Consider the following 144,179-nt stretch of genomic DNA (forward strand, 5'->3'; position numbering starts at 1 on the left):
CTCAGACAATTTCAATGCTTTTTGCAGATTGTTCCATGATAAAGGGTTGGCGTAACTAAAAGCTTTCTTACCTAATTCAGTTCTCACTTCTCTGTACTGTGTGGTTTATTTGACATTTGAAAAGTAAAGTTCTCAGTGCTCCCTGGTGGACAAACTATGTAATGGCAACAATTTTCCTGAATTACCTCAAATATATATGTAGCACTACTGAACTTATCAGACAAGATAAACTGTTGATAAACTGATTATAGTTGTTGAATAAAAAATCTAATATCAATCATTCTTAATATCAAAATTTAAGATTTTCTACAACATTTAATTAGCTGTGCATGAACAAAATCAGTCCACAGTAACTTATATTGTAACTCCTTGTTGACGCTGCTTTAAGTCTTGGCACAGAAGGAATGGTGAGTTGTAGAGGGTAATGGTTCGTGGCCATCGAGCACAGTTCCTCGACGGAGCAGCAGCTTTAACCCTGCCCATACTAACAGGATTTGGATGGTTAGTGAGGATGGAATTAGCTAATCAAGGAGAACATGTCATCCCAAAGCCTCATCCAATCACCGACTTATGTTCTGCTTAATGGGATCCATTGAAGGGTAGCCCAGTTTGTCTGGTGCATTTCAGGACAACATGCTGGAGCCAGAAATAATCTGTTTCCAAGAATTTAATCAGGAAACCAAACATTGAAGCTATATTGGGAGTTATGTTTGGAGCCAGCAAACTGATCTTAGTAGCAGAAAATATTTGTGGAATAAGTGCTATAAAATAATATCCATATCTGTCCATGCGGACTGATTTAAGTCATATTTTATTCAGCCTGTTCTTTCAAAGCAAAGGAAAAACTGAGGTTTTCACTGATTTGTGGGTCCTGTAGTTTAAAATATGGTTGTGATAAGCTACGGCAGTTCAATTCAATTGAAATGCATTACCAGTATACCTTTGGACAATAGAGCCATCAACAGTTCTCAGCAGAATTTGTGATTTCAACTCCAGAAAGAAATGTGAAAACAAGTAGTGGCACCTTAAAACTGTACTCTGAATAATGGCCTTTGGCACATTAATGCATACATAATAATACAAGGCAGACAAAACATACCTAAACTAAGTACAATCAAAATTATAGTAATACTTTTTTAAAGTATAAAATAGATACATACATAAATGTATAATAATAAGTAATTAAGTAGTTAATAAATACATACATACATAAATTAAAATATCAACCCCACCAAAAAAATAAGAAATATGTATGTAGATTCATAGTAATAATAAGACCACATTTCCCATGTAATATACTAACTTGTCATTCCAAGAAACTAAAACTGACTAAAAATAATATTTAAAAAATACTTTTGTTGATGTGTGAAAACGTATTTTTGGATATAATCTATTAGGATGCTTCTAAAAAATTAATAAACCTCCAGTCAAATAATAATACTACTAATGATTTTAAAAGTACTTTAAATTCTTGTTGTATTAGGTCTCTTGCATGTTGCCATATTTTTGTAATTATGATTCTGTAACGTCTGCTTAAAATGACCTGTTGTGTCCAAAAATTAGTGTTAAATAACCTGTTTAGTCCCGGCTTAATGTTAAATAACAATAAATACAAAAGACATTAGGAACTTGTCACATATCATATTTATGATGTATGTATTATATTTTAAAAATCATATTTAAAGCTCAATCAAGTACTAACCCTAATTTTTTTTTTTTTTAAACATTGCAAAGCAGTTTCTTTTGGATTTTTTTTTATAAGCCTTTATAAAATAGCACAACATGAAGGGGGATAGAAATGAAGAGTGAGAACATATCAAACTCTAAAAACACACTCTTCCTGTCATATGTATATTTCTGTTTCTAAATGTATAAAGTTATTGTATTATTTTGTTCACTACTGAAGGGATCTACTTTTTCTATTTTCCTTTTGTCCAATTTTTCCCTGCAATGTGTCATTGTATTGTGTTATGTGTACTGTTTTGCCTGTAATACATAATAAATAAATAAAACATTAAATAGAAAATAATATTTTGGTGTGCAAAATGACAGCATAAAGAAAACATTAATATGCATGAAATATAATATAATATAATATATACATATATAAATAAAAAAGATACGCTACATTACCTAAAAGTGCTAAAGGTGTGAAATACAGAGGTCAAATAACCTAAAAAGATTAAAATGCCATGCATGCAGGGTTTGGTTACTTTCAATATTTAGACATGTAAGCACATTAGTGACGTGGGGTCTGTCAGATTTTCTCTCCAGCATCTCTGTTAGAAAACCCCTCCTGTTGTCACATAAGCAGTCTTTCTCTAAACTGAATCAGAGGGTTTAGGGGACTGATGGGATTAGTTTAAGCCATTAGGAGTAGTTAATGGTCTTTCCTGATGTTAGTAAGTAACACTGACTAATTGACCAAGGGGCAGCAGACAGCTGACACTCGCTCACAGCGACAGGTGGTCCCTGCTGAACGCAAGTCAGTGTTCAGGCTCCACAGACAGGAATCATTCTCCAGTTGATGCAGCTGATATTTAAATATAAGGACATATTTGGAGTCTTTATCTTCTAACTTCTCTGGCTGATTAGGAGGCTTGAGGAGCTGGACGCTATTCACAGGATAATAACCTTTAAACAGTCACTTCACTTCATCACACAGGTAAGAAACATAATTACAGAAAATTTGATTTTGAGATAGAGATAGATGATTCAACAGATAATGTATTGCTTAAAAATACACCTGCAGATTACTTTCTTGTTTGTTTTCACATGTTTATAAGGTTGTTTTGTCTTTGTAACTTAAGCATTTCTGGAAAAAAATATTTATATTGTCTTTTAAGCAAGAAATACATCTGATGTGTATTTTTTCCCCTCTAATTATGTTTTTTTCCCCTCCATTATCAATCATTTACCTATTAAATCACTTACTCTATAAAGTTTAATAAAATTGTCCCTGCACACAACACATTTCCAGATCATTAGGTGGAGTCTTTAAACGTCTCGCTTTGTCAAGTCAACAGTCTAAAACTCAAAGATATTTATTGTCAGTTATATGAGAATATGAAAATTAGAAAAAGTTTACATTTTGGAAGCTGGAACCAGTAAATGTTTAAATTATTTTTTATAGTATTGAGTGTTGAGAAAATGCATTATCAATATTTGTCAATTTACAATGATCCACATTTATTCCTTTATTTACAAACGTGTTTTAACAATCACAAACACAACATTTATTACCTGGGAAGTTTGCATTTAAATAAACGTGCTATGATTTTTACAAATAGATGTTTATATAAATATCTATCGTTTGTTATTTGTAAATAAAATACTTTGTGTGTACATTTCTCAAAGTGCTGAATCTGGATTTGTGGATTGTCCAATACATATTATTAACAATATAATTTTACACACAATTTTACACATTTTACATATTTGTACAGATCATAGCATATTTAACTAATGCAAACTCACAAGTAATAGTTGTTGTTAGCAAAACACATTTCTAAATTGTGGAATATTTGTGGATCATGTTGCATTTACAAATAATTTTGATACCTTTTCTCTCTATAATGAGTTTCATGTTAAATATGAATTAAACCTCTGATACCTGAGAACTATTGAGATTGGTTGATGTATGATGTGTTTTATCCTGGAGGCTGGTACTCTCAGATGACAGGGCGAGCTGTCTCAGATGCCTCATTGACTCTATTTGCGCTCCTAACAAACAGCTCCTTTATTAGATTAAGAGATTTCTGTGGCCACGCTGACATGAAGGAAATTTAGAGAAGGTAGGATGTGTAACCTCCAGCTAATCTTGTCTTTATGAGAAAGGAGGGATCAGGCTCTTGGATTGCTCGGGCCTAAAGAGGTTAAAGGGGCACTGACCCAAACAGCGGGGTGGAAGAGTAACTCACAAACAGAAAACAGATCTTTACGTATCAGGTTCGCTTTCTGTCTGTGACTTGTACACACTAAGACTCTAAAACTTTGTCTTGCTTCTGCAAACATTAAGTGAGAGCGATAAACTATTGTAGCCTGTTCTCTCTCTTGCTTAATTCAACACAAACACACTGCGTATCACAATGCTCACTAACAGCATTACTAATCATGTGTCCTTGAAACGGATGGATCCTAAATTAATTAAATGGATTGGCTCACTGGGTTCCTCAATTGGATTACCATCTATAATGCAGTGTAACAAGATACTGTCGTTTGCATTTGATTTGCAAAGCAAATTGTCTGAAAGGTATATTATGTTTTCTTAAAAATGACTTAATAAGACAAGCTGCAAGACAAAATCACTTCATATGATACATGCTTTTGACTATAAGATTTTTAATCTGGAAAAAGAAGACAGCAAAAACAGTTTGAACCTGCTGGCTGCTCTCTTAACTTTCTCCTTCATGTTGCTGGTGAACTTTAAATTTTTCTTATTGCCAATTACAATTTTGTCTTCCAGTGATTACGAAAACAAGATCTGGGTTAATGACTGGAATATGTACAATATGTTTAGTTGTTAGTAGGTTGTGCCAGTCCACAACAACATATTTAATCTAATTTATTTTGGTCTAATTCCTTTTTAATTTATTGTTTTTCATATAATTCATTTTTTCGAGTTGCATTAGAGCATAGTTGATCTTATTTATATTTATAATTTAATTTAATACTGTATATTTATATTATTTATTTAAATATATTAAATATATTTTTAGTTTATATCAGCTTTTTTTTTTTACTTTTTCACCTTTTTCAGTTAAATTATACGATAAATTATATTAAAAACAAGCAGTACTGAACGGGCCCTCGCAGTACACGCGTGTCGGGGCATGCTGCCGTCGGGGTGTGTGCGTTACAGGGGCCAGTCTATACCACCCCTATGAATTTCATTATAGTGTGGCGGTACCAAATATGAAATTAGACTGTCACCAAAGTGCCACCTAGGGGCCGATCAATAAAACCTTAAAGGGTTATCCTCAGGAGGGCATTGACAATAATTGTACCAAGTTGTGTATAATAATGCACAAACTATCCCTTTAATCCTCATACAGTTTCTGAAGGAGGACTCTTAACTGATATGTGTAAGTTAGAAGAGGCAAGTAGCAATGGTGGAAAGTAACTATGTACATTTACTCAAATACTGGACTTAAAGTAAAATTTTGAGGTACTTTTATGTACATTTTATGTAACTTTATACTTCTACTCAACTACATTTTGAGACATATATTGTACTTTTTATTCCTCTACATTTAGCTGACAGCTTTAGTTACTTTTCAGGTCAAGATTTAAAATGAAAAACATGATACATTTAAAATTATTACCCATTTTTATGAATTAAACCACTTAAAAGTTTATTAGGTCGTTAAAATGAGCGGAGTGGAGTCATTTCACAGTGTGGTATTAGTACTTTTACTGAAGTAAAGGATCTGAACACTTCTTCCACCACTGTCTTTTTTACTTCTTTACTTTTTTTAAAAACTTTTTTTACTTTTATTTATTTTCTTTATCTTATTTTTTTCTTTATTTTATTATTTTATTTTTTTATTTGCGCTTCTGCGCATGCGCGGCTTTTTTCGCTTCTGCGCATGCGTGGCTTTTCTGCGCTTCTGCGCATGCGCTGCTGTTTTCGTTTCTGCGCATGCGCTGTTTTTTGCGGTTCTGCGCATGCGCGGCTTTCCCGGACAATGCGCATGCGCAAAAAAAACGCGCATGCGCAGAAGCGAAAACGGCCGCGCATGCGCAGAAGCGCAGAAAAGCCGCGCATGCGCAGAAGCAAAATAAAAAAAAAATAATAATAATAAAATGTAAAAAAATTACATTAAAAAAATTAAAAAATTAAAAGATAAAAAAAAATTAAAAAATTAAATAAAATAAATAAATAAAAATAAATGTAAAAAAAAAAAGTAAATAAGTAAAAAAGACAGTGGTGAGGAAGTGTTCAGATCCTTTACTTCAGTAAAAGTACTAATACCACACTGTGAAATGACTCCACTCCGCTCATTTTAACTACCTAAAATAAATAAACCTAATAAACCTATATAACCTAACCTAATAAACCTAAATAAATTAATGACATGTTGAAGGTCAGTGACTAATAATCATGATCTTAATTTTGCACAAAATAATCATGAGATGATTTTGTCATTATCAAACAGCCCTCCTCTGGAGCAGAGATTTTTAAACTGTGAGGGAGAGATGTGGAGCTCAGAGACAGACACAGGTTCATGCCGCTGTAACACAGTTATTAACTGTCCTCTGGTCCACTGATTTGGCTCGAAACTTGCGTCCAAAAATGGCTTTCCTTCCCTGAGTCATAAGTCTGTGAGCACAGACGTGATACACTACGTGCCTGTTTTGAGGCTGAGTGTGATTTACAATAAATGTCCTAACATCCTTTTAGAATTTCTAAGCACAACTCCACTACCAACCTGAGAATCATCACATATTTAAGGTTTGTGGAGCTGCTAATAGCTAATTCTGTATGTTTTAAATGGTGCAAATTTGCCAGAATGGAAACAACTATATGCTATAAACATACACGGTGCACACACAGTGTCAGGCTTTGAAAACACTCGAGAGTAGGGTTGTCACGATACAAAAATTTTCAACTCAATACCGATACTATGGAAAATATTCGATACTCGATACCATTTTCGATACCACAAGGATGAAAACAAAGACCCCAAAATTTAACAGAAATATTTTTATCAACAAGAAAAATGCAATATGTTAAAATTAACATAACCACAGGTTAAATATTTATAATAAAAAACAGTTGTGCAAAAAGAAACTGCAACTATGATAACAAGTTTCAGACACTCAATACTTTTGAAAATGAGTATTGTATCCGGATACAACGTTTTAGTATCGATACTTTTTTGAGTATCGATACTTTTGACAACCCTACTCGGGAGTACACCATTCTGAAAACACAACTTTCTTGTCTCCCAGCAGGTTGGTCAACATCTTCACATGTATCAGCACCAGCATGCCTTCACTCCCACCCTGCACCACTCCGTGAGCATCCTACCTGCTCCAATGGGAACTCAGGACAGTAATGTAAGGAGATGTGAATTGTCTACATGTACTTCGCAGTTATGTTAGAAAGTTCTGCCACTTTATCCTAATTGCCACCAAGGATAATTTCAACTTCAACCTTTCACCTCTTCAGCAGTTCAACATGCCCAGAGGAACAACGAAGCCCTCTTTTGCTCCGGTCACTGCCTTTCGCAGAGCAACACAGAAGCCCTGCAGGTCGAGAGTGAGTCCAACAAACATAAATCCAAACTGACATGTTACCACGAATAAAAGTGAAACTTTTGTCTCACAGTTTGCAAAATATCTTCTTTTTTTCAGAAACAAGGGCGATGGGGCGCAATGCATGTCTGCATTGCTTGGAAGATTTATTACCATGAACAACTAAAGGTGATTACTTTAATGCATCAAGACTTCGATCACGTCAACTAATACATTCAGAAAATATCAATTTATTTTTCTAATTTTGAGGCATTTTGTGTCTGAAATAAACTGGATTTTAAAGAAGCCATACTGTGAACAATATAGGCTATTTAATTTGTGAACATATTTTTATTTTTTTATTATTCATATATATATAATTTTGTCATAATAATGATTAATAACCACAAAATGTTTAGAGTTAGACATGTCCTTATAAGGTTAAATATTGAACTTCTGGTATCTTTTAGTTGTCATTGTAATTTGTTTACTTTTTTTTAGATGTGATTCACAAACTAATTTTGTTCCTTTAAAACTTTATTCAGCAGAAAATGCAACAGAAAACTAACAGTCTGCATCAGTCTAAATATCCTGCCACCAGTCTATCTGACTCAGAGCAACACGAAGAAACAGACCAGCCCTCCTGCACACTCCCAAATACTGGTGAGTTTAAAACCAGCGTAGTAAGAAATATAGTATGATACAGTTATGGAAAAAAATATTAGACCATTGTTTTCTTCAATTTCTTGTTCATTTTAATGCATGGTACAACTAAAGATACATCTCTTTGGACAAATATAATGATAACAACAAAAATAGCTCATAAGAGTTTAATTTAAGAGCTAATATCTAGCCATTTTCCATGGTTTTCTTGATAATAACCAAAATCATTATCGGGAAAATTAGCTATTTTTGTTGTTATCATTATATTTCTCGTAAAACAAATGTACCTTTAGTTGTACCAGGCATTAAATGAACAAGAAAGCAAGGAGAAAACAAGGATGGTCTAATCATTTTTTTCCATGACTGTATGTATCAGATTGTTAAAGCTGATCTGCTTCTCATTTTTCAGACTCTCCATGTGGACACTCTGCATATGGAAGTACTCAGGAGAGGAGTGAAACGCGAAAAACAAGAGAAAATATAACCCATTATAACAGAAGTTATCCCTCTGACGTTCACACATCTTCGCCAGTGTCTTGCCACAGTCATACGACCAAGATAGAGAAACTGGAACAGTCCCCGAACCTGCACTGGAAGGAGAAACGTGCCGATAAGGAGAAACATGCAGGACAACAAGTTGACACAACAAAGGATTTAACTCTGAGAGACAAACCTTGGGCTTCTCCTGCACTTGAAGGCGGCTCACTTGACAGAAAAAGGCAGCTTGAGTGTGACAGCCCAGTAAAAGTGAAGAGGGTGAAGCAGTTTGATCCATCTTCACACGCCATGCCAGTGCAACATATAAACATGAGTGATTTGTCTGTCCTGTATCCTCACAGCACTAGATGTAATGTTAACAGAATTCCTGGAGGATTCGTCTCTTATCCAGGAGCTGAAATGCATCCGTACCAAACTGCTTCATGGGAGCCACTGTGGGACGTCCACAAAAGAATGGCTCTCCAATCCAGACAAAACGTCCAAAAAAACTTTTCTTTGAATACCTGCAAAGCGATCAGGATACCTGTTTCAGAGCAGAGGCAGAAAGAGGCTTTTCATCGGTACTTTATGCCACCTCTTTATTCCCCTCTTCCTCTGAGGCAGCAGGAGACAGTTTACATCAGAGGGAGGGAGTTTCTACACTCACGTCATGAGAACTATAATCTCCACCACCCTGGATATCTGGAAATGTCCTACATGGGGCGCTGAGTCTCCAGCTTCTGTCTGACAGAAAAGAAAAGCAGCTACAATCACTCATTTACAGAACTTCTGTTAAGTTCACTATCAGTTCTGATCTGTGCATTATGACAACAAAGTCTCAAGTAGAGGTGGGCGATATATATCGTCTATGATAATATCATTAATGTTGTTTTGAAGATATGCAATTTTACATTATCGAGTATTTATAATATCTCAAAAAGAAAACAAACTGATGTTTACCTATTTAATGTCTCTACATTGAAGTCTAACTGGAAGTCTCTTGAATGCTTAAGTTTAAAGAAATAAACAAGAGCTGTTTTTCTGAAATATTGTGTCCATCCATAGATGTCCTGGTAAGCAAGAGGAATTTTAACATCTTTTTTTTGGTAAAGAAATCACTTTTCAAAGGATATCATCAGATTATTGTCATCGGAAAAAATTTAAAAATAATCTTGATTTTTGTTTTTGCCCACCCCTAGTCTCAAGTAGTATTAAGTAGTATTAACAAAAGATACTCTTTGCATGAAAACAATTTTAATTATGCAATAAAGATTCTTAATAAAGCATGGTGGTCTTGAAATTTTTAATTGGTTTTGTTCTAATATCCATACTACCGAACTTTTAATATGCCAGAGAAAGATTTAGTATTTCCAAATGCAGTATGCCAGAAATACCAGGAAGTCTGACTGCATCCGGTCACATTTTGCAGTATGCAAGCCCACAATTCTCTGAACACATATGAGCAGGAGGTTAAAAGTTAAAAGTGCAATGTAATCAAGAAGTAGTATGTCCCAATACACTGCAGACTGCACACACCAGTACAGGCAGCTGCTTGATTTCTTAGATACAGTCACACTTACACTGTAATGTTTCCCATATTAAATCGTTGTTGTTGTTTGTTTTTATTTTAAAAAATGAAGCTGTATGTGCTTGCTCATTTATGAATTAGTCTGGTAATCTTAATGTTTATGTTTATGTTTGGGGGAAGAGAAGTTAAAAAAAAAATTGTGAATCTGCAAAAATAAAAATGTAATGCACTTTGAGCTAAATGCTACCATGATAACACATTCACAATGACTGCTAACATGCTGATTTTTAGCAGTTGTAATTTTTACCATTATCGCCATCTTAGTTTAGCACTTGTTTTAGCATTTACTAATTAGAACTAAACACAGAGCACAGCAGAATCTGATAATATCATGTGTTTTTTGCAGGTATGTACTCATTATATTATTATATTATTATAACATAGTATTAGTTAGATTATGTTGACCTGATGATGGAATGAGAAAATGTCAGGACAATTATTTGGCATTTTAATATCTCTACCACTACATTATTTAGCATGCCGGAAAATAATTAAGTATGTCTCAATACAAAGTATGTCAAATGTATGCCAAAAATACCAGGGTGTCCTTCTGCATCCAGGTCGCATTTTGCAGTATGCAGCATGCTTTTCTGGCTATTCTGACACAAATCTTTTGTGCAGCATATGAGCCAGAGGTCAAAGTTCGAGGTGCAATGTTATGATGACAGGATATGTACCAATTGTGTGCTTGCTGCTCACAACAGTTTGGGGGTAAGAGCAACTGCAAAATGTACTTCAAGTGTTGGATCGACTGACCCATCAACATTGCAATCCCTTCAGCAAAACTAAAAAACAACAAAACAACAATAGTTTACTTTTGTATCAAAAATGTATTTAAAAATTTTAACAATAAAATGAATTGACATTCCAAGGCTACAATAAAAAATAATGTCTTCAGAAATCCTCTGTCAGGCAACATCATGGAAGTATCACAGATCATTGTGTGTAAAAGTACAAGTCAAGCAACATTTTGTAAACCTAGCTTTGTTGTGCTTTCACCTCTCATCTCATTCATATAAGCTTTGTCAGAAACATTGACAAGATTAACAGGCAACCCCATAGACGGGAGACATCACAAAGCCAAGCTAAGGCATTACAGTTTATAAGTGCTGCTATAATAAACTGCAGAGACCGCCACTTCAATGTCACACCACTCTGAAAACACTGGAGACCATGCAAAAGCTTTGGCCAGAAAAAAACAGTTCCTGTCTCCTCGGGTAACTTCACAGAAAAATTCACGACAAGAAGCAAACCATTGCATTGAATAACAGCTACAATGATGGATCAGTCAGGGTAAAGGGGTACAGAGGACCCCAGGCCACGGCTCGGGGGGCCATGCTAAGGTCTATGGTACTGGAGTGGGTGTGGATTAGAAGATGTTGTCTCCCTGACCATAATTGCTACTGGCGGGCCTGTGATGGATGCAGCATGCATGAATCAGACCACGTCCATCCCCAGGCCCCTCGCCACCTCCGTCAGGGCCTGGACGGCTCCAGATGTCCCACTTCCTTCACAGTCCTCCTGCGACAGTCCTCCTGGCTCCTCCTCAATGTGAGGGATGGTGCTCATGACACAGTAGACCGGAGAGTCACTGCCTCTGGGGCTGGGCTGAGGAGAAACGTCCTCCGCCCCAGAGAGCTCTGAGGAGTACGATGAGGAGGAGCTGGAGGAGGGCGAGGAGGATCCTGTGGGAGAGCTTCGCCCGCTTTCTGGTGTGACTGCAGCCGTCTTGTTCCGGCTGCTGGTTCTCTGACTTTTCCGAAGGCTCTGTGGCTTTTTGGCCATGTTCTTCATGATCTCCTTCGTCACTTCCACAGTCTCAAACCGCACCATGTTTACTTTTAGAAAGCCATCTACATCCTTCCTGTACCTGTGTAGAAAGCACATGGAACAGCCACACATAACATTTTCATTATTTCAATCTTTCCTGAATGCACTCATGAAGTGTCAATTTAATTAACAAAAACTATGACAAAATATGTTCGTCAACAACTTTTCTTTTCATGTCTTGGACAACACAATGACAAGATTGTACCAACTTCATTAAAACACCAACTTTTACAATATCACACTCATAAACACTGGTTTAAAGAGAGAAAACATCTTTACTTATAGTTGACTCAAATGTAAGACTTTTCATTGACTAAAACTGGGCTAAAATAACACATTTAAAACATTTGAGTTGTCATAGACTAAATGAATCAACTATGAAAACAATTAAATGTGATTAAAATAAATGCAAAAAATATTTTTAATCACAAAATTAACAGTGGCTGCACCAAAGAGGCCTGAGAATGGTGTGAATGGATCTAATAAAATAGTTGTTTCAGAGGTAAGTGGCTGCTGTAACTTACCTAAAGCGTGAATGTCCGGAGGGCCATTTCAGCTCATGCTTCTTGCGAAGGTGAAGTGTGAGAGTGTAGCACCAGGAGAAAACCTTATCACAGATGTGGCATTTGTATTTGGACATCCCCCCGACCTGTTGGTAAAGAAAGTTGGTAATGAAACAACAAAGCATTAAAACTGTGCACAAAACTACCTCAGCTTGTAATGATGATATCACCAACCTCGTGCACTCTCTTGTAGTGGTAGCTCATGGTTTGGAATGTGTGGCACGAATAATCACAACCCTCCACCGTACAGTGATACACAGTTCCCTCATTGTGAACCTCTGTGTGCTTTTGTAGATCACGATTGTTTTTAAATCTGTTAAAAAAACAAACATTTAATAGGGCTTCATGGTGCTGATGATTTCAATACGGAAATATATTTTAAAAAATGGTTTAATGTTAAATTCTTTAAATACAACTTTACACAATGGGAAACTAGTCACAACAGTTTTCAAATCAAGTTTTTGTCAACTGCACATGTAACGAGCAGTTTCGAAGGCCTACCTCTTGTCGCAGAAGTCACATGGGAAAGGCCGCTCATCACAGTGGCGGAACCGGATGTGAATCTTCAGAGCTGCCAAAGTGGTGCAGGTCATATCACAGAAGGGACACTTCACCTGGTTCACTGAGAGAACAATAAATAGGAATGATTACACATTATGCATGCAAATTGCTAGATGCAAAATTATTTGAATTAAGCTAGTCTAATCTTGGAGATCAGTTTGACATTATTAACAGCCATATTATCAACAATCTGATGAGGATGGACAAAATGCATACTGAAAGTGTAACTGTTTTGAGAAGCTTGTAGTCAAAAAGACAGCAAGTCCTTGGTGTGACCAAATCATGCCCGAAATCACAAATAATGTAACAATAATGAAAGATTAGAGTTGTAAAAAAATGATTACCATGCTGGCGAACATGATCCCTCAGAAGCCTCTCGCTAGAAAAAGCTTTGCCACAGTGTTCACAGACCAGCGACTCTTCTCAAATGAGAGGTAAAGGTACAGAAGTCAGCATTTAAGCAATATATTTAACACATCAGCATCCTAAAATAATAAGCATCCTTCTCACCGACTGGCTCGGCCTGTCTGTGTAGGTGGTCAAACAACTTTGTGTTGCTGGAGAACATGCTGCCACATGTAGGACAGGCTACAAGTCTCTCCTGAGTGTGGCTCCGCATGTGTTCTCTTAAACGGTATCGGATTTTGAAGAAAGCATCACAACCTGTAACAGGAACATGAGGTTTATGGATAAGAAAATAAGTAAATAATAATAATAATAATAATACATATTTATTTGACATAAAGTGGCTATATATAAAGATAAAATTTCTTATTTTGAAGTGTTGCGTATCAGGGGAGAGGCCTAGATAAGTATTTTATACTTCAGCCTACTCCCTTTTTTTTCGAACCAAAATGATATAAGGAAATGCGTATTGAATATTAAGTTAACTGGTTCTTATTTCTATCTTATTACTTAGACGGGGCAGATGCATGTATATGTATAGGGCTATATATACTGTATGTGTGTAAATGTTTATATGTTTATGTACATCTGTTTAATGGTGCCTATGTGAGTATGTGTATGAATATGTATATGCATCTAGCCTACGCTGTTTTAGTTTATGTTGTTTATTTTTTCGGTTCGAAAAGAAGAATTAATAAAATGAAAAAATGAAAAATGAAAAGGTCAGACATAAAGTTAAATAAACAAGAAACATTTGGTTGACCTCGTCATACTCAGTCGTACCTGACCAGTGGCAGAAGAGAACCTGCTGCTGTTGTGGGAGAGACTGTGACTCGGCACTTTCAACATGATTGTCCACATGTCGGTAGAACCACTCAGGATTGTTAAATGTACTCTTTAAAAAAAAGACAAAGATACAAGTGCTCTTATAATGCCGCTGTCAATTATTTGATAAGCAATGAATACTTTAAATTAAAAACACCTACATCACAGTGCTCCCACTGGCAAACATATCCATCTGATCCTTCAGGAACCAGGTTGTTGCTGTGCAAGCCTTGGTTGCAGCTGGGCAGATCAGGACGGGACTTGAGCAGCTGTGACCCGACAAACTTCAGCTTACCGTGGTAGTTGTGGAAGTAAGCATGAACCTCCAGCTCCGCAGGGCTACCCATGGATAGAAATTCACATCCTTCCCAGAGACAAGCATACTCATCTGAAGAAAGAGAGGGAAAGACTAATTATTGCATATTATACAGGAAGTATATTTGGTTTGATTCTATAGGGTTGGGTCATAAACTGCACATTTACAGAAACAAATATTTAAGTCCTGTCTGAACTGAGTCCTGTCTAACACCGACAGAGAGATGAACTCAAACATTGGAAGAATCTGCTGGGGGACCAAAAGCAGGTGAGGAAGGGCCGGTTAAAAAAAAACATGCCATGTCAGTCGTATAGGCAAAAAAAGTAGTTGTTGCTTTGAGAGGAAACACATTTTTTGATACCCTGAGTGTCACACATCATGACAACTACATGGCCAAAAAAATGTACAGACATTTAAAACACACAGACACAGACACAGACACACACACTTGATCACAGCATGTTTCATTTGCAGTAGTCTATGGCAAAAATGCTTGATGCCACTATAATACTTAAATAATGCAGGCTGAGGCTACTACATGTAATTGAAATAAAAAAAAAATAGTTTCCAATAATAGTCGCATAAATGAGCCTGTTTGTACTTCACTTTTTTACTTTATTTTTGCAAACAAGTGCCTAAAAAGATCATGAACGACTATAGCTGCATCCAAAATCCTATAACGCGATGCTATTTAGTCAACTTCAACAGTGAGATTTTTAGTGTGTGTGAAACCTTCAATGCAGCTAAAATGATAATGTTAATAACAGATAATGATGGACAGCAACAGCAGCTATAATTTCAATAACACTTCAATTTAAGTGTAAGCATGTATTCTGTACAAACATACTGCTCATTCCACCCCAAAATTACTTTATCTAATTTACAGCAGCGCCCCGCTTTTCATTACAGGACATAAACATTGAACTCATCACTGGACCAAGAATAGGAGGACTTCAAACTAGCATTTTTATATGTCTCTTCGTAAGATCTCTCTGTGTTTCACATTTCCTCTTAAACTTAAAACTACAGATCATAGATGACATCCTGGTACTGACTATATCTTGACATCCCACAGGTAAACACTGAACTTTGCGAGATGTCTGGCTGTTTCTTATGTTGGTCACTCGTCTTATTTATTATACTAAACAGATCTTGTTCTCAATGAGGTCCTGACCACATGAGTAATGTTGACTTCAGGTCATATCTCCCAGACCAACAATAAGTGACACAGAATCCTTGTATCCTCCTCAGACTCACCCAGCTCCTCTAAGGCATCGTTGTCCCCCAGGTAGTCTTTTAAATGCAGTGACATGTGATCGCTCAGCTCCTCCATGGTGTGGCCCTTGAAGTTACACGAATCCCACTCACACACCACCTCAAAGTTGTCCAGTCTCTTTGTTGTCATCATGATGGTGCTCCCTGTGTGCTCAGCTGCTGCACTCAATCCTGACCTCTTAAACAAACAAAACACACAGTGAAAGACATGTTAAAAGAGAGGGGGGAAACGGTGGGCTACAATACAAGGCTAGAAGGATATTTAAACACAACTTAACTTAAAATGTTACAGACGTTAGCCGACGTAAGTTAAGGAGTTATCTTTCTGGGTGAAAAAGAAACATTTGCAGTCGTTTTTATTTCCGACTGTTTACTAGGTAAAACAGTAACTTGCTAACTGTTGATTATTTCTATCTTGACATGTTGTTTCATATCATCACCCTGTTAAAAAAATTGCCTAACTCATTTTTTTCAAGTTTTGCAGGAAACACGAAAAACTTGATCATGATACTTGTCAGAAACTTGACATGACAAGTATCATGAGCATTAATGTAACTTCAAAGTGTCATTAATGTTCATGACACATCCCATGTCATGTTTATGACACGCTCATGGCACTCTTATGTAGACACCTTCAAAATAAAGTGTTACCATATCTTGCTTAAGTCACAAAGGCATGTTCAAAAAATTGCCTAAGTCACATTTTATTTTGATTTAGGCATAATAAATTCGCTTAAGTCACACACTTGACATAGGCCATTATCTTAAAGGGGTAAAATCACATGATCTGATCAACGAGGATGTAGGCGATTTTACTATAGTTGGCCGGCGTCAAGAGGAGATGATTTAGGCAAAAAAAAAAAAAAAATTGACCAAAAATGACTTAGGCGATTATTATAACAGTGTGGCGATATAACTACAGTTAGTAGTTTGGCTAACGGTAACAGTAGCTAACGCTGAACCTGTCACAGGTTTACACTCTGTTCCTAAACTGCTATCGTTTTCATAAAATTTCAACCGTTTGACATCTTAATGGAGACTTTTTAAACATATAACAATGTTTCCGACAGTTGTGATACACAAAGTTATTTTTTTATAAATGTTTCTTACTAGTGTCAATGTCACAGCAGCTGCAGCAGCTCTGTTATCTTCCCTCCTCTGAGCTTGTCTGGCTTTGTTTATATCCGGTCACTGCCAGCCTCAAAACGGAAGTACGTCATCTTCACCTTATTGGAAAAAAAAACAGACGAAGAAGAATACCGCCAATTTGGAGTCCTCCAGTAACTGATTTTATCTCCATCTCAACTAAACAAAACATTATACAATTTTAGAGAAAGTTTTATCTTTGTGTGTGCAGTTGTGCCAAGAATAGATTGCAGCACTGCGTTTGCTGCCACTGCTTAGTTCTAATAATAATAATGTATTGAATTTATGATTTTATCGCGCTTTTCTAGACTACTCGCTACTCAAGAACGCACATAAAGAAAAATTAATAAGATTTTTTTTAAGTCAGTGTTTGTAGTTCATCTTTTGTTTATTTTGTATGTTTTTATTTTTATTTTGATCCTAGACCGTATTTTAAAAAATTCTAGTAAATAACATTTATTTATGTCTATAATTTCATTTAATGTGTTAATTTTTATGTGCCATTATTTTTTTCTATTTCATAGTCACTTTTTTTAATTTAACTTGTGAATTTTAATATAGGTAGAGGCCCTGTATAAGCCCTTTTGGGTTTCTTGCCGCTATGTTGTAGCTACCGTCCTTTTGTTGTTATCTCTTTATCCTTGTCTTTTGTCTTATTATTTGTGTAAAATAAGAAAAAACTTCAAACTTCAATATTACCTTTTACCAAACTCCCTTTAATACAGGCAGTTGTGGTAGAAGGTGTAGTAGAGATCTCAGAATTTACTAAATTATACCGAAAGACTGAAGTGATGTTTCAAATGTTTCAAGTAAGTGATTATTTATGGGACTGTAACAGCCATTGCTGCAAAGAAAAATCAGGGAATTGCCCGGTCTTTAGCTTTCTGAAAATGTGGTCCCCTTAACAATATAGTTGAATAGCTCTGCCCAATATGATTTCCTTGAAACCTTTTTTCTTTTTTTAAATAATCCTACAATATATGTCTTTTGTTTGTTTGTTAACTCCATATTTAGATAGAGAATTCCTGGATGCTCCAGCATCACAACACAAGAAGAACCAAAAACTAACACCAATGCTTTCATAGATTTTTCTAGATAGATTTTTTGTATTTATCCAAACATTTAGAATGAAACAAAATATATATTTTAAATTTAAACACTTCTCAGGGGGAAAACTATCTTGGACAAAATGTTTCTGTTATTCCAGACACACCATATTTTCTCTGTTGTAAAAATAAAGTAAGGTAATACAAAAAATAAAATATAGTAAAATCAACTTGAAATCACCATTGCTGAGTGCAGGAAGTAAATAAAATATAAAGTTAAATAAAGTTCCTGATTAACATCAGGAACTTTTTTTTACCTGATAACCTAACAGTATTTAGTTCATATTATTCGATTAGTTTCTTTTGTGTGTTTCTTATGGTTTTGTATTGCATTCATGTTAATATAATGTACGACCCAAAATTAAGGATGTATTTGTGATAACCTGTATTACTCTGCTATTTATTTTCTCCTTAATTAGGCATACTTTGGTTGTGATTTGTAAAGTTTGCTTTGATTTGATTTCTACATGAAAAGAAAATGTACCTTTTCATGTAGAAAACATCATCCAACCTTCCATAATTGCCAAGAATAAATTGCTGAAATGGGTTAGTTTAATCCCTGTGTTTAAACGCACAATTTACACATAAGCTCTTTAAGTCAACATCAGTAGTTTTTTCATGTGTAGTTAATAATCCTGACTGAATAGTGAGCCTGACCATGGTTATATTGAACTCTCACACTTGCCACGTTTCTTTGCATTGGCATGTATTGATTTCCATGATATTAACAGAGATTAGAGCCAAGCAGGAAGAGAGAGAATAACATATCCCATCCAACCTGAAGGAGGAAATCTGAGCTTCTTTATCATGCTTGCATGATGGTATGAGATCTATCCACTAGGGGTCATAATTTGCTAACTATCAGCACCACACTATGCCATGACTTGCCTGTCCAAGAAATACAATATTTTCATGAGTGTGCATGTCTCTTAAAGTCGATTCAACTCAAATAAAGTCACATAATATTGTACACTACACTCAACAATGCAGGTGTTCAAAATAGCTCTGTCTTGGTACACATTTCATCCAGATTCGTGTCAAAGAATGGTTTGCTGCAGACTCAGCAGTGGCCTCTCCTCTGCTGTCAATTGGCTGAACATGTAGTCTATATATTTTATGGCTAGAGTCTTTTTGGAACTTACTGTTTTAACATGATGAAAATAGACTCCCATAAATGATATAGTATATTTCAAACACAGTGAAACAAGTGCATGCATTCAACCCTTTCCACACAATATAATAAGCTATGTAGGTTATACTGTAACCAGCCAGACAAGTCTTTTATAAAAAAAAAGGACAGAGCTTAGGAAGCTCCAGTGCCATCGCTGATCTGTTATTCAATATTTCATGCTGCTCTGCAAACATAAGGGCCCATAACAACTGAATTATTCATGCAGTTTTATGTCAGGATGACTGATTCACAGGAAAATGACCACGAGCATCCCAAAGCCGGCTAGTGAACATACTAAAAAATGATCAAATAATGATTCTGTTTTCCATTTGGACTTTGAATCTTTTGTTTTAGGGTGAGGCTATTTGCATTTCTAAATTATTTTTTTAGAATTATTTAATTTAGAAATGTGTAAATAAAAACATTGAGAGACAATGCACCAATAATATCTCATATTTAAAAAACAGCAACCTTCAAATGGTCTCTAAATGTTGGCAGAGTTTTAAGAATCAAAATTTGCACAGCAAACATATAAACCTTACACATCGTGCTTACTTTGGCCTCTAGGAGCGCTGTGGGAATAGAATACAGGCCTGGAAAATGTTTTCTGTGGCTTGTTTTTTTAAATGCTTTTTTTTTTTCAACATAGCCACCATGTCCTGCAGTTAGGCTGTTCTTATAGTTTAATGCCTTCATATTTTTCTAATCATTTAGGGAAATATAAAGAATAATATATATATTATGTTAAATTACTGGAGTATTCAAACACATGAATTAATCAAATGCAAACAAAGTATATAATTAAATTATCTTTAAAAAAAATAATTTATTTACATTCATTTAAAATACTATTTATTAATTTTATATTTGTTTATTCATTTTATTTTTTACAACTTTTCTGCAACTCAAAAGCAATATTTTGTGAGATTATGGGTGTAAAGGTAGAATACTGCTATTCAATTTGAAAAATGCATGAAAGAAACAGTAATGCTAAACAAAAAAGGGTAGAAAAAGTCACAACACAGGATTCTGTATCATCATTTTAATCAGAGTTCATTCAGAGCAAGCTGAGAGTACAAGCACAATATCACAACATGTCTGCAGCGGTATGACATTGTCATATCATCATTTCACTCTGGTCTGACGCCACACGCAGTCCAAACCAGACAGCATATACAATGAGAGATATAGCACCAGGGTGTTGGGAGTGCATAGCAGCACGTCTAGTGGTTGGGTCAGACTTGATGCTAGCAGGCAGCAGGCTGTAGAGGTCATACACAAAAAACTCTCTCACTCACACACACATACACGGAAGCTAAAACTGGAAGCAGACTCACGGTGGGTGGTGCTCGAGTGGGCTCTCACACACTGCAGCCATGTTGGCCGCTACGGGCTTTTAGTAAAAACACCTCATGTCATGCTCACAATGAATAGATGTGATTTGCGCATTTTCAGACAGCAGCGTTTTTTTAAGAGCTGCACTTCAAGTCCTGGCCCATTCCTTGTCCTTCAACACCTGGAGAAATCAGCCCATTCAGAGTGACACCTATTGAGTAAATACAATCCTTTTTCAGGCCTAACAGGATATGCATATCTTTTTTTCTTATTTAGCACGATTACAGCGTCACAGCTCAGAGGAGAGGATGGAGTACAATGTCACAAAATACTGAGTCATCATAAAAACTGCAGTATTCCCATTAAGTCGAAGGAGTGGATCTCCATTGGAATTGCAAGAAATATGTTTGTGGGTGAAACCATATTGCTGGTGTGTTTAGTTTATAGCCTTAATAGCCACTAGACTATGATTTTACTTATGTGTATGTACTTTTGTTAGTCAGTGTGATCAGAATCTAATACTACACATGCATTATATCTGAAAAGGTCTTGCCCCTATACATTAATTTTTAATTGCTCAATTTACAAGCTAAAATGTGACTGTGACATTTAGTCTGCTAAAATGATGCTACTCAACCAAAAATGGGGTCCTGCATGCAAGCTGTGGCAATTATATTACAGTTCATTTGGTTTCTTAGCAACCAAACTGATAAAACCAGATATCATCCAGAACAATGAAATGAAAACCAGGACCATACAGCGGAGGCACTGTAACTAGGAAACGCAACCGTAAAACAGATTTTGTACTTTCACAAAACCTCATAAGTGATACAGTCTCAGAGAAAAAGCATCCCCTTGACATTTTCTACAATCATTTTAATATTGATCTCAACTGTCATCCACTCAGACACAAAGGTAAAAATGCCCTTTCATACACACACTTCATGTGTACTGATGGCTCTTTTTTATACTTCGATGTCAAACAACTCATATAAACAATGTGCAAATTATGTGCTCAATAATATAAAGCGGTTCTGTGCACCAAAATACAGGAAATTGCATACTTTCACACATTTACACACATACACGCACACACACTCACACATTTTACAGTGAAATTATTTGCATTATTCTAAAAGCTCAACATCAGTGCCCATTCAGAAGTGAACAATATATGACAGACCAGCAAAAACAACAGGTAAGGAAATAAACCATACGGAAGAAATTTGCCTAATTTGTCAAGTCGCCTTCGGTCACGCACATAAAAGTGTAGAGATGAACTACTTTTACTGCTTCGCTTCAGCCAGTCTGTTGCTGATCTCTTTGCTCTTCTTTGTGACGGCTCCATCTGGTTTGGGTTGTGGGGCGCTCAGAGACGGTTTCTTCTTGGCTGACTGGGAACTTGCAATCTGCTTCTCTTTTGATTTTTTCACCATCTTCCCTGTTGTTGTTGTTGGTGTCTTTTTTGGTTTGGCGCGAGACACTGGTTTATCCACCTGAAAGAGAAGAACAATGAAAAGACTGAGAAAATAAAGACTAAAATTACTATATTCAAAAGCAATTAAATGTAAAAGCACTATTTTGATATTTTAGGAAATGCACTTTTTTTACTTTCTTATCGTGAGTTAGATGAGAAGATCTGATACTACTCCCTATACAGCTGATTAGCTTAGCTTAGCATAAAGACTGGAAACTTGACAGGGTCTAGTGACTTCCTGAAGTCTTCATGCGACAGCAAGACTCATGGATGTTTCCAGTCTTTATGCTAAACTAAGCTAATCTGCTGCTGGCTGTAGCTTGTAGCTTGGGGAGTCTAAATTCTCATGTAACTCTTGGCAAGAAAGCAAATAAGTTAATTTCCCAAAATGTCAAAAATATGTCTTGTGCCTGAATCATGTAGACTGTAAATCATGTCAAAGTCCTATTTTAGCATGCAATACATACCTTTGTTCTATCCTTTTACTTATAATAATGACAGGCAAATGACACCATACGTATAGGTGATATTTGCATTATGTGGTTAGTGCAATGAAGATAATAAAAGAAAAAAGAAACACAGCACAAAAGGTGCATTTGTGCCTTTCCTTTTATAGAACAGTGGCTCGTGCAGTTTTCCAATACATTTTTAAAGAAACCATAACATACAAAGTTAATGGTTTATATTAGTATAATGATGTTAGTCTTACTACTCAACAATGAAATATCTTTAGAAACATTCAACTATTAATAGTGGTGGAAAAACCTAAATGTTTAAGAAGCAGGCGTGCGACTGTAGGATTGCTGGTTTGTATTTCCACACCAACAGGGAAAATTAAGCAATGCACCGAGCTTCTCTCTTGTCTTGTCGGGTTGCCACAGCAATAAAAGACTCATGGATAAGTACCCAGGTGTTCAATTTGTATAAATGAGTTGGTGGACAGCAGAAAAGTTGCAAACATGCTCAACTTTTGCTGAATAAATAAACCTTATAAAGTTGTATATTGTAGATGGCAAATGCTCATTTCTGACAGTAAAATGAAGGGCTCTATTTCTGCGAAAGGGTTGAGGTGCATAAGGCAAATACCATTTTCAAATTTTGTTGCCACAGACACAACAAGTGAAGGAGGAATAATTTAACATGAAGTGTGATACGGGATTGTGTCATTTATGGCCAAAAATACCCTTAAGAGCAGGAAACTCTGAACCATGGCGGTCTTACGTGTTCTACAGTCCAGAATTGATTAAACACATTTACAAATTTTAAGTACACAGTTTTGATGCCTTAAAAAGGGACCTTAAAGAATAGAGTTTGTTCTTTAGGGCATCACACTGAGCTGCAAACTGCTACAATGCAAATAGGACATTAAGAGCCAAATGGACAACATCATCTGCAAACAAGTGTACCATCTGTTACTGCCATTGGTACGAATCATGTTGGGCCTCTCTTACCACTTTGTGTGCAGACATCTGAAAATACCATTTGCACCATACGTTTTCACCAAAATAGAGCCCTAAACAGTGAAGATCTGTTTAAATGTATACTAATCAAATGTAAAGAGGTTTTTTGTCTTGTTGACCTCCACTGATGCAGTAAATCCTTGTATTTTCTTTTGATTCACATCTGTTTCTTGGAAATATCATCTAAGTCGTTTTTGTTTCCTGCATTAAGAAATGAATCCATCCTCTTGCATAAACCCACAGAATTTGCATGGACATTTTTTGAAACTATTAAGCTGCATCCAAGGTGGTGGGTAGTGCAGGCTGAGAGGTGGGCAAACAGTGAAAATGTGGCTGATTTGCAGGGTTGCATCTGGCAGCTGAGTGATAGATGTGGTAATAGGTCTTTAGTAGCCAAGGCGCATACTGTGTGTGTACATGTGTGTGTGCGTGTGTGTGTGTGTGTGTGTGTGTGTGTACAGTATACACGTCTGCGTCTGATCAATTTGAGGTCAGCCTCCATGCCTTCTAGAAGAAACAGGGAACACACCTGACTACAGCAGATTTAGAACAGAGCTGTTCTCAGTCTCTGAGACGTCCTACAAGGATGAGAGAGGGAGTGGCTATATGAACACACTACGATAGACACATTATTAACCAAGTGATGTCTGAACTGTCCAAAACATGCACGCTGATACCAATTTATCTTCAAATAAAGGTCTACTTTGGTATGAGATGCTGTCGCTTGCTGCTATAACCCAAAAGATGGATATTAACGTAAATGTCAAACTGATGCAATAAATATTTTCTGTCTCAGTTTATTGTTGTTTGTTTTGTTAAAATGTACACAGAGTGGCTATTTAAACATTTCGCTGGCTGCTATATAGGAATGATGGAATCACCAATGGCAAGTGCTCTTTTTGATTTTAAAGTGTCTTAAAATTTAAATATGAAGCTGTTTTGTTGGTGTTTAGTCTGAGAACCAATCACTTGCCATCAAGCCACAGTGTGACTTGGATGGTTTGTAAAATATAACAGCACCAGCACTTCCAGTGAGTAAGAGTTTAAGTTCAAAACTGAAAAACAGTTTGTTAACCATTTGCTAAGTACTGAAAATGACACAGCAGGGCTAACGAGTTTTAAACATGGCTATAATTCAATGGGCCTCATTCACCAACTGTTGCTAAGAAGACATTATCTTCATAAACCCCACTTATGCAGTTTTCATTATAACTTTTAACAATATTTTCTTATTTGGAACAGAAATGATGCACACTGAAAAGCACAGTTATGTAAATTTGTGCAAAATAATTATTATTTATATTATTATATAATTAATTATTTTAAATATAATAAATATAATTAATTATTATATAATTATTTCTTTCATTTTGTTCAAATATACAGTTTTATACTATTATAGGAATTAAATCAGACTATTATTTTATCATTAACAATACTTTTTATAATTATTTTACAAAGCAGTATGGCCAATTAAGTTAATTGTGAGCCATTGATTGGTGATTGATTATGCTTTTTTTGGACAAAAAGTAGTCCTTCATTAATCTGACATAGACTTTTTTTCTTCAAACCTTCCAAATATCAATTTTAAGAAATAACTTAAGCTGATGTTGGTGAATGAAGCCCAAAGTATTTATAAAACTTGTGTCATAGTAAATGGTGGTGCCAGTATTTTAAAGATGTAAACTAACTAAGATGTGTGTGTGTGAGCATGCTCTCACCTTGGCAGGCTCCTTGCCGGGCTCACTGTACAGGCTGCGTATCCTCCTGCGATCCATCAGCTTGTTATCAGCGGGGGGATCCTTCACCTGCTCCCCCTTGTATGTGGCACTGTAGCTGGTTTCCAGACTGGTCTCCTCCACTGGGGGCTTATACTGAGATGCAGCTTTAATGGCCTTGACTGGTTTCACATCCTTATACGCCTTGAACTCAGTCCTAAGAACAATGGAAAAAAGAAAACAGAGAGGTTGCTTTGTACCGCTGTAATTTACTGTTTTATCTGACAGCTATTTTTCTGATTAACTGAACATCACTGGGCGTTGTCTGTTATTTTATTGATTAAAGATGACACAGAAAAACATCAAACCATTATTTTGGGGAACTTGGAAGCAGAAAATGTTAAGTCATGGATAAATGAACTATCAAAGTAGTTGCTAAATGATTTTGGGTCACTAATTTATCGATCAACTTCAGCTCTTAAAGATTTAACATAAATTAAATTGTTAGAAAATTAAATTGTATAGTTTACATGCTGCCTTGTAGCAATTTAGGCCCAATTGACATGTCATGCTAACAAAATGGAAAGTGTGTTCAGCATTTTTATTTGTACAGGAGGATTTTTGCAAGGTATGGAATATGATTGCATACTTTTGTCCACTTAGGAACATGGCAGTATTAAATTTGACTGGTCTTAAAGTCAGAATAAGAGATTTTATATGTGATTATAATGTCTCATGTTGACGATATCTCAGCACCAGGATGTGTCGAGCTCTGCTGAACATGGTTAATACTTGATTTTTTAATGCAGGATCATATTCTCATATAATTTCTCCATATTGGCTGACTGTTACTTTCAGCATTGATTTTTTAGTTCTAGTTTAAGTTCTCTGATTTCTGACATGGCAACATGAGCTGGTTTACTGTCTGGACTTGCGTGCTCTGTAAAATGCCAAAATTGAGGCTTGTGGTCTTTTAAGCATACCTATTGTGGATAATAAGGGCTAAATATTTTATTTTTTATATCAAGAAGCCATCACAAGGAATTCAATGCTTCACTTCAATAAATAAGATAATTTATAAAAGCAGCCACTAGATATTAAGAGGCTATTCTCATAGCTATTTCATCTGTTTCTTTGTGTATTCTTGTCATACACCTGTGTTCTTCGTCCGTACAACTTCCAATAATTAATTTAACATTTCATTAATTATTTAATCAGATTCAGTTTGTTTTTCTGCTCACAAAGCACATTGTAACTGCACTTTAATTAATGGCACATACGTTTTATCGGCCAGTTGAGTACATTTGAAATAATCATTTGGAAGAAGTTTCTCTTATAATACAGACAAAATTGAATGCACTGGCATGACGAATGTTAACTCAAATCTTTCCGTGGGGCAGACTGAAGCCAGTAACTTGCATGCATCATGCATCCTTAATTCAATTTAGAGGAAGCCTGCAAATAAACCACATTAAGACACAGGATTACATTCAGGCCCTTTTACTCGCTGTACTCATTCATGGCCTATACTGCATTGATTTAGTAGTACTCTTAGGGAGGATAAAGCAGGAACAAATCAATAAAGCAACCTTTATCTGAGGCAATATCAGTTTGCTTTGGAAATCACTGGAGATTGTAACAAGAGACCATGAGTACCAAATCTCCCTAGATGATCTCTAAATGGTTCATCAGTGCACAGTGAGGCTGTGTGGCATACAGAAGCTACCTCTGTGGGTCAGTTGCAGTGCTGAGAGGCTACTTCTTAGTGCCTTAGAATTAAAATAACTCAGTGCTAACATATTATAAAAGTGACAGCAAAGCAAAAGGCTTTTATTCTAATGGACTGAGAATAAAATGAACACAGCCAACTCTACATGACGATGGCTCGCTCCCTCTCACACTTACCTGTAGCTGCTGGAAGTCGACATAACCTGCTTTATCTGTCTGTTGAGAGCGTCTGCAGCTGCTCTGCCTTTCCTCTGCTCGGCGCTCGCATCTGCAGCAATCTGTGCCTCGGTTTTCTCACCGGTTTGTCTCTCTGATGACTTTTCCCTCTTCACGCTTTTCTTCGGGGCCTCTTTTGATTCTTTCTCCTGTGTTTTCTCCTCAATCTCGCTCTTCTCCACGCCGCTCTCGGCCTCGGCGGCCGCATGCTCCTGCTTACCGCTGCCTGCGCTCCTCTCCGGCCCGCCGGTACTGGTGGGGCTGGGTTTGGGGATCCAGGGGTGGTCGTGCTTCTTCGGTATAGGCCAGGCCTTATAATCCTTCTGGTACTGAGTTTCGTTGTTGAACGGGGCCGCAGAGAGCCTGTACTCATCTCTGGGTTTGCAGCTGGGCTCGGGGCGCACTCTCCACGCCTTGAAGTCTTGGCGCATGACGGACGCAGTAGAGCCATCTTTGCCCGCTGCGGCACCCGTCGCGGGCGGTGCCTTCCCAGCCTCCTGCTCGCCGGGATGAGGCTGGGTTTCTATGGCAATGCCTCCGGCCCTCTTCAGCCTCGGCTGCGGGTGATGGGGAAGATGCTGCACGTCGGCCACATCCGAGTACTTGGTGAAAACCAAAGGCACCGCGATGTCCGCTTTGTCCAGCTCGGTCCAGAAGCGGTTGATGCAGCAAGCACGCGTGATGCACGGCCATGCCATGATGAGAGATACTAGTAGGCTTGCAAGAAAAAGATGCGCAGAACAACTCTAATTGAGTGATAAATAAACGTACTACTCACGAGTCGTAGACTTGCAAATGCTCGGCCTCTCACCCTGTACTCTGTTCCTGTCAGGGTTATTCCTCCTTAAAGCTTTATGTAATTCACCGATCTGTTCCTGAGACTCAGGAAAGTAGAGCCCCCACGCCTCCCTCTTTCTCCTCCTGCAGGCTATTTGTTCTTACTGAAGTTTAAATGGACTTCGGGGTTTGCTGTGGAGTGCACATTGCTGTCTGGTTGCGCATCAAAGCGACCCCACCCACATTTGTGTGATGCTTCGAGATGCCCGGGGTCTGCACCGTGAGTTTGCACGGTGAACTATCACCTGAGCTCGTCATCGTCTGGCCAGCAGAGAAGGGGAGGAGACACTCTTAACCCGTGTGCTGCCATGTCAGGGAAAGCCAACTTCAAACTACAGAGGATGCAACAGCAACCTATTGTTGTACATGTGGAGGAAATGGCCGATAATGATACTGAGAAATAAATAAATAAAGGTTTATATGTGTATGCTTCAACCTGCTGGAGCTAAATATTTACATCTATTCATATTTCGTTTTTAACATTCACATTTGCATGTAATTTTCCTTTTAAGAGGGTAACTAGATTGATTAAAAGATGAAACTGCATGCAACTGGAGAAAGGGAAAATTTAACACCAAGATTTTGCCACAAAGAGGACTCCTAATATGGCTTTCTCTACAAAAGATTTTATTAAAGCAAACAGATTGTGAACTTAGGTATGCAAAAATGTACATATTGATGAATAGTTGTGTGGCAGAAAAAAAAGAACTATCTTATCATAAATAGTGACACACTACAATTAAATCACTGCTCCATTTAAAGTTGTATTCCATTTCCTACACTTTTTCCTTGAGTTGATCCAAGTGCTATTTCTATCTGAATTTACCCTTTAAAATGTGAACTTGATGCCCTTTTTAACTACCCAAAACATGTCACGCTAGCAGTACCCGCTACTTGTTTATTTAAGGAAAAACATCCATCTCATTGAGCATGAACACAGGGGTACAGCTGATTTTGGTGTAACTGCTCCCTCTTGTGCTCTTCCTGCCTCATAGTCAGTAGAAAGGAATCAATGTGCTGTATCACCAGGGCCACTTTCTTACATCATGTAAATGAAAAAGAACACAGTGAAATAAAGCAGATAGTAAATGAGTAATTTATGGCAGTTCATTTCTGCAGAAAAACTCAACAACTAAATGGAACAAATTAAAACAACAAACTTATTGCAGGATCATGCTAATTAATGACAGTCTAATATTAAAGCAACCTGACAAAGATTCAGAACTTAGAATATTTACAAACTGTTCCTATGACACTCTTACATTTGGGGGTGTTTTGTGGTTATGGAGTCTCCATTAGGTTATTTTCCTGCTTACTTACTTGCATTGCAAGATTAAACTGCAATGTTATTTCTTTTCTTTTCCATCTCCAGGACTGAACACAAATGGCGTCCATTATTTTTCAAACATCTGCATTTAAACCATTAGTACTTACATTCAAGTGTACAAATACATCAAAAACTAAATGAGAGACCAAAGGAGGATGTGTTTATGATTGACAACATACAGTCATGGAAAAAATTATTAGACCAACCTTGTTTTCTTCAATTTATTGTTAATTTTAATGCCTGGTACAACTAAAGGTACATTTGTTTGGACAAATATAATGATAACAACGAAAATAGCTCAAAAGAGTTTAATTTAAGAGCTGATATCTAGCCGTTTTCCATTGTTTTCTTGATAACCAAAATCATTAAAATGAACAAGAAATTGAAGATAAAGGGTGGTCTAATAATGTTTTCCATGACTGTATGTTTCATTAATTTTTGTCTCACAAAAGCTCAGTGTCTGTCGCTTCATTTCGCCGCAACTTCTTCTTCAGCCACTTCCTCAGACGCCACTTCCTCAGACTCCGCTTCAGGGTCATCCTCTGGATAGAGTCTGCAGTATTTGTCCACCATGACATCCAGGTCGTGTTTGACATGTGTGTTAATGTTAAGCATTGCAAGACTTTTGTTCCACTGCTTGGTGGGCATGCCGTCGAGGTAAGCCCGCAGTCGTTCACTCGCCGTCTCACTTCTGTTGTCCTCTAGTTTCAGGACCGGCAAAGCGGAAAGCACCTTGAGGAAGGAGTTGACGTTGGGGAAGAACTTGACATCTGGCAGCTGAAGGGTTTCGTGGATGGTGGTGGGCAGGCGCACCTCTTTGCCCCTGTGCTTCCACTTGATTCTCCAGCAGTGAAGCTCTGCGGGAAGTGTGTCTGGGTTGGGGAGGTCGTTGCGGTAAACGTCGGCGTAGTTCTCCTCGGTGGTGTTGAACTTCATCTGGCCCATGACGGCTGGGACCAGTGACAGGCACTTAAGGGCTTTGAGGTTGGTCTCGGAGAACATGTCCTCCACCTCCTGCATGATGCCGTGGATGACAGGGACGGTCACGTACTCCTTAAAATACGCCTCCGCTTGGATTTCGCCCACATCAGCTGCACGCTGCTTCCTGAGGAACAGCCTCGGCACCTTCAAAGGAAGCTCCATCACACTGGCCACGCTCACAGCCTCCTCGTACCAGAACTCATGGTAGACGTCAATGTTATCATTCACCTCGTTTAGGGAATGCAGGACAGCAGTTAAACTGTTGGCAGCAAAAAACACATCAAGTGTTTCCCCTTGGAGATTCCTCCCAAAGGCCCTGGTGAATGTGAGAACGTTCTTTAAGATGACGATAGTGACAATGATCTCGAAGTCAGACAGAGTTTCTGTGAATGAATAAGCGTCAGCTGTGACAGCCTCGGTGAACTTGCCGTCTTTATTGTCCCGAATGCTGTCCATGCACATCAGCAGAGGTGGCAACATGTCTAACAGCACATCAAAGACGTTGTGCTGCAACGTCCATCCTGAGCCACAGGCTTGTTTTAGCGTAGCTCCTTTCTCCTCGTTTTTCTGGTAGTGAGTAGCGATCGCTTCCTCCAGCTCATCCTGAGTAAATGGGCTTCTGAAGAAAGCAGAGATCCTCCTCAGAGTCTCCATAACCACCTGGACATTGGGAAAAGGCAGATTGTTGGCCAAGTGGATGTTCAGTGCCATATGAGAGCAAGGCATGTGCAATGCCAGCGGATACTTCTCCATCAGTAATACCGCCACAGCTTTCATCTTGGTGGTGGAAGTCCCAGTGGCCTTGTGGGCCTGACCACGGCAGTCCTCCATGCTGAGCCCCCACCGCTCTGTGAGCTGCGCCTCCAGCCTCTCCACCAGCTCAGACTCCTCACCATCAAAAGACATGAAGTCCAAAAACTCCTCTCGGAGGACGTTGTGCTGATTCACAAAGCGTAAAAACAGAGGCAGGTGTTTCTCCTTTCCAAATTCCACCAGGTCCCCTGTCACCAGGGAGAAGAAGCGACTCTCTCTCACCTCCATCAGCATCTCCTCCCTCACCGTGTTCTCGCAGACGTCCAGCAGCTGGCTCTGCTGGGTGGCAGAGAGGTATTCTGTGTTAACAGCTGTCGCCTGAAACCGCTTCTTCAAAGCCTCATCTCCAACATTCATGCGGTAATCTAGAAGGGCCTGGAAGTTGTTGGACAGGTCTTCAGCTTCAGATGCTTTGGCAGACACTAATGGGATGCTCTGTTTTGCTAACATGACCACGACCTCAAACAAGGATCGCAGGTAATCACGAAACTCTTTCTCCTCTGTGGACAGTTGAGGTTCATCCTCATTGGTGCTCGTGCTCTCCTCTGCTGCATCTTTTTTGGATGCGAGCTGTTCGATAGAAGATGCCACTGGGAAAAGATACAGGAAAAAAAAAGAAAAGTGATCAAATTCAGTGAAAGCTGAATAAAATTAGCATGCAAGTATTTTCCCTTTATGATCATTAGTACATTTCCTACATACTTACATCTCCTTTCTTTAATCTTCCTTATGTCTTCTTCAGTCTAAAAGAAAAAAATTAAGTTAATTTCCAAAACACAGACAACAGTTGGTCAAACTATCAAGTTTCAGAGTTGCATTTGAAACAACAGAGCTATGAAGTATTTTGCTTACAAGTTCTTTAATCCGCTTCCGATGTCTGGTGTGAGGGTTTTTTAGATGACTTGTCAAATCAAATATGGTTGGAATGGCTGTATCCTTCAACACAGTCCTGTAGGGGCTCTGAAATGCAATAAACTTAAATAAGGCACAAACACTTTTTGTAAACTAAGTGGCCAGACATGTTAGAACCAGTGAGACACTCACCGTTTTGCACACCATCGCTGGGTCAAAATGTTTGGCGCATAATCTGTAGTGCTTGTTCAACTGGTCTGATGTTTTGGCCTCTAGATCTGCTCTGCGGCAGTTCTCTACCCAGATTCGGCATCTGAAAAAGACATTTGAAAAACAGCAATGCACTGAGACAGTAGCTATGTCGGTCTGTGTAGACATCTATCAAATTCTATAAATATAGCACATTCATACGGAAAACTGCCTTAGAAATGACAACATGCATACTAAATTTTTTTCAACTGTGATGGAGAGCTTAGTTAGGAACACTAGGCTATAAAACACAATATAGCTAATCATTGCTGTGGACACAATTTAAGGTGGGGAAAAAGCTATTGCCACAGTTCAGAATGTAAAAAACTTTAGTAATGAATTGCGGGAAAATATTTTTCATTGCTTAGATTAAATTTTCAACTATTAAAGTAGCCGTGTTGTTATATAGCTGCAGTGTGTATTGCTGAGACAGTAGGATATGCAACATCAACAACTAAAGTTAAAATAGAGCACCATGAGTTGATACATTTTTTTACTGCTATTTTCATTTTTTTGTATGAAAAAACAGTTACAAAGGTATTGGAAAATGAAGGACAAAGATGTAATGTGATTCATTAAAAGGTAATGATTTAGTTAGTTAAGCTAACTTTGCAATTGTTATGATTACAATTCCAACTAAGAAAGTGCACCAGTGTTAGAATTATCTGTTTTTCTGTCTCTTATTCTGTCTTTGTGGATGGGGGTCACTATCTGTTGACATAGGTCACTATCTATGTGTGCGTAATTCGCAAACTGTGTATGTACCCTTTCTCTGTGCATTTATTGATTAATCATGCAAGATGCTTTGCTACACTGCTCATGTGCTAATATTGTTTTTAAACTATGATTAAACTAAATACATTACTCTAAATACATTTACTCCATCTACTTAAACGTTCTCTGTCCTGCTTAGAGTAAGATTCTATCATCACAAAAAGTCAGACTTCTGGAAAGTTCAACCTACATTTTTATTAAACCTCTGTTAGGTTATAAAAAAGGGTTCAAGGGAAAGTAGACTGCATCAGCCTTAATGAACTGACCAGCCTATGTCATGTCAGGGACGTGTGGATTGAACCCAGAGACTCTGTAAACTGCACATTTCTTGACGTAGTGTAATAAAGTGAAGTTAAACTGAGAACTCGGACGTCTCCTGCTCATCATTCCCCATCAAACGATCAGACAGAGAAATAGGTGAGGATTTTGTGTTGTAGTCAGATAATTTAATTTTAAAGGTTTCCTCAATGCATTTCTCAACACCAGCTCCATGGTTAGATGGCTGCTTTAGTCTGTCAACGCGGGTAATGTTAAAATGATGCCTTAATTACCTTTCTGGGTCCCGTGGAAACCGAAAGAAAGCCAAATCTGACTGTGTGCTCTTCCGTGTACAGTTTGGGGCCGCGCAAAAATTCGGCATGCTTCAAGCTATCCAGTTAGCTTCGCCAACTTAGCTGACTATTGTCATCTGCGAAATGTAGCGCTTCCGTTTCGAGACTCGTGCGGACGCAGGTGATTTCTAACAATAAGAGACAACTTAAATGGCCTTCAAACGTGTTAGATAGGCATTTCCATATAGAACTACAAACAGTTCCGAGTATAAAAACGATCACAATCACAACGGTTGAATTTGGAGGAGATCGTTTACAGGACGATGTCCCTCCTCCACACGGCACCTGATTGGATCATCCTAAAGTATGTCGTATAACTATTGGTTTTCATTCGTGCTACGACAATGACTTATACCAACCAATTAAAAGGCAGCTAATCTTCTTCTTCACCCTTTGGATACAATGACAGCAGCTCTATAGGATGCACTGCTGCCACCCACTGGCTAAACCATTAAAACACAGGAGCGAGCTACACTGTAAAAAATGTCAGTTGATTTTACGGTGAAAAACTGACAAACCAGACAGTAAAAGGCCGTAAAATGATAAATGAGTTAATTCAGTTTCAGTAACAATGAAACACCGTAAATGTATATATCAGCCAAAACAGTATTTTTTACAGTTTTGTTTTTTTTTTAAAAATACTTTACTCCACTGTACAATACACTGTAATATGTATTTAATGTAATACAAGCCACCACTCTAATTTTTGCCATTATATTTTGTAAAAAAAAATACTTTTTCTCACTGTTAAATGTACTAAACACCATATCTCTAACAAAAATATACAGTAATATTTAATTGTAAAATCTTTAATTTAGGTGTTTTCATTTATAAAGTATTCTTTTGTCAATTATATGGTAAAATAGCGTTTCTTTTGGTGGACATTTTGTTAATTTATACAGTAAACAATGGAACAAAATGGCAATCTTAAACGTGAAATCAACAGTGACAATATCTCTTTATCGCAATATTAAAAAAAAATTGCACCGTATTTATTACGGTAACGTTCTGGCAACCACAGCTGCCGGTTTTTTTTTGTTTTTTTTACAGTGTAGCGACAAGGGCAGGGCGACCACTTCGATCGTCACTTTTTTTTTATTGAGATAACGTCAGATGATGAACACTACGATGACGGCCCGTTTTGTATGTACGCCCATTACCTGGCTGTGTAGGGTGAAAACAGACAGCTAATGTTAGCTACCTTAGACAAAGGGATTAAATATATTCTCTACAGTATATGGTTAAATCCATTAGTAATCCATGTCTTTGTATTACCCTCAGTTATTCCCGTTTGATATAAGCTACTCAGCTGGCTATTCTTTCATTCAGTTGCTTAACGAAATAAGCATTTAACATTATTTAACATTATTAACGTACATGTCTCAATATTACTAGTAATGAGGAATAGTACAGCGTCGTTGTCACATGGCTCGTTGGTCTAGGGGTATGATTCTCGCTTAGGGTGCGAGAGGTCCCGGGTTCAAATCCCGGACGAGCCCTCATTTTTTGTATGAGTCTTCGGTGTATTGCAAAGGATTTTAATTTTTGGTACACTAACATCGAAATAAACGCACAATAATCAGCTTGCGATAATGGCATAAAGACACCGTTACCGCATAATATTAAATACGCTTCAGGTAACAGCTTTAACCGTTTCTTTTTAAAGTTACGTTGCACTACGTATTCATATAAGCACACAGTCAATCACAACCAGCCGATTTTTTTAAGCCTTTGTCTTTTTAATAAAAAAATCAAGGGCTCGTCCGGGATTTGAACCCGGGACCTCTCGCACCCGAAGCGAGAATCATACCCCTAGACCAACGAGCCGGAACGTCCGTGAACACTGTCTGTACTTTTATATAATGCTGGAACAAACTAGGTTTTAACACTTTCGCGAGACTTTTTACGCATGTTATCTACAGCAAAAAGCACTGTGTGATAATGTACTCTTGTTGATTATGTTTTTTTTTTTTAATAAAACTAGCTAATGTAGATGGAGACCAATAAAGACACACAGAGCAATTCAATTAACTTCTTTTTATATATCATACATAAGACTGTCTTAATATAATACAAAGGGCATTGTCATAAACACAGCAAAGTCTTGACTAGATCTTACAATCTGTGGATACATGGACTTATCCTTTCCCCCATGCTGTTCAATTCTATAGTGCATGTTGCATGTACAAAAAAAGTGAAAAAATGTGAAATCAAAAATGAAAAGGATAAATCCAAATTAAATAAGAGGAATTCAACTTCTGTTGGGTGTTCAGATATGTCGACAAGTATACGTGTTTGTGTAGAACCCACAAACTTAACAGGCTTATGAAAGATGGAACCTTTTTTTCAACCATGTGCTTCTCATATAACCAAAAAGTAAGGTTTGTGATGTACATGCACTTACAATATACCCTGTGAAAATTATTAAGGTTTGAAGATCTAGCTTTCCCTGTTTGATTCAAACCCTACCTCATAGTGTTGTCCTGATGTAGTCAAGTACCTTTGCCAAAAGGCAAGGTTTTGCCACTAAGAAAACAGGAGTTCCTGCCCACTGAATGGTCACCAAATTGACAAACATAATCAACATACCAGCAGGAGCAAGGTAGTGAGTTCTATACTTCCTTTATTAAAAAAATATAAATATATACATAAATTCTATTTCAACTATTAAAAAGGGGCTGCATTTCATGACAACTGCTCTAAATAAGAGGTCAATCAGCATGATCTGAAATAGGCGCACACTTACGAGTCACTGCAGTCAATTTTTTTTCTTTTTCAGTCTTTATTTTTGGAATGTTTAGTACCAGTATGAGTGCCAGTAATAAAACCACTGGCAATTTCTAAATGTCTCAAATTCTGCGGGGTATGAAAAATGATTGCAAATTTGCAATTAACCTTGACATCCAGATAAAACCCCAATCTCAATATAGGTAGCTTTACATTTGTGTTTGTGGAAATACCAAGCATGATCTCTTATGATGGTTTCTCCTTTAAAATGGCAACAGCATGACCTGTGGCCTGCCCTTTAATTTGAAAGGTGGCTGTGGGCAGGTTTTTCTGTCTAATTTCAAAGCTGGTAAAATGAGCAACAGAAGAAAGAAAGCACTTCAAAATCCCTGATATAAAAAAAAAATCTGGTTATTGACTAATGTTTTGAGGACATGCATGTCTGCCTAGGCAAAGCATGTAATTGTGGGCTGACGGACACCCTTTCCCTTTGAATAGGACAACAATCATGGGGGATCTGCCCTACCATATCAGAAAAATACCATTCAACACAAACTGATTTGCCACAATTATCCTTACCCTGCCAAGACAATGACATTAAGTCTTGCTTCATGGCAGAAACTAGCCAAGTTGACCAAATGATGTATGAAAGGCAGCAAAACCCTTTGAAATAGTATGATGGGGGCAAAATAAAAACGACGACACAGAAATAGAACGCATTAGTCTCCTTTTTTTTTTTTTAAACCATCAGCTTCTATCTTGCTACTCCGGAGCCTGCAGAGTAACTACCAAATTCTCTAACATACCAAAGTTTTAAAAGACTCCCAAAATAATCTACCAATTAATATGGAAACAGTTTTGGTAAAACGTTGCAAACAAATCTGGCCAGAATACACAATAGCCAACGGTCTCAACAACGGTCTCCAGTTTTGCTAAAGTAATATATTGCAGCTGTTTGTATTGACGTTAAAATAAGATCTTGATAAACTTTGCGTCAAAGTGGTGAACTGCTACATTATTGGTTACAGACACCTATATGCTATAAAACAACTGCTTTGGTATAAAAACATATCCAAAGGGAAAATAAATTCTTGTAAAATTCACAGCATAATTTGAGGAGAAAAAAGGCAGTCACTTAACTCATTTTTTTCTTCAGTTTCCATGTTTTGGATGGAGAGACTTGTGCAGGTGGTTCTGATGAGGAACTACATGCAAAAGGGAAAAATAACAAAACATAAAAGGGTAGACTCTGGAATAGATAGTTCTTTCCACTGCAAAATCCTTAACCAGTGAATAAGATTTTCAAGGAAGTAATGTTTAGGAGGTTGTTGTGTACAATAAGACCCTGTTATGTGGGGCCCTGCTGAAGAAGAAATCTTTGTCGAGAAAGGCCTCAAATTACCATTCTTATTTACCTTTTCTAAGTTGTTTTAATTTCCTTAAAGAATTAAGGGCTGTCTAGAGAGAAAAATAGAGAAAAGCCATCTTAATTCAAATGATAATGTCCAGCTCCATCCCATTCCAAGTCCATGAGTCATAAGGCCAAAGGGTTATCTAGAACCAGCCACTGACTGTCTTCCTTTCACTGGGCTGGATCCTTTCGTCTCCCGTGCCCATCGCTGCTCTCATCTGTGCCGGGCCCGGTTGCAGCTTGCAGGACTACGGGGCCTCTAGGCCTGAGGGGTGGTGCTTCCCTCTCCTTTGACCCGGCTGGTGTCAGTATCCACCTGCAGGGTCTCCTCTCCACCCAGCCAGCACACGCTATAGGGACTCCACTGCTATGTGCTCCCCTTTAACAGAGTTACACAATACCGACCAACAACAAGAAATATCACCGCAAACACTTCCCCTCATTGTCAAGCTACAGGATTTACAAGCAGCTTTTACGAGAAATTTCACTTAAAAGGGCAAAAATAATTAAGAACCAGTGGAACAGTAATGTCAGGCAGTCCACGGTTTGAACCGAAAGAGGACGCCAAGCATTTCATCACCAACAGCTACCTGCAAAACAGCTTCAAACTTTGCTCTGAAATGCTCCTTAGAAGATTTTGCCACATAATACCATATGGTGATTACTTGGTGGTTACATGAAACTGGTGAAATGGTAAGATGGATGTCTCAATCTCACTATGGTTATTCCGCAGTATTATTTTGTGCCTAATGATTGCAAAAGAAAAACTGATGAAAATTACATATATACTTTTTAACAAAGGTTTTTCTCTGTAGTAGCGGTTCAGTGATATCTCCCTTCTGACGTGAGCAGCTTTTGTTCTCAACACACCTTGTAGTAAAAAACACCACCTTAAAAATGACGCACAGGGGGAACACACAGCCAAATGTCAGTGCAGTCACGAGCTGGCCATAGAACTCTGCTGCACACACACTCCAGTCATTGGAGACTCCTCCCGGTCCATGCCCTGCCTCATGCCCAGGTGGCCTTCCGCTAGGTAGTGGGCAGGCCCTGTGTTCGTGCCCATGGAGAATGCAGGGTGCGCTGCCATGCCAGTCTCCTGCCGTGGGTTCGAGAAGGCACCTAGCCCCATGCTCAGCCCACCATTCTGACCAAAGTCAAGGGCTCCGGCAGGCAAATGGCGGAGCTGGTAGGCTTGGTTGCCATGGTTCCCAGTGGAAGAGGACGATGTAGAGGAAGAGGAGGCAGAGGAAGACAGGGAGGTCATGGACAGATGGCCATGAACCACCTCCATGGAGTCCTGTGTCGAGGAGCTGTGTGTCGGGGAGGTGTAGTGGCGTGGGCGTGGCCGTGTAGCCATCATCTGCCCGTGGTGGTGATGAGTATGTGAGTGGGGATGCAGGGCCTTAGGGTGTTGAGGGGGAACATGGAAGGTGGTCTCCTGGACTGGGTGGGTCTCTCCAGTGACTGACTCTGGTCCAACGCCACCTCCCCACACCAGCGGGGGTGGGTAAGGCTGTCTTGCCTGTCAATTTTAACAAATAACAAGAGTCAGTTGTGGAATATGGCTGCAACATTTATAAGTCAGCATTGTTTTACATTATGATTTGCAAGGCAATTAAACAGAGATGACATAATTCCCAATTTAGAAAGCAAAACAAGGCAATGTCAACAAGTCAATCAAGCAACACGAAAAAAAAAGACCATCTTTTTATGGGGTTCGTTTATTACAGAAAAGCAGTAACCCCTAAAAATGGTTGTGAAAAGATCTTTATTGAACAGCTTAGAATAATGGGTGCCGCCTCTGTGGAAATACACAAACAAAATTTAATTTGCCACTATCACAAGAAACGTACTCAGTATCAAACAAAATCTCAGATGCTTCTTGGTATCTTACTGACCTGTGGGCAGAGGCTGTCACCATCGATAGCAGGCATGGCCGTGCCAAAGTGTCCTCCACTGTGCAAGTGGTGATGGGTAGGGTCTGATCTTGCTCTGCCACTGGTACTTGTCCCAGATGATCCTCCTAAGGGTTAAACAAAGTGTCACCAGTGCAGACGCAATTACCTAAAATATGTCCTGTTACAATAGAATTAGCTAACATTTACTTTACATGTTGGAATTGTCTGAAAGTGTGCAATTAATAGTTAACCGTTCTTTAAAATTCCTCAATTCACAGTATTGATGGCAACGTCCACAAAACCAATACTCCTTTCTTAATAGATGAAGAAATTATATGGTAGATTTCTCATGTGAACACTTAGAACTGAATAACTGACAAATCAATGTCTATTGAAGGACGAGGAGCAGCCCAGTTCTCAGGTAGCAGTTACCTGAACTAGAGGAGGTGCTGGAGGTGGTTCCTGAAGACTGGGACTGCTCTAATGCGGGGCTCGTAGACACACTGCTGCTTGTATTGGTCCCCTCGTCCGCAGTCTTCTTGAAGAAGCTGTGCTGCAGGGCATAGTAGGGCTGGATGCGGCTCTTAGGGTCATAGTCCAACATCCGGAGGATCAGGTCCTTGAACTTCAAGTAGTCAGCAACAGCATGGCCAGACTCCCCCGCCCGCCGGCCACCTGGACCCCCTGTCTCCACACCCAGGATGGAGTGGAGCTTCCGCGAGGCTGGAGGCTTATACTGTTTAAGGCAAAGTACACAAAGATTAAGAGATTTATTCAGCCAGGACTTCAGTACATCAACACACAATCTACCTTGGTTTTCACAATATTAACGAAACACATTCTAGTTAGTCCAATTGCAGCAACAAAAAAGGAAAACCGAGCTCACCCTTTTGCCATCTTTGGTCTTCTTAACACTCCATGTCCCATCCGAAAGCTTCTCAAAGAACTTCCTGGCTTTTGGGGCTAGGTCCATTATATGATTAGGTGGAATTCCAAGAACCTCGACTATTTTGTTCATCTGGTCCACCTGGGGATCAAGTCATTAATGAAGTTACTGTATTGTTTACATTGTACATGTACTTAAAAGCAGCACTGAATACATTTTATACCCAGAAAATGTTCCATTATGTCATCAAATGTTATCCCAATATAAATTAACTTTCAAAACATTAGGCTCTGGCAAGAGGCCACAATTACTGGAGAGAAATATAACAAGGCTGACAAGTAAGTGTTGTGTGATGTTTTTGGCTTTTATACTCCACTTCTCAGTCTTTGAGGCCTTCATGAAATTTGTCGACTAGAAATCACGTGAAAAATCTCAGTTATATCACAAACACAACACAAATCTTTTTTTAAGTTCCTTATACCTCATTGGCTCCGCTGAAGAGAGGTTCTCCAGTGTGCATCTCTACCAAGATGCAACCCAAGGACCACATGTCAATGGCCAGGTCATAGGGCATTCCCAGCAGCACCTCTGGGGAACGGTAGAAGCGACTCTGGATATACTGGTATATCTACAAAAAGAAAGCACAAATATTCAGACTCCACTCTTGCCTGTGAACTCTGAATGACATATTCATTACAACTAATGTAAAGCAATAACTATCACACACTTTTCAGGGACATTCTTGTATACATTTTTTTTTTTAATTTCTGTTGAGGAAAACTGCAGCTAGATACCCTTTGTCCCAGTTGGCATGAGCTGCCAAAGTCCACTATTTTGATGGCACTCCTCTTGGGGTTGCAGAGGAGGATGTTCTCAGGCTTCAGGTCACAGTGGATGATGCTGAGCTCAGGCGTGGCCAGGAAGAGCAGCGCCGTGCATAGCTGCTGGGCAAACTTCCGGGTGAGGTTGAGTGAGACACCACGAAAGTTGGTATTTCGGAGTAGGTCATACAGGTTATATGAAAGCATCTCAAACACGAGGCAGAGGTGGTTCCGGAACATGAAGTGACGCTTTAGGTGAACTGCAGAAGACCAAAAGGTACCCATTGTTAGTAAAATACAGGAAAGGCCTTTTAATTTCATTAATATATCTTGTCAGAAGAGAGGCAAATTTAAAGAGTGGTTTACCGATGTAGTATTTCATCTCAGTATCATGTTTGTTCATGAGCTCTAGGAGGCGCACTTCAATCTGGGCTTGATTGAGGAAAGCTTTCTTGTTCTTGATGATCTTAATGGCAACCCATTCCTGCTCAGCACGGTCATAAGCTTTCACGACCTACAAATACCAACAACAGCACATTTTAATGTTCCCCAAATTTAAATTGGAAAAATTATTTTGATGATCAACATTTCAAATGTTAACTGCATATGGAGAACCTTCATGAAGTGGTATCAAACATCTTAATGTTATTATACAGGGCAAAAATAAAACCATCATTTGTTTCTCCAAATTAAAGGTAGTTTTCTGCCACATGTATTCAAACCAAGTGTGTGTGTGTGTGTGTGTGTGTGTGCGCTAAGTGTTTTATAATTAAGCACCTGTCCAAATGATCCTTTTCCTATCAAGGAATCAATCTCATAGCGGTCCATCCACTTCTCCCCATTCTTGACGATGTAGTCATAGTTATCATCGTCATAGCCATCATTGAAGACTTTCCTCTCTTTTTTGTGACTGGAGTCTTCACCCTGACCCTGTTGGTGCCGTCGCTTCTTTTTTGCATAATACACCTATAAAATGAAAAAGTAAACAATTCTCATTAAGAGGTTTTACAATACTGCAAATTTCCAAATCTTTACGATGTTAAGAAACAGATTATAAAGATAAATGTGTTTTATGAAAAACAAAACAAACCTCATTGATGTGTTTGTATGTTTTGATAAGGTCAATGGAGAGCTTCCTCAGGGGAGCTGAAGTTGGGTCACGAAAGCACTGGGGCATGTGCCTCTGAAGTATCAAATGGGAAAGTCACAACATTTAATAAACAAACAATGTGCACAGTACTTTTGTAAATAACAGGGCTTCTATGAATTGCTAATGGTAAATACAAGAGCCCATTCATTAAATTTAATACAATATATTTTCCACAATACTAAATGGCTAGACTGAAAGAACATTTACAAGCAGCTACTCTGCCTGGTGACAGCAGCAAAAAAGGGAAGTGCACTTTCATATCACATTAAGTATGGCAATTCTTGTAACACTACACATTAAAACTAAAAGAAATGCAAGAGCTGGGGTAGGGTAGGGTTAGTGTACCTGATTGGCAGTGAGCTGTGGTGTCTGGTCGCTGTACGGTAAGACCGTAACAGATTGGTCAGTGCTTGGCTGGTGGCGGTCACTGTACTGCTGGTGCGTATGGGGCATTGGAGCAGCCATCTGAAGACCAGCAGTGTGTAAAGAAAAAGAGGGCGCAAGCCGGACGGACGAAGGTTTGCATGCTGAAGTCTCTCCTCCTAGAAGAAATTAACACTGCTATGAGTTGCATATTACCTAAATTCAACATTATATATAGCACACAGAGGAGGGAAAATGGCAATAATCCTAATGTAAAACAGCAGTGTTTCCTCATTGTTTCTTCTATACTCCCCTCCAAAATAGAAGGTAAAGATGTTTGCTTCTTATTGTACAGATTTAATATAAATGAGCATTATTTCCAGGTTAATCTAACCACTGAGATTTTCCTAAAAGCAATAATGTCTAAATTTACCTTTGTTAAAGAAAATATATGCAAAATGCAAATTATGCATTTGTAATATTTACATGTATGTTAAACTGATCAAGCGCACACTGTAACACAGACAAAAATGATCATAAGATGCTGAAAACAGAAAAAAGGAAAAATGTATTGTTAAGAAAAAATAGCAGATTAATACAAAGTGTATTTTGTTAAACATGTAAATTCTGAAAAATGCATTAAAGGATAACCACAAAATGAATTATAGCAGTAACATATCAACCTTTGTGAAGAAAAAGGAGAAAAACAGCAGGTTTAACAGTGAAAAGGGGTGAAAATAAAGCATCTCCACACTATACAGTGAATCATCCTTCATTTTAAGCCAGAAGGAATCAAAAAATTATCAAATAGCATGTTCAGCTATCAGCATCTCTCACCAGACAACACAATTCACCAGTGCTACACAGTAACCACTATTCAGAATCCCAGCAACAGCACCTAATTAGCATAGCCTATCACCACAGAGATACAGCGTGATTTGGCAAGCCCATCAATGCACAGACCAATCACAACGCAGTATGCAAATAGCCTACTTTTGTTGCCAGGGCAGAGCTGCTCCCATTTTCCAATGAGAAAACAAGAAATAAACAAGAAATAAAATTGAACTTTGGCACACTTAGACGCTGCTTTCAACACAAGAGCCTGACAGCAAAATAGCTGCACAGCCCAAAACCTGCACTCCATCTGAGAGCATTAGAAAGCTGACCCAGCTTTGGAAAAGGAAAAAATACACATCCACTGACAGAAATAAGAGGAACTGTAAGATGATAGAGCATAGGCAAAGGCTGTATTTTAAGAAACTAAGATATTTTATGTACTATATTTTTATAAATAGAAATATATATATTAAATGAACTTGTATATATTTATTCTATTGTATTGTATAAATATATTATATTGTATATATGTATTTATCTATTGTATGAAAATAAAATATTTTATTTAAAAAAAATCATGTTTCAAGGATGGTACCAACTATACTGTTAAAGTAAAACAAATTCTGCTAAATTAAATGGGCCTGAATGCAATCATTTTAATTATTTTATACACATATCAAATTAAGAAGATTTAAAGCACTTTAATGATAAAAACAGATTTGTCATGATGACCAACATATCTGTTTCTTTATCTGAGCCCTGGAAACAAATTTTAAAAATGTTTTAATTACTTGGAGCTCTGTTATAAGATAAAAACTTAATTTGCATTAAAATTATATTTAAATACTGTACTGACAAATTCTAATAATGATTTGACATTGTTTGATTTATTCCCACTTTATCATGTCCTAAAAGAAAATCATCCAGATGTCAAATTCAAAATAGCAAAACAAATTAAAGAGAAGAAGATCTTAGGTGCACCACTTCCCACCAAAGGGTTAAGGCTTAATATATAGCAGCTAACCTGGATGCATCATCTCCTGTAAAATTTCATATCATCCTGGGAGGAGAGTCCAGCAGCAAACCACAACCCACTACAAAGAATGAAAACAGATCATTATCATTGTGCATCTTTGGTGGGGATTTAACTTCATAGTGGTTGAACTTTTGAGAGAGTGACAGGGGACCCCTAAACAATAGAGGACACCCCAAAACTTTGAAAAGTGTGTTTGGGGTAAATCTATGAACTTTTGGGGAATTTAAAAATAAAGAAGAAATTCAATAAAAAGGCAAGCTGCTTGTGCAACAACAATCAAAAGCAGCAAAGGCCCATGTAATTACATTTTAATAACACAAAAAATCAGAAGCTCTTGTGAAAGTGTTGAAAGATAAATAGTTAATTTAGAGAGGCACAAACTAACACTTAACAAAACAAATAAGGATTATTATTGTTGTGGACTTAATATCACTGGTTCTCATGTAAGCATGTCCATATTAAAAATACCTTAACAATTATAGTGGATTTTATGTACCTGAAATATACTTTAATAGCCAAACTAGCCTGAGTGAAATAACTGCACTTAAATAACTATGTTATATTAAAGAACTGTACATTACTGTATCATGCAAATTGACAAAGAACTGAAAAAGTTTGGTTTGAGCCCATTTTACAAACACAATAGCTGACAGCAGACTAACATAAGTATTGGGTGTATTTGACATTTTAAAAATCACTAACCCCTATGGGAAAATTCAAGCTGTATTTGAACACAAAGCCATTTTTCAAGCGCACTTGTAGCTCTTTACTCTATCATAAACGTTTGATAATTCTTTATTTTCAGTACTGACATATGAACAGTTCCTTTTCCTGGCTCCACTCATCACGGCATCAACGGGCCTATTTAGGTGTAAATATAACGACAGCTAGCTGGCTATTAGTAGCCGTATCATATCATAAGTGATAGCTGAAGACCTCTGGAACAAGCCTGTGTGTCATCTTCTCACGCCCAACTGATAAGATCCAAAGCTGAATCAAATGTAACCCATCCAAAACAATTAAAAGCCTCACGTCCGTGCATAAAGACGGTTCCCGAGTAGCTCTGTCTGTACTTACAGATGATGGGGTAGATCTCGTCATGGTTGAAATTTAGAAAGCATATTCAGTGTTAATTGTGCGTCCTTTCTTGCTACATATCGTTCGTGTGTGAGCCTCCGATTCTTCGTATAAATGGCAAACGTATTCAGTCTAACTAGCTAACGTTGTCGTCGTTAACGTTACCCTGAAAAACTGCGGGACAAGCAAGCATATCTCTCACCAATCCAGCGTTAAGGTTAGCTAGTGACGCTGTGTGCAGCCAGCGGGTTGTGGGGCCCATTCAGCTGCTTCGTCAACAAGTCAACGTTAACCGGTAGCCAGGTTAGCAGAGTTAGCTACCACAGCTAGGCGAGCTGTACTGTACAGCTCCAATACCCCAAACTACACGTAATAATGACATATTTAGACATTGCATTGGCAGTAAATCAAACGGGGCTGTTAGCTAACACGGCATCATTTGCTCAGATCTTACAATGACAGTGTGTAATATTAACGTTAGCTCTAACAGCATGACTGTCCGTTCAGGTCCAGACGATCCGCTGCACCCATCTAGTTCACAACACGCTGAAAAACTAACATTAAAATCAGCCAGTTGACCTACTGACTGGAAGCAAATGTTACCGATGGCTTCAGTGGAGTCGGCACCGCCACAAAGTGTTAGCTAGCCGCCACACCGCGAGCTACCATCTCAACTTCACTGTCGCCTCCATCATTGTTAACCATTCACCTTACATATAACACACATTAACGTGGAGAAGCTAACGACGGCTCATGTGAAAGATAACATGTTTACAACTGCTCACCTCTGATGGCACGATCTTCATTTAAAGTCCAATAACCTGTATGATGAGGAAACTTATCCAGCTTGAGACTCTCCCCTCCCTGCACGGTTAATGTTAACGTTGAATCCAATCCCCCTCTGTCCTCCGATCGGCAAACTCTACAATTATTTTAATATGCTCTTCATATCCCGAGCTTTGATTATCGGCGATCGAAGCGACTTTGACTAGCGTTACTATCAGCTGATGACTAGCAACATGCTAACGTTAACTAGCACGCATAACTCACTAGCTAACCTTAGTTGACAAAATGAACGCAGCTAACATTAGCTAGCTGCCCTGGCTAGCTGTAGCTTCCTCGGCTAGCCTCAAGCTAACAATTCTAGCTGCCGCTAAATAAACCTTATGCCAAATTCTGATTTTACGTCGTCTTTGCAAATTTAGCGTCCGCCACTTCGATAAAACACGTCAACGCAGTTCAATCCAGAGTATTTCCAACATGAAACAGATACCGTGTCCTCTGATAATTTTGGTTAGGAATTTTGTGTCAATTTTCACAAAATGGCGCGCGGTCCAAACCTGCGCAGTGAACCGGCCCGGTGGACCAGAGACACGGACAACTGAGTTAGTGCGGCGCCGCCTAATTATCTCAACTATGTTAACACGTCGGCCTCTTGATCTTCTTAATCCGATCCACTAGACGCATTTCGATATCCAAAAACGTCAAATATATATCCACTGACAGCATTATTCCGGCGGGAAGGGAGAACATTTGAAAAGACTGAGCTGGGAAAAAAAACCCTCCTGACAAAATGGCGATGCTCTAGCTTGTTGCCATGGCAACTGTCAATCAAAAAAAATAAAGTGCCCGGATGTACCAATGACGAATAAAATCTAACTGGCCAGAGTTACAGGACACACATAACTCCAGTGGTGTTTGAGCTGTAAGGACAATCACAAAATACCGCTGCATTGAGATTCTTATGATTTCAGACTGTTTGGTCACTGTCTGGAATAAAGTTAATATAGTTAATGAAAACTATAAGGTTTGTAAAAATAAAAGAAGTAAAATATATTGAAACTGATGAGATGATATCTAAATTTATGGAGTTTATACATTATTATATAGAAGTAGCATGAGCTCTGAAATGTGTGCTGGAGGATCTTCTGAAGATTTATATAGACCTTATTGTTCCAGTTACATGTATACAGTTGCAGGTGAGTTCTAAACTGCAGTAAAATAAAATGCATTATGGTGATATTTAAAAAAAAAAACTCCAGTGGTGACCCTGTCTGTTTTTCTTACCGTGTCTGGCCTGTTGCTACCATCCGGCAGAAATTAATATCGGCAGACTGCGTTTATTTTTTTATTTTTATTTTTTTGTTTTTATTTTTTACCGATTGCAACGTTATGATGCCTAACCTCTCTTACCTACAGTAAGCTGGTCTGTGTTTTCCTTTTTCTTTCGTTTGTATTGTTGGTTTCCAGAGATAGGCCTAATAATAATAATAATAATAATAATAATAATAACAATGATATAATAATGTTTTTTATTCAATAATGTTTCATTAAACAAGTTCAATAGGCTGTTTTTTTTGTTTTATGTCAAACTGCTATGATTCATTTTCTACTTTACAGTCATTTTAGTAAATCTATAAAAGTCCCTCTGTGTTTCCACAGTGTTTCACTGCTAACCTACAATGGAAGAATCGCAACCAAATCAGGGAATTTGTTCCCAAAAAAAAAGCAGGTTTGGAAGATTCCCACTATGCTTGTCTGACCAAAGCCTCAGATAAAATTTGGAAAATATTTTTCAACACTTATTTTGCATGAATAAGAGGAATTATTACAACCTAGGCCTTAAAATAATAAAAGCCTAATAATAATAATAATAATAATAATAATAATAATGCTTTTTATACTACAAAGGCTGTAAGGCTTATACAATTCCCTCTTTTGTTTTACTTGCTGACCTACAGTGGAAGAATGGTAGCAAAATCAGGGATTTTTGTTCCAAAAACATATAGGGTTGGAAGATAGCTACTATGCTTGTTGGACTGAAGCCTTAGATGAAGTTTGGAAAATATTTTTTGCAGCACATATTTTGCATGAACCAGAGGAATGATTACAGCAAGACAAACCGGTTTCAATATAGGCCTACATATGGGCACCTTAAGGCTTTAAATAATATGTTTACATTCTTTTATGAAGACTAGACATTTCTTAAATATAAAGATGGGCTAAAAGTGTGAAGTTTTAATCAATAGTTATCAAGAAAATATGTTTTTACCCAGAAACCCTAAAAATCAGCATTTGGTTAAGAGCTAAAAACACTAAATAAACAGTTGGCAATACCTACAGCTACAAAAAGTCAGTGTTGCAAAATAATTAATTTTAATGAGTAAAAATGTAATTGATGAGGTCAGCATCTCTGCTGTACAACTCTAAGTCAAATGTAAAGCTACTGAGGCCTTTCACTAGCACACTTTACTTATAGCTAAACTTATAAACTTGTGGCTTTCTTTATGTTTTTCTTCAGCAATTATTCCATGTATCATACAGGCACAAGAGGTTCAGGTAAAAGACTAACTTTGTGATGTCTGCAACAGGTCTGCATTTTGGAAAAATCTAAATCTATATGCCTATTACATTTTAATGCATCTTCAAAAAGTTGCAAACTACTACATTATGATCATCCATTCTGTCTTCAAAGAGCAGGGGTTGATGATAACTCTGTCTCCTCACAGTATTTATGGACTGTTTACTGAATTTGACACAACTGCTTTCCACACAAAAAATGTTTTTTATTTAGTTACTAAAAATTGGAGTTGTCGAATATAGTTCTGGTTTTGGGTGCCATGATGGAGCAATCTGGAATTTTTTTTTGTAATCAGAGGATGTTTGTTGCTTTATTGATTACTTTAGGTCCTAAAAGGTGATGTAATTATAGAGCTCTGAGGATAAAAACTAATAGCTGATGACAAAAAGTTTTTGTCCTGCACGTTGGGTCAACTGAAAGACCTGAGGGGCCGTTCACGTCCATGTCACACAAGTAGGCCAGTGCAAGACCATGAAGGTCTTTAAAGACAAGTAAAATAATTTAAGAATAAATATGAAAATAAACTGATTTTTGATTTTTATGTTTTTGTGGACCATATATAGGAGAGCAATGCCTGGTCTGCTGCATATTAACGCAGGCATTAGTTTGTATGTGTAGTTCAGAGAGAGAAATGACAACACGTTAACTATATTCATGAGATGATCAAATTTGGCGACATATCAAAATTAGCCCTCGACCTTAGTTCTGAGACACAAAACAACACCAAGCTGTTATACCTGTTAGATTTAGCTTAGTCCTTAAGGATGACACTTTGTTACCATTATGGCTTTCATACTTAAAGATGCACAATTTCCTCTTCCGCCAGAAAAAAAAAATGAGCTAGCTTGGCAGCTTCCAACAGTTATTGGCAATTTATTTCCATACAAAATCTCTTAAAATATATTTGGTTATGGTTCAGTGCTCTTTGGGCTACAGGTTGAATAAACCTTACCAGTTTATCACAACCAGTGGTGGAAAAGTATTCAGATCCCTTACTTAAGTAAAAGTACTAATACCACATTGTGAAATGATTCCACTGCAAGTAAAAGTCCTGCATTCAAAACTTACTGAAGTAAAAATTACAAAAGTATCAACATCATAATGTACTTAAAGTATCAAAGTAAACATACCCATTATGCAGAACCCCCCCCCCCCCCCGACTGTTTTATTTATATATTATTATTATTATTATTATTATATTTATATGTTTTTTTTTATATATTCTAAATATATCATTCGATTACTATTATTGATGCATTTATGTAAGTGCTTTAATTTTGTAAAGACAGGGCTCATTTTAACTACTTAATATACTGTTATGAGTTTTAATTTAAAAAAAAACGTCTAATCACTTTTAGTTGATCATGTTTTTATGTTAAACCTCAACCTGAAAAGTAATTAAAGCTGCAGCTAAATGTAGTGGAGTAAAACGTACAATATTTGCCTCTAAAATATAGTGGAGTAGAAGTATAAGGTTACATAAAATCGAAATACTTAAGTAAAGTTCAAGTACCTCAAAATCGTACTTAAGTACAGTACTTGAGTAGATGTATTTAGTTACATTACACCACTGATCACAACCAACCTATTAAACACATTTAGACAGAAGAGCACACGAACATATATGAGCTGTTTAGTTAACCTTTAGCTATGTCAGGAAACTCCTGCCGACACATGGGAACACAAAACATCACACTGACAGGCCCTGCCTATCAGACTTGAGACTTTGTTTTTATTGGACACCAGTGTTGACCACTGCCATAAATAATGACGGCCCAGTCCAGAATCCCCCCACTGACCCACTGAGCAGAACACAGATGTGGATGCCATTGACCCTTTGGCACAACTTCTACCAGGATATTAGCAGACGCTGTAACGGGACTCTTACGTTATATGTATGGACCTCGACTGTCATGTTACACAAAATCAGTGGTGGAAAAAGTATTCAGATCACTTAGTAAAAGTACTAATACAACACTGAAATTACTCCATGACAAGTAAAAGTTCTGCATTCAAAACTTACTGGAGTGAAAGTATAAAAGTATCAGCATCAACATGTACTTAAAGTATCAAAAGTAAAAGTACTTGTTATGCAGAATGGACCCACTCAGATCATTGTATATATTCCAAATATATTATTGTATTATTATTATTATTATTATTATTGATGCTTTTATGTAAGCAGTATTTTAATTTTCTGAAGGATTAATTTTATCTTCTTAACATACTGCAATTAGGTTTAATTTCAACAAATGTCAACTCACTTTAAATGTATCATGTTTATGTTAAATCTCGACCTAAAAAGTAACTAAAGCTGTCAGCTAAATATAGTGGAGTAAAAAGTGCAGTATTCACCTCAAAATGTAGTGTAGAAGTAGAGTAGAAGAATAAAGTTACATAAAATGGGAATTCTAAAGTAAAGTACAACTTCATCAAAATTGTATTTAAGAACAGAGTAAATGTACTTTCCACCATTGCACAAAATAAACCTCAATTAAGGCACAATCATAAAGTCCTGTTTTAAAGCAGAACATGTCATCCTTATTAGGGATTACAGGGAATTTCTATGACGTGGTTATTGTTTGTGGACAGATTTTTAGAAAGAAGGTTTAAATTATTATATGTTAACTTTAGATAACAGTGTACTTGGTTAGTTAACATTATACAGCCAATTAGGATCTGTGAAAACATATGGTAGAACATTCTGAAACTTTATTAAATACTCTGCTTATGTAAAATAAAAGCAAAACACCTCCTTGGCAAACCTTCCTGCTTCCCTTCCTTTATTTCTTCCTTATTTTTCCCTGTATTTCGTTCCGTCTTTAGTTATTTCCCCCTTTTATTCACTCTTCTTTTTTTTTTTTTATCTTTCCCTCCTTCTGTGTCCTGATTGTGCTGTACCAGGCAACAAACAGAATGACCCACTAAACCTGTTTTTGGCTATTTGTAGATCTAATAAAAGGGCCCTAAACTATGAGAAAGTTTGATTTTAAATTTCTATCTTTAATATATTAAGGTCCTATTGTCTTTTTCATGACTATATTTCAGCATATAGCAGGGTCTTTATATCCCCTGCAGTGTTGCATCACAGGTTAATAAGTGAGATGCCGCAGCAGCAAGTTAGTCATACAACACATGACATAGCTGAAAGGTATACTTCGGCCCAGAATGCCAGGAATTTATGTCAGAAGAATTTGTACTGCGCTATTTAAAAACAGCAAAAACAATTCGAAAAGCTTCTCAAATTACAAGTGGAGCACAAACTTTGTAAGATGTACATTGTGCACAGATTTTCTGCAAAATACTCTTATGCTCATGTCATTATTAGCCATTGGTACTTTTACTAGCTAACACCACACTATCCAATGCTGAGTGCCTTTGAGTGAGTGCAATCTGATTGACCATAAATTGTTACTTTCAGCCCACAGCAGCAGTCTGCATCACGTACAGCCACATCACACAAACCCCAGCGGACACCACAGAAACCCTGATGTACATAAAGCAATGGAAAACAATGTTATGCCGGATGAAAACATGTATAATGTCAAACCACACCCAATGTTCCAAGGCAAGAGAAAAGAAAACAACAAAACAAGCACTTATAGTTTAATACATTTCTGGAATATGTTTCTTATCCGCTGCCATCCTGGGAAGTCAGGACAAACACTATGGGACATACATATAGGTCGTCCTTAAAGTTGGAATCATTTTGTTTTCAGACACAATCCTCTGTTAATTGTGATTTCATTTTCATTTCCATGTTTGGAAGAGATTGATTAATAAAGTTTTGAGAAGATATACACTTTATCTGTCAAGAATAAATCACATTGTCACAATCATTTCATGGAAAGAGGTAAAAAATATATATTTTATTCCAAGTTTATGGGCAACTGTGTACATCTGAGCAAAACACACAACTTTAAGTTGTAAGAATATTAACAAAGGATGAAAATAATTTAGTAAATTAGGATAAAAAGAATTAATAACGGACAGGTGATTCAGGAAACACATTTAGTATACAGGTGCATCTCAATAAATTAGAATATCAAAGAAAATGTATTTATGTCAGTTATTCAATTAAATAGAGAAAATAACACAGTATATAGATCCATTGCACACAGAATTAAACATTTCATGTCTTAATTAATTTAATACATTTTAATTGTAATGATTATGACTTACATTTAATGAAGACCTGAAATCCAGTCCAATTTTAAAAAGTATATTTAACACGGAAATGTTGGCCTCTGAAAAGTATGTCCATCTATATGCACTCAATACTTGGTTGGGGCCATTTGACTTGAACTACTGGAAATGGACTTTTCCATGATATTCTAATGTATTGTGATGCACCTGTACATAGCACAGGGTGTAAAGCAAAGGTGGAGGTCAACACTTCAGGGTTTTTATTATTATTATACATTATAACATTATTTCTATAGTTTGTGTTAGTTACTTTTTAAATTATGAAGCCCTGAATTAAGTCTAAGTTAAAGCATTTCAACAACTTATAATAGTCTTCATTTGTGAGGGGTTGCACACACAGTTATTGCGCTCATAGCAGCTGGAAGAAAACACAAAAAGATATCGTATGGGTGAAAATGAAGACAACAATGAAAGTACATAGAAAATCATGTTCAAGTGACATGAGAGAAAGGCCTATATGTGTTCCTGTTTGTGGCAGCATTTCATATGCGAGTGAGTGAGTGAGTGAGTGAGTGAGTGAGTGAGTGATGTTACTGAGTCAGTTGTGTCAGAAAGTGCTGCAACGGGAGAGGTTTAATTCAAGCCTTCAGTTTGTCCTTATTGCTTAAAGAAATTGGTTAATTTTATTCTAGACTACATCAAATCAAAGACTTCTTACTTTTTCTGAGAAAGATGATTTTAAAAAAACATTATTTGCTACATTGTTTCAGGTCCTCCAGCTCCATCTTGCATTCTCTGGGTCATCTTTCTGTTTTTTTGCCTGTCAGAGGACATATAGTACTCACTGAAGGCCACTCAGGTCAGGGGTGTGTTTATTATTATCTCGTGATTATTGTGCTTTTGCAAAGTAATGCTGTATATTTCAAGACATTATCTCAAAATATAGACACAGAAATTAACATAAACCTGTCAAAGACGGAAATATAATCAACAAACACATGACTAAAATATTACTGCAAGCTGCAACAAATGTTTCAAATGTGTGAAATCATTTTGATGTTTACTTTTCTATTTCTAAGAATGAGACTGAGGTAAAGGTGACACCATGAATCCATCTTGATTGATAAGTGTCCAGATGGTTTGTGCACCAGTTAATCATTTAAAATCATATATAGGATCTTGTTTTATGTTCTCTGTGTTTCAGCATGTGTTAATGTTCAAAACAATAAAGGAACATGTCATGTACAATTTCCCCCATTTATTTCTTTTCATCATGGCAGCCACTTAAAATGAGTGATTATACTGTTATAACAGCCCTGTTTACCATGTTGTTGTAGCCTACAGTACCATGTCTGTGATGTCAAGCAGTAGTTGGATAATGGAGTCAGTTTTCAAAAGAGAAAACTATTATTAACTGTAATTATGTTTCTTGTGACACTGATAATGCTGTTAGGCAAAAACTAAAATCATACTTTTTTTAAACTTTTTAAACTTGGAAGTTTTTTTTCAATCTAAGTGGAGCTCTAATATTTAATCAGATGTTTCCTGATATTGTCAAAGTTCAAATAAAGGCCCATTGTGTAGCTCATGTGCTCAGACTTCAGGCTGTATCCAGAAGAAACCACAACACATCTAATAGATATTTCCTTGATTTCAAAATATATTCCCTGACCACAAGATGGCAGCAAAAGCTTATTTTCTTCAGTATTATGTAGACCATCTGATGATGACGTCCACGCTGCATACATTTCTTGGTGTGCACTTTATTTAGAGATTGTTCATCAGCTCCTAGCAGGTCCAGTAGAAGCTGTTTAAGCTATAATTTGCAAAGCTTTCACTGCAGCAGTCAAAGGACTGACCCCGCTGCTGACCCTGACCAGTAAATGACCTTGCATTTCATGTGATTATTTTCGAAGAACCTAGAAGCCCTCGACCAGACTCAAAACAGAAAGGACGAAAAAGAAAGCGAGGAGCATCCTGGCAGATTGCCCCCATCCTCTCTTCAGACAGTTTGAGCTCCTGAGCTCTGGGAGGCGATACAGAGTTCCGCAGGCAACTAAAAATATATTTTAAAAGTCCTTTATTCCAAATGCCATCAGAATTCACAACTAAACTAGGACTGCAAGCAGTATTGAACGGGCCCTCGCAGTACATGCGTGTCGGGGCATAATGCCGTCGGGGTGTGTGCGTTACAGGGGCCAGTCTATACCACCCCTATGAATTTCATTGCCTTAAGTGTTATAGTGTGGCCACGGTACCAAATATAAAATTAGACTGCCACCACAGTGCCACCTAGGGACCGATCAATAAAACCTTAAAGGGTTATCCTCAGGAGGGCATTGACAATAGTTGTACCAAGTTTTGTATAATAATGCACTCATAATCCTCATACAGTGTCTGAAGGAGGACTCTTAACTGATATGTATAAGTTAGAAGAGGCAGGTAGCAATGGTGGAAAGTAACTATGTACATTTACTCAAGTACTGGACTTAAAGTACAATTTTGAGGTACTTTTATGTAAATTTTATGTAACTTTATACTTCTACTCCACTACATTTTGAGACATATATTGTACTTTTTATTCCTCTACATTAATTGACAGCTTTACTTACTTTTCAGGTCAAGATTTAAAATGAAAAACATGATATTTATAAATTAAACCACTTAAAAGTTTATTAGGTAGTTAAAATGAGCGGAGTGGAGTCATCTCCCATTCTCATTCTTCCACCACTGTCTTTTTTACTTATTTTTTTATTTTTATTTGTATTTTTTATTTATTTATTTATTTTTATTTTTTTTATTTTTTTATTTATTTTTTCTGCGTTTCTGCGCATGCGCGGGTTTTCCGTCGCTTTTGCGCATGCGCGGCTTTTTTTCCTTCTGCGCATGCACGCTTTTTCTGCTCTACTGTGCATGCGTGGCCGTTTTCGCCTCTGCGCATGCGCGGTCTTTCGCTGAGAAAAGCCACGCATGCGCAGAAGCGCCGGAAAGCCGCGCATGCGTAGAAACGCAGAAAAAATTATAAAAAAATATTTTTAAAAAAATGAAATAAAAAAAATTTAAAAAAAATTTAAAAAATTTAAAAAATTTAAAAAATGTTTTAAAAATTTTAAAAATTTAAACAATTAAAACAATTAAACAAAATTAAAAATTAAAAAATTAAAAAATTAAAAAATTAAAAAAATTAAAAATTAAAAAAATAAAAAATAAAAAAAATAAAAAAATTAAAAACATTTAAAATTAAAAATGTAAAAAAAGTTTAAAAAAAGTAAATAAGTAAAAAAGACAGTGGTGGAAGAAGTGTTCAGATCCTTTACTTCAGTAAAAGTACTAATACTAATATGGGTAATCATTTTAAATGTATCATGTTTTTCATTTTAAATCTTGACCTGAAAAGTAAGTAAAGCTGTCAGCTAAATGTAGAGGAATAAAAAGTACAATATATGTCTCAAAATGAAGTGGAGTAGAAGTATAAAGTTACATAAAATGTACATAAAAGTACCTCAAAATTATACTTTAAGTCCAGTACTTGAGTAAATGTACATAGTTACTTTCCACCATTGCTAACTGCCTCTTCTAACTTATACATATCAGTTAAGAGTCCTCCTTCAGAAACTGTATGAGGATTAAAGGGATAGTTTGTGCATTATTATACAAAACTTGGTACAGCTATTGTCAATGCCCTCCTGAGGATAACCCTTTAAGGTTTTATTGATAGGCCCCTAGGTGGCACTGTGGTGGCAGTCTAATTTTATATTTGGTACCGTGGCCACACTATAACACTTAAGGCAATGAAATTCATAGGGGTGGTATAGACTGGCCCCTGTAACGCACACACCCCGACGGCAACCTCTCATTGAAAAATAAAAACTCAGTCAACCAAATAGTAAAGTGGTCTAGCAGACTGATTGGTGAGCCACAGCTCAACGTGGAGACCTTGTACACAAAACAATTACAGCGCATTACTGGTTCAATTTTAAATGACAGTTCCCATCCATTGCACACAGAGTTTCAGCTCCTCCCCTCTGGGTGTAGGTTTACAATCCCTAGGTGTAGAACAAAAAGACACAAAAACAGTTTTGTCCCTGCTATGCTTTGCACAGGTGTTTATTTATTGTTGCTTTTATGTATGTTTTCACTATTTCTATATATACATTTTAACCTTTATTTACGTTTTTTACAGCCAAAACAAGTTTTATTTTATTTTGCTGTTTTATTTTGTTTATTTTTCTGTCTTATTTTTTTTTTTTGCTATTCGTATTTTAGTTCACATCAATATCTAAGTATAGTCTGGACCTCTAAGAACTTTTAATAATTTTTAATTTTTGTTTAACTTGCCATTTCTTAACTCCCACTGTCTTAAGTTGAATGATGTGTGATATGTGCCTCTTTTGTGTGTGTGTATGAGGACTGTATTTGTACCCAGAGGTAGATTTTGTTTGCAGTATGAAGTAAATAACTTTTCCACTTCAGTCAGTGGATTTAATGGTTTCCATGACACAAGACATCATGTTAAAGATGTCACAATAAATTCTAAGTAGAGTGTTCTGCCATTGTATAGTACTCTAAGTTAATGGCAGCTCGGGAAGAAGAAGTCAGATTCAGTATCAACAAGAAATTATACTTTAACTATCTTTAAGAAGCCTATCAAAAGTAAAAGCATTCATTGTACAGAACCATCCTGACAGTGTGTTCTCTATATTTAATATATATACATTCCTAGATTATAATGATTTGTGCATAACCATGTAAGCAGCATTTAATGTTTGTTTGTTGGGGAGTTTACTCCATAAACTAATCTTAATTAGAGTGATTACTAAAAAAAAAAAAAGTAAAAAAAAGTACAATATGAAATCTGGTGGAGCAGAGGGGTGCTACCGTTTATTGTGCTTATACACAGTAAATGTTACTTTCCACTGAGGTAAAGAGTTATAAATGGTTTTGAATCTGATATAAATAACACTGGCTTACACACATCTACTATTAGTTACTATGTCATTTCTAAAACTGTCAGGCTTGCATGTTTCTTGTGGAGGATGCTTTCCTGATACTGTAGATTAAAAATATGGTGATGAATTTTGGACCAAATCCAAAGTCATGATCAGTTTTGACATAATTCTTCATAACAATATTTCCATCTTGTTTAAACATAACACAAATTGAATAGTTTCCAACGCAAATAAATAAAAACATCAGATTTTAAAATTTGTACCTCAGATGCAGAAACTTTAGAAAGATTCCAATAAATTTCCCCTCAAGAAAACATTACTTAATCAATGCTAAAATTACATACTTTTCCACTATTTTTAAACTCTATTTCTGCTCTGTTATGGTTCATCTTCTACAGTAATTATGGTCACTACAGACATCATACAGGCATTCTGTGCCATCTTCATATAACTTTTTTTTACTTGTATAAAAGTGCAAAGCATTTCAGAACTGTGGTGTGAAAACTGTAACAACATAATTAATATTCAGTGGACATAACTTTTCCAAATGTACACTTTATTTTAAACAAAAGTACAAAAACAAACATCAGGTATTTACAATACTTGCATGGCAATGTTCACTTTCTTTGGTCATTCTTCCAATTTGATGGTTTCACACATGGTAGGCAACAAACAGCAGCTTGGTGGTCTGAGATTATCACATGCTGAATCTATTATTCAACCAGACACTGAGCAACCTACTGATGATTCGCAACTTAATTACGTGTTTTTTTTTTTGGAAAGTCTGCAAGCAATTTACTAATCCAAGTTGTGGATTGTGTGAAAATTATTGAATTTGCCTACCAGGACATTTTTATCTTGTACAATATAAATAGCAAAAAGAAACTTAAATTCACATACATCACAATTACATCCTGGTCTTGATACATAGTCAAATTTAGTAAATGCTCTTTAAAAGGACCAAATTCGTGACATGTACAGCTGCGCGTATTCCATCATATTCTACACAATTCTGACATGAAAACATGAACCCTAGTGCACATCACAAACTGAAGCAATTACAGGTAGATTTTCAAAAGAAGGCAAACATATTGTGACGGCTACATGACGTCTTGTCCTCTCCACGTGCTCCGTAACAACATTAGGCCATAGCTACACAATACACAATCATACCTCAACACTGATGGAGCACAAATTCACTTACAGCCTTGACACTAAAAAAATCCTTTCACTACTACAAGGACTTTTTCTTGCATGGAAACAAACAATGGCTTTATGTAAAACATTCTGTACAGCCAAATGAAAGCCTGTAATATGAGTTATGCTATACATTCTCTCAATAATCTACCTGCTTGTGGTATACAGTGGTTATGTCGAATGTACAGTACATTTGAAAAAGAAAACAGGCAAAAGTTTTTGTTTTCTCTCCTGGTTACTTTGCAAAGAGGTACACACAATTAAAGAACAAACAAACAACACAAAAAAAATCATGTAATGTGTACGAACTTTGTGGCACATCACCTTCTTCCTGCTATGCAACGTTTAAATCATATTACCATCTATAACTAACGGCGAGTATAACAATATACCCATAGCCCTTTCAGAAGTTTCATCTCTATTTCATCTTTTTTTACGCCTGAATTGATGCACAAAAACAACAGATTTAGTAGAGTGATGTTGAAGGCAGAGGTTTTTGAACGTGATGACGTTAAACTAAGAAGTGATGGTGGTGAGGCCCCTCGGCTCCTGTATTGTCTCCGAGGGCCAAAGAGCCAAACTAACGCAGGCCTACACATCCTTACAGCAAAGGCAACTGGTCTAGTAGTAATTCTATTTGCATCAACTAACAAAACCAAAGAAGATCTGCATTTTCTCAGCTTCCCAAACTCCATTCTAACAAACATGAATCCTAATAGTTGACAAGTTTACACGTGTATCAGTAGTGCAGACAAGTTATGTATATCACATACAGTATCCATTCATTTTTTTAATGAAAGGACAGGTGAGGGTTTGAGGGGCTGGGGGGGTGTTTGGATATGTTTTTTAGTAAAATTCTCCCTGAAACCAAATCCAAACCGTCTTCATTCCAATGTACACTCGTTTTGATTTTTCCCAAAGACAGAGGTGAAGAGAAATGTGCAAAAGTTCCACGTTCTCACTGCAAAGAAAAGAAAAAAATTAGTTTTTTTTGTTTGTTTTGACAAAAAGAAGGAAGACTCATCATTATTTTGGCATGTGACGGAGATGTTTTCTACCTTTCACATTCCCAAAGGATGGTTGCCGTTTCTTTACACCTCAGCTTTTTGGCTGTTCTCTTCCACTTTCTCCTCCAGTTTTTTCTCCTCCTCAGAAGACCCGTTCTCCTTTTCACCAGTCTTCCAGCTTCCTTGCCTGTTCAGAGTAAAACCTTGTTACCCAACATGTCGATATTCCTTCCCTCTACAGTTACTGAATGAAAAAAGAAACTGTAACTGGAATGTCAGATACACAGAAGCAGAATACTACTCTGTCCACTTGCTCTTACTGGAAGCTTTATACATCCCTATGCTGCCAATATGTATGGACAAGTTCAGTGACAGTGCACTTAAAAATCAAAAATCAAATCATTTTTCTTTGACCTGTTTCAGAGTGTTTAAGATATTGCCGGAGTGATAAAACAAAGTTCAGGAACAAAGACCATGTCTTATACACATCTCACTTGATCCCCTGCATTAAACTTCTCTGAAATCAAATTTAAATTGCCGTGGTCTTTTGTTAGTGAATAATATAACTACATGGCACTCAGAAAAAAACTTCATTTGAAAAAGTCTACAGCAATGTCTCTTTCCAGAAAAAATGTAAATAAATAATCTTTGACAATCATCAGCTCCCACGAAAAAACAATGCAGACTGATAAATAGCACAGTAGGTAAGAGGTAGGAAAAATATAATTTTTTGATTTTGGAGTGAACTGCGCCTTAGATTTTGTAAATGCAAGGTTGATAAACAAAAGGGCAAAACAGTCCCGGTGGCCTTGAAAGACCAAGAATAACTGTCGTGAATTGGGTTTTCATCAATTTGTGTAAAGAAATAGACAAAAGTTAGACAAGAATATATAAAACATGAAGCTGGAGAAAGAAGGCAGTTAGCTTAGTTTAGCTTAGCTTAGCTTAGTTTAGGTTAGCTTCAAGACTAGAAACAGTAGCTAGCATTTAGCCCCGCTCTGTCCAAAGCTAACAAGAATCAGCCCCCCAAAAAGGTCAAGGACAAGTTTTGGTTTCAGGGGCTTTGTGCTGGAATATTTCTTGCAAGTCCTTACAGTTGGTACACTGTTTAAAAGGCAAATCAAAATCAAATTCAGAAATCAGAGTGAATTTAGAAAAAAAAACACAAGTTTATCAGTTTTAACATTAAATATCTTTGTACAGTTTTTGATTGTGCTGTATGTCAAAAGGGATTAGCAAATTATCACATTTTGTTTGTTGCGAACATCATCCTAGCTTTTTGCTATCTATCAAGTATGAGGATTTGTAGAAAGGTAAATGTGGACATCTTACTTTGATTTCTTCATGTAGACCCAGTATGCCAGGCCTATAACCAAAGTGGCGACGATGAGACCGACTACGACTCCGACCACCAACTTGGTTTGGTCGTTATCATCTGATTGGATGGGAAGACAAAACAGAGACATGAGAGGCACATTTCAGAATTAAAATCCAGCCTGACTGCATACAGGAAAGAAAGAAGCCTTTATGTGCAGTAAATGCATTGATGAATGGACACATCCACACTGTACATGGTTATGACTCGTTGAGTTAAATGTTAATGGCAGATATTCTTAAGTAGTGATTCGTCTCAGCAGCCAATGGGATTATGGACAATGTTGACATTTTGTCAGGATGCTGGTAGATCCACTCCTCTTATTCCTTCTTATCTGTGTTTTATTAATGGAAACACACTGTCCACAGATCGATTTTTTCCCAGTTGAGTCCAAGGTGATGTTAAAGGTAAATATTTAAGCAAGAATCTTCTTTCAGTGAGCAACATTTGATTCCCCCATCGTCTTTACTGAACCCACTCCCACCGATTCTTACAAACAAGAAGACCGCTACAACTTACCTTGTTTATCCATTTCCACCTCCACATTTACTGAAATCAGATATAAAATAAAATTAACGTCCAAACAAAAACGAAAATAAGAAAACAAGCTTGATGTCCAGAAAAGAATCACCACTCTACTTCTATTCTACGTTTGCATGCAACTAGTTTGAAAGAGGGAACAGATTAAATCCAGCATCCCAACATACACACCACTGAGTGAAAGAGGGGGGAAAAAGAGAGGTGAAATGCCGTCTCAAACACACAGGAATGAGTAAGCAGGAGAGAGCAAAGAATGATTTAAACACTCCACACTTTTGGACGACAGTGTGTACAAAGAAGTGCTGAGTGCATGCATCGAGTGGAGAGGTGATAGAAGTTAGATCTTCACTCAGAAGGCAAAAAACCACCAATGAAACTGAAGAAACCTGTTAATACTTTAACAGAAGCAAAAATAGTTGACTAACACGATTTCGTCAAGTAAAATTTAGTCTATAAAACCACAAAGAATCATGCAAAAGCACCACTTTAAATCTGGTGTTTACCAAAAAGGTGCTCATGAGTTTCTTTGAAATAAGTCAGCATGAAAAAAGCATAAAAACAAATTAGTTGACTTATTGACTAAGAGGGGGCAGCCCTAAATGCTGCTAATGTATACATCATGAATTTATATGTGTTTTTCTTCTTATATTTTACGGCTTAACTTACCCTTGAAAGGACTAAAATTCAGAATTAAAGTAAAGTGATTGGTTCATTATAAAAAAACATATCACAAAGGTTAAGTCAGCCCAAAATTATGATTTCTTTTCACTGATAAAATAAAATAAAAAATCTAAATTATATGTTTTTACCCAACAGTCAAACCTACTAAATTATTTGTAGTTTTATTTAATATTTCAAAATGATATAAAGTCAACATGCAGACAGAAAGAGTTAGTGAGCAGAGTAGGAAAACATCTACAAAGGCAATTACTGAGTTAGTCTTGAGGAGAATCACGGAGCAGAGAGCGATGAGAGGTCTATACTACCGCTTTGTACTTACCGGATGCCACATGTATAGATTTGCTATCCGCGCCAAATTCATTGGACACCATACAAGAGACAGTCAGATTTACAGCCGGCCTAAATGTGATCTTGTGTCTTATCTTTCCGTTGATGAAGGGACTCTCTTCAAGCTGAACGACAAGAGAAAAACCCCCACAAATGTTAGTATTCACACATGTGACACTGTTTGTACACCTGCTACAGCATGTAAGAAGTGTATATTTTGTGCCACTAGGGGGCGACATTGGATTGATGTGTGACTCAGCCTTTCCATGACAAAGACGCAGTTTGTGCCTCTGGGATATAGACACTTGAGTCTCAGAGGAAAACCCCAGACACAAAGACAAACTGCCAACACCCTTTTCACATCCTTTACATATACAAGAGGATGTGGCAATTTTGTAAATACCCATTACTGAGCCTGTATTCAAGCCTTACGCTATTATCTCTGTGAATAGGTTTTAAAAGATGGGGTGAGAGGAGGAAAAATAAACTTCGACTAAAATGTAGAAATGTGCGTTATCTCCCAAATGCATTGTCCTTCAGTGAAAGAGTTTTGTGCACCTTTGAAGTTGATTAATTATGACACACAGGTTCAGGTTTTTGAGGTTAGACACTGACTGAAAGGGCTGAAAAGAATTCTAACCATCCCACACACCCCCAGGTTCACGTGTAATTCAAACTGCTTCACTGAGTGGCTCTGCTATCAGTGTGCACACAGGTACACCACAGGAACAAAAGAGGAAAAAAAAAGGTCCATTTGGGAAAAAACTGTCTTTATGACAGTCTGGTGTAAAATAATGTGTTTGAGCCTGAGAGAAAATGAATTTAGTCTTTCAAAACACTGAGCACAACTGCCTAGAAATGTTTGTACTAGATAAGTGTTGGAAAATACTAACAGTGCAAACTGCTATGCACATAACAAGGACTACTCACTCAGCGGCTAAAGCAAAGCATGAACTGTCTCCGGACCAACATGTTGGATTTTTTGGATTTTTTAGCTTCCTCACAAGGGGAGGGGGCTTAAACAGACTGCCTCCGTTTAGTCACACCTTCACATCCCTGCTGATGTTATTCATAGCTTTGTTTTGAGCAATACAATGCCATTATATTTAAACAACCATATGCGCACCTCAGTGGTTTGTCTTCTCTTTTTAAGGAGCTGTTTATAAGGTCCGGCAGTTCAGTGAGCAATAAGTGTATTTTCAGAAGTTGTTTGATGAACCAGATATCTAAATAGCACCAAATATTAGGGCTGCACGATTTGGAGAAAATATCAAATTGTGATTATTTTGCCTAATATTGCAGATGCGGTATAATTCACACTATCCATGTGGAATTGCAGCATTATTCTCATTTTATTTAATTATATAACAAAATGATAATCATGTGATCCTTTACAAGGATCAACACCAAGCAAAGATTTTCTCTAAAGTCTGTAGAATACGATTTATAGGCTAGGGCATCTCTGCAGCACCAAGGTGTTTCATTCAGAATAATATTTTGACACGTTTTGCCTCCTGTGATTTGGATATTGTGCTAGTCTACACTGCAACTTCATTTACATTTTTTGATTAACTGTGCAGGCCTAATAAATATAATCACAAATTGTATGAATGAATGAATAAAAGTCAAGTATCACCTGCTGTCATCCAAGTAACTTTTAGATGTGGTTGTCACTGCAGTTACTGTACTGTGGGACCATCTTACAACCCTGATTCCAAAATAGATGCTGTGAAACATTTAATAGAAACAAAATGTAATGGTTTGCAAATTCTTTGTGACCTACATTCGACTGAATACAGTACAAAGGCGACATTCAGTCACGGAAAAAAATATTCGACCATTGTTTTCTTCAATTTCTTGTTCATTTTAATGCCTGGTACAACTAAAGGTACATTTGTTTGGACATTTATAATGATAACAACAAAAATAGCTGATAAAAGTTAAGTCTAGCCATTTCTATGGCTTTCTTGATAATGATTTTGGTTATTATCCAGAAAACCATGGCTAGATATCAGCTCTGAAATTGAACTCTTATGAGCTATTTTTGTTGTTATCATTATAAATTATCAAACAAATGTACCTTTAGTTGTACCAGGCATTAAAATGAATAAGAAACTGAAGAAAACAAGGGTGGTCAAATATTTTTTTTCATGACTGTATCTTATGCTCAAACTGGGAAACTTTTGTTTTTCCTAAATATATACACTCATTCTGAATTTGATGCATTATCTTTTTTGGAATCTGGGTTGTATATCAGTCAGAACATTCAATGACAACCAGTATTGATCTTTCAGTCAAGGAATGACTGAACGACTGACAGAAACATTCAAAGCGTGTGAATGATGTGTCTCTTTAAAAGATTTCTATCGAATGTGATCGTAGGTGGTCCGGAGGAGAACCTGAAGAATAACCAGGATGTGTGCTCACTTGTTAGAGCTGAGCTGATATCCATCTTGTTTAGTTCATTTGTCAAATTCTTTAGAATCTGGGATTAGAGCACGGCATCATAGTGTGAACAAGTAAAAAAAAAATACAGATGTAAGCTAAAAGTGATAATTGTTGAGATTTTCATGAAAACAAACACTTATTTGATGTTCTTTAGTCATTTCTTCAGCATTTCATTTCTGTTTCTGTTCATTAATTGCCTCCTTATATGGAGTTAATGGCAGAGTCCGCCATTTCTACGCTGGATTCAAACTGTTTATCTGCACATAAGCGATTCACTGGAAGCGATTCATCCTGTGATTCAGCTTTATGGTTTATAAATGCCTCGAAAACCTCTCGACCTCTTCGTTGAAGCAAATTTGTTTAGATGCACTGTAGACAGATACAGCTGCTCACGGAGTGTTTGCTATAGTTTTAAAGGGGACGCATTATGCACATTTTCACCCAGTGTCTTGACGCAACCGCATCAGATGCATTTACTCAGTTTTTTAACTCACTTTTGTCATGCAACAGGTTCGCTCTCACTTTAATCCACGCAGTCTGCACAGGCTTTGTGTGGGTTTACCTCTGAGCTGCGTCTGACGGGCATAACCAAGACCTGAAGCCTTTATTTCAGTCTATTTTTTCAACAATGCACAGTGCACACAAAAACCCGAGGTTGATGCCCAATGAAAAGGCGCTGAATAAATATATTTATCTTCATTTCGTGCTGCTGGCTCTGTGCAGAGAGCAGCACACTCTGCTCCAACTCTCCTTCACGTTTGCCTGGCAGCTGGCAAGCAAGACACAGCAACTTCTGTGGGATTGAGGGATCACAGTGTTTATTAATGGGCAAACTATAATCTACACTGTACATCTATGCCCACACACTGCACAGAATGTTTGGCTGCTCCTTTTCTGTTCAACCCTTTGAACTTCGCGGCCAAGACAGAACGGGTATAGACTGACACTTGAGTTGTTGCCTGAGTGCCACTCAGACATGACCTGAACATACCCGTACTAACAGTCAGTCTGAAACATATTCTTTAAGACCCTCTGACTGTAACAGCACTTTAGCTGCACTTTCAACCTATATATAGAATAGTTAAAACATCACAACCTTTTGGATTTCTTGATGACTCAGATTCTGAACACAGGCTGTGTGTGACACTTTCAGTGTCAATGTAGCACCTAGACTTGCTTTATAAAAAAACCCCAGAGAAATCACACTTTTTACAATATGGGACCTCTTAACCAAATCTACCTTTCCTATTGTAAGCAGGACTGAAATCTTCTGGATTTTAACTTCAATTCTTTGTCTTGGATGGAGGATTATTTTGAGTAGTGTACACCTTTGGAATCAGTTGCAAAATCACCTGAATCTTGAAGTATTTCTACAGATCTGGCTGCACTTTAAAGGTAAATAAAATGTATTTTAATATCCTACAATTCCATCATTTGTTCTTTGTTTTAAAACACCTGTAATGTTTGTTTTTCTACCTACAGCTTCATGACACTTGTTGCCAGTTTACTTTTTGTTTTCAGGAGTTTGCGAGTTGCATTTGCTCTCAATAAAATTGTCATCACTCTGGCATGGACACCATCAACAAATGTACCTTGAGTACCAGCATGACATTGGACGGTTTTCATTTAGCCTTAAACCAAATCAGATTTAGTAAACTATTGATCTAAAAAGGAATCAGACATAGCCTGGAGGAATCACACATAGCCTAAACTATATCTGATTCCTCCAACCATCCACCCGAATTGTTTCACTTATTTAAGCTTCTATCCTCTATTTCTAGTTTCTAGACTAGACTATAAGTTGAAGGATCGCCACATTAACAATTACAGAACTACTGCATTCGTTACTGTTCACAGAGAATGTTTCCCATTTGGTTTTCTTTCAGCCTCAAGGAATGAGAAAAATGTCTTTATGCTGGCAGAGAAGGACCAGAATGTACGAGTAAAAATAAAAATATTCTTGCAATCACAATGAATAAATGAGTAGGTTTCAAAAATGGATAGATATGACCTTCACAAAGTGTTACAATTATTTTCATGTATTTATGATGAGGGCTAATGCTGTAAGATGGTGAGCGTGTGTGTGTGTGTGTGTGTGTGTGTGTGTGTGTGTGTGTGCGTGTGCGTGTGTGTGTTGGTACCGAGGTGCCGTTGATGCTCCAGGAGACAGCTGGCTTTGGAGAACCTTCAACCTCACACATCAGGACTTTATGGTTGGCGTCTTTACTGGCCATTTTGGACAGCTGCTTGATAATGGGAGCACCTGCAACAGGACGGGACCCTTCAGATACATCTGAATGAGTACATGTGTGGCATGAATGGTAGCATTTTATTCATGCACACACACACAGTGACGGAGGAAAGTCTCTATTTAAAGACAAATAATGACAACTTGAATTTTTCAGTGCTTGTGCACATACATTTGGGTATCTGGAGTGCCTACCAACTCCAAAACTGAGAAACAAAACAACATTGTTTTTTTGTGGGCTGCTAAGTCAACAAGCCATCCAGGTTTGGCTCTCCTTCCTATGTCACATGAGAGCTCATTAGAATAGAATACAGTAGAAAAATATAAAATCTCCACCGACTGCTTGAGAAGTGCCTTTGCAGAGGTGCGCCATATTTTTCTTTCACGCCAATTAGAGCAAACTGGGGTTTGCAGCAAAAACATGTTTCTTCAGCATTAAAGGCATATAAACAAGTTATATTAAAAACATAAAACACAAGTATTAACCTAAAATATTATCAGAATATGTCCACTTTAAAGGAGCAGTTTTACATTTTGAAAAATTTTTTTTTTTTTTGTTTCTTGCAGCTGGTTAGCTTAGCTTAGTGTAATTTCTGGGATAAGGAGGGAAACAGCTAGCCTGGCTCTGTCCAAAAGCACAAAATATGCCGAATACTACGTTACAAAAACTAATTTAATCTGTACAAAAACCAAAGTCAAATTACATAAACAAGATACAATATGTTAATTAGTAAACTTTATGGGTTGCTTTAAGGCTGATTTTGTTGTGAGAGAGGCTCGCTGTTTCCCCATGCTTCCAGTATTTAAGCTAAGAAATTCTAACCTGCTGCTGGCTGTAGCTTCACATTTACTGTTCACGGTATCAATCTTCCCATCTAACTCTATGCAACAAAACAAATAATCATACCTTCGACAGTCAGATCAAAGAGAGCTTTTTGGCTGAGGAGCCCCATCGTCACCTCACACTCATATCGGCCAGCGTCGGCGTAAATCAGCTTGGCAAACTTGGGCTGCTTTTCCAGTTTAACATTGTCCTGAATTAGATAAAAAAGGATATCAGTCTGATCGATAACAACCACAAACTTTTCTATACTGATTCAGGCTTTGTTGTGTAGATGATTGCTTTTACCTTTGTCCAGGAGACCTTATAGTCCCCAGAGGCATCAATCTGCAGATTTAGTTCCATGTCGTCACCAGCACTCTTGACGATATTTCCAGAGGGGCTTAAATTGATGTCTAGGTCTAACAAGAGGGGAGAGGATGGTAAAAAGATGGGTTCAGAAGCCTGACAAGGGTCGAAACATTCCTGTTGTTAACCACACAACCCTGCACTTGGCTCACTGCTCTGCAGATGCAGCTTATTAGAGGCAGTGCGGTTGACACAACACTTTTCTGAACAAAGCACAGCAAGACAGGTAGGCTGGAAAAGAGAGACATTAGGGCTTTCTTTTCTCAGCAAACACTTACAACAAACACATTACGGGCAGAAAAGGGAAATTATGCAAACAACAATGCTGGTGTATGGCAAAATTGCAGTAATTTCTACTTTTCAAGAAAAATACAGCATGTTTTTGGTCTCTTACAGTTCACTGTGACGTCCTCAGTTGCCTCCAGTGTTGGGTTGTCAACAAGAGAGCATTTGTATTCACCAGTGGTTTCACGTGAGACATTGGTGATGGTGTAAGTATCGGCATTTTCCACTCTCACCATCTCTCCCTTTAATGACATACAACCAAAAAAATGACCAATGATTAGTTTAAAGTGGCTTTTACGTATACTTAGCGTGAATGGAAGCGTTTCTGAGAGTCTTGATGAGTTTCTGATGAGCATTTGTACCTTTAGGTGGAAGTTAAAGCTGGTAGGAGGAGGGTTACCATCTGCCACACACTTCAGAGTCACATTGTCTCCCTCTACCAGAGGGTCCTGAGCAGTGACCTGGAGGACGATGTTCTCTGTGGAGTCTGAGAGGAAAATAGGAGATAAAAAGTCAGAGAGGGGATGTCCTGTATGTGGGGTGGAGGGTGAATTTAGTGGAGCGTGTGCCCCCAACAGCTGACCACAGAGACTGCAGACTGTGCCAGCACACTACAGAGAGCTGTAACTTTGTGCCTCTGTATTGGTTATGATCGTCTTCAAAATGCAGCAGTGGAGATGGTTGGATTGCAGTCATATTCTGAGGCAATAGACCAAACAATCCTTTCAACGCCAATGTTTCTGCTCCATCTGAGACAAGCTCTTCACATTTCTTGTCTGCACTAATACGTTTTACTTTAAAGGCCACATTAAGCAGGTAACTTCAATATTTAATGCGGTGTTCGGTATAAATCCCCCTACAGAGCTACAGAATCCACACCTCATTTTTCAGCTGTCACCATTAAAGGTGCTGTTACTGTTGTCTTTCCTGGCTGGAAGCAAAGAAATGACATAAAAAACTGTTAATATAGTCTGAAAAATAACAGTCTGTCTCCACTGGTTGCAGCCAAGGTTTTTTTAAAGAGTTTTTCTTGGTCTTTGTTAACAGCTTGTGGGTCAGGAGCTGCTGCTGATTCAGTTCTGAAAAGACCAGTAAGACGCTGTATGTGATGTTGAAATATCTTGACTTCAATGAAATAGTTGCCCTTTGTTAACTTTTCCTGTACTTTTAATTCCGCATCACGTCATATTAAATAACGCCTGACAGCAGGTTCCTCGCCAAAAATATCACAAAATCGACTAATCGAATTAGTCAATAGAAACATACCCAGTTAAATGATAGAAGCTCAGAATTGAAATCAGCACCACTGCTTCCCATCTCAATACTTTAAAAAATGGTTTTAAAAAATTAAAAAATATTGTATATTTAATGCTCATGGGGGGAAATAAAGCACATATACTACCAAGGAATTTCCTAAACGGATCAATGTGGTATAAAACGGTTGTGAGTTTCTTTCTACAGTGGGAAACTTTCTGCTGCAGTGCTGTTTTTTAACATTTCATGTGTTTCGGCAGAACTAGGATGCATTGAGACAGAACCCACATGCTTTAAGTCTGCACAACTGTATCCTTTTTTATTAGAGAATATTATGAAATTTCTTAGATCTCTGCCGAAATACCCGAGGAGATAGACAGTCATGATATAAATGTGCCAGATTTGGTTGTTTTCATAATGTATATATACACACCAAAGAAAGTGAGGATACAAGAGAATACGTTTGTTCGCTTCCTTGCCGAGAGTTAGATGAGGGGATCGATAACACTCTCATATCTGTCCGTTAAATATGAATATACTGCAGGAGAAGGTCAGCTTTGCTCAGCATAGAGACAAGGAACAAGGGGAAACATCGAGCCTTACTCTGTGCAAAGGTAAAAAAAAAACATAGGCAAAACCTCCATATTCTCTCCATATCTTGACAGTAACTGCATCCTACGTTCTGGCGCCATTACTACGGTCATCCCTAAAGTCTGCTCCTCCTTTGGCTGTCACTCATTCCAGCTTGCTGCTTTTAATGACTGGATGAAGTAACAAGTTGCTGATACTCCACACCTTCTTTGCGTTACCCTCCTTTAATAATTCATAACAAGCGGTAGTCTTTGATCGCTGCACCTGCTTTTACATCTGCATGCCTAGAATACATGCATTGACCTGCGTTGTATACTGTATATACTGTGATGTTTTTATTTCGACTAATGTTATTCATAGCAAAAGCTCCACCTGTGGTTTAATGTCTTGCACTGACTTGACTCCTGTTGCTGCCTCTTGGCTTGGATGTCACTGTAATTGAGATCTGGTTCTCAATTCACCTACTCTTTTTAGTAAAATGAAATAAATAAATATGAACAATCCCACTGCCAGTACCTCTAAAGCTCACAGATTAACATGTTATATCTCATTTGTTTAATCCCTACAAATATAGTATATCATATATATGGTTTTCTTGATAATGATATTGGTTATTATCAAGAAAACCATCGAAAATGGCCTGCTGCTGCCTGTTACTTCATATTTAATGTGCTGGCATGAGAGTGATATATATTTTCTCATCCAACACCCAGCAACAAAGCAAATAAGTGAATTTCTCACAATGTTGAACTAATCTTTTAAGGAATCATTTTGTGGAAGATGTGTAGATATACAGCTGGATTTTTGGAAATTCTGCTAACAAATAACACTTCCTTTGTCGAGGTAAATATTAGACGCAGTATTAACTTTTCAGAATCTGTGCTGCTGATGTAACTGAAGATTACATCATCAACCAGCATTTTAGTCTTTCATTCTGTGCTGAAGTTCCTCTGACAACAGCTCTGCAGACAGCTGGTGCAGTTTAGCAAGCGTGTCCAGTAAAGGTTGTTAGTAATGTTCAGTGACTCACAGGTTATAGTGAAGGTTGTTGGAGAGGACACCAGCTCTGTGCCCACTGTGGGCTGAGTGCTGCAGGTGAACTGGGCATCCGTGTCTTCCTTCTCGGCCGAGTACTTCAGAATGGAGGACGTGGTTGAAAGGCCAGTAACAGGGTCCTCCTGCACCGAGGCTTCGATGGAAATCCCTAGATGGAAAACAAACAACTCTGTCTGAAAACTCTCTCTCTGAAATAATGGTGTAATGACCAAAACACTGAATTCACACAGTGAGTCGGTGAGTGAAGCACAATTAATCACTGAAGGATAAATGACTGTAGCTATCCCAGTCATTTGTGCAGAATGAATACATTTGTGCATATATTATTTATAAATGTCAGAACCACTCCAAAGAGCTCTTTTGTTGGCATTTATACTCTTTTAACAGAATGAAGCACACAAACCTTTCCCATCAGCCACCAGAGCCACATTGTTCTTTAGCCATGTGATATTCGCAGCTGGATTGGCATCTTTTGCAACACATGTTCCAAGCTGTGGAACAAAAAGCAATCAAAGCATGAGAAAAGTAGCAAAGACCTTCACTGAATATTAAAAACAATCACCATTGCATGAACTTTGAATAAATCTGCATCTTTTTAAAGGACCAAACATCTGAGCAAACTAGCTTTACTTAGCGTCTTTCCAGCATTTGAGAACTACAGTAAGTAGTTTTCTACGCAATAGACCATGAAATGCCTAAAGCATTTCTAAAGCCCCTCAGATCCTTTGGGTATTTTAATTGCAGTAGGGGGGATTCTGCTCTTTACTAATTCATGAGAATCACTTCAAAGAACTCATTACTGTAGTAACATGGTCCCTGCTATGCCTCAAGATACCTAAGCTCAAGTGAGGGGTTTTTCCTTGATGGTTTTCTGCATAAAATAATGTAGGTATAAGCAAAGTTTATCATTAAAAGCCCACCTCAGTAAGTTTGCCAATCTCTAGTTCCTTCGCTGTCTCAGAAATCTCCAGGCTTTCCGGCTTCTCTGCAGTATGTGAAAAAAATGTGTTAATGAACATGATGGGTCATTACAGCACTTTAACTAAAGCAAAGTCATTTAATGTCAGCTTGTACTCACTGTAGATCACCACATTTACTGGGTGTTCTGTTATGTCTGCACCAGCCACAACCATGCAGGTGAAAGTGTGCTGGTCAGTAAGCGTGGCCGAAGAAAGCAGCAGGCTGAAGTTTGCAGCCATGCTAATACGGTTCTTGTATTCATCCGTGGCGCTGATAGTGGCAGCATTGTTTCCCGTCTTGACCAGCAGGTCTCCCGGAGGTCCCTCTCCTTTGTCCTGGAGAGTGGAGCAGAGGGCTCTTGTTACGTGTCTGTCACATATGGCATTTGGCTTCCAGTTCAAATAAAAAACAGTGTTTTGTTTCACTCCCTCATGCAGTGTCATATGGAGGGACAGATGCGCGGCCTAATGCACCGCATATGCACTCAGCCTGGGTGTGGTTCAGACATGATAAGTGGGTGTCAGACGGATTTCACCATTTTGAATCTATTGACCTCCACTGTGACTTACATATTTCCATTTAGCCAGTAAGACGTCCTCTGCCTTCATGGCTCCATTGTTGCACGGGATCTCGAGTGTTTCCCCGTACTCGCCGATAACAGTCTGCAAACCGCTGACTGCGAAAGGGAAAAGCACAGACACACATTTCAATTACTTTTTTCAGAAGGGCTAATCTGGTCAGCTCCAACACAGCATGAAATTTTTTGAATGAAAATTGAAATCCGTTATTATTCTGAATGCTTCAAAGTCTGCTCTTTTTGTACATATTTGACTGGCGTTTATCAATACCACTTAGTGTTTGCCTGCCTAGATACACTAAGAACTGCAGTTTCTAAAGAGTTCAGCAAATTTTATAGCTCCCTTAGCGAAAAGAAAGCAACCTATCCTGCCCTAAATTTCTTTCAAAACATTGCCATGGAGACAAAGTGCTTGAGGAGGGGGATGGGAGGGGGGTGGCAGCAGAAGTGTCTCAATGGGCTGCGATGAGGGGTTAGAGCCAGAGGGCTCCAGGGAAGAAGAGGCTGCCATGGCCCGACTGAAAATGAGATGCTGCTCAGTTTTTTGGTATTCAGATTCACATTTCAGACCTCTCAGAGTTCAGGCTAAGTTAACGCACGAGTGAGTGTGTGAAGACCAAAAATCTGACAGCTAAAATCAAAAACAGCTCATCAGCCGTTCAGTAAAGTGTACGAGAACAAAGCTGCGGCCAAACTGGTTTCCATCTGTTGAATCGGTGAGTAATAATATTTTTGGATTTTACTGGAAAGGGTGCAAAACAATGAAGATGCTCAAATATTCTGTGTGCACTCAACCTTGAAATTGTGTGATTATATTCGTGCACAACAATCCGCTGCAAACTGTAATGTCATTTCTACGCCGCAACTAAAGTTTTAGTCTCACTTTCCCTCTTAACTCATCAGACCTTTACAGGTTTCGTCCGAGTGGTTAATTCATTTGCTTTGTGCGTGATACTCATTTGAATCCCATCTGAATGAATGTAAATGCTTTTACTATGGTTACCATTGTCTACATCAGGACAGAGTAACAACTGGGACCCTGAGGGCATATTTGCACAGTTGCTTGTGATTTCAGGATGAGCACAAAATTTGTCTTTCTGCTTCCCACTCCTGTCTGTTTTCTTTCCCATGTGATAAACTCCCTCATGCCAAGCATCATTTTAACATCATAACAATTAAACAAGTTCATAAAACAGTCTAATAAATACATTGCCTTACTAAAGAAACACAACTATATCAAACAGTTTGCCTCAAGTCAACACAGTCTGCTGTTAATGCCGTCCTCCTGACACTCAGCTGAACAGGTTCACACTCCCGACACTTGTCACTCATCTTTATGAGCTGTCAGCTCTGAAACAACATTGAGTCATGCGCTGAACTAACCAGAGTCAGTAAAGCCTGTCAGTGAAGCCTCTACAGCAAGCAGATGACAAACAACAGACACTTTAATAATGTGATTTCCACAAGGCACGTTCTGCTTCATGTTTAGCTCTGCTGTATGTTCTTTTAAATCAGTTTCCTGCCGTCACTGATGTGACCTCCCTGCCCTGCGGACAGCCATTAGCCTCACTTTAAAGGAAAAGTTCCACATTTGGTAAACATGCTTATTTCTCTTGGGGAGATTAAGATGAGAAGATCGATATCACTTGTGTGTCTGTTATGAACAAGCCCCTGGGAAGAGCGACGGGCTTCGAAGCCAATTTGAAATAGCGGCCAAATTGTAGAATTACATCTTTGGGACAATGCCATTTGGCTCAAAACATTTTTTTTTTTTTTTTTTACCATAGATTTAAATTGGGAAGAAGACATCTGAAAATCTTTTTTTTTGTCCACAACCCCTGAGAAATGACCTGTTTCACTATAAGAATTTAATCCATTTGGTCTGATATAATTTTATAAGGTCTAGAAGAGCTGTACAATTGAATCATTTTATCCCCATTCAAGATAGCAAAGGGCTAATCTGGAAGTTAGCCAGCTCAGTCTCTACTACGCTTGCTCTATGGGTCCCACAGAGGACAAGATCCATAGTAGTAAAAATTTTTTTGGCTTCATACACCAATGAGCAACTTTCATAAGAATGAATGATGTCCCGCCTCCAACACTGTAGCCAGTTCTCTTTATAGATCCATGATTATGAAGCAATATGAGGCCTCAGCCAGCAGGAGGTTAGCTTAGCTTTGTGTAAAGAAGAACAGGGGGAAACAGCTAGCATGGCATTGTGCAAAGCTAACGAAGCTCACCAGGCTTATCTATTATTTATCATGTTATACATGTTTGCTTATTCTGTACAAAAAGTGCGATTTTACATGACCAAAGCCATGCTAGTTGTTTGCCAGTTTCCCGTCTTTATGCTAAGCTAAGCTAACCACCTCCTGGCTGTAGCTAGATATCTATTGGACATATATGAGTGTGGTATCGGTCTTCTCAACCAAACCTAATACGTGTAATTTCAAATTTTAAACTATTTCTTTAATGCCACATTTTAAAATCGTATTTATTTCTCCAGACAGTAAAAGTAGAACTAATCAAAAAGACTGAACTAATTACCATTTCCAGCAGGTTTCTCAATTCCCTATGACATCAATAAAAAATGGTTAGATTAATTAATGCAAAACCATCTAGAACAAGACAGAGACCAAGTAACAAAATATACACACAAGAGAACAAAGGGGCTTTAAAAAGGTATGAGTATAGCTGTGCTGATGACTATAATCAGTGTATGGAGCTCTATCCGTGAGCATCAAAGCAGTGTAACCCTCCCAATAAAAACTATTTGAGAATCACAGATACTGCAGCACGCCACCCACATAGATACAATCCCTGCATTTAAATAAGGCTCAGCGACATTTAATAGTGACAGCACGGGACAAAACAAACCTCACCACATTTCAGCTGCTGACAGTTTTACCAGGAATTCTTCACCAAACACAGGGATGAGCTCTGTCACTTGTCAACTGCAGTACAATTAAAACCATTTCGTACATTGATTCTTCTTATTATCTGTGATTTGCCACACCCAAAACCTGTTCCTCTCACGTCGTAAAGTGAATTCAAAGGCTTGAGAACCTTCTTCAGAATCCAGTCATGCATTGACTTGTTTCAATAAATGATTTTGCCTAATCAAATGTCAAATAGCACATTACCCAACCTCAGGCATTTCCACATTTCCTGCATTTATAAAGAGTATGCTGTAATAGCTCCGTTCTTGAGCATTTGATGAAGTTCTGTTTGATCGTCTACGTGCAGCAAATGGGCTGTAAATTTGTGCCTGAATTTCACAGTCTTGCTCACATCCCGATTTTGGCAACTGGGTGCACATCAGTCCGACCCACCTGAAATGGTAATGCAGATTACTGGTGGGAACACAGCAATGCTCATGTAGCCGTCCCACACTCCCTTGTTTTGTCTCTCTGATGTAAATGTAATGAAACTGACTCTCATGCTTGAATGAGCTTTAGCTAGATGTGCATGTTTCTGGTCCAGACAGAAAAGATTGCACACGCTGGGCGGAAAAACGGAAAATGGAGACATTGTGAATCTATTAGGAGGAGGGAGTTAATGAGCTCTCTTTGCAGGACACGGGCACATGTTTTGCATATGTGTCAAATCTGATGATATCCTGCTACATTTCATATTCGGAGTTATTTTATCATGCCAAAAATAATACGTTAGCATCTAGATTATGTGCAACACCTGGGTATGTCCATGCCAGAATACTCTAATGATCAGGGAAACATCCAAATGATTTTCCGATTCGTGCTGGCAACCGAGTCCACGTGTTTTGCTATTGTCGAGAACCCTAACCTCTCAGGAGAGTCCTGCACAACCTGCTCTGCAGAATCTAACAATTGTAAGTAACAAGAGTCAGGTCTATTCAGGTTACACTGCAAGCCCTGCAGAGTTGGAAAGGTTATCCCACTTCCTGTATAATAGACTCCTTACATTTCAAATTCAAATAGGCACGTTTGAATATTCAAATAAAGCTGTGTTCAGCCTCTCTGAGAACTTTAAAAGAGTCTGTATTAAGGAAAAGGCTTTATCTGCGAAGATTACACTGTTACACAATGAGAACTAATCGCACATGTTGAGTTACAGAAGACAAAGCTCCTGCTGCTCACTGAGATAAGGTAATCCTTCGCCACAAAAGTAGGTGAACAGTGTGACTTCACGTTGACAAACACATGCACTCGCACCATGCAGACGAAAAAATTATCACTTCTAACAGTTGTCTATATGATGATGGAGCAACAATCTAATCCTTATGTTTTGTAACGATTGGCTTTACTTCCAGACCTCACTGCTGTATGTGGGGAAAAAAGTTAGAATAATTGCATTTCTCCCTTTTTTTTTCTGACCTTATTAAAACCCAATTTGTAGAAAAGCAGTGTAACTCTTCCCTTTGCTCCACACTGAGCTCACACATTTAATGATGTAAAGCAGCGTGCATTGTGCTGTCATTTTATGAGGTAGGCACCAGCTGTTGGTTGCCAAAAAATATGGTTGCCATTTTTAATCAACTTGTGTTTTGAGTAATTCAGGTACTGTGCAGTTATGCACTGATAAAAACTGTATAGCCAAACATCTTTAATTTTTCTTTTACTTGATATTTTACAGACGTTGAATCTCAAGTGTTATCAGTCAACATGTCCACCCTGAATATACCAGTACGGTTCTGTCTTTAACAGCAATATTTAAATGCACGAACGCAACAAATATTAAAAAGTATGTATGTTAGGGTGCATGATTTTTTGTTTGCTGTCCCTATTTTTTATATGTTTAAAATTGGTTGCCAGTTTATCAAAATGGGATAAACGAATAGCAACCGCTGCTTTTGAGCCACGTTGCATTACTAATAACGTAACATCTCATGTTTTATATGTTATATGGAATCAACATAAACAAATATAGATCATTTGCAAAACAGACATGAACATTTACAATATGTCATAATTTATTGCCATTCATAACCTCAATGTTCAACCACAATGTCCATGTTCACTTTTTCTTACCTATTTAAAATGTGTATACATGTAATTGAACTAAACTAGCTCATATAAAAACTGTTGACTTATTTGGAGTTTGGTTGAAATAAAGCAGTGTAAAAACTACTTACAATGCATTAAACTTTACGCCTGGGTTTCTGAAACTGTGAACACAAGCAGCAGCAGACTAATGAAACATGTTAAGAAGCAATTCTTGTTCAATTAGTTAAAGTCATGAGGTGTGAAGCTGATAAAACAATGTTAAGCATGTTTCTTAAGCTGTTAAATAGCACTCAGGGCGTCTAAAAACAGCCTCTCTGGGGTTAAACAACACTGTATTCCAATGTGCTGCATCTGTGTCTTCACAAATCACGTAATTTATTGGCACTTAAGTCTGAACTGAAAATAACTTTGCTCGCCAGTTTGATGTGAGCTCCTCATCTCTATAGCAGAGCTCTCATACTGGACATAAAAAAATTTGCTAATACTCTGGTGATGGTAAATCAAGTAATAGACAGGCGAGTGACAGAGACAGGAGGCAGCACCACAGGAGATACTTTCATGTTCCTGATTAAGGCGCCTCTATCCCCGAGAAGAGACAGGTGACGACAGCTCAGATATAAGCTCACCGGGGAAATCAGCTACCTCCCCACACTAGTCTCTATATCCCTGTTTTGCTACCTTACGCCCTCCCATTTGTGTGCGTTTGTGTGTCTGAGTGTGTGCGTACATCGTTCAGCCTGCAACATCCAAAAGAAAACGGAGGCCCCAAACTTATTAAGTGCTGAAAATGAGGATTGTGCAGTGAATGGAGATCCCATGGCGCATGTCCACAAAGACTTGATGGCAAATAGCCTCGCTTCAGAAGCGGTTCAGCTGTGAGGGGGCAGACAGAACCACTTCAACTAGATCAATAATACTTGAGGAAAGGCGAGATTCTTATAGTGAATGCTGCTTGCCTAAGGAGCGAGAAAATCAAAGAAAAGCTAACCTTCCGTGACATTCTGCTTCTCGTCCTTGTCTTTTCTTTAATAATTTAACAAGTGCTGAATTTTGATTAGCCATATCAAGTATCTGAAACGAGGCGAGATCAGAGATTTAAGAAGCTCAATCTCTCATTACTTGGTGTCGGGAAAAATAAAGAGGGACTTCTGTCATATGGAAAAGTGCAGGAATGTTTCTGGAATATTGCTCCAAAAAGTTCCCCCTTGTAGACATTTTGTAATGTATGAGCTCTATAGGCTGCTGTTTTGTCAGCTCAAGCCAAGACAAGCATATGGCTGTTTTTTTAATTCTGTTACAGTATCAGTTCATGTTGAGGAAGTGTTCCAGACCAGCTAGCTGAGGAGGGATTTTTCTTAAAAAATACACAGCTACTTCCTCACTATCTCTGTCTGTCTGTCTCTCTCTCGAGGGGAAGGAGTGTAATCATGTCACTGATGGATAACTGACAGCATACTTGCACAACATCCCTTTCACACGGTTTCTCTTTTTGTTGCAGGCTGAACCATGGAGGCATCATTCCAAACGTCAACACTGTGTGCTCTATAATTTTGCTTTTTCCTGCCTACTGTAATTGCCTGTCAGTGTCTTTATGGCGTAAAACTAAGGACATCAGCTTGTATTTTTTTACCCGACTGTCGAGAGCTGTTTGGCAAAAATCACTAATGTCCATAGCTGAGTGACTCTCCATTTTTGAAGCATGTAATGAGGGTACACGCACAACAAAACGTCCTGTATGTTCTGTTCTTCTCAAGGAGATGTGGTAGTCATATTTCCCCAAAACATTACGGCCCTCTCACTTTTATAGGTAGGCTGACAACCCTTAAGCTTGGTCCAGCAGCTTTACTTACTTTCATTTTTATTCGCACATAACAAAAAATAATAACAAAAATACACAAATAACAGCGGAATATGCAAGGCTAAAAGCCTCAAGGCTGATCACAGGTCTCCCTTAGTGTTTTGAGAATAATAAATAAATGAACGAAGTTAAGTGAGTACAATTTTAAATGCAACTAATTAGTTAGTCAATGTCATGGAACAAAAACTCTCACGCAGATGGAAAAAATACAAAAAAACAACTAGGACTAATATGAAATATCTCAACAACTGTTGCAAGGTTGCCTTGAAATTTGGTGCAAATGTTCATGAGTCTGAAAAATGTCTTTCTCAAGAGCAACCATGAGGTTGACATTTGTGGTTTCCTTAATTCTTGACAGCTATTAGATTAAATGGCACAAAACTTTGCAGGGCAAAGGACACTTGCGGTTCCTACTCGTTAAGTCCTAATTACTTTAATTATACCTTTACTCATGTAGCACCAACATTTAAGTTTGCACTTTCTCCTTATAAATATTTCTCCTAATAAAATTATTATTATTATTATTATTATTATTATTAAAGTTAAAGATACTTGAAGTCTCTTATAAGCAATGTTGGCATGCTAACACACTTAACTTATATGATATAAACCTGCTAAACATCAGCATGTAAGCATTATCTTTGAAAGCGTGTTCGGGCAAAAACTTGGTATTTGCCCTGAGGCTGCTGCTTTTTGCTCTGCCAGACACAGAGAGTTGTGTGCCTGAAGCACATTCTCATCAGCTCACATCGGGTCATCTCATCACGTTTTGGATACGCCAGCAAAACTGTACCCTACAAAGTTGTTAAATAACCTAATATTTGATTTAATATTTAAGATTAAACCTACAGGAGATGTCACGCCTTACTGGAATTTTAAACAGAGATGCCTTTTTGTTTGATCTTTGTTTGATTTACGAGGATACACTTGGATTCTCGCTCTTTGTACTGATGTCGCTCCTGATTAAAGCCGCAACAAACATTTGTCTTTATTAATTATATCGATGCTGATTATTTTTTCAATTAGTAATTATGTCTGCGAAATGCCAGGAAATAGTCATTCATGGTCATACATTTAGAGCCAGTGACATCTTCATCTTCAGTCCAAAACCCAAAGACACTCGGTTTACAGTCATATATGGCAAAGAAAAGCAGAAAATCAGAACGTTTGAGGAGCCGCAATAGTTTTTGCTTGATAAATGACTGCAACGATTTATCAATGATCAAAGTGCTGAACAATTGTTGGAAATAGTTTCAGCTCTTGTGTTCAAGTTGTCCAGCTGCCTAAATGCATCTATTTTGCAGAAGAAAGCAGCAGGCCTGAGTTTGTGTAAGTACTTGGGGGTTGACAAAAGCCACATTGTGTGCAATGAACTGCACAGAGTCTGTGACATGGAGATTTTGAGCCATTTTCCAAGTCTCATTTTCTGCCACACCATCTGTTTCAGGGCTAGAAAGCCACCCAGCACCCTGAATATGTCTCCCTGCACATCTTTGACCTTCAGAAGGGTGTAAAGGTCTTTCTGCAGGAACCAATCTGCAAAGAGGTTCATTTTATGGACAGAAACACTTTGGACAAAGGTTTCATTTTCTACAATGTTACCCACAGGCTTTATCTTCAGTCCAGCTGAACCAGGCCTGTCTAGTCTTTTTTTGTTTTTAATAAGTGATCCACTCTCTGTGGATTTTTATCTACAAGTGCCATAGGAAACATCCAAAGTCTAGCAAATGTATTGCTTTTATTGCAGAAAAGAGAAAGTGATATTTCTTGACATTAATATAACCCTGAATTGACGCACAGTCTTGCAGTGAAAAATATTGTAATGGGAAATTAGTCTCAAGAACAGAAGAGCAATTTATTTTCACACTAATGAAATATTATGTTCTCTGTGCAACATATATATCTCTTTTCAAAGCTGGTGTCCTCAAACTTCAATTCATTCACTTCGAAAATTCAGATGGAGGAAAAATTATTCAGTTATTTCTCATGATGAAATATTATCTGAAGAAGATCATTTTAGTCTTCAGTTTACTGCTGCATCGAATTACATAATCGTTTGTGTAATTGCTCATGCACAAATGCTAAACATTTGCTGGTTTCAACTTGAAAAATGAGATGATTTGATGCATTTCTTTGTTTTACATAATTATCATCATAAACTATTGGTATATGTTGGATTAGGGATAATCAACTCAATAATAACTAATAAACTCTGCATATCCATCTTCCTCAACACATAGAGTTCATTTGTTCCTGTATCTGTGTATTTACAGCGTATGTTCTTGTTGTTTTTATGCATTTTAGTTTTGTATTCATGTCTATAGCCACCCCTTGATAATGAGATGCTACATCTCAAGGGGATTTCCTTTTAATAAATTCAAACATTTTCTTAATTTATGCATTTGTTATGTAGCTAATTTTTAAAAAAAAATAGTGAAAAAATGGCCTCAAGATGGCATCTTTAAATGTTTTTTTTGTCTGACCAACAGTCCAAAACCCAATTATATTCAGTTTATTATCATATAAAACAGAGAAAAGCAGCAAATATAGAGAATGTTTGGAGTTTTTGTTCAGAAATAATTATCAAAAATAGTTTAGTCAAAAACAGTACAAACTTGTACACCAGAGAAGAATAAAATATACAAAAACCTCTCACATTTTCACAGCCTGCACTGAGCAGAGCAGAGTTTGTCACCGGAGGGCAAAGCAAGCCTGTGTTCTGCTAAGGAGGAGGATGGACAGCAAATGGAGAATTATGTAGAGTATAGAACACACAGTATTATTAGTCTGAGTCTATTAAGCATAATGGCTCCCCTCCTTCACCCGAGCAGCATGGGCACATTGCACAACCACTGTGCAACCAAACCAACAATAGCATTCATGCTTGGCAAACAAAATACTCAATATCAGAACTCATGCTAATGCTGCATGTTATTCAGGAAAATAAGGCAAAAACTCTAATGCATATGTAGGAGGGGTTTTCTTTGTTCTTTTTGTTTGTGTTTTTTACAAAATTTAAGAATGCAAAAGCACAGAGGAATAATGCCAACGAAAATAAACCTCATAAGTGCTCTTCATGCATCTTTATACTTCAGTGTACCTGAGCAATGCACAGCCTTCCCTGCTCTACACTCGCTGGATATAAAATGCAGTTTCCAGAGGGAACTTTCCAGAAAGACATATAGATGGCTCACTCCCCCTCAGGCAAAAAAAACAACGTTCATTTGCTGCATCATGTGTGGTCAACAGACACCTCCAGACGACAGCAGGTGGGAACAGGGCTAATGCATTGCCTGCAGTCCCACCTGTCGGGTTTCCATTGTTGCCTTGTGACTGAAAATACTGGCTCCATTTTCTCTGGTTTCATACTCGTCTTGAGGAGGGCCTTCAGTACCTGTGCAGACCTGCCGCTGAGGGATCAGGTTGCTGCTTCCGCCCCTCGTCAGGGATTGAGGCGAGAGGACAAAGAGAGAGATGAGGCTGGAGGAGTAGGAAAAGATTTATTTTGCCTTCAGGTGTTGCATGCCACTTGCGTTATTGATGGCTGCTTCCCCAAAGGCATGTTATTTGAGAAAAGATAAATCTTTTCTATCATAAAACTGTAATGTTCTTTGCAGTTTTTAAAGGCCCTAAAAACATATTTTTTAATCAGTTTTTTACTATGACAGATGGGGGACTAACATGAAAACAATCTTTTCTGCTAAAGTTAATTCACTTGTGGTTGCTTCACATGAGGGACTTCTGTATTGCTGTATTGAGTTTTTCTGCATGACATGGCCAATAGGATTCTGAAGAGTGTGAAGATCAGTGTGGCGTTGCCATCTTGGTAGGACCTGACTCCGCCCAATTACTGGCTAATCCAAAAATGGACAAAGAGGTGGAGCGTGGGTGAGCAGAGGCAGTCCGAATGAAGCCTTTGACCTGTGACCACATCTGCAATCAAAACTGCCATGTCTTTAACTTTGCATAACTCTCAGCCTTGATAAAATTAACCACCTGTATAGTTGTTATGAAGAGAGAAACTAGCTACAGAGACTTATTCCACTTTTAAGGCTGTTAACATGTCTATTTTTGCTCTAAAGTTGGACAAAACAAAGGGGTTTATGAAGATAAAGTGGCCATTCAAGGAACTGCAGTTTTTGGCACTTCTGTGTTGGATTCATATTTTCCAAACTGGAGGTTGCTGCTTGTTTTTTCCACCATGGTTTTGCTTTTGCCTGCTTTAACTGGACTTTAACTGCACACCAATACAATTCAGAAAAAAAAAAATCAAAATGTGATGACAGAGGCAGATAAGATGAGTTTTTATCGTTAAGGTCTTTGGCTTAAACATGTGCCAGCAAGACGGCCAAATAAACCGTCTAATTCTCAAAGCACATGCAAAGGGTGAACCAACCTCCAGCTGCACTGCCAAGCAAATCGTGTCTCAGTGCTCTCCTGTCATTTGCACCTATTAGTAAATGAGGTAATGTGCATTGGAACAAAATTGGCCCCTATCTATGAAAATGAACTCTACTGCAAAAACAGTCCAATTCAGAAAGACCAGCACTATTTGCTACTTGTATTAGCAGTTGGTGGTGAAATACTCCTTAAGATGTAGCAGATGTTGGTTTCAAATGGTGCACAATTGATGGTGCTATCAGCAGCCCCATAATGTTTTATAATTTTTAAAACTCACGTGATTGAATGTTGCTCATTTAGCCAAGAAAAATGTTATCAAGAGAATCAACTTAAAACCAAGTTTTCAGATTCTTTCTTAATATCTTTTTATGCAGGATTGCATCGCAACAGTTAATTCAAGAGTGAGACTTTCTGTGTGCACAGTGCATCATATCTTGTTTGCCTCCACTTCTGTGATTTTCCTACAATTCCCAGAATACTTTCCGACACTCCCCAGGGTACAGGTGCAAACACTTTGCATCAGCTGTGGGTTATGCGTGTGGGGGTGAAGTGATGAATAATAGCACTGGAATAATAAGCCCAGAGGTAGCAACAAGTCCTGCTCTGCAGCTCAAAACACAGGATGTCTTGTGACCGCATAGCATTCTGGTCCATTAAGGATACTGTCAGAATAACTTATCGCTTTATTGTCTAGAATGGTTTTCACTCCGTCTAAGTAATGGGGAGAGTATGTGATTCTGAGGGACAAAATGGATATTTTCTGTAGATGTGTTAGAAAGTTTTTCATTAAATTTTGTTGAGGCTTCAATGAAAATATCTCAACATGACGCCACGTTGTCTGCGTTTGACTGGAGATCCAAGATAATGAGAAAAAAACACTGCCAAACAACAAAATAGACCTCAGACTGCCAGGTAGATTGCGAAAAAGCTTTCTCATTTGCAACTCCATTGGATACATCCTCTCGTATGTTAAATAGCATACAGGAATATATGTGAAATCTGAAATTCTACATCATTATTAATTGAATGACATTCAAGCTTTGAAGCTGGATAAGACACACAACATAAAGATTTACAGTGTGCAGAAAGAAACTGCAAAATATTAAAAACCTCTTGCATTTTTCCCTTTGATTAGCAAGTGCACTTAATATGAGGTTTTAAAGAGAATCTATTGTCAAGCTTTTTTAATAAATTATTTTCAAGTTCCTTTAAATCACTGTCTCACTCTGAAGATGCTGACAGCACAATCAAAGCAGACAATTCGACTTTGATTTGGCTTAAATTGTTCTTCTAAGCTCCAGAAAAAGCACTGCAGTGAGCAAATATCTGGGAGGAAAGTATTTGTTGGGGCTGGAATTAATGGGCATAAATAAATGTTAGCATAAGGATTAAGTGCATATCTATATACAATAAGGAAGGAAAACAAACATATTTTCATATAGAGTAACTGTGAGAGAGAATCTAATGCTTTGTATATGTTCTAGCACATTATTGGCAGTATCACAGAGACGTTTTTGTTACATTTTTGTCTGAGCGAGACAGATGGGAAAGATAAAAGCACATTACAAGAAGGGTGATTATCACTCTAAATGTCTTGCCATAAGGTTTGCTAGAAATTGATCTTGTGGCACGATCATTAGTCTTTGAAATGTTCTTCTCTATACACTCGACCACACAAGCGTCCGTAAAACCCTCTTTAAAAATGTCATAAATTGCGTCAGCATATGAGTTTGCACGAGTGCGGGGACTGCTCTTAAGACAGCAGCCTGCTACTGGAGTGATCGGGTGGTAAGTGCACTCAGAAATCACGTCCATTATATCGTGAATTATGTATTTGAAGGGCGCAGGCCAGAGGACCCGAGGGGAGAAGTGGTTGTGAGAGGCCTGTGGGTAGACTTGGGGCAGATCATAGGCGAGCTCATAGTCCTGACTCTAAGCATCCACCAACAACTCCCATTAACGATGCGCCATTAAAGGAAACATTAGGCCATTAACAAGGCACAGACACACCACTTCCTACTTACCCATTAACCCTTCCTAATGCAACTCAGTGCTGAACATTTTTGCAATGACTTCATTTGTTTCCGGAAGAGCTGACATTGACCCACCCGAGGCTCTTGTGTCAAGTTGATCGAGTTCTTCAGGTATGAATAAAAAAACAAACAAATCTCCATCACTCAAATCTACACCTACATCTATATGAGTGAACGCTGCCACTCTATACTCATTCACTCAGTCATTTCCTTTCAATGCCTGAAAGGATGTCAAACAAATTTGCTTCCAAGTTTATTTCAAATGCAGCTTTTGTGTAGAGCAAAGCAAGGCTGGTGGCTATTAACTCTCAATTCAGTCAATCCAGACGCCTGATTAGAAACCACTCACTCATTCTTAATTATTTCGGAGTCATTTAAATGCGATAACTTTCTCATATGCCAAGGAGCCTTCAAACTTTATTATGCTGGCAGATCTTACGAGCGTTATTGAATTTGTCCTGCTCACCCATGCCTTATGATGAGCTTGCATCCACACGCAATGACTCTGTCTGTAATCACAGAGGCTTTGAATCTAAGTTGGTTAATCTCACAGTTACTGAAACACTTCTAAGAGTCTCTTCGGGGGCTAAAGTTGAGCCCTTAAATCCAAAGATTTTTTTATCTTTGGCAGATCTTGGCGTGTGTTTAACGATGCTTGAGCGGCACCAATATAGCACACGTTGCTAGATTCTACACATATCCCATCATCTGCAGTTCAGATTCATGTTTGTTGGTGCATTCTTTGGATTTTAGTGCATCAAACTCACTGGCTGCATGCAATAAACTTGATCGCAAGTATCTGATCAGATAGTGGTTTCCTGCTGTTTTTACTGAGATTACGAGGCAAAGATAAATGCACAGCGAGGTAGGACTTGCTGTTTGAAAACTGTTTCCAGCCTATGTAATTAAAATAACAGACCCTTTTTCCTCCAGCAAACACAGGGAAGAGTAATCAACCCAATTAAGGCTTGAAAATGCAGTCACAGTGATAATGAAATAAATGTTTACAGCCTAATAAAATAAATGTAAGGGTTAAAGAGGTGCAGCAGATGGTGTGATACTCCAGATGGAGCCTCTAACAGTGAGTAATGCCTCCCGCTAATGAATATAGTGCCCTTTGAATTACTGAAGAGTTTGAACTGATATCCATAAATCTTACTTCAAGAAGTAAATCTTCAAGTTGTTATAACCTTTTTTCGCTTTTGCTCTGCCACCCTGTGCAGCTAGATGTGTTAATAGGCAGCTTTAAAATATTCCTGACACATTCAAAACAACCTTCTTGACATCAAAGTGCTCGTCGTTTCACCAAGTCTCTTCAAGAGGTATCACATCAGACGGGAGGTATCAGTTTTTTGCATACAGGCCATAAACCTGCCAGCCTCCCTTGCCTGAAGCAACGGAGGCAAGTAGAGCAGGACTCACTTCCAGGGTAAGTGTCTGCTCCCTGGATTATAGATTGAACTTCTTTGTAATCAATTTTATTATTAGCCTAAAGGGTCCTTGGCGCTAACGTCACACAGCGAAAGAAAAGGAAAAAGAGACAGACTTGTACTGGAATGACACTGAATTGTTAATTAACAAACCCATTGACAGAAAATAACACAAAAATTTTGTTAATTGACTCATTTCTCAAGCACCAATGTTAAACAAAACACTGGATCTCACTTCTAAAGAAAAAAAGATCTGCTTTTCTCTCTTTTATGGAACTGCTGAATTAAGCTTTTGGCAGTTTGTCAGACAAAACAAGCAATTTAAAGATGTCACCTTGCGACTTTTGTTAGACTTTAGATTAATTAGTTAATTGAGAAAAGGAAAATCTACGTTTTTTTGTGTGTGAAATGAATCACCTGTTACAGTCACTGAATCCCAATTTCGCAGAGCCCAAGGTGATGTCTTCAAATGTCTTGTTTTGTCGGGCCAACAGTCCCCATAATACTAATTTATACTGTGATATAAAAGAGAGAGAAGCAGCAAATCCTCATTTGAACTACAGACCAGTTGGCATTTCAGCTTGAAAAATGATTAATAATAATCGTTTCCACTCTTAATCGATTAATTAGGTGGTTTTTCAAGTAGAAATGTCAAACTCTTGCTACTTTTCTCTGCATCTCACAATAAATCTCTTTAGGGTTTTGGGCAGCTGGCCAGATTGGCACATGTTACTTTGGGCTTTGGAGACATATGATGGGCATCTCCTGTTTATTTTCTGACAGAAAATGACAGCTGGATCGGAAATGAAAATAATTGTTAGTTGCAGCACTAGCCAGGACCCATGCCAAACCCTCATGCTCGACATATTTTATATGCGAACAGACAGAGCTGTACAGGAGGGTCAGCACTGAATCACACATGGCACCATCAGACTAAAAGCATCCTACTGGTAGAAAATGCACTGAATTGTATTATTTTTTTATTTTGAAATATTACCCCAGCTAGCAGCTCCACATTCCACCCATCTAAGCTTTTTTTTTTTTTTTTCAAGTACCTGCATGTCTGTCCTACAAGTGCTCCCTTTCCTGTAAAGGTGGCCCCGCCCTGTCCCTGACCCCCACTCCTCCCTCAGTAGGAAAACCCTTTGAACATCTGCAGCACATTGGGCCTGGGGGAGCACTTGTGTTTACTATTATGCTATCTGTATGACCGTATTACAGTTGCAGGTTTTGCCTGAGGATACCAATCAAACCTGCTAACCACAACACCCCCCTGTTGAAGGTAAGTGCAGCCTTGTTGACACAGCAGAGTTGGAAAGAGAAGCACACAAAGCTCTGACCAGAGACAAAGAAGGGAGGAGAATCAGCCCGGAGCCCATCACTTTTTTCCTACGTGGGTAAACAAGAATGCATCCACTTATCGATCTTAAAGTGCTTCATTAGTCGCTGCATGAGCCATGGACTAATATTTTCCCCAACACAAAATGGATGATTAATGGAAATATGTGGAATAGTTGTAGCATTGTCTGAATGTAATGCACAGCGGCTACTTTCCTGTATCAATAATGCATGCCTCGTTTTGCTGTAAACAACAAAAATATTAACAGGTAGATATTTTCATTTGTTCAGCAGATGGCTTGTGTAGCTTTCATCTCTGGTAATTGCCGTGGCCAGGCTGATACATTCACATTAGTTGAGCAAAGAGTCATGTATGCTGTTGTGCACTCATAATGTCAGGTTTGACCTTCTAACCCTTCACTGTGAAACAGAGCAGGCAACGCTCCCCATTCCAATAAGCCAAACAGCCTGGTTGGTATTAAGAGGGCATGACGGTTTCAAATTGTGTCCTGCTTTAGCTTCTGGCTCTGGGGGGGTCCTAAAGCCTCTGCTGGCTAAACAGAGCAGAGAGCGGTGGGAGGAATACATGGAATGCAGATAATACATACAAAGGATTATGTACCTGCTTGCACATCAAATCTGTGTGGTTTCACATTTAATACCCACAGACCAACGTCTGCTTTGATGGAGTACTCTGAAAGGTTGGAGATTAACATGCACTGTCACACCACTGAGTCTTCCTACGACTTCAGGACTTTCAGATTTACTTAGCAGGATAACCGCTTACACGATTTGGCTGAAAGGTTTTACTAGTGTTGACTCCGATGGCGCCATGCTGGTTTTGGGTTTGATGAATTTGTGTATTCTGTAAAGTGTTTGTTTATGTGAAATAAATTCACTTGTGTCCAACAGGCAATTTATCTTTTGCTGAAGCAAGGTCACTAAAAATGTTATCCTCCGTTTTTCACTTAACAGATAGAAATGTCACAACAAACCCAATCTTGCTCTTTTGTTTGCGTCTTTTGTTTTTGAAAGATGAGATAACCACTCTCGGTTTATGTAATTCAGCATATGTCGCCGTCGTCTTGGGAACACGGGTCCTTTAAGGCATAATAATTTCATTAGCGGTGGCTATTGCATTTTCTTCCATTATGACATGAGGAGAAGGCATACATCAACGTAAGTGCTTTTAACCATTCCACCCTGGCGTTGCACATTTTTAACTGCTCCCCCTCTGCTTCTTGTCCTGTGTGGTTCATCCAGAACAAGAGCAGATGAAGCCCTGCAGATCTAACTGATAGTGAGCAGCACACAAACACCCCCACTTCATACAAAACCTGTCAATAAGCTTTTCTGAAAGACGTCTTAAAAAAAATAATGTGGCTTAAAAAGCTCAGGGGTAAATATCTCCATGGGACTGCTCTGTACAGTCTACCCCCCTACAAGCAAACTGAGCCAACACGCTTTTCAGAAAGTCCTCTGGAGCAACGAGCTGCTTCCACTACAGGGTCAGACAAAAATACAGGAGCTTGGGGCTACAACTCCACCAAGTCCAGAAAGAACTATATTTTCTTTACTGAACAACAACATCACTGATAAATAAGGATATTTGCTGCAATTTAAAAAACTTAGTGGTAAAAACTAGGCACGTATTTGGAAATACACAATGCAGATGTATTTTGTTGTTATGGTAGCACCATAGCATTGTGCTACAGATGTCAGTATATCTGTTCTTTAGTCCACCACTTTGTTCCACACTAAAATATCTCAGCTGTTGCATGGATCATCATTTGTTTCATTTCGTACAGACATTCATGTTACGCAGATGATGATGCCTTAAGACTCTGGTGACCCCCTGATGTTTCCTCTGGCCCCGCCAGAAGGTTTTGAGTTGCATTTCAAAAACTATTAAATGGATTGTTGACCTGCAGCTAAAAATTATTTACATGACCAATTAATCTGCAAATCATTTTATTGATTCAATGATTTTGCCTATGAAACATCAGAAAATAGCGAAAAAAAGTACATTCTAGTTTGTCAAAGTCAAAGGTCTTGTCTTTCAATGTCTTGTTTTTTCAGTCCAAACACCAAAGGTATTATGTTTAATGATACAAAATTTCCATATTCTACAGACTCAAAGCAGCATTTCTGCCATTTTCCCAAAGATGGTTTCTGTCATTTTTGGTAGTTGCGATTACCCTGGCGTTTTTGGTTTTATTAAGTTATTTGATGCTATTAAAAGGGGGAGTGACATCATGATTAGTAGCTGTAGTTGACTCACGACTGGATTATTTACATCACCTGTCACTTTGAGCACGTAAGCACACTAATGCATTTAGCTCAAACCTTTGCTGCATTCCAGTCATTAAAATTTCTCACCAAAATGGGAAAATGTGTCTCTAAAAGCAGAACAAGAGGGGAGAAAATTACTTACTGGGCTCCTCTTGCTGTTGATATTAAGAACATGCATATTTGCAGATGTAATGACCTGAGTTATGGAAATGCAGTGAACACAAGACATTACTGAGGACAATAAGAAATATATTCATTCAAGCATGATATCTGAGGAAATGCCACCCTGAGCAGAAAGGTAACAATTATTAGAAACCCACTGGGAGATATTACTGTGCGAACAAATGACAGACTGTGGCTCTGATGTTGTCTTGGTTTGGTGTATCCGTTTGTGTTGCCTCTGTCTATACATGAGCGTGCTGTGGCAAGCCCTCCACAATAAGACAGGTAATCCTAAGATTTCCTAAGAAAAGAGCAGAAAATCCAGGTCGCTTTATCCTAAAATATCTTACACACTGAAAAAAACGGGTCATTTTTCAGTGTCAATTTTTTTGCTGTGTGACCCAGCGCACTGAAATGAAATCACTATCATTATATGAGGAAATGATGTGTCATCTCCTCTGTATCTACGACTTGTATGGGAGGGGAAATGAATGGTAGCATAATGGGTTATGGCATCTTCATTACTCAAAATTAAACACTGCAAAGTTCATTTAACAATGTCCTCAGTCAATAGACAAGCCAGGCATTGTAATAAAGCAACTTTTATATGACAAGGGCCTCGGGTAGACAGGCTGCTTGTGAGTTTACTATTAAACATTCCTGTTTAAAATCCCTTTTTGGACCACCTTGCAGTCGAGGGAAATCAGAGTTGTGCATTTTTTTTGTTTTTGTTTTAAGAGGATACGTTAGGACAAAAGCAGCAGTTGGATGTGATGTGAAATGCTTGGTTATTCTCCCTGGCAACATAAAGCTCTTTGACCTCTTAAAATGTCCCATTAGAAAATTAAGTATTGCATCCAATTATCAGACAAGTATCTCTTCACCTTCCTCGAAAGGTCTGGCAGTGGCACAGCTGAATATTTAACAGCAAAGCTTAGTGTCTTGTCATAAAACATCTAATATATCTACAGGTCATTTATCCATCGCAGCATCTCTGGTGTGGTGTCGCCATGTGAAAGGTCAACGCTTGACTTCATGGAACAAAAACAGAACGGAAACAGTGCTGCTGCTATTGCTGACAACAAAGTCATTCTGGTGTGAGGATTACATTTCTTTTCACTTAATCATGGTTTTCCAAGAAGTTGCACATCAGGAAGTACATGCCCTGGGGCCAGGATGGGAGTCTGATTCTTCAAGGACTGGGTGGGAAAATGTCTCTTTCAAAGGGGAACAGGGGAATCAATGATTTATGTACAGTTTAGAGCAATGAACCCTCCCAGACAGAGTCCAATAATATCTTAAATGAAACACAAGATTATCATCAGATAGTCACAAAAACACCCAAAGAGGGCTCTTGTCTCAAGTACTTCAAGTCCTTCAAGTAAGTGGAATTTAGATTAAATGCTTTAAAATCATAAAAACATATTTAACACCTCTGACTAGCCGCCGCCAAGTGTATCGGAGTCTGTTAATGCTGCTTCTTAAGTCAATTAAAGCAATGTATCTTTGTTTTATTGGCTGATAATCTATTGACTATAATTTCATCTGAATTATACATAATAATATAAATTTCCGATTATCGCACCATAATTTATCGGTACTGATATATATTGTGCGGCCCTACCTTTAGGTTATTATTTCAACTGTTTAGCTAAAGGATAAGCAGTTAACATAAAAAGTAATAGATAATTATTATATCTGGTGATGTGCTAATTTTAGCTAACTATAACTATACTTTATTTAAACTGCTTTTCCATTACATTTGGGGTAATACGCCTTTTCATTAATTTTAGGTAGATATTTCAAATATTTATTCTCTGTTATAGAATTTTAATATAAACCATTTATCCATTACTTTTACGATTTCTTGTACACTTTTCCATTGACAGTTCACCCCAAAATCAAAAATTCACATACTGGCTCTTACTTGTAGTGATATTTCTCAGTCTAGATCGTTTTAGAATGAGTTGCCAGATGTTGGCGATAATGTGCCATAATGATGTCCATCTTCTATCGAATATAATTGAACTAATTATATGCCTTAGAGGGCACCAAAACATGTCTACAGACCTTGTTGTGAGCAGTTTTATGTAATAATTATGCTAGAAAGAAAATAGCTATTCTTTAAGGTGTTAGAAATAGCTCTAGTTGGCGGGAGGCATGGATTGTGGTAGTTTGCTGGTTATTGTGACACTAAGATGAGCATCACACCAATTTGTGCTGCTATTTGGATGCACAAATATGTGGGCATATTAATTGAGCTACTTCAGAAGTACACCCCAGTTGGTAATCTAATATATAGAGCAGCTTGGAACCCAGTAAATTAGTTTTATAAAAATCCAAATACCATTGTAGGAAAACCACCATGATATAACATTTCAAGAGAGACAATGCAGCAATTAGAGCAGGCTTGTGCTTCCTCCCACTCCTTTGGGCATGTATTAGACCTCTATAAAGGTTCAAGGGTAGTCCCAAGTGTATTGATACATTGATGACCCCGAGAAGACGGGCCAACCATTTAATCTTCTATCTTGTTTCGTACTTAGGCACTAAGAGAATGACAGGCTTTTAATTCCAATCAGAGATGTACTCTTGCAATCCCCTGTGAAAGAGAGTCTCCCTGAATGAGAACTCCTGTCTCCTGCAAGTTCAACCGAAGCAGCATGTAATCAAAGATAGCTTCGGGCACTGCAGTCTGCTGCAACAGTGTATGAGGGAAGGATGGTGGACATCAGTGCAACACAAAGAAACAGCTTTTAAAATGGCAGGAATGTGAATACTGAGGTCAAATGCAGACACAAGGCTGTTCTGTTGAGTCCCAAAGGCAGTGCGTAACGGGGAGCGGCGCGATGTTTCATGAATGAAAAATTGCTAAACAGCGCCTGAATGAATAGAGCGACATCTCAGTATTGCAAACGAGCTTTCGGCCCAACAGAGGGTGATTCAGAAATGAGCAGAAGACAAACCTCCGTGTCATTTTATTAGCTGGCCCCGGGCTCAAAATGGATGTTTCACCTTTTGTACTAAAGCTCTGTCAACCCGACTGACTTCCTGAACCTCAGACAAAGTCAAAATAAAAGGTCTGATACAAAAGCTACCTCCTGTCTGACCACTTGACTCTCATAAATTGGCAGAAGTAATGACTTTATGGGAGTGCACACATAAATATAAGAGGTTCACCAATAACCCCCTTCAAGGGTCAGTAGGAGCCCTGCTGCTGACACGCTGCTGCTGCCAGTGGTGGGGGAAGTGTCTTTGTCTTTGCTTAATCTATAAGATACATTTTAATGAGAAAAAGAAGTTCAGTAAATGTAATTTACAAAAACAAAAGCCACATAAGCACCCACCCTCTGGCTCACTCGTGCACCCCTTTATGGTATTCCTTAAATATTCTCTTTGGTCGAACGATTACCATCACAGTTAATGGAGGCCTCTCAAAGAATTCATTAAACCAGAGCAATGACTCTAATGGAGAATTTGAACAAAGATCCAGGCGTTGTTAAAGATGGGTGTGGCCACAGGCTTTTCATATGGAGGAGAGAGGAGATGCCCCCTCCCTTCCCTCCTCCTCCCAGTCAGGTTGCACATGTGAGGTGCAGGGACAGGCAACAGCTACTCTGTGCCCTCTCCGAGGGGTGTGTGCTGTTCCATATTAATGACAAAGAGAGGAGCGGGAGCAAGAAGTCGCTATCATACACTCATTTGTTTAAAAAGAGGCTGCCTCACAATACAGTCGGCGGGAGTCCACAGGAATCCAGTGAAAGCCGGGGGCTGCGTCAATGACAAAAGACAGAAACAACCTCACTTTTTTGTCCCTGAGACAAGGGCTGCCCAATTTCAGAGTGCTGTTGGTCTTTCACCAAAACCAAGGATACCTTCATGCATTTCAATGGGGGTATTCCTGCATAAAGAACGAAGCACTACTGCATAGCACAGTCATCCCTCTCCTGTTGTTAAGCCTTTCTTTATAGCTGAAACAATAGAACTCTGGTCCCTCCCCTTGGATAACAAATAAACCATTATTTTGCACAGCAGAGCGAGGAAGCTGTGTGCAAAATGAGGAAAGTGAGAAAATGACAAAGAGAAAAACTGAGATGCAAGTGTGTTTGGTAAAACATTACAATGCTTTGTCTCTCTTTAAAATGATCTCTCCTCACTTTAGCCATGCAAACTGTAGAACGCGGTGCATAAGAAGTCAAGAAGTGCTAATTTAGTCCATCTTCCTTAACCTGGACGGCAAATTACAGCAAAATGGACAGCTGATGAGGCCATTTTAGCTGAGATTATAAAAATTGAATATATCTCACACTCTAGCTTTAAAAGTGGGGTGAACCAATCACTAAAGTGTAATTAAGATTCACTTTCTGCTGTTTTACTGATAATCCTGTGTGTAAAACTGTCAAAGGCGAACAAAAGACCCTTTTCTCATTGAGTCATTGCCTCAGAGTGATTGCTTTTGCCTCACAAGTCCTTTCATTTTCCCAAGGCAAAGCCGCTCATACATCTCCCTGCTTGGTGAATCCAGCAGAGAGAGAATTGCTATGTCTGACATGTAGGAAACTCAGCATGTTCACGTGGTAGCTCATACTTCTCTGCCACTGTCTCACTCGATCTAATCTAAAGGTGATGTTTGGTTTCGAAATGAGACTTCTGGAACAAATCTACAAACACACTTTTTTTTTAAAACCAGTAATCACAAGACAACTTCCTCTTAAAGTTATAAACAAGTGAATAATAAGGCTTCAAAGTTATACTTTAGCTCAACATGAGTGATGGGAACAAAGTGTTTTCCTTTCAACAACTGCACACACAAACAGGAATCATAAAGAGACGCGTGCCCCCTTCACGGCCCTAAAACCCAACACTCCTCCACCTGTTCAGTGTCCTGTTGGGGGAGGAGAGAAATGTGTGTGTGTGTGTGTGGGAGGGTGTGTGCACCACTCCAACCAACTGTGTGAGGTGTGCATGGCAGACAAAGACCAAAATAAAACACTAATACACGTCTAAATTTACCGTGTTACATCAGAATTACAGTTTTGTGCAACTGTATTGTTTCCACCATCTAGGGCCATTGATTTGTCTATTTTATTCAAGTCATACTGTATGTGAGCAAGTCCCTCACCATATGGTCCAGATGCATATGTTATAAGCATCATTTCTCTGGGGACAAGCTGATGCATCGGCCCACTTTCTTGGAAATTATAGTATCCTATCCTCTCACAGAAACAGAGCAGGTTAATCATCAACTCTAATATAAGATTTCCCAATTTTAGATTTGCACTAAAACCTTTGCTCTTTTTCTTAATGCTGCATCAAACATTATGTAACCACCCAATTTTAATTTCATCATAACTTGGGGTTATTTTTAGCTTTACGTCACCGAAAGCTTCATCTTTACTTTTAATTATTTGTAATTTAAAGCCAAAGTTACCATGTCAGTAGTTAATTAAGCAGCACATCCAGGCTGTAAAGCGCTGCTGCCAGGGGCGCTAGGAGGAATCCTGCACCCCCTGATGGGAAGTGACACTGGGCTCCCCAGCCTAATACTGCTTTAATTTACAGTACGACCTCGGCCTGTCTGAACCGCTCTGTCTTGTTTGAAGAGCCCATGAAAGTGTCCCCCCTTTTCTCTCCATCAACAGCATTTCTGCTCACATTTCCACTTATTTCTCTTTCTGACCAAGGCCCAAGAAAGAGGACATAATGCGCACTCAAAGTTCTTATTGAACATCTTTTTCTTTCTTATGTCTCGTTCATTTTGAGATGCCTGGGCGAGTAATGGCATATGTCTCACTTCCTACTCAATACTGAGGTCCTTTTCATAAAAAAAACACAAGTACACTAACCGTGTGATACTAGAAAAGATTCCACTTCACACTCTCGCTCCACACACAGGATTGAGAGTCCTACAGAGCTTTTTGAGAGATACTATGAGCAACCAAATTTGGGTTAAGCATCCAGCAGTATGATGAGATGATGCAGATCATATTTTGGGCCATTTGAAGTATTCTAATTCGAATAAAAGTGAGAAGAACTATGGATTAATAGGTTTGTTCCCTTTGTTAGTTTAAGATCTTTTATAGCCAAATTCAATTAGTTAAATCATGCTGATTCTCTCATTTCCTCATGTTTTTCGTCTGTTCTACAGATGATTAATCTTGATTTCACAATTTGATTAAGTTCTGCAGCTAGCCAGCAAGCCATTTGCAAAATCCAATAAACAAACAACTAAACTATTTAAAGAGAGGAAGTATTAAAGTGATAGCACAAAGTATGGATGCAGCATTTCTATTCAAAGCCATGATTCGGCTGAGTTGCCATATACTTCTCATGAATGCATCTGAATTTTGCATGAAGGGATACAATACTTTTTCAAGTCACAAAGAAATCTCTTTTCAAAGAAGACACAACCACAAGCAGTCTTCTGACATCAAGAGGAAAACCGTCTATAAACAAGACGAGACGTGCACAAGCACACAAATACACAGCTGTACACAATTTCACATGTAACACAAGTGTACAATTAAAGACCGCTCCTTCCTGTGCATTAACATCAGAACATTCACGAGACAGGTCTGGACATAACCTAGTTAAAGATGAAAGAAAAGAGGCCGCCATCTATCTCAGGTGAAATTGGGGTGACCCCCGCTAGAGATTAGTCCATTAGCTAAAGGGAGAGCCCCACTCACTTGACAAGTAATACCAGCTGTGACACCGAGCGCTGCCTGTCTGTTCAGGCGGGGGTGAGGGTGGTGGTGGGGGAAGGGTGGAGACAAGGGAGTGAACAAAAAAAAAAAACAGATGCATCTTCCAGACTATTTGTTCCAAGAGTAATTCAGAGCTCTGTTTTTCTGCTCCATTCGGTTAAGGCCAAGGCTCGGCCTTTAATGCAGAAAACCTTGGGAGCTGTTGTTTTTTCATCAGTTCAAACATAATAAACACAGGTCTGTTTTTTATTACAAGTATCGATGCAGTTTTATTGCAAATCCTCAACTCAATAAACCCTTTCAGTCAGATTTTTTTTACCTCTATCAAGAAAATTGAAGAATATTTCTGTTTTGTACAACAACTCAAGTGAAACTCTTCTGCGAGGACAAGGAGAAGATTGACCATCTGTTGTGTAAGCAAACACACATGTTTTGGTCATCACTTTGAGCAGCATGCCTGCTAAACACACAGCAGTGTGGACAACCATAAAGTCTAACCTCATTACCAACTCAGTGCACTCTCCTCCTGTCTCAGGCATACGGCACTGCAGCGGCACAGCGGTGTAAAAGCACCTTAAAAGGGCCATTCGTTTCCTCTCAAATAAACCACCTGAGCTTGACTGATAGGTGCTGCATGGTGTTAATTTACAACAACAGGCGCCACCGTAGTGTGACGAAGCAGAAGGGAGTACAGTGAGCTCAACCTCTCCGCCCCTTTTCTTTCCAAGGGAGTACTCAGAGCTTCTGTGCAGCTTTGCTTAATGGCCTGGCTGAGTGATATGAGCACATGGTGCTGCTACCTGTTGGCCTGGCAGAGCAGACAATAAGGAAGCCTGGAGAAAGCATTATGAATGAAACATAAAATTAGGACTAAGAGGTGTTTAAAAAGCATACTTTGTCCTTGTTTCATCTCTTTTTTTCTCCAAAGACCCACCAGCGGCAAAAATCATCCATTTTTCAAAGCATGATTTTAATATCATCGCTTAATGCCAAGTTGCTGCATTCACATCACACCCAAAAAACTAATTTCTTTGCTTAAAGTTGGAAGCATTCACTTGTACAACCCCATTACATCTGCCCACATCCACAACGAGTCCTATCCGACATGTAATTACTAGTGGGAGCCTGTCAGGAGCGCTTTCCCCCCAGCCAACAGGCAGCCCATAATTACAATAAATCAGACAGGATGTGAACGCAGCATCATTCTGCTCAACAGTCTGCGTTAACAGGACAGGAAAAAAAACACATGAAATGGGGCATCATGATGACATCATGGCATGAGCACATGTGAAGATTGGGTGATGATGACTACCTCACTGCCTGCCTCTCCCATCATGAGGGGGACAAAAAAGAAACGGTGGCACAATGGGCTATAATTCATGTCACATGAACAGGTTATACACACAAAAAAGTCACTTTTACATTTATGATCAAGAACTTACAATAATAAACCTTTTACTGAGGTGAGTAAAGTTAAAAGAAACTGCTTGGTCTTATTAATAAAGACTTTTTTTCATGCATTATAGATACTTATATTATTTTCCCCCCTTAATTTAACACAATTACATTATTGTAACTGAATTATAGGCTATGTGGATTTTAAGATGCCAAAACAACAATAAGAGAAGGATTTTGCATTGTTTGTATGAAAAAAATCAGATTATTACTAGAATACATTTATACGCTAACCAAATCCACATAAAATGAGCATCCGTGAGTTGATAGCTTCGAGTAACAAAAACTATATTACAGCTCACCAACTTATAAGTAAAAACACTAGCGTCACTGCTCTACTTTCTCCCGGAAATGTGGTCGATAGCCCCGGCTGAAGTTTTGGTGGCACCTGCGTGTGACTGCTGAGACTTTCCGCTTCTTATAGAGCTATCTATACCTGCGGCTTCAGTGCACGGGCGCACCCCGCGTGAACACCACCACTGGCCGGTGAACGGGACAAAAGCTTACCTTGGCGGAGGAGTACGGTGATGAGGAGGGCACACACGCAGCTGGCGGACAACAAGTGCATCCTTGCGGTTCTCTCAGATCCTCAGTCGGCTTCTTCTTTCAGAGGTTTGGTTAAAAAAGAACACTTGGTTGAGTTTTTTTGTTGTTTGTTGTGAGGGTTTTTTGAAGGTGGATTAAATTGAAATGGTCCTCTCGAGCCCTTGTTGCTGTAAAGGCAATTCAGTTCAGACTTGGCTGTTCTCCCAACGTGGCATGTGCTCGCCAACTCGCGCTCACATCAGTTCTGGTGGAACAGGTAATTGCGAGGGGCGCACAGACGAGCGCGAGGGCGGGGGAAACTGTCTGCAGCTCCTCCCCCCCCCCCCACCTCCCCACCCTCCTTTTCCCCTCCAGCAGCACCCCCCCCCCCCCCATCCTCCCACACACAAGTGCACCCCCCTCTCACCCCACCCCTTTTCTTAACACCCACCCGTCCTCCTTACTCACCCCACTCCCCTTATGTCACCCCCCCCCCCCCCCCTTCATCTCCCTCTCACTCCCTTTACTCTCATCTTCAACTCCTCTTTTTTCTTCCCCCACCCTTCTCTCTATCCAGCATGCACCCTCACTGTGCATGCAGGCACACATGTACACACACACACACACACACACACACATTAGGGGGAACCCTTCAATCAGCAGCACCTCAGACTTGTTTCCTGCAGAATACCCAGGCGTGGAATAAAACTTAACTGATGTAAAAAGTACATATTAGTAAGTATTAGCAGTAACTTTCTCAACATCTTGCACTCAAAGATGTACTTAATGCGCTATACATATTTATTTATTTATTTATTTATTATGTATCCTGACAGGTAGGTGGAGTATTGTTTATTTGTAGTTTTATTATGAACACATTGAGACAGATTCCTAACAACTACATTGCAAGGCAATATAGTATTGAATCTTGAATCCAGAAGTAATCTAAGTAATTTAATGTAACTTCAGATTTATAAGAGGTTAATTATTTATAGGTTAAGTTTATTTTTAATGTATGTATGTTGAATGCTGCAGGATCTATCTGTCTGTCTGTCAAATCTGATATGAGGATTTGCTCAATTAATCAATTAACTGGTTGGTCTAATAAATGTCAGAAAGCACTAAAACCTCATATTTGAGAAGCCAGATCCACATAACTTGTAATATCTTCTTTTACACAATTCATTGATTACATGTAGGTGTCACCTTTTTACACTGGGGACTTTTTTGAAATGGTTGATTTTGTCATCATCCCTTTCAAAGCACAACTTGTAAAACAAAATAAAATAAAAAAAAATAGCTTGCACTAAGAAATATTAACTAAAAAATGGGAACGCTTTAGGAAAATATTATGTGCATTATAAGAATAAAAGTAATATAAACTAAAAAAAATTAATCTCCCATAGCCAACTAATTCTAAAATGAATCAAAATATGCATTCGATCTGCTGCAGCTGTGGATGTAATGCATATGGATCATTGTTACTTGTGCAGTCAGCGTTGTGTGTTTTATGCTGAGTATTTTCATTTTGTCAACTCTGTTGTAGCATCCACTATCCCCCCCACATGCATCATCTAAATTCGCATATGTAGAAGACTGCTTCAATTTCTTTCCCATCTGAGCCCTCATGTCTCTACCACTCTTCAACAAAAAGTGACGCCCTTGATCAAATATAAAAACATATAGTTGCAAATCGATTTTCTTGCCATCAACTAACTGATAAATTGGCAAAACATTACAGTCAAGTGTCAAAATAATTGTCAATATCTCAGTGTTTAAAACCTGTAAATGCATGAATAATGAGTTTGCCTTAACAGGCAATTTGGGGGGGATTTTCAGTGTTCCAGATGAGCTGAACGATTGCATTGCTGCTCAATTCAATGTCAGTTTAATGTCAAAAAGGTATTGTGTCATCAAGATAGACAAGGCTGTTTTGGGGAGTTCCTGAAAAGATGACATTTGGGATTTTTTATTTATTTATTTGTTATTTTTACCCGATGACAGTGACATTTGATGAGCTGATCAGTGAGAGATCTAACTCTGGCAAAACAACTTATAACTACAGCCATTACATAAATGCAGCGAAATAAAAAAGAACAACTTCTATATCTGAAATGCAGTAAAAAGTAGATGTCTGTCAAGATTGAGAGTGAAAGAAACCCAAAAACTGCACTCAACTGCTCTTCTTGTACATGCTACTTTTCACCCCTGCTGCCTCCAACATGCACTCTCTCTCTCACACACACGCACACACACACACACACACATACACACACACACACGCACACACACACACTTACAGATGCATGCCCTTACAAACACACACAGCTATACTTTCAATCAGCCCCCGCACCACAGACTTGTTTCACGCTGGAAACGCAGCTCACACAGAGCTTTGTGCTTCAGAGGAAGAGGACAGTAGGTTCATGGTAAAGCGGGCTATAGGATGTGGGCCCAATGTTAATTATAATGAAGAAATTTCCACATAAATAATTTAGCAGTAATTAATTATTAAAATCCTTGCACATATCTCCTTCCTTTTCAATTATTTTACCAAGCACATTCAAGAGCAGCGCCACAATAATTAATATCTATACAGTGACTCTGTTAATAATTAGAATGAATTTGAGTGCTTTGGCGTTGACTTGTCTACACTCATTTATGGTTCTGAGTACTGTCAGTAGCTGTCTATATTTACCTACATGTCGTGTCTTGGTTTCAAGTCTGGTTTTCCTGTGAGGTGACAAGTAGATCGTGACTATAGATGTGGGCTGTTTCCTATCAAAGTGCCACGCTCTAAAACGGGCGTAACAGTGACAGTCTCAGTGAGTCCATTTCAGAAGTTGGTAAAAATAACATCAGAGCATGTAAAATGTCATTAAAACCACACTCGCTGCAAATAAAATGATTTACCACTGTGCCGTAACTGCATGATCATGCTTGTCTGATCACAAAATGTGTACGTCTGTGTGTGCACGCCGTGTGTGTTGGGCCGGGGGAGGAAATCTATTGGGGTGAAGAAGTAAGTATTCCTCACCCTGGGTGTGAAATTCATGTAGGTCTGTGATGGTTTGTGCAAATGGAGTGAGGGCACAGGCTGTGAAAACCTAATGCAATTTGATTAGAAGTTAACCGCAAAGCAATATTTTTCTTGCCTCAGTGCGCCAAGTGAAAAAAAAGAGAACTATTTGCTCTTTTTTTCTCTTCCGTGTGGGTGAAAGTGAATGAGACTGAGTGATGACCGAGCCTGCAGCGCGGTGTTCAATTACCAAACAATAACATCTTGGACATTATTGGGATTTCAGGTGAGTCTGGTCAAGGACTAAATATTAAAAAACACCAAAACAAAAACACAACCCCAAATGTCCTCTGCAAAAACTTCATTTCAGTGTCATAAATGCAGATGAATATCAGGTTAACTTTGTATTCACAGGAGAGCATTTTCTGTCAGTCCTCATGACTGTAGAAAAAGATTACAGACACACACTAATGAATTACGATATATCATGTCATACTGGAGGAACTGTACCAGCTCCGGCTGTCTTTTATTTGATGAAAGAATGAGCGCTCCTATTTTGACATCCTGTGAGACATCTTGTGACATTGCTCCCGCTATGAGCATAGAAACAAACAACCCTGCGTTGCTATGGACTCGGGCAATGAAAGTACACATTTTTGACATTCAGGGATGCTGCAGACAGGAAATCTTTTTTTTCCCTTCCTCCCCACTGGCTCATGTTGCAGGTCTACGCTAATTATCTTAGGTGTGTTTCAAGTATAAAAATAATTAAATTCAGCTTTGTCAGAATGAATACAACAACAGCAGTTACCAGAACTGACGGTGCAGCGTGGGTTACACATCGAACAGGATGCTGCTCATTTATAGCCCCGCGGTGGTCAGTTCTTTTCCTTTCCTTCATTATCATCCATTTAAAGCAGCAAATATGGCACAAGTTAATATGGCTCCTTTCCAGGTTCTGTGAAAATCAAATTCCTCCCCTATCCTGTGGAGGTGTTGGCCCCGTCACAACAGCTACTGGGAGGCAGACGAGTGATTAGTCTCCTACAGATTGGGCTTCAGTAAACTGTGTCAAGCAGTGAACACAGTGACCCTGACATTTTCAGCATGGCCAAGGGAGGGAGGAAGATCCACTTAATGGCCAGTCCTGTGCCGGCCAGCAGCCTCACTTCGGATCAATAATTGCTTCATTAGTTAATCTGATTGAGTGTGTGAGCAGCCTGTAGTCGATGCAGAGTTACCTCTCTTTCTGTGAAGAGTCTGCGCTTTATTGATTTCATTGTTCTCTGTAGAGCCTAACTTTTCCCCTCAACTAATCCTCACATTTACACGAAGAAAAGGAGAATAGATCTCTTTGTTCCTCATGCCATCCATACTTCACTATTATAGCCGATCAATAGAAACTGCTTCTTGATAGCAACAGTAAAGCAAACGAGGAGACCAAATGGCATGTCTTGCGTTGCCAGGTTGTTACATTTCTTGTGGATTAAATGGGCAACTATGTCAACCATGTTTAGCAAGCACGCAATGTTCTGCATATTTCTAAACCATAAATTGTTGCTTCAGTCAGAGCTAAGGATAGTTGTGCGTGATTCACTTTATTTAACTGATGTCATTCAAACCACGTAGTTTCTTGTGCATACCAAATATAGGAGATGTATGGGAGGAAACTTTTGACATTCGGAGATTTCCGCAAGAATTCCATTTTTTGGCAAATGGATGGCAATTACATTTGTTCTGGAAATTGCTCTGAATCATCCCCTGCCTCTTATCGTCAGTATACTGAAGTCATACATATTTTGAATGTTCTAAGTCTCTAGTTTGTGGTTGTAAAGTTCCACAAGGCTGTTATTATCCTAGAGTTTACAGCAGGTCATTTTACAGGGAGGTCAGATTTCAAAAAACGGTCTCACTACAATGAACTGACTACAATGGAGACTAACGTCACCACACGTGAATAAAACTCGGCTCATTAAATCAACAAGAGTCTCAGATTTTCAGTCATACCTAATTTATGCAATTCCAAGACTATTTTGGAACACGAGTATGAAGAAACACACACATTTTAGAATAGGCAAAAATCACACATTGCAACCTAATGGATAGAATACCAACAACTCAAGTTAATTAGTAACTCTAGGTAGTGGATTACTTTGTCAATTTTTGCTTTTTGCTACCAACTTTCTGCTTCTGAAGGGGTTAAAATCTGGCATCTTAAGAACTTAAAATCATCTTGACACAGTGAGCTTTGCAGTCTTACAGCAACAGCAATGACTGATGCTTCAGTGCCATTGGATGGCATTGGCTTTTATATAAATTATTCTTTCTTTTTCTCTCTTTCATGGTTCTGACATTGTATTGTCAAAGCTATTGATAGAAGAATAGTAGCAGTTTGAATAGAGGAAAAGCTGGACGGCCCTAACAGAGGGATACTGCATAAAAATGCAGTAATTATTAGCCAACAGGAAAAGTGGTTTGAGCATGTTATGATGTTACAAAGATCTTTCAAAGAACAAACACGAGAAACTACATAATTTGTGTCATTACATTTGTACTTTGATGTGTGGTTGCTGCATAATTAGCCATTATCCTGCTCTCACACTGGTACATTTCCTCAGTTTTGGACATGTTATTGTGCTGTATGCATAGTTTAATGTAATACCGTATGTCTTTTCACCACTTGTGAGGTTTCCTATCCTTGGTGTAGTTAGTTAATCCTGTATTGTGGAACCGTTACCAGCATGTCAGCACAAATTTACCGAGACAAATTCCTTGTGAAACCATTGTGCTCGAAAAGGGAAGTGATTCCTGCAAGTTCTGTGACCTGAAAGTGAATTTAAAAAACTCTTCATGTTTCCACTTTTTTGCGTGAATGTATTTAAAGGGGATGTATTGGGAAAACTCACTTTTTTATTTCCACTTTTTCTTTTTTTTGAGAGTGTGAAATAAGACAACCCAGCCTGGTTTTAGTGGGCTGCCTATATCAGAGAATATTGGATTCAACAAGCAATTCAGATCTTACTATGTTACACGCAGGTTCATGACAATATAGTGCCCCCCATCTAAGTACCTCCAACCAGAGCTTGAGCACATAAAAAAATATGGCTTTAGTTTTAGTAGCCCATTTGTCTTTTTCTTCCATTTTTTCTGTCGCACCTTGGTTAGGTTTAGGTACCATAACTACTTGGTTTGGTTTGGGAAAATGTTATTTTTGGGGAGGCTAGATAGACAGTTTGACATTTATTTACCATGTGTTATAAATATTTCTGCCACAACTGAAGTCATCATTTCTCCCAGAAAAACAGACCAAACACAGCATGCTGGGCCTTTTACGGATAGGGTACTGGTATATTCAGACAGTATTAGAAAATACTGTGTTTTGTTCTTTTTACATTAAAGAATGTAAACATTGTCTAGCAGAAACTTTGCTTATGCTTCTAATATATCCTCTTTAATGATCCTATGACATATGATATACTGCAGGTCTTCTTGAGAAGAAATTGCACACAGTTATGCTCAGGGAGTAAACAAGGGACTTATGTGAGACATTTGCTTTATCCTGACATTTAGATCAAGGCACAGAAGCAAGACTTCAAAGGCTGCAAAGTCTTTTTCATAAAAACATATCCATATTTGTCACGTTGTTGAACAGATTTCTGTGTCTCCACACTTTCCCACAGAAAAAGAAGACCAAATATTAACTGAGAACATTAAATCGAGTGGCAAGGATTATTTGTGGAATTCATATAAAAGGGCAAGGAAACCAACCCGGCTGATTGTGGATAAAATCTGTGAGGCAGAATCAATTACACCGAGGGCTGTGGGGGAAAAAATAGAGTTCAAATGCATTACAGGTGAAATGTTCACAGTCTGTCTCTGCCTGCTTCCTGCGTTGGATGCAGCTGTTGTTTTGTGATATATTCGACAAAGTCTGGCAGGCTTGGCGGCTGGTGGTGTCTGTTTTCCCAAATTACCTGGTTGTGAATGCATAAATATAATTCATTGGCAACATGAAAGGCAGAGAAATTATTCATGAAGATGTAGACCAGTCTGCTACAACTCAGGCATCTGTCAGCTGTCAGTATTGTTTATTTCTCACCTGAGCCTGAAACTATTTGTTGGTTTGTCAGTTAATGGCGGCTCATTGCCGGTGGAATCGGCAGCACTTAAATGCCGCCTGCTGCAGGCTGATGCTTCAAGCAACAACCCAGAATAAACGCAAATGGCAGATTCTTGTTATCCCTCTTTAATATGGTACTGAATGTTTTGGGAATACGTCTTCTGCCACGTGTCCCATAATGACGCGCAACACCCAAATGTTCCATGAAATTAACTCTTAAACAAAAGATAAGTCATGTTATGGCAATTCTGTTATTAGAATTGAAAAAGTTAGAACTCCTCGCTTTCAAAGGCAAAGTTGTCGGAATAATTTGTCATTTGCTGCTGATTTTTCTCTCTCGTTTTTTCTTCCTTTTTTTTTTTTTTTTTTTTTTTACAATAAAGTAGTGAAAGCAGGTTGACATTCTGTTCGCCGGTTAATCTTTAAAGCAGAAGGGGTAGATACCAGCCAAAGTGAGATACAATCTCCTGATATATTGGAGTGAAAAGGGCATGTCAAGAATATCAAACAGACGATAAAGTAATCAAATATAAAAGATGAACTTTTTTTTTTACAACAACAACTGAATCAGGTGCTGCCATTTATGGTCCGGGAGTGAACACTGCTGGGATTTCATCGAAAGAGTTTTCGTTCTTCTTGTACAAGAAGAAGTGCAACTCCTGCTTTCAGTCACAGAGGGCTGTGTATGTTCTGCGACTAAGCTTTGCATACATTACAATAATCCTGCTTCCTTTTGGCTCTTAGAAAATGTGTCAACAGCCAAGGTTTTGAGAGTTTGGGAGGTTATTTGTTGTGAAGTAGCAATATTAATTGATCGTTGTCACTGTTAGGAATCAGATTAAGTAGACAAATACCACACACAGCAGCATTCATAGCCTAAACTCCTGTTTGAGACGTCATACAAATACACACAACACAACAGGAAACATTGACAAGACAGAACAGAAGAACAAGAAAAATACCCAAAAAACTGAAGAGACAAAAACTGAAAGCACCTGATCATCTATGACTACATATCTGATTCTGACAAATTGTTTCAACTCAGTTTCAGTGTTCATGCGTATGCCACAGACAGATAAAAATGTTTTACAAAATGGCACCTTACAATTCCCCGTAGATGCCCCTGAGTGACTGCACCAGAAACCCCGAGAGGTTTTCCCTGTGTTAGTGAGTGCCTCAGGAGCCTGGTTTTGCTGGCATTTACAGATAAGTCTAATATTAGCACTTCTGAAATGATAATGGGAGACAATTCTCTGAAACATAGCCAATATTTTAAGTGCACAATTATACAGCTTATCCTCTTTTGAAGCTTCGTTTGCAAGTTGCACAGTAACTTAAAACAAAGAAAATCACTTGGACTCATGGCCACCTGATGGATCTAAGACTGATATTCACTGTGCTTTTAGCTCTGCTTTGGTCTCCACCAACTCAAGCCAGCTGGTGAACATAGTTGATGCTGCTATTGTGCTTAAAGGGAAACTCTGCAGATTTTTTAAACTGTCCTTGTCTCGTTGCAGTGTGAACAGTGTATGCAGATGGCCGGCGGTTGGCTTCCCCACATGTTGCCAGCACCTGGAGCTCCCTGTTCATTTGCTGGAAAAGATCCCTCATCTTTCCAACTTTTGCCAGCAAGCCGGTTGAAAATCTGCAAAGTTTCACTTTAACCACAGTACTTGAGAAGATGTATTTATTGCTCTCCACCACTGGCAGCTGTTGTCTTAAAGCTTATTCCTATTTGTCAGTTTTATTAGTTTCAATCTCGACCTTAAAGGGGGAGGTTGATGCTTTTATCTGGTTATTGCCGCTGTTGATCGAACCCTCTCTTGATTTATTCCTGTTTGGCATGAAATAAATATGGAGCTAGGTCCAAAATAGCCTGCATTCATCTCCAGCTATGCTAGTTTGCCATGAAGGAAAATAAACATCTGTAGCTCCCAAACCTTCTCTGAATTTATGCACAGCTCCAACTGAGAATAGGACTTGTCTTTTTATTCTGAGGGGGTGTCAGATTTCTGAATGCACTACTGCTCACGATGCTTGTGCAGGTCCCCATTGGTGACAGCCACACACACAAATACAAACACATTGCATGCAGTAATGATACTCTTGCATCCTTGTTTTCTCCATTGACTGCAAGTTTCTTTGGGACGTTAAACTGCTCATTGTTTCCATCTTTAGCATGATGTCACAGTTTCTTGATTTCTGCGATTCCACAGCATCTCTGCTATCAGATTTCTCCCCAGACTTCTCTGATTGCTGGATGTTTGCTAGATGTCTTAAGTGAATCCCTTGCAAAACAATTACAGATGAAGCATCTTCCGGATCCTGCGATGATTAAATCAGTCAGTTTGAAATGCCAGGGACCAAAACTAAATAACCAACCAATCATATTACAGACAGAGCTGAATTACAATATTTTGCAGTACATGAGGATTTTAAACTGTAAGAATGGCAACAAATTAAACTTAATGAGGGATTATATTGAGCTTAATTAAATAAAGTGTATCCACTTTGGCTTTTTTGCTGAGATGATACCTTTTATATTTCCTGCTTTTAATGCCATCCGTATCTTTGCATAATGTCTTGTCTGTCTATCTTGATGTCCTCTCTGTGGCCTCTGTCTGGAGAGCACTTTGTAACTCCAGTTTTGAAAAGCACCACATAAACAAAGTTTACTTACTTACTGACTTCCTAATACCTTGTTTGCAGGGTGTGAAAGAAGCACCTTACAGGTGTCACCCCACACTGCTGCTGTAAAGCCACTCATTGTCTCCGGCAACAATGCGGATCCAGCCCTGCCCTCAACAGTCCAACGCATAGATCTGATTAAGACTGTTTAAACACAGGCGGTTGCACTGCAGAAGAGAGACAGCTAAAGCCCCCTGACTCTGGAATGTGGAGGGATTGGAGCCTCTTTGCCCTGAAGGTTTAACTTCAGACTCCGACAGGAGCAGTGGTCTGTTTGTTGGCCCACGCCGGAGCTGACATTATCTCTTTAATGCCTTTAGGCTCCGAATAACAAGCCATAGAGTTTATACTCACAAACGGTGACCTGTGGGAACATTAGTACTGTTAGCCACACCTACATTTACAACGCACCTCCAAACAAACGGATGTTACCATAACAATCGTCTCTGTTTCTAACCAGTTTTCCCCTTCGCCTCATGCCGTGTCCATGACAATGCAACTTCAGCTGCAGAGGGAGAGACAGCTGGGTGGTGCAGAGCAGGCTGCTGTCGTAGCTTGCAGTAGAGGAGGGCATAGTGTTTGGCATTGTTTCATTCTAGGACTGTTCGAAAGAATGCAAATGACCCTGAAACCTGCCTGAGGCCAAGGCAGCGCATAAAGTGTGGCCTTGCATACGCTCTCACTGTTTTACTGTTCACATGTTGTGCTCTGTTGTCCATGTTTAAATTTGAATAACCGTGACGTGCCTTAGGTAACACTGACTTGTTTGACTTGTGCTAGCTTTCAGGTTTAATTGTAATGACATTGTGTTGTTTTGGCTATTCCCCGTGAATGTATTTACCGTTACGTGATGAAAATATTAAGATCCAATTACTCAGATGACATGGGACTTTCTATAGCATAAAGAGTTTTACAGACGCGGGAGGCTTAAGTCAGCCTTTTGATTGAAATACCCCAGGCTCCGAGTTTGATTCTACATTTTAAAAATCTCAATCTGATCCTATTTAAGAAATCAACACGGAGTTAATCCTGCTAAGCACTGACTGTGGTTTTTTAATATTACTTTGGGCATAAACAGCTTGTGTGTGTGAACTCGTGGGACATTTACAGCATAGTTCATTACTTGACTGAAGCCTACGTGTCCCTGCCCCACTGCCTTTACTCTCTCATGCTTACTTTCATTCTAAACAATTACTCAGTGCAGCTAATTTTCCCCTTTGTTGCATGCATTTCATATGGAGATTAGCTAGCTGTGCCATTCAATCCAAACCTGCTCCTGCAAGACAGCTCTGAATTTCATGACTTTTATTACTGAGGCTGAGTGGCTCTAAATAACCTTTTAGAAAGTAAAGCAAGTGGCAGCAGAACCTGATCATCATACACACAGAAGGTGTTTATTAGAAACACTGCTGAGGGTTATGATGCATGCCTGTCGTTTCATTTAGCCAGCAGTTTAAATTACAAAATATATTTCAGGAGCAACTATTGATTGGAAACACAAAGTTTAGAAAGTGAGAACTTTTTAATGAATACTGTCCCCAACTAAAACTGACCTCTTGACCTCGTCTTTTTGAAATGCCCAGTCCTTCCCTTAAGTGTGTTTGTGAAATGTAAGGTTTTTTTTCTGTGAAACTAGGGAAATAAACCATGCAATACCCAGAGTAACTTTCTATCTTTGTTTTTAAAGAATAGTCAAATGTGTCTTTTCACAGCATGCTGTAGCTGTTTCCATTAAATTATTGTGAGGCACATTTTCAAGGATCTCATCAGAAAAGCTGAATGTACACAGCAAAATCCAATAAAACTTCCTTAATTGCACATAAAGAGGTTTTTGTGCTCACTCTTTTGCCTTTGTTTAAAAAAGACACATTAAATGAAATGTGGAACATGTTGGCGTAGAGAACATTTAACTCACATTGATCAGCTGTTTTGTCTGTTGGCGTCTTATATATATTTAATTTGTTTGTTTTCAAAAATCAAACATTTTAACTTGCCAAATTAAAACAAATTCCTGTTTCTCCAGTAGAAGCAAGTCATGTACAGTTGGCTTTGAGCCTTTCCACAGAAAACTAGGTTGAAGGGTATGAACCAAAACAAGAACAATGTTCTGGAAGATGCTCTGCAGAGCTGAGAAGAACAACAGAGTACGGACGGAGAAGCTTTGTGGTTTTGTCACAATAAGCGGCAACCTCACAATATAGCAACAATTTGATCCGTTGTCAATACAAATATATTGATAAGTGCAACTTTAAGTCTATTTAAAAATAGTTGAATATATATGCTGTCACAGCGTAAAGCTATCTTTATGGCCATTAAATAAACATTTAAAGCAGACTGATGGATGCCACCAAAAACAAGTGTTATATGTCTGAAATGGAAAACATTTAAGGAAACCTGAGTGTCTCAGTGAACCATTATTAGCTTGTCGGGCTGCTGTCAGGGTGAATCAGGAGGTGCAGCTTATCATGCACTGCAGAGAAAGTTCTGCAGTGTCTGAGTCAGCCATGCAAATATCAGAGTCATTGTAAGCAAACCAGTCCTATTTTTAAAAATCCTTGGTGTGGAGGATAATATTTTGGGATACCATTTAAAATCTGTGCGTGCCTTTGCACTGCCCATTACAACTGTTTTATATTATTTAAACCTTCCTCTGCTTCATTCCTGACTGCTATTTCTGTGATAACCACATTTTGGAAATTTAATCAATTAGTCAGTCATTTAACCAGATTAACCCTTAAATTTATGAGAGGTCAAAAACAGGCCAAACAATCGCTCAAATTTGTATTTTTGATCCACTCAGAGACGACATGCTGCTGCAATTAAGAGCAAGCAAATGCATTTGCAAAGTAAAACAAGATTAGCAGTCTCTAGCGAGGCTGGGCTGCTCTCACGGATAATGGGCTGCTTACACCCCCTGTGAACCTTCCACGCCTCCAAGCATGCACACTGCAAAATATTTAACATCAGGGCTAATGTTACTGCTGCTGAATGAGATTCTCCTGCACACACCGTGTTATCATGGAGGCCTTTAAAGGATCATAATGGCAGTTTTGAATCTTCCGTCCCATTAGATACAAATTATGTATACTTTGCATTACTGGCTATTTTCCAGAGCAAACCATGAGATTGCAGATTGATTTCCCATCTTCCAGCGAGCCATTATTTTCCATTCCTTTCAGTGTACTATTAGAATCAGTTTCCAGAGATTTGAAACTTGCTCGAGACAGGTAATCCATCACTGTGAACAACTTTCCGCCTCTGATGATACGCTTGCTTCATGTGTTACTAAAGACTGTTTTAAAAAACTGACCATTGGTAAATTAAAGGACGCTCTACGTCTGGTAGTCGACATGTTGGTTAATGAACTACAGCTGAAGGAGTTACTTAATTAATTGGTTAGTAGACAGAAAATCATCCGGCAACACTGGTTTCGATAGTTATTATAAATAATTTCAGTAATTTTTTCAAGCACAAAAGCAAAAACATGGCTCCAGCTTTTCCAATACCAAATGTCTCTGTAACTATCAGATGGATTGCCTCCAAACGAATAATGATTTACTTTTTCAATTACTTTGTTGTGGCCAAATACCAGCAAAACATCCACCTCAGCTGTTCAACAAGTCTTCCAAACCACACAACCAGGTAGCATTTGTTCCTATTTTCTAATATGACAAACAGGAGCTTATAAAATAAAAAATTACGTCTTTATGCATAAATGTAACGTTTTAAACACGTCGTTAAAATTTGCAAAAGGTTGCAATTTTGTTAGGTTTATGCTGCAGAACTACTACCCTAAGGTTCAGGCTAAAAAGTACATGGTTGGGCAGTACAAAACATAGTCAAAAAAGAAAAATAAATGCATTTAATTGTTGGAAGTGCGATAGTTACGTATAGCTGACATGACCACTAGATGTGAGCTATGTTGGTGATATAAAACATGCCGTTACAGTACTTCACATAAAATTGTTAATTTTGTCTTAATAGGGGACACGAACACCGGTCACCTGCATGAAAGCCTTAATGTTTGTTTGACCCCTACACGGACCATTTTGTTCTTTATACTCAGTTTCCTTCTTAAGTGTTTCTGACTTGTCGTCATTCATTAATATAGTCACTAGAGGGCGCCACTAACTACAAACATAAATATGGATAAATATAAAGGGCTGTACAAACGATACACAGGTCAATCTCCAAAAGTAAAGCAAAACTGTTGTCCAAAGATGGTTCCTGTCATTTTAGTTAGTTCTTATCATCCTGCTATGCTCAAGTGTTTGGTGTTTAGTTTGTTTTTTGTTAATTAACTGCTGTTTTCCACAAGTTTGGAATAGGTTGGTGGTCCCGCTACTGTTAAGGGTATTAAGTGTCCAGCGTTCCACACTTGACTTTTGGACCATTATAAGGGTACTCATAGTGCAGTGCATTTTATTATGCTGGCAGTGTGAATGCACTTCAAAGAAGCAAGTACATACAGTAATACACAGATTCAGAGGCAGCATTAAAGACTTATGTGAGTGTAAACTTAATAATTTTAGATTTTGGACTTATACTAGGTCATAACCCTTGGCTTTTGTAGATTAATCAATATTAAAAAAGATGTATTAGTTGCAGCCCTGGGCTGAAGATTTGCATTCATAAGAAAAAAAGAGAAAAACAAACTCATATCATCTAATCATATTCTGACTTGTTTTTCCAACAACAACAACACAGCTTGTCATTGCCGTTTTATTACCACAGATGACTGCCAGACATCAACTCTCAGCCTGAGACTATCAGGTCCTGTTTTATAATAAATGGAAACCAAGGATTGCCTGAAAAGTAATAAAAGCACATTCACACTTCCTAAACACTGCTTTGCAAAATGGTCAGCAGTAATCCAAACTACACACTGTGCCACACAAGTGGCTCAGAACATTTATCCATTTACTTTAAAATATGTGTATCACACTGAAGTGGTCTATACAATGTCCTGCTCATGTGGGGAAATCTGTGCACCTTTTGCATATTGTTGCAGTACATAGAGGAGATAGAGGTAAAAGGGGAAAATGCAATTACTCACGAGTGTCAACCCTGTTTTCAAGTCGGGTATCTGTATGGATTGATAATGAGTAGGTCTGCCTATCTCTATCTCTAATTAGACAGCCTCTTTAAACCCTTCTTTGTGCATCCCGGCGTCCCTTTTCTACAGAAACAAGTCACATTTCATTCATCTTCCCACAGCCTTGGCAACTGCCACAAGGACAACAAACCATTAATCTGGTGCGATACGTGGACGGCATAATAGCCTATTCACATTCCTGAGAACACCGACAAGTGTCTCTGCTCTCAATAATTTCTAATGTGATATTAACTAGAAACCCATACCATGGTCCTTTAAATCATACAGTTCAATAAAAACAGTGTGAAGTGTTTGAAATATATATTTGTGTGTACTATAATTCCCGTGTATGCAGCACCTGTTGTGAAAATCTTAACATGGCTTGGAGCAATTGCTTTGATCTATGAGCTTTCATGCTCAAAATCATACATAGGTTTATTAAAAATGCATCATTTTTTATGACCCGAGTCATACTTTCATGGTTTTGGTCTTCATTCATATCGGTTATGAAATATTTTACTCACCAACTTCATTGCTACATCTGAGGGCCGGTAACATCATCATAGAAGATCAGACAGGTTGGAAACCCAGCCCCAGGCTTATCTTATCTTTAAAGGGGCATTTCACCAATTTTTACACCTTAAGGTGTATGGTTATTTCTCACATGGAGAACGCAGCATGGGAAAACAGCTGTGTAATGTGTTCTGTGGGCTTTGCAAAGATTTCTAGAAAGTCTCATGAAAGTGTTTTTTAGAGCCTGACCTGTACGAGGGACTAGAGGTCAGGTTATGTCAATAAATTTAGATCTTCTTAAAAAAAAAAAAAAAAATCTCCCCTCCGACTTTATGGGAGTCTCTTTAAACACAACTCTCCAATAAATTACTTTTAAACTATATTAATTTACAACATCATGTACATCCATATCTTTATCTGAACTCAACCTCACATACAACTAGTGTAAAACATAAATAGTGTTCTTACGGTTAGATTCATGCAACTCAAAGTAGGGTATTTGGTTAAAGTCAGAGATAGATCGTGTTCTGAGTTAAATAATAAAAAGGTCAACATGGACTTGAAGCACCAGATGGTGAAGTGTTTTCTTTTTCGATATTAAGCCAAAATCCCAGTCTGCCCACAGCAGCACCCTCATGGTCTGAAAAGTTAAGCCAATGCAGAAATACCTTCAGTTTAGAAGTTTATGGGAAATAGAGCCTGCGTCTGACCTGAGTTATTACCTCAGCAAACATTCTCCTAATGAGTTTATGGTTTCAATCGCTAGTTTCAAGTCTTCTTCAATACAGTATGATGGTGATTTTGTGAATTATTGTCCCATTTAGAGTCAAATAGACTGTAAAGCAGGGTATGCTTTAGGGTGGGTTAACATGTCAATGCCAAGGTGCACAAGGGTTTTCATCTTCGAACTTGTGTTTTCAATTCATGTAAGTGAATTATAACATTTTGGTCTTCTAAAAATGCCTTGTTCACCATTTGGTTGTACTAAAAAGACACTTTAAAGAGTTGGCTGTTCATTTTAAAGTAGCTATCTCTAACAATAGTTGATAAATTAGCATCCTTAGGGTCCTAGCTGCACCCTCATGTTCAAACATGGTCATTTCTGTTTTCAACAAAACAAAATGATGATGGCCAAAATGCCAAACAGGAGCCTAGAGGCTTTAAAATAATCACCCACAAACCAATAGGTGACCTCACTACACTCCAGACAAATGAGTAACAAATTAGGTTGAGAAAAAAGAAAGAAATGTCAACTTTTTATCTTGAACATCTTTTAGATTCTGCAGAGCTTCTTCCTGGATTAAGTTTGACCCATTAAAGGTAATTTTCTAATGTTGTAATGCAAACTCCAGGTGCCTCCACCTTCATTTTCACTTCCAAGTATTTTTGCCTTTGTGTGAAGCTGGGGGTTTGTTTACAGTCTGATAATCTCATGACTCATGTTTCTTGTCCCACTGGACTCCATTGTTGTGTCAACACTACAGAGTAAAATGTTATTGCAACCTCGGAGGAGTCATGGCCAAAACTACAAAATGAGACAGGTTGTAACAAGATACAATTTCCTTGAAAGGCACGTTATATTATCTCCAGTAAATGATCCCAAGGGTGGTATCTCTTCTTCCAGGGACGGTTTAACTACCGAGGCCCCCGCATGGCCTTCTGGTACTTTCTTTTTCCCTCCAAACAAGGCATCCCTGCCAGCACTGGCCACATTCCTTCGCAGGGGTCAGAGGTCGGCTCCCCAGCCTTCCCTGAATCCTGACAGCCGGTACCCTCTCTAATTCAGAGAGGAGACCTCTTATTTCCAGAGGATTTAGAGAAACAATGATGTGCTTGTGCACGAGTCCATCAAGTGTCCTGAGTAATGAATCACCGTCCACCCTCATGTCTCACTCACTATGTGACTATCTGCTAACAACACATATTATAAAAAATGAACTTCAGGGCGAAGCTTGCTCGCTGTGTTTTAATATTTCCTCTTATATGTCTTTTTCTTGCTGAGATGACCTCATGATGTCTGTGTTGCTCAGTGAGGAAACATTGATTGACAAATTACAAAAAAAATAAAAAATTAAAGGACTAATTTGTTCAGCCTGATCCTTGACGTCGCTCAGCAAAACATCACCAAAACCAATTTTACATCTAATAAGGAAATGTTTGCGATGAGATGACACTTTCATCCTGTACGTTCTCATTTACATCTTATGACTTTATTGGAAGAAAAAAAAGGAGGGACTTCTTGAAGCTTTTCCTCCTGCAAACCAGCAGATAATTAAAGGGCTGAGAGCAGGATTTGCATTTTGATTCTCTGACAGAGGGACCAATTAAAAGTCACCGGTGTTGTTCAAGGCTGCAGGGCACAGACAGACTGACACCCTCAGGTGGACATGAACCGACAGCCTTTAAAGCAAAATTACTCCTCTCATGCACCGTCAGCCTGTGATGTTTAAGGCTTTCTAGGGGGTCATTTGGGATCCAAAGCTATAATTTACCTTTGCTGTTTTCTCTTTACCTCATCCTGCCTCCCTTATTTTACCCTCAGTTAATGTTTTCCAGAAATACTTTCAACATTCCCCACAGAATTCGCCCGGACTTGTCGCAAAGTAGATTTAGAGCGATAACAATAGGGGCAGTTAGTGAAATCAATCGCAGGAGAACTAGTTCTTCAAGTTGAGAAAAAAAAGGAAAGTCAACCCTCCTTTTTTCAAAACACATCCTGGTTTGTGGCTGCAGTGGATCCAGTTACACTGAATTACAGCCTGCACCTCACAGTCATTATTTTGGACATACTGCACATATTTTTGGGTACAAATGTGTAAGGAGAGAAGACAACAGGTTATGGAATGAGGGATTTAATAATAACTAATACACATAAATCAGTATATAAAATGACCTTAGAATAAATTACACTGTATTTTTTATTTGCTGAGTGCATTTGATGATTACAGATCACAGTAAAATTGTTACAAGGAGGCCAGAAACAAGCAGGTTTATAAGGTTATTTGGCAATTTGCAGCTGAGTTTATGACTGTTGAACTTATTCAACTTCCCGCTGCAGTTTACTGTGCAACAACCATAACTACAGCGAGGGAGATGCCACAGGAGCTGATTTTACAGGTGTCTGAGTTTCCTGTATGATTCACCTCTTCACCAGCAGGAAACAGACAGATCAATAGAGAGAAACAATACCGGAACAGCATCAGCTTCTAACTTTGATTATCCGGTCTGGGACAATAAACAATGATGATGCTTGTTTGCAAAGCTTGCGCCTTGAGGCTTGCACCACATTTCATAACAACGCATCCAATAGTTCTTGAGATATTTCTGTCTGGATGAAAGTGGTGGACTGTCGGTTTAACATCGCAGCAAAACTGAGTAGGGTTGCTAAGGAGTGGACAATTTCCAGTAAATTTCCATGGGAAGTTAAGATGGGGAATTTTGGACATTTTCAATACATTTTCAAAATAAAAAACATGACATTTCAACAATTTTTAAAAATGTATTTGTAAGTATACCTTCATTTACTTTTAATTCTTTTATTGAACCATCAATTCTTTCATTGAGCAACAAAAACACTTGTTGACTTGTTGACCCATCCATTAAAAAATTAAGTAAAATGTTAAATAAAAAGAGCCCCTCTCCCTCCAAAAATGCCAGTCCCATTCAACACGTTCAATGCTGACTTGATGGAGGAATGCACAGTGCATATAGGGGGCGTGGACTCAATGGGGGGCGTGGTTTATGCAGCCCTGCAGTAAGCAGTGTGCTAAATGATTGAGGAATAGCAGATATTCAAGTGTACTTGTATGAAATCTGGTTGTTTTAGTCAAGATTATGCTGAAATATATTTTCCCCAACTACATGTAAGTTCTCTGTTAAGGGCCAACCTTTAATTTTGTAAATTCACGGTTTATTCCTGTTATTTTATTTATTCCCATAAATTCTCAGAAATTCATGTTAATTCCCATGGAAAGTTTCCTACTTTGAAAATTCCCAGAATTCTGCAACCCTTGTACTGATATTGTAATAAAAATCAGTCAATCAGTGATTTTATTATTGTTTTTAATGTAATGTTATTTTGTAGGCTAAAACCTGTCACGCTCAATATGTCTTTGAACATAGCACCATTAACTAATGGCTAATGGCTTCCTCATGCTCCAATTTATACAGTCTATGGCTCCAAGGTAACCCTCCTTCAAAACGATGCACTATCTTATGGAAGACCTTACACCGACTAACTTCTAGATATAAGTTGTATGTAAGATGTAAGAAATTACCAACAAGTCCTCCAAACCATACAACCGATCGTTAACAATCGCCATTGGTGAAAGGTTGCTATTTTGTTGCATTTAGGCTGTAAAACTACTTCTCTAAGGTTAAGACAAAAAAAGTTGCTGGTTAAGTGTTATAAAACATAGTTTGAAAAGTAAAATAATTGAACGAACATGCCGGAACTGATGTAGTTATGACAACGACAATGTAACTGCAGGAATTGACATATTTATGTTGGTTATCTAAAAATATGAGCCAGAGAAGTTTAGTACCATTAATGTACATTGTTTTCTTTTGTTTTCACATGGAAACCTTTGGCCCTTTACATTCAGTTTCCAATGTTACTACCTTGGCATCGTCAGTGGTGGAAAGAGTATTCAGGTCCCTTTCTTAAGTAAAAGTACTAATACCACACTGTGAAATTGCTCCACTATAAGTACAAATCCTGCATCCAAAACTCACTTAAGTAAAAGTACAAAAGTATCAGCAACAACTTAAGTAGTAAAGTAAAAGTACTCGTTACGCAGAGTGGCCCCACTCATGTTGTTGTATATATATACCGAATATATTCAATTAATCAATCAGTCAGACTTTATTTGTATAGCACTTTTCATACAAGAGAGATGCAACACAAAGCGCTTTACATAAAAAAAAAAAGAAGAAAAAAAAAGGAGAAAATAATAATAATAAAAAGATAACGAAACATAGAAACAAACACCCTCCACCCGACCCACCTTCTTCACCCCCATCCTATTAAAAGCAAAGCACAAACTGAGGAACTGAGGTACTAAAATATTATTGGATTATTATTATTGGATTATTATTTGGATTAGCATTTTTGAAAGCAGCATTTGAATTTTAACTACCTAATATACTGTTATGAGGTTAATTAAAAAACCAAAAAAGTCTAATCATTTTAAATTGATCTTCTAGTATGTCTGCTAGTTACAAACATAAGCATGAGGGATAATAAGGTATTGTGCAATCGACAGATGGGGTCGTATTTTGGTAGAGGACATCCTCAAAATGACCGTGAAACCAGGCCCGAGTTTGTACTTACGCAACCCAGTGCAAGTTTAAATGATAATGAGGGCTGAACTCCATTTAGCTGCTTCAGTGTCAGAGTTGTGCATCACTGTCACCCTGTCACAACTTACTGGGCCTCTTGAACATACCAGAGCCACTGTTATTGTTATTAGTAACACCTGTGCTTGTGTCACTATGACAAGTCCAGCAGTCTGCTGGGAAAAAAGCCTGTTTTAAAAAGGACATGGCTAAGCCTGTTGGTCCTCTGTGTACACTATAATTACTTAATATGTGCTGGGTAATTAAAAAAGTACTTATGGTGTAATTTATTTTCTGCAGTAGGACCCTTCTAAATGCAAATTAGTTACCCCAGTACTTTTCCCCTAGTACCTGCTGGGTGATGCCCACTTAATGTATCTTTGGTGCACCATAATCAGGAAAGTGAAGTGTAAAATGCAGGTTGTTATCTAAAGTGTAATTATGTACCTTCGTTTAAAAGGAAGAAGCATTTTCTGTTAAATTCCAAAGGACTAACTAAAATATTTGACATTTACCATGTTGTCCCATTAAACGGTTTCCAGTTGTACTAAATTAACATCATCTTGCCATCTTTTCATCTTTTATCAGACAAAATCAGTGAAATAAACAACAAAATGGATCCAGGAATGCAAGAGACATGCTCAAACACACCTTCAGTGTTTGGTATTCTGCTTTTTCACGGGTCACATTATTCACCTTTCATAAATGTGTTTTTAAATGCACTGCCATTGCCTAGAGTATGATATTGTGCTTCAGGATGTTTTTCACATAAATATGGCGTGATTAAAAGTGTGTTCATTGAATGAATTCGAGGGGGAAAATCCACACGTACAGCAGCTACAATAGTGGACGGTGATTTACAGACAGTGCTGAGCCGTCTCCGATTCAAATGCAAATGTACTGAATGGAGGCTTTTAAACGTTTGTTTACAATAGAGACTGAATGGAGTTCAACTCCAGCCCAGTCGTGCATTAAGTGGAGATAATCCAAAATCTGAAAATCAATAGAATTTTAAAAACGTAATGATTTTTGCTCTGTTTCAATATGTGAGAAAGTATAAATACCCCTATTAGTGCCCCATCACATCCTTTATTACTGCATATTTAACTCAGCCAATATAAATATATTTATAAAAAAATCCACAACCCTGTTGTTTGAGATTCTGGATGCTGAAAAACAGGAGCAAAACAATTGAGACAACCGCCACTCCCTCACCTTAAACAGCTCTCAGCAAAACGCAGGAGATATGGTTTGCTAAAAATGAGAGAAAACATGTCTGAAAGGGTATAAATCTTTAATCAAACGGTGGTGATGTGCCTTGCCTCCAGCACTCACAGTGCCAAGCTGGAGAGCAGATGCTGAGATCTCAGATCTTGCTTTCCCCCAAAACAGGATAAATCCCCTTCTCCAGTACAAATGTGTCATGGGAGCGGCTCTCTGTGCACTGAAGCTGCTGCGTTCGGGTTCCCTCCTCAGAAACTCCCACAGGGACCCTGCACTATTTCAGCATTTTAAAAAGGGTAAGGAATAGGAGGTAGTGAAGCACATACTTAATCATTTTGCCTCCAGTTAAATATCTAAAACAGTCCTCGTATAAACATGCAGAAGTGAGATTGTTTATTAAGTTTACAGCAGATTGAGCATGAGCTGAATAAAAAAATGACACTGGAAATTTATGTAGAATTCATGAAAGTTGTTTTTTTCAAGTCAAGTTCTGTTCTACAAACAGAAATTACACTGCACAAAGGGCCTAGTTTATACAGATCTGTTGTTTAAAAATGCAATTTTCACCCTTTTTATTGTATTAAAATCTGTGTTGCTCATTGATTACTTCATGGAGTGCTAACCACAGCAGTCTCTCTCTTCTTCAGTAGTTTAGATTATAAGCGTCTTGACAGTATATAGATTTTATGATAAGTGCTGCTTGCGAGCCATGCATTACAGCTGCAGTAAAAAGAGGAAGTGATTATTTATGAATGAAACACGTTAATGGCAGCAAGAGATGGAAGTTCCACTGAGACAACCACGGGGTGCATTAGACTATGCACATGGTTTCATACAGCACTGTAACCAATGCATCAGTGAGTGCTATTTGAATAACCATATACAAGCGTTATAATACACTGACGGTACATTCGTCAAAAGAAAGTATTTTAGCAAAGCACAGGCACTTAGTCACATTATGGGGGTTTCATGGAGCTCTAAAGCACGAAAAGACTGCATACTGAAGGCAGACCTTTCAATTTATTCCCCCTCTGTTCGTATAACTGCAGCTGCCATTCAAAAACATTGAACTTACTAAAAGAAAATCTTTGCGAGTATGAGTGTGTGGAAGCAGAATATTCACAAACACAATCTAACATGTCATCTTTTCCCTCTATGAAGTGAACAATGACTTCAAAGAGATTGCGTTATACTAACTCACAATGTTTGCCTCTGCAAAGAATCAAATGTGTGCGCACCCACAGGAGCAGACATGTACATATATGTGGCAGATGAAAAGGCAAAATACATAACAAACACAGAGAGTTGGATTTCCTTAATTATACAAACACAGGCACAGTTGAAATACACATGTACAGCATGAAAGGGGGAGTAGAAGCCAAATATATGACCCAATCAGCAGGCAGTAAAAACAACAAAGAGAAGCTTTGTATGCATAGTTTGAGTAAAATATTTCAAACTACACAGAACTAAAAGAGAATGAGGCAATCAGACCAAGACAAAAGGAGACAGATGCTGCAGGTGAAACAAGAAAAAGAATATAGGAAGTCACTGAACGTTCGCACCTTAAAGTGAGAAATCCCTCTTTCACACTCTATCAGAGAGAAAAATGAGAGGATGTTTAAAAAAATGCTGATGAAGACAGAAGAGACAAATGAGGAGCATAAAATGCAATTCATCATTCTGCTCAACTAAAGGAGGAATCAAATATTTTAATGTGTGAGAGGGTTATGGAGTGTGTTATTCCCAGACAAGCAAACATTTCAACTTTGTCAGTCTATGGACCATAATGGAAGCTATTATGTCCACTGGTTATAACTTCATTGTTATCAATGATAGACATTAACAATTTTAATGTGTCTGTCATTCCTAATATGGCACAAGAATCTTTATTCAGATGAAGTGGTCAAATACATTTCAATCAATCCATCAATCGATTGAAAGCTTGGTGGAAACGCCAAACGGATACAAAGAGCTTTACATTCCATTAAATTATTTAAGGCAGCACAATAATAATGTGATATTTCATTGGTCCCGCTAGAACATTTGTGCTTCACTTTACAAGCACAAAGTGAGCACCAGCCTGGCGCCCTAAGAGCTGGAACAGTCAATGCCTTGCTAAAGGACACTCCAGCAAGGTGCAATCCTGCTTAAATGTGTTTCTCATGGTGGTGAGGTCTTTCTGGAGTTCTTCACAGACCTAAAACTTAGACAATTTGTGTCTTTTAACCTGCAGTAACTCATTTTTGATCACTTAGAGGCTGCAAAGACAACATTCACCAGTGTTCCAACAAGGCAGTTCGAGGGGCCGGCGCCTAATGTCGAACCAGTTCTTCTACAGCCAAAGAACCGGTTCTCTGCCAGGAAAAGTGGTTCCAGAGCGGCACCAACTCTTTGCTGGTCTCGAACCACGAACTGCTTAAATCAGGGGCTGGGGGCGAAATTATTGTGACAAACAAGACTAATGAAAACGTGCATCGTTCATTTTATTTTATTTGTTTAACTGCAATGTGATCGATACGGGCAAATGTTGGCGAGCTGATATTAACATCTTATGTTCATTGTTAATAAGAACACAATCAAGACGAGCAGCATACATTTGTTGTACATGTCGTGTTTGGATGCCAATTAAGGCTCACAAAGCCAGGAGAGACATTTGATGAGACGATGTAGTCTGCCATTGTTGTTATTATGTTTGCAGAGAGTGGAGACGTATAAATACATACAAATAATGTGGCTCTCTAGTCTGTAGAAAAGTAAATAGAATCTGAGAAGATTTGCAAGTTGAACCAACTGCAAACAAGCACCAGCCCAGCACTGGACCTTGGTTTGCATGGGTCGAAAAGGGGTAAATGACATGTTGCCTGCTGAAGTTAATATGGAGAGCACATTATCAATAATTTGTAGTCGTGTTTCTGACAATCTGATAAATTCAAGTTAAAAATAAATGCTCCCTTTTGCTCCGTTTTTGGTCTCCACCAACTCCTGAGAGAAATAGCCAACTCTATCACTGCTAAACTTTTTCTGTCTCCCGCTTAGTGCTGAGCAGGTGGTGTACAGCAGCCTTTTACTGTTTCTTTGTCAAAAGCAGCTGCTTGCTATGTCAGAATATGAAATCGCTGTATATCAGCAAACAATATACCTGCTATTAGAATGCATTGATTTTCAAGTTAAAAGGTACAAGGTCAATTTATTTATCATTCTAATCATATGTATAATGAATGCCATAGCTGTAGTCCCTTTATGGTACTCACACAATGATAATTAAATAACAATATAATAAACTTTATTCATATAGAATAGAACATATTTTCATAACAAGGTTTCGAGGTGAACAGCAGATAAGAAACAATACGGATAAAGAATAGCAGATATAAAATAACAGGGAATGGTTTGTCAACCTGAGTAAACAACACCAGAAGCAACTAAGGAGGACAGTAAAAACGGCTCCTGGCCACATATTCAGGACACTTACACCTCCCGCTGCAGAAGCAAAGAAGGCCCTGAGTATGATGGAGGACACCAGCCACCAAGCACATGATCTGCTCTCACTCATTCCCTCAGGAAAACGCCTGCAGAGCATCAGAGCTCACACCAGCTGCGTCAAAGACAGTTTTTACCCTCAGGTGGTTAGATTATAAACACAAAGCACTTTTAAAAAGTGCACTTTATTCACAGTGATTGTTTATTATTTTTTATTTTTTATATTCATAGAACATTTTAAAAGGGGCTGTACACGACATTCAGAACAATAATATAGCAATAAACAACTATTTACTATGTAAAGATATCGTGGAGTAATGGTGTCCAGACTGGATAATGAAGTCACGTTCCCACCGTGTGTTTTAATGTTCTTTGTTGACAGCAAACACCAACAAATGGTTGTGGAAGCCGGCCCAGCTGTGTGTGTATGTGAGTCACTTTGTGTGTCCCAATCACTGCCGCTCAGCACTGCTCTCATACGACAGTTAACGCTGATAACGCCTTCCCGACCATTAGTACTATTACTGTTAGTGTTGTGGAAAATCTTAACAGACGACAAAAGTTTCTTAGAAAGACAGCCCTGTGCGGGATTTTAATGCAAGTATCAAAAAACAGATACAATACTCAAGATACACAAACAGGTCCTTAGTGTGAACAGCAACTGCATAGTTTTTCATATACCTGATGTTCCTATTTCCTGTTATTGTTACAAATGATGCAGTGGTTTTCCTAAATCAGAGCTGCTCTTATCTTAATCAAGCAAGAGCTTCATGTACGGAGAGACTGAGACTGTTGGTCAAATCGCATGTGATGCATTTTTAAACTGCTATATATCAGATATTTTAATACATCTTCAAATGAATTCACAACACATCCCCCCTTTAATAGAGATAACCATTAACAACATCTACGGAAATTAATTTGGAAGATGTGCGATTCTATGCATGGGAACTCTAGGGAGATTTCCAAATTCAGATCATCAAACAGGATACATCAGGCAGGTTTGCTTAGTAAGTTTTTCCTTTTGGGTGGGTACTTTCCTGCAAGATATTTCCTTGTGGACAAATAGGTGTTTGGTATACTGGTATCTATTTATACATTTTACAATGAAAATGTACAACACATCAATAAAGTCAGACACTTTCTAATGGTTATGAGCAAACCTTCACCAAATACCTTGATTAATTATCATAAGATACACAGATAAACATTGATAAATGCTTCTGCATGTTCTGTGTGCGAGTTGTAGCTTCCTAGGTGTACAGTTCGTGAAAACCTCAAACAGGCTGTCATGTTTATGAGGAACGTCAGACTGCAATATATAACTTTAATGACACCATGCTGTGGATATGCATTGTTCTGCTTCTCACCTGATGACAACTCGCCTTGTTACCTGCCTTGACCTGTCAATCAAAGGTAGCCAAGCCCCAAATCATACGATTCTTTATCTTCTATTTCTTCTAAATGAATGGACCTAAATGCTTCTGCAACAATCGGTCCCATGTTAGAATTTTCGGTAGAATGCTGCTTCAGGCACTTCCTGGTTTGCCCCACTGCTCAGACACGGAGAATGCCGCCTGGCTGCTAGCCACCACCATGTTGACAGCCGTGTGCAGGCAATCTACATGCTCTGAATTCCATGTATGGACCCTGTACATATATAAATAAAGCACCTTGACCCCAGAGGTTAAATCGTCATCAGATCGGCAGCCGATGGGCTCCGACCCTGAACCTTCACACGACCTGAGCCTGAAGCTTTGGACAACAATTTGAACTGAAACTGAAATGAGACCCAATAATTTGTCAGGTCTAAACTGTACTATAACAGTGAAGACAGAAAAATCAATACAATACAATACAACTCTATGGTACAATTTGTCTTTGACTGCACCTCGGCAGCATAAAACAACGTAAGACAACAAGTAAAACAATAATAACGTCTCCTTAGACATGACTTAGGTGAAAATAGAGTAATTTAATTCTGGCCTCAGCCTCCTATTAGCATTTCTCATCTCTCTTCACTCCTGAGAATGCAGCTGTGCAGGATTTACCAGAGAAGTGGGAGTCTGACTACACTAAAGGGATTTATCAAAACCTTTAGTGCAGTACTGTTTGTCACTGCTTTACATCCCAGGAGTTCTCTAGCTCATCCAGCTTAATCACTGACCTATGCAAACGCCAAGTGGAGTCTACTTCACATAGGAATTTATGCAATTACTGTATGTTCTGAATATCCTGCCAGCCCAGCGAGTGTGACTGTGTGCACATCTGACTAAGCTAATAACCCACATTCACAGCTCTCAAGAAATCACACAGCATCCAGCATTTGCTTTCTGAGTCTTGGAGTCAGAGATCCAATGCATAATGAAAAGGGGCTGCCTGGGGTTGTCTCTCTCTGGATGTCTGGCTCCTTCTATGAATTATGAACCATGATCCCCACATGCTCCCCAGTGGCCACAGATGGATTGGGGGCAAAGCTGCCCATCTCAGCCGGTGGTGTCGAAGGGCATTTGTATTGTATGAGGGGATGCAGTTGTTTGTGTGAAGTGCTGCATGTCCTCTTGCCCTCTGCGCACCACGCTGGTGTCGGGTTAGAAGAAGGGGTAAATGGGCTAAAAATTCCTACAAGTGAACAGGTGTGATGGCTCTTTGCCCCGAGCCTGTAACGGGCAACAAGAAGAGAGGATTTAAAAATTATTTCATGGCTTTTCTATAGTGTCACAGGAAAAGAGATGGAGTGACACGCAGCCAAGATATCCAGCTGCTTCTGGCCACCAGGATGCCTATTATTAGGTTTATGTGCAGGCCACTACTCAAATCTGTCCTTTAAAAAGTGATTGCTAATTAGGAGATTATTTCTATTCCTTCCTTCTTTTTGAGAAGTTCAGTCTGGCTTTTAAATTCACTGTTATGGAAGCTCTAAATGGCAGTCTTTTAGCAGCCAAGGGAAGAAAAACATCTATTTTGATCTTTCTAGACCATTCTGCGGCTTTTGACACCACTGATCATGTGATTCTCCCTGACAGGCTCGAACACTGCGCTGCCATGAAAAGGCTTTAAAGCAGTTTGACTTTTTTTCGGCACTGGAAGTGTCGATTTTCTCCAGTTAAAAAGGCTCTGCAGCTTTGCCCTTTAGCTACTATATTTCTATATTTCCTGTAATATGTTACCCTTGGGCCACTTGATTCAGAGACATAATGTCACATTTAACTCTTACACAGATGATACAGCCGTATTTTCTATTCCAAGTAACGGAGACAGAGTTGAGACTCTCCTTTACTGTCTTTGTGACCTTCAACATTGAATGTCACAGCTTAATACAGATAAATGTGTCTATTGCAGGACACAATAATACGATTGTAACAAATGCCAGATGGTTTGGACCGCTGTCACACAATGTTGCCTTCCCTTGTTCACCACACTAGGAACGGCAACGTCAGTTTGTGGTCCAACACTTTGGTCCAGACTGAAATATTTCAACAACAATTGGATGGATTGCCATAAAATTTGGCACTGACATCCATGGTGCTCCAAATATAATTTTAGTAAAGAACAATGAGGTTTAAATACCCACAAAACTGCAATTCCCATCAGCCTCAGCTGCAGATTGTGTTTGGGCTTATTATTTTATGTTTGCATGCTGGTGAATGTTGTAAACATGATATATGCTAAACCTCAATCAATAGCATCATCATTGTTAGCATGTTAGCATGCAGATGATGGACAATACATCTGGATTGCCCCCTGGTGGCTGGCTGCAGTATAGGCCAAAATCCCACCCCGTCTGTTAGCAGTTGGGACATTTTATGTAGTTGTGTGTTCAAGTGTTCATTTTAATAATTAGTATGGTTAGAATTAGCTATTTGATGCTGTAAAATGGGGGGTCTAATGTCATGATTGACAGCTGTGACTGACTAGTGTTTGAGTTGGACGGTTGTACGGGCGGGACCTTGGGCAACATCGCAGAGTTTGACTCCAAATTATTCCACCAGCGCGAGATGGCAACGCCCGTATCCAGGATATTTTGGCTTCAATTTTGTACATTGGGAGGCAGTGGAGACTTGTTGTCCATTGTTATATACAGTCTATGGGACAGTCTCACAGAGCTGCTGCCACAGCTGTGGGCTCTTAGTCTTATTCAAAATCTGAACAGCTCTCTTTGCATGTGCAAACATTTATAATGTGATTCTTCTTCCAAAATTTGGATCATTAAAGCACTTTTATCTGCCAAAAACCGTGTTTACTGCCCCCATCACATCCCATTTATATCACAGCAGCTTTCTCTTCTGTCTGTTGTGCAAAATGTTTTGGAAGTATTTTCTAACTCTACAAAACAGATAACATCAAGACCACCTAGTATATCATTGGCACTGTTTCTCTGTCCATTTTAGCGTAACTATTGATTACTTTTAAAGCACATCTCAGTTAATTCACAAGCTATGACGCTGACCTTTAAACTCACCATTAGAGTTTGAGTATAGCCTGACAAGTCTTGGATAAAGACAGAAGCTGTTTGTGCCCAAATCTTGTTTTTATAGCTTGTGTTTCTGTGATTTTGTTTTATTTCTTATCTAGATAGTTTAATGATTGCTTCATTTCTTTGTTTCCTTTATTATCCCTTCCTCTCTCTTGTCAAGCTGTGTCTTTTATGTGTTTTCATATTAATATGTAAAAAAGCAAACTCTCAAAATGTCAATTTTATACCCAGCTCCACCTCAGTCTGACTTCTGTTCAATGCAAAAATATTGTTTATAGACAGCGTGTGTAAATGTATGACACGGGTGATAAATCAAAAGCAGTGTTATTTTTCCCATCTTGCTTTTGACATATTCTCCAGCGCCCAGGCTGCAGACACTAGAGAAACAAAGCAGCTCAAGAGGACTCTCAGACATCACAGCAATGCTGCCATGAAGCGGTGAATAAACGATGACACCATACATGACTCAGTGTAAAGATCCAGAGATGATATACCAGTCAGAAACTATTTCTATACCACAGCAACGCCCAGGCTTTCACCGGGCTCCCTTAGCAAAAGGCCTCCTCAGCTGTACATTATTGATGGGGCTTAAATTGAACACGCCTTTGTTCTTCCATCGATGGACACAAGGCGTGTGTCTCCCCTACATGGAAAGCAGCGGTGAGTGGTGGGGGAGGGGATGAGGGGTGTGTGACTCACCCCATCCCATCCTGCAGCAGGAGATTCATCCATCACATTAAGAGGTGCCGCATCAATCATTAACAAGTAGCCCCCTGTTGAAAGGATGATGGACAGCTTGACAAATAAGTTAAGATGAAGTGGGACAAGGTGATGCTGGCCTTTTTCACTTTTCAGGCAATTTATTCAAGCAACAACAATGGAATATCCAAATGCCGGCAATGAAATGATCCTGAATAGAAATGGCCATAACTCTAAGAGGAAGAAAATAATGGATAATGGGTTCTCTCAGACAGCTTTAAACTCGACTAAACTGAACCCGCAGAGTGAATTTGCAAACGCTTCCAGGGAGTCTGAAGTACTCGGGCACAGATGACACTTAATACATTTCTCATGGGTGGCCAGCGCTTCTTAGAGAAATTCCAGTGTTGTTTTTTGTACCCGCCCAGGTGTAAGGGATGCAGACTCTGATAATCTAGAAGACCTGAGAAAGCCTTTGAGAGGATTTCAACTGCAGGTAGAGAAAGGGACTTGGAGCCGTTCATCCAGAATGGATTATTCCCCCTCCTGGAGGGATTTGAGACTTTAGCCTTCTTTATTCTGACTGAAGTTTGAAAAAAAGACCAGAACATCAAATTTTTTGTCCTCAATCAGCATAAAGACATATTTAAGAGCTTGTATATGACATCTGGTTTCACATGTAAAAAGTTACAAAAAAGCGGTCAAAGTTGACTAAAATTAAATTTAACTAAATTCTAAATATTTTGCTCTGATGAACAACCATCAGCACTTTGTGTCATTGCCAAATTTCACTGCTCATTCTGGCAATCAGAGTTCCTGATTGCAACCCCTAGAGCCAAGGAGCTTGTCAAATCCACAAATTGAAGCATGTTCAAAAAAAAAAAAAAAAAGGACTTTGGTACTAATTTTAAAAAATAGTGGCTCAAAGTTTTCTTGCTCTCATTTCAATGTGTTCTCTTAACTAATTTAATTGTTGGCATTTAACTGAACTGAACTCACTGGAATCTGATTGGCTCTAAGTTTATTCTCAGCCCTCTAAATTATACAAGTCAAGTTTTTCTCCACGGTGACTGATTTACTTTTTGAAAATTAATGCTAATCAGAGGCTCAAGCTCTCATATTCACACATCAGACATTACGCTTCAAGCTACATGCCAATCAAACTGTCTCCATGATAGACTCAGACTGCCTTCCCTCGCTTTGATTTCTCTCTTTGTCTCACATTTTACAGTGATCAATGATTGGAAATAATCTTCCCTTGTAAGACATTTACGGTCAAGCAAGCAGCGGCATAGTTAGTTTGTTGAATTTATCCCAAAACACCCCCTGAAGGCTCAACAGTATGTTCTGCTGTTATACATTCACCCTTGTTCACTTCCTCTCTCAGCACTAATTGGACCAACACTAAACAGGCACACTGCACATACACTCACTGCACTCATGCTGAATCTACACTTGGGCATATGCTGCATGCATATTATATGATGTAAACACCAGCTGCCGACTGGGGAAACCTTTTTCAAATCTTTGTTGAAATCACAGGTAAGATGTTTGGGATTTCCTGCTGGCTCCAGAGTCCCCCACTTTGGATTTTCTCATATGGGAAAATCAGGAATAGTTTGACATTTTGGGGAATGTGCTTATTGGCTTTCATGGCTCATGAGCATACGTTTTAGTGTTACTCAATGGCCAGTTTAGCTTCCCTAAAAGACTAGGATAACCACTTGATTGTTCACATGATTGGACAGCTCAGTACAGAGTTGGTTGTGTGGGTGCTTTCACACCTACCTTGTTTGGTCCAGGCTTTCAGACTTTTTAGTTTGATCTGAACCAAAGTTACATAAAACCATGTGTGAAACCTCTGTTGGACCACGATTTGGACAAAATATCCAACAGAAAATGATGGTCTGGATCACCTAAGTTTTGTTTAGCTTAATTTAGTTCATAAAGAACTTTTTGGATGGTTAGGACACTCTGTAGGGTTATTTTTTATCTTGTTATTTTTTATCTTTAGCTACCGTAAGGCTTAGCTCAGTGTGTAAAAAGTAGCAAGATAGGGTTTGTCTCAGAGCAGACGGTTGTCTGCGATCAGAGATTGTTAGAGGAGATATCAGCATTTCAGTTGTTAAGTAGCCTTTAGTGTTGATTTCAGTTTGTCTATGAATAAACATTGCAGCTCCTCAAGACCCAAATTACATATTTGCTTCCCAACAATGCAACAAAACGAGCGGCAGCATGGGAAAAGCAGGAGTCAGTTGGAAAAAACAAACAAATACAACAAAAATTCTGACCAACACTTGAGGACATGCAAGAATGAGTCAAACAACATATAGCAGGTTAATTTGTGACATTTAAAAGCTGATTGGAGTGATTTTAACCCTCAGAAAAAGGCCAAAGCTAGGTGTTTGTACTGTTTTTATGCTAAGCTAGGCTAACTGAGACTCCAGCGAAGGCATTAATTCAGCTACTAAACAGATATCTCTCTGTGTCTTTGCCAGAAATCTAAAAACCATTTCCTAAAATGATGAGGTATTCTATTAATCACGTACAGGATGTAGCAAAGATATTGTGTCCTCTTCATTCTTCTTCTGCTTCCTCTGATATGATGTGAACATGACATTACACTTTGCCCACAGTTTCCCAGCTTCACTGTCTCATTACAAAAGGTTAATGGAACAGCTGGACCTTCCATCGTGACTTCGCCTGCTCAGCAGTCCAGCAGAGCCTTACCTTTGTTAAGTTTTTCACATTTACCTGCCTTGAACCCATCCAAGCTTTATTTTTCTTTCCTTAGCACATTAGCGCATCACACCAGCCCATTAGCACGACTCTGACACTGTTTATTCAAAGTAATCATATTCCAAGAGTCTTCATGTTCTTATGCCAGCCCTAAATTACAGCTGGTCTATCAATTTTTCATGATTGTGCTGTCTACTAAACCTAATGTATAGCCTACAGACAGACTCATATGCATATTAATTAGAATGGAAATGACAGGACAATTATTCTTTCAGCTGAGGACAAACTGGCCAAGATGTTGAGGCCTTACAGACACAGATTTCATGTCTTTTGCAGATAATAGTGAGAAATAAACAGAATTTTAATGGGCGCTATATAAATGCTGCCGACAAAGATGTATCACAACATGACTTGACTGTCAAAAAGGGTAAGATAGAAGCAAAAAATGCACCGTCAAGAGCAACATAAGCAACTAAGTGCATTCCTAGCTGATCTCCACTGCGGTCCCCCCACACAGCTATTAACATTATAGAGGGCAAAGCAGCTGGATACAAAGGTTAATGTCCACACCATTAGAGAGCGACAGAGCATGCGTTTATCCCTGTTGGTTTAATTAAATTACAGCGAACTCATAAAGGGGGGATTTATCCCGAACATACAGTTACTGCAGTCCTAATGGAGCACTACATTCCAGCTCAGCTGATTTATCCCCCTCACGTTTCAAAGTGGGTCGTCTTGTCATAGAGTTTGTCATGGCCTACTTAACAATACAGGAACTCGTAATTAGATCATTTGTCAAGCCAGCTGATTGCTTTGCTTGTTCTTTTTATGGTGTACAGGAGGAGACGTCTCGCTTTTTTCCACTGGGTCACTCAGAAAATGATCGATCTTACCTTCCCATGACCACATAAACTTGAAATACAGGCAGCATGTGAAGACTCAGAAAGCTGAGAAATAAGTGTTGTAACACTAAGCAAGGCAGTATCGTTTTTTATATATATTTCTGGAGGCTAAACGCACCACAAAATGTATTCAAAAAAGGCACTGAGGACAGGTTAACTTGAAAATCACAACTGTAGCACAAGCCCTCAAAATTAAGATGAAAAAAATGGTGATTACACACCCTCTAGTGGAGGCTCATTACAAAAACATCACTACACAAACTTTATTTTATCTGTGCTTCCAAAGCAAAGCACATCAAACCTCAAACTCCTGAAAGTACCAGTCTAAAAAACCCCCACTGATATTCATATTGAACAGCTCCACTTTTTGTACGATCCACATTCCTCCAGTTATAAAACAGCATAAAAGTGCGTGTGCCAGTTACACTTCAGTTTGATGAATTAATCCTTTTCATTTACTTTAAATTCACAGACTGCAATGAGGCTAACCCAAAGCCTTCTTGTATGTCAGGAATTGTTTCATGTGGACTTTAAAAAATGCATCCACGTCCACGGCATGCAGGGTAATCTCATGGCTGCAGGTGAGTGTCTGCTGCTGGAAGACACAACCTCTTGTTTCATATCTTACGAGCTTTAATAGTCATAATAATGCATGTGTGACATGGAAAAATGACACAAATATACACAGCAGCAATCATTCACATTGTGGAAATAAACCAACTTTCTCACAACAGTTGCCACAGTAGGTTGTACATTATTACACATATTAAAACTAAGTAAATTCCCGTGATACAATGCAGGCTTGAATACACCATTCAAACAAGCAAATTCTGCAAATAAATAATCAAATTTACCCGCTCATTTTAAGCCGTGTAGTCTGTATGACCAACAGAAAGCAGGGTAATAGCACACTCATTTTGCATCTAGAGTTTAATTAATTACACATGCTGTTCTACATTTGACATGCAACAGGTCAGCTCTGGCTTGCACAAAATAAACTAGGCTGCTTTCAAATACGTCCATCAGAGATTGTTACAATGTGTGCAATCCACTGTCTGTGTCATTCCTGTTCATAATACACACACAGATGTAGATTTTCATTTATATACAAGAAGTCTGAATCAAATAATAATTACTCACTGACAATAAACCACATTTTAGTAAGACAAAGGTGTGCTAATTAAAATGTATTCTGCTCTTTTTTTTTTTTTTTTTTTTACCCCAGCAGTAAGTTAGAGGAATAGTTCAATGTTGAGGAAAATATGTCTATTTGCTGTCTTGTTGGGAGCAAGAGAAGATCCATGTCTGCTTCATGTATGTACAGTAAATATGTAGCTGGAGCTGCAGCCAGCAGGCTTAGCTTAGCATAAAGTAACTAAGTACATTTACTCAAGTAATCATTTTAGTGACTTGTTCATTACTTCTACTCCACTACATTTTGAGGCAAACATTGTGCATTTTACTCCACTACATTTAGCTGACAGCTTTAGTTACTTTTCAGGTTGAGATGTAACATAAAACATGATCAATTTAAAGTATAACAGTATAGTAAGTAGTTCAAATGAGCCCCATCTTGAGAAAACTAAAACTCTGCTTCCCTTAATGCATCAATAATAATAATAATCCAATAATATATTTGGAATATTCTGCAAAATTAGTACTTTTATTTTTGATACTTATTTACATTTTGATGCTGATACTTTTGTATTTTTACTTAAATAAGTTTTAAATCAGGACTTTAACTTGTAGTGGAGTAATTTCACAGTGTAGTACTTTTACTATAGTAATGGATCTGAATACTTTTTCCACCACGGAGTAAAATATACACCACATTTTGTTGCCATCCCACGAAATTGTGTCCCTTTAAAGACCGCAGACGCATTAAAGGCGGGTCAGAGGGCACATAACCAGAACTTTTACACAGGAGACTGATGTTTGTTTCCTCTTATTATTATTTTTTTATGTTCTATGACACTGACATAACTGTGTTCAGTAGTTATTTCATTTTAAGCCTAACCCTGTTCTGCTTTTCTAACCTTAAAAAAGTGTTTTGCCTGTCCTTAAGTAGTTCCATATCACAATGCTTCCAATGTATTTATAATAGCAACCATTATTTAATGGGATATTGTACAAACCCATTCATAAGAAAACATTGCTGCAACGAACACTTTATATCTTGTTTGTTTAGCCAGACTATTTCTTGGCAGGGACCATTGACTTCCTGGAGAAAGCTATTTTAATAATAGGTGTATTTCCCCAAAATGTTGAACTATTCCTTTAAGGTAAAAACTGAGTTCCCTCTCTCCTTTTTAACATGCAGTGCATCATGAAAAGGTGCATTATTCAGACTTCACCTTCCATAACGTCTAACAGTCTGTGAAGGATTGGAAAGAAACATTAAGTGCTTCAATCAATACTTTGATTCAGTAAAGCAGAGTCCTACATACATACATTATGCACCTCCACCAGTATGTGAATGTCACCCTGTCAAACTCATTATGTCATTTAGCCTGGGCTGACCTCCGCTCACCAACATTAAGGGGCCGCTGCTAGCTTAGCCGCTTCAGTTTTCGATAAAAAGATGCAGCCATCAAAAAGGCTGCTACACCTATCACAACGAGGACGGCCACAGCAATCCCCAGGCCAACAGACGCGCCCTTGCCATCAGACTGGCCACCAGACAGCGCTGTGCACAAATGAGAGTGACACCATTATGGGATGCTCTGTTCCGGCAGACAACAGAATACATTATGACTTGCAGCAGATAAGAAATGCTTTTCATTTCTGGAGGAATGTAATGAGTAAAAACTTTGTGAAAGGCTGTTCTCAATGCAGTGGAGTTAATAAATAACATACTTACCCTCTTCTTTGTGTTGAATGGCTGCAAGAAAGACAGGAAGAGTCAGTATTTCATCATGAGGGAATTATTATACTTGACAAAATATTGAAATAAAAAAATTTAATTAGGGAAAGAGAGCAAAAGCAGGAGAGCAAAAGGACATTTTACAAGGACTGGATAAAAACAATCTGAAGAGGAGAGGAGTCAGACTATTTTTTTTCTATTTACATTTTGTTTTCATGAAGTGGTTTTTATATGAACTTTTTGGATGACTCATGTTTTCAACAATGTTAGTCAAGGCACAATATGTTCTTATATAATATGTATTTGTGTATTCTTTTTTCTGTAATTTATTCTATTTTTTAAGCCATTTTGTTGAGGCATACATACTTTGTCACCTACAAGGAAAGTATCAAACTATGTTGCTTATTCGCTTTCTTGTCAAGAGTTAAAGCCTGGCTCTGTCCAAACTAAAAAAGAAGAGAAAAAAAGAAAAGAAACACACATCAGCAGCTCTAAAGCTCACAACTTAGCATATTTAAATTTATATTTTACATTTTTTTTTAAATGTGTGAAAAAAACAGTGTCAAAACAACAAGTACAGAGGCAAAGTAACACTTTTAACTCCCTGCACCACATCAATAGACTCTAAAGTCAGTTAAAGAGACTCTGGTAAAAAAAAGTGATAAAACACTTCCTGATTTAACTGACATTCTGAACTTCAAAAAACTCATCTTAGATATAGTAGACTGCATTCTCTTTTGTCTAATATTTATAGAACAAATTAGATATGAAAAAAAAGTTTGACAGCAGAATACTGAAAAGTATTTTGGATGACTGAAGTCCTCAAAGCTTTCAGCATTCAGCTCACACAAACCAACAGGTGACTGAACAACCACGACATGATTCAGAGTTGCTCAGCTCTGTCTCTGTCACTGTAACATCAGCAGCAACACAACAGCTTTAACCAGCACAGCTCATCATGTGACCTCCATAACATCAACCACTGCACAGCGAGGAGGTAAATACAGGTGAGCGTCACTGAGAGTCCGAAATATTCAGCAACAGAACCAGCGGTCAGGACCATAGACTGTATATAAATAAGGTCAGGACCGATATTATGTTACATAATGCTCCACGTGAAGGTGACGCTGCGTGACGCACTAAATAAAACGTCATAATCAAACACAAAACTCACCATCTAAACGCTTCCGCTGTCTCTGCAGCGTCCTGGGTCACAGCTGCACGTGAGCAAGACGGAGGGCACGTCACATGATGACCTTTCACCTGCCGCAGGTCATCATGTGACGTAAGATTACTGACGTCAGCCAGGTCATTTTATTTATAGCTAAATTATTCATGATAGTAAAATGTTCCTCTTGATAAGGGCTAGGGGCAGACCTTCACAAAAAAAAAAAATAAATAAAAATATAAAAGGGCGCTTTTGACATTAAGGGGCCCAGTTCCTCTCTGCATGTGCCTGAACAAAACTCCAGAAAGTAATTTCATGTTCATTTTAATGCCTGGTACAACTAAAAGTGCATTTGTTTGAACAAATATAATGATAACACCAAAAATAGCTCATAAGAGTTTAATTTAAGAGCTTATATCTAGCCACCATGGAAAATGTCTAGATATCAGCTCTTAAATTAAACTCTTATGAGCTAATTTTGTTGTTATTGTATTTGTCCAAATAATTGTACCTATAGTTGTACCAGGCATTAAAATGAACAAGAAATTGAAGAAAACAATGGTCTAATAATTTTTTCTGTGACTGTATATTTCTTCCTCTAGAGAGACTGCTACTTGGATTTTCTTGCCTTTAGACAGAGTAAACGGTTTCCCCTTGTTTCCAGTTTTTATACTATCAGTGTTATCCATCTTCTGATCTAACGCTGAGAAAGAAAGCGAATAAGCATACATAAAATGGAGAATTATTCCCCTAATCGTGCTTATCACAAGCACCTCAGGGGTGTTTGTGTCTCTATATATGGCTTGTGTTTACTTGACTGTGTCTGATGAGGACCTCTTTGTTAAATCTCCTGGGTGCTATCATTACAGTGTGCATATCTTTTGTCTGACTCCTTTAACTACCCATTTGCAGAGAGAGAAAAACCAGAGGGGGACATACAGTTGTCTTTCTTGGCCTTTATAGCCACTGTGAGCACCGATGGCTCAGTGATGCTGTCCTGGACCACCATGGTCTCCGTGCTCCTCTTCCTCCTGTTGCATTGCTGGGGATCAAACCAGAAGGACAGACATGAGCTCATGATCGGGATGGACTTGGAGATTTTCTGCTTGAAATGCACAAGGCGCTTTCCTACCTTGAAGGTGCTGCAGGTGCTGCGCTCGCAGAGTCGAGTGATGCAGTGCAGATAGTAGGTGGAGATGGTCTCATTCTGCTGCTCGATGAAGCGGAACGCCGGGAAGAAGAAGCGGGCCTTTTGGCTCTCCCCGTTCTCCAGCATGGTGGTGAGCTGATCTATGGAGCACCTTTCAATAGAAGGCGAACCTCACAAGTGCCCCATTTGCACATCACACGGATACATACAGGCAGTGTATTAATGATAGAAAAGCAGGAAGATGAAATCTAGACTAGGGCTCCCTTTGGATTTAGAGGTAGCTGTGGTGCACTTATTGCACAGAAGGGGGGAAAACCTGTAGAAATATGTAAAAGTTTTAATTTAAACTGCTGGACCGAGAGACAGAACCCATTAAAAAGCCTTGGAGGACTGAAAGAAATGTAAAAGTTTTAAAGTTTTAAAGAAGTTTTTTCCTCACACAGAATATTTTTAGAAATGGTCATGACTTACGAGACAAACAGATTAAAGATGGTGGAATTGGCGGGCTGTGGGTTCACCGAGGCGTAGCACCGGTCCAGAAGAACAAAGTACCTGTGGAGAAAGAATGAGGTCCCCAGCACCGAGTCAGAGACTCCAGGTCACAGGTGGAATCCTCAAATTTACAATCTATCAAGACACAGTCACAGTGGTTTGGAGAGTAGGAGAGATCGAAAACGTCCTTTCATCTAGTCATGCAATGGGGTTTCCATGCAAACAGCCGTCCATATATGTGTTTAACGACCTTCCTAACAACTTTGGAAAGATAAAAGTAAAACTGTGCACTTTTATTTCTAGTTGCAAACTTGATTTAGAGTAAATCCCACATGACTGCAGTGCAGAGACATTTTTTTTTAGTAAATGTACCAAATGTACTTGTAAAAATGTACTGTTAGCCTATTATTTTTTAGCTGTGCAATCAAGAATAACGCTGCCATTGATTTTGTTTAGAATCACTTGTGGCATCTTCATTGTCTGCACTTGTAATTGTGTTACTAAACTCTTCTTATGATTCTCTAATGTGCTTATCTAATAGCAGCAGAATTTATTTCCTGCTCCATTTTGGTTTATTTTCATTTCCATTCAATTCCATTGGGTATATTGTTGTTCACTTGACATCTTAATTGCTACTGAATATTTTAAAACAGAAAGCAAAGGAAGTCAAGGACCTTTAAAATATAAGAAAAATGAGAAAGGGCACATTCATTGTTATATGAATTATTTATTAGATATTTCACTATCAGTAAAAAAAAAAATGCCAACATGTTTTGACTAATTTAACTTCATTTTTTAACCTACAATGGTAGAAACATATTGGCTTTTTTTAATGATTTAATATTTCCTTCCTTATTATATTTTTCTAATATTTTGAAGTTCATTGATTGCCATCCCCATTCTCCACGGTCACCCAACACACTTTTGATCTACAGTCTAATATACAAAGAAACCAGTCATCTCTTTTTCATATTAAGATATATATTTCAATGCGTTGTGTTTTTTGTATTTTTTTAAAACTAAAATCTCACTCAGAAAGTTTTCAAATTTATCCCAATGAAAAAAGTATAAAGAAGCATAAAATCCGTTGAAATTTAAGTATCTAGTATGTACTTCAGTGCATCACCTTAGTAACTGTACTTATTTACTTTCCACCTTTACTAAGGGGTCCAGGTCTGAACCAGACAAAGAAACAGCTGCAGGTGTCATATAAAGTTAATGTTTCTTACTGTGATGTGAGGTTGGATGCAACCACCTCCACGTAGACGTTTGTTCTCAGTTCGACGCCCACAGCTGGCAAGATGAGGGGCGTGGTGTAATTTATATCCTGGCAAAGAAATGAAGGTAAAAGCATTATACAAGCGCTCACATAAGATGAGCTAATTTACGATTATGCCAAGAGGAAATGAGGTATGGGGGAAAGGTGTAAGGTGGCACCTTGTACAAGGCCATGCTGAGGGTGCTGATGAAGCTGCCATTGTTGTCCTTCAAAGCAATAGAGGAGGATGACCTACGAGGAAGAAAAGAATGACATCATACTTGGTGCTCAAGTGAAATGTTAGAAGTTTTAATGTATGTTTTAGCCCACATATCATAACTGAACACTTACACATCCACCTGTGTGTTGTTGATGAGATACTCCAGTGGATAGGCACATGAGTAGTAATACTTGAGCTCAGCGTTGTACGTGATCGTCCCGATGGTGGGATCGAAGGATCGGATCACACCGCTGACGTTGACCGACTGGATGTTGGAGAAGTCGGAGAATATTCCCGTGCCTGGCGCGCTCGTGGTCTGAGGAATTATTTAATGCAAGCATGATTATTTAAGAAATATTTAAAAATAGATGCTGGCACAGCAGACGGCGGTGATGAAATCACAGCTAGAAAGTGGAACAACTTAGTCATTCTCCTCAGAAATGGGAGAGGAGTGGGACTGCATGTCAATGTGGTATATTAAGTCAAGAGCAGACTGAAGTTCTCTTATATCGACCCTCTTTTTCACTTATTCTTACCTGAACTCAGTACTCAGGTACTCTTTGAGCTTCCTAAATCTCCTCTAACTCTCCTCGGCTGAAGGTTAACAAGTCCCATGATCACCATCCCTCATGACTTCAAATCAGGACACCTCATTGGTACAATACTCACCAAGAAGTTACTCCCACAGGCGTTTCCTTCACGGATGGGGAAGCTGAATTTCACCACAGGAGGTGTCACTGAGGTGTCCAGGGTCCCCTGACAGCTCACATCACCCCGGATGCGGTTGAGGATCAGTAAGCTCTCATTGTATCCAGTGTAGACGACCGGGCAGATCTGAATCGCCAGGTGGATGGAGGATGTGCCGCACACCACAGAGATATCTGTGTATTCTGATGGTGGGAAGATGGCATCGTTATTGAAACACTCTGGTGTGATTTTCATTCATTCTAATGGAATTGTGAAATTTTCAAATGATGGAGGAATTGTTTTCTAAAAATGAATGTGGACAAATGATAGAAAAGCATGCAAGTTCCTATTAAAAACATTTAAATTGTACAAATATATATATATATATATATATATATATATATATATATATATATATATATATATACAATTTGCATAAAAAATGTAACAAAAGTTGCACAAGAACAGTTAATAAACAGTTAATACATTCATTAATATTTAAAGGTGCCGTATGCCATTCTGGAGCAAAGATAGTTGATCGCAGAGTTTCATTCCCAGGTTGTCAAATATTGATGCTTTGGTTTTGGTGTTCTGCCCTTTCTACCAACCCAATCTCTCAGTATGTGGCGACATGACGAGACTCAACAATCAGCTATCCTTCTCCAGAATCACATGCTGCACATTTCATTCATTTGGCTGTTTCTACATTTACCAGTGCAACACTCTTTCAAGTGTGGTAATTAAATATCTGGAGTAAACTAAAATCAATATGGCCTCCCTAAAGGTCTACATCTCAAATAAAATCAATCTGACCCCTCCAATCCAAAACAAATAAGTGAGATTGAAGGTCACGCTCATCTTACCTGGTCGTCTGGCAAATGCTCCGCAGTCAGATACGCTGAGGGCCTCTCGGCCC

General features: G+C 38.4%; 6 protein-coding genes and 2 non-coding genes across 15 annotated transcripts in view; 1 reads left to right on the top strand and 7 right to left on the bottom strand.

Moving 5' to 3' along the window:
• Window positions 1–10,777: 10,777 nt before the first annotated feature.
• On the bottom strand, window positions 10,778–16,899 carry zgc:112083 (uncharacterized protein LOC550461 homolog). 2 transcript variants are annotated; one of them, XM_059331282.1, is made up of 10 exons: window positions 16,853–16,899; window positions 15,725–15,920; window positions 14,313–14,539; window positions 14,110–14,221; window positions 13,432–13,584; window positions 13,266–13,340; window positions 12,862–12,982; window positions 12,535–12,673; window positions 12,322–12,446; window positions 10,778–11,837 (listed from the first exon to the last, which is right to left on the bottom strand). In XM_059331282.1, exons 2-10 carry the CDS (start codon window positions 15,873–15,875, stop codon window positions 11,405–11,407), a joined length of 1,536 nt encoding a protein of 511 aa, XP_059187265.1. In that variant the 5' UTR covers window positions 15,876–15,920; window positions 16,853–16,899; the 3' UTR covers window positions 10,778–11,404. The 2 variants fall into 2 exon arrangements, with proteins under 2 accessions (XP_059187265.1, XP_059187264.1); XM_059331281.1 differs by lacking the exon at window positions 16,853–16,899 and having other exon boundaries at window positions 13,266–13,343; window positions 15,725–16,040.
• A 3,293-nt stretch (window positions 16,900–20,192) lies between these two features.
• On the bottom strand, window positions 20,193–28,428 carry map6b (microtubule-associated protein 6b). Of its 2 annotated transcripts, XM_059331377.1 has the most exons (4): window positions 27,061–28,428; window positions 25,159–25,372; window positions 23,967–24,015; window positions 21,902–21,996 (listed from the first exon to the last, which is right to left on the bottom strand). In XM_059331377.1, the coding sequence occupies exons 1-3, from the start codon at window positions 27,795–27,797 to the stop codon at window positions 23,971–23,973; spliced, it is 996 nt and encodes a 331-aa protein (XP_059187360.1). In that variant the 5' UTR covers window positions 27,798–28,428; the 3' UTR covers window positions 21,902–21,996; window positions 23,967–23,970. The 2 variants fall into 2 exon arrangements, with proteins under 2 accessions (XP_059187359.1, XP_059187360.1); XM_059331376.1 differs by lacking the exon at window positions 23,967–24,015 and having other exon boundaries at window positions 20,193–21,996.
• An 875-nt stretch (window positions 28,429–29,303) lies between these two features.
• On the bottom strand, window positions 29,304–33,854 carry thap12b (THAP domain containing 12b). Its single transcript, XM_059331375.1, has 5 exons — window positions 33,484–33,854; window positions 32,102–32,222; window positions 31,910–32,017; window positions 31,764–31,800; window positions 29,304–31,647 (listed from the first exon to the last, which is right to left on the bottom strand). The coding sequence occupies exons 1-5, from the start codon at window positions 33,570–33,572 to the stop codon at window positions 29,732–29,734; spliced, it is 2,271 nt and encodes a 756-aa protein (XP_059187358.1). The 5' UTR covers window positions 33,573–33,854; the 3' UTR covers window positions 29,304–29,731.
• Window positions 33,855–34,970: 1,116 nt separating this feature from the next.
• Window positions 34,971–35,042, top strand: trnap-agg (transfer RNA proline (anticodon AGG)). Its single transcript has one exon. It is a non-coding gene; the product is annotated as a tRNA-Pro (tRNA).
• A 256-nt stretch (window positions 35,043–35,298) lies between these two features.
• On the bottom strand, window positions 35,299–35,370 carry trnap-cgg (transfer RNA proline (anticodon CGG)). The gene has a single exon. It is a non-coding gene; the product is annotated as a tRNA-Pro (tRNA).
• Window positions 35,371–35,561: 191 nt separating this feature from the next.
• dyrk1ab (dual-specificity tyrosine-(Y)-phosphorylation regulated kinase 1A, b) lies at window positions 35,562–47,319 on the bottom strand. 5 transcript variants are annotated; one of them, XM_059330926.1, is made up of 12 exons: window positions 46,538–47,319; window positions 44,664–44,733; window positions 42,785–42,981; window positions 42,380–42,472; window positions 42,067–42,255; window positions 41,656–41,803; window positions 41,263–41,549; window positions 40,950–41,096; window positions 40,469–40,609; window positions 40,015–40,318; window positions 39,583–39,707; window positions 35,562–39,206 (listed from the first exon to the last, which is right to left on the bottom strand). In XM_059330926.1, exons 2-12 carry the CDS (start codon window positions 44,674–44,676, stop codon window positions 38,619–38,621), a joined length of 2,232 nt encoding a protein of 743 aa, XP_059186909.1. In that variant the 5' UTR covers window positions 44,677–44,733; window positions 46,538–47,319; the 3' UTR covers window positions 35,562–38,618. The 5 variants fall into 5 exon arrangements, with proteins under 5 accessions (XP_059186909.1, XP_059186910.1, XP_059186912.1 ...); XM_059330927.1 differs by lacking the exon at window positions 46,538–47,319 and adding an exon at window positions 45,753–46,458; XM_059330929.1 differs by lacking the exon at window positions 44,664–44,733.
• An 11,424-nt stretch (window positions 47,320–58,743) lies between these two features.
• LOC131970165 (CD166 antigen homolog A-like) lies at window positions 58,744–101,403 on the bottom strand. Of its 2 annotated transcripts, XM_059331465.1 has the most exons (16): window positions 101,112–101,403; window positions 73,936–74,042; window positions 73,485–73,701; window positions 73,327–73,391; window positions 72,810–72,897; window positions 72,381–72,554; window positions 69,868–69,992; window positions 69,615–69,747; window positions 69,161–69,273; window positions 68,939–69,065; window positions 67,925–68,046; window positions 63,328–63,460; window positions 62,307–62,336; window positions 61,745–61,847; window positions 60,464–60,599; window positions 58,744–60,366 (listed from the first exon to the last, which is right to left on the bottom strand). In XM_059331465.1, exons 1-15 carry the CDS (start codon window positions 101,170–101,172, stop codon window positions 60,497–60,499), a joined length of 1,701 nt encoding a protein of 566 aa, XP_059187448.1. In that variant the 5' UTR covers window positions 101,173–101,403; the 3' UTR covers window positions 58,744–60,366; window positions 60,464–60,496. The 2 variants fall into 2 exon arrangements, with proteins under 2 accessions (XP_059187448.1, XP_059187449.1); XM_059331466.1 differs by lacking the exon at window positions 62,307–62,336.
• Window positions 101,404–136,668: 35,265 nt separating this feature from the next.
• The window catches only part of LOC131969950 (zona pellucida-like domain-containing protein 1), a 7,555-nt gene continuing 44 nt past the window's right edge, over window positions 136,669–144,179 (bottom strand). Inside the window, exons 1-10 of the mRNA XM_059331182.1 lie at window positions 144,127–144,179; window positions 143,246–143,466; window positions 142,708–142,892; window positions 142,536–142,608; window positions 142,328–142,425; window positions 141,078–141,158; window positions 140,589–140,757; window positions 140,396–140,498; window positions 138,286–138,306; window positions 136,669–138,111 (exon numbers count right to left, since the gene is read on the bottom strand). The exon at window positions 144,127–144,179 is cut by the window's right edge and continues 44 nt beyond it. Of these exons, the coding sequence (XP_059187165.1) occupies window positions 137,975–138,111; window positions 138,286–138,306; window positions 140,396–140,498; window positions 140,589–140,757; window positions 141,078–141,158; window positions 142,328–142,425; window positions 142,536–142,608; window positions 142,708–142,892; window positions 143,246–143,466; window positions 144,127–144,179 (1,141 nt within the window). The 3' untranslated portion in view covers window positions 136,669–137,974. The remainder of the gene's footprint in view (window positions 138,112–138,285; window positions 138,307–140,395; window positions 140,499–140,588; window positions 140,758–141,077; window positions 141,159–142,327; window positions 142,426–142,535; window positions 142,609–142,707; window positions 142,893–143,245; window positions 143,467–144,126) is intronic.

Source organism: Centropristis striata, chromosome 4, assembly GCF_030273125.1.
Source record: "Centropristis striata isolate RG_2023a ecotype Rhode Island chromosome 4, C.striata_1.0, whole genome shotgun sequence".
NCBI classification, from domain to species: Eukaryota; Metazoa; Chordata; class Actinopteri; order Perciformes; family Serranidae; genus Centropristis; species Centropristis striata.

Coding starts and splice junctions, on each gene's coding strand:
- dyrk1ab (XM_059330926.1), bottom strand. Junction 41,804..42,066: donor GAAAAGGATCATTTGGACAG/GTGCTTAATTAT, acceptor TGGTATTTGTAG/GTCGTGAAAGCTTATGACCG. Junction 39,708..40,014: donor CAGCACCTCCTCTAGTTCAG/GTAACTGCTACC, acceptor TTTAACCCTTAG/GAGGATCATCTGGGACAAGT.
- map6b (XM_059331376.1), bottom strand. CDS start 27,797: ATGGCATGGCCGTGCATCACGCGTGCTTGCTGCATCAACCGCTTCTGG. Junction 25,373..27,060: donor TCGACTTCCAGCAGCTACAG/GTAAGTGTGAGA, acceptor CATTGTTCTTAG/GACTGAGTTCAAGGCGTATA. Junction 21,997..25,158: donor CCGGCAAGGAGCCTGCCAAG/GTGAGAGCATGC, acceptor CTTCTCTTTCAG/GTGGATAAACCAGTGTCTCG.
- thap12b (XM_059331375.1), bottom strand. CDS start 33,572: ATGCCGAATTTTTGCGCGGCCCCAAACTGTACACGGAAGAGCACACAG. Junction 32,018..32,101: donor CAGCGATGGTGTGCAAAACG/GTGAGTGTCTCA, acceptor ATTGCATTTCAG/AGCCCCTACAGGACTGTGTT. Junction 31,801..31,909: donor GGAAGCGGATTAAAGAACTT/GTAAGCAAAATA, acceptor TTTTTCTTTTAG/ACTGAAGAAGACATAAGGAA.
- zgc:112083 (XM_059331281.1), bottom strand. CDS start 15,875: ATGATGACAACAAAGAGACTGGACAACTTTGAGGTGGTGTGTGAGTGG. Junction 14,540..15,724: donor CGATGCCTTAGAGGAGCTGG/GTGAGTCTGAGG, acceptor CTCTTTCTTCAG/ATGAGTATGCTTGTCTCTGG. Junction 13,344..13,431: donor CAGACAGGCCGAGCCAGTCG/GTGAGAAGGATG, acceptor CTCTCATTTGAG/AAGAGTCGCTGGTCTGTGAA.
- LOC131970165 (XM_059331465.1), bottom strand. CDS start 101,172: ATGCACTTGTTGTCCGCCAGCTGCGTGTGTGCCCTCCTCATCACCGTA. Junction 69,993..72,380: donor AACAACCTTCACTATAACCT/GTGAGTCACTGA, acceptor TTTTCCTCTCAG/ACTCCACAGAGAACATCGTC. Junction 69,066..69,160: donor ATAAGGTCTCCTGGACAAAG/GTAAAAGCAATC, acceptor TATCTAATTCAG/GACAATGTTAAACTGGAAAA.